Genomic DNA, 144,179 nt, shown 5'->3' with positions numbered 1-144,179 from the left:
GAGTCGCACAGGGTGCCCAAAACGCGCCGAACTCAAGCATTTAGCATTCTTAAAGAACTCTTGCCTACCAAAGTACTGTGGCCTCATATTTACATCGTTATTGTGGTCTTGTAATGTAAATCTGCATAGAAACCTATTTTTTTCATAAAGCATACGTATTTTTATGAATATATAGACTGGTGTCCATTTGTGGTGGGTCATTTTTATTACTGTATGTGGTCATAAATGCTTAACTAAACTAACGCCCTGAGGATTAGCCTTGTCAGCTCGCGCCACGCAACCTAAAGGGTGAGCAGGGGTTATTTCTAAGGAGTAAGTCCCTTGCCCTGATTAGAGCAGAGGGTCCCTGCTTGTCACAAGTGCATACCTGTGCCAACCAGAGACCCCCAATTCTAACACCGAATTTCTCTGGTTGTGTACAAATGAAATGTGAGCCCAAGATAAAGTCCCTGTAACCTTTCTTTTTTTCCAATAAAAACAAACAAAAACAAAAATATATATATACATATATATACATATATAATATTTATATATTTATTTATGTGTGATTTATAAGTTGTAGTGGAATATATTTAATTTACATTATATTAAGATTATATGTTAAAACATTTAACATTGATGTGTTTAAAATCTATTTGTGTTAGAAAATCGATTTTTCATCTGTTTGTTGGACAATATTAGTGTCAACTATATTTTTCCCCAATAATTTTGTACTTACCATTATAAGTATAGGATCACAAATATTATGGTAAATTATACTTTTTAACAACAATATTTTGTCAGTGATCCCTGTAGCACCACTACCAAGGATGCAGGATTGGGGAAGCACCACTTGGAGGATCAGGTGTGGGTTCAAGATGGTTGGAGCCTTTTCCGTCCCTGAGGCTCTGATCAGTAGCATGACAAATAGTCTTTGGAAGTCTTGGGTTCAAGTGGAAACGCAGGACTAAAGAAGCAATATAGATCAATGGGGGCTCAGACCAGGCTTTAGGTAGCAGAGAAGTCCTTCTTGGTGTAGCAAAGCAGTGTTCTGAAGTACACACAAGGTCACAGCAACAGGCAGTTCTCTGGGAGTCATCCCTCAGGGCCAGAAAGTGAACTGAAAAGTGAGCCTAAGGGGCCTCTTTCTATACCTGTTGCGCGCTTTCAAGAGGGAGAAACATCTGGTGGCTTGCGCCCACAGAAGTCTCTGGAATTTCCTGCCTCAGGGCATTTCCTGCCTCAGGGCTTCGGTTTCAATCTGTCTGGTGGCACAATAGGCTAGTGTGAAGTAATTTGTGTGTATATGATGTACTTACTTAAATCTTTGAAATTACATATCTCTGGTTCTACTGATTGGATTTTTGTTGTGTTTTTGTCAAATTATTTTATAAAATGTACTCTATTTTCCGGATTTGTGCGAGACTTTTCTTGCATTGTGTTTTTCCTTTTTTACTATTTGTGTTCTGCATAAATACACCTTCTCCACTGAAGGCAAGCACCATGGTCCTGACTATGGTAAGGGTCTGGAACCACTCCCACAATCTATTACAGTGCTATGCTCAACTACACCTTTAGGCACCCCTTTGGAATAATGCAGCCATCCAGGTGGGAGTGTGTCCTATTATAAGGAGGGAACAAACAACTACAGGGATACTAACCCTAGACAATGTCCACAATGCTGGGGACTTGTAAACATTTGCCTCACTGCTGGAGGATTTCCGCTTGTCCCAATCACAGACCTGTCGATGTATGCAATTAAAGTACTGCCTGTATTGCAAACGTGAAGCTAGACCATAGGTTACCTACAATTTTCCTAATTAACAGTATCTGAAACATTTAGGTCCTACTGATAGTTCATTTTGGAATTCTACAATTTGCTGTTTCATCGTCTCAATTCCCACCTTCTTCTGGCCCTACTCTGCACCACTTGGCAGAATATTCTCAAACTGTGGTACATGGATGAGGGATGGGAAGAAGTGGCAGAAAACCTAGACAGGGGCACATAAAGTCAGAATGAAATTCATCCTTTTTAACATTACCTGGTACTGGTAGTGAACCCCCCCCTAGAAACTGGCAACTTTAGGTGCCCCCCGCCACTCACAATTGTGGGGATGTGTCCAGCCTGACTGCATTACAATCCGAGTTCTCTGTGACTGCCCTTCCAACTCTCGCTTGTGACCCGAAGTGGGAAACAAGATCGCCTTGTCCTGGATTTTCCCCTCTCACTGCCAAGAGCCCTACTCATGCTACACGATACCCCCTACCTCCCTGATGTCACAAGTCATGAATGTAGACCAATGACGAGGGCCCTTGCAATGGCCAAATTGTGTAAATTACATTATCGGAGGTCACTGCATTTACCTTCACATGAATAGTTGTGCAAAATGTACATGGTGGTGTCTTTATGAACATATCATATATTGGCTCCAGGACAAAGTAGACTTATTTACGAACATTTGTTTTCCCTTCCTTAGAATTGAAGGGGGCGCCATTTGAAATCTTGTATGTCTTGACTTACTTACCCCTCCCCACCTCACAGCAGGAGGGTGGTTGCAATGTTGACCAAGATCCCGCTACCCACCTTCTTCGACAACCCCATGCATCCCATCCGCCCAACCCTTCTTTACTTACATACATTTAACATACTGGTTTCTTATTTTGCACCATGGTATTATACGCCGCAGTAAAATCTGGGAGCTTTACATGTTAGGTCTATGCTGTGCTTGGTATTAATATTATTATTTTTTGTCTTTCTGGTTGGAAACATGGATTCTTATGTGGACTCATCCCACAGCAAATTTAATTATTACTGTCATTGATGTCAGCACTCCTCACCTTCAAGCTACTATGGTTGAGACGGCTGAAGTAGCCTACTCATTCTACAGTTGAACTGCTGGTTTAATAACCCAATGAAATCTTTTAAAAAAAAGAAATGCCTTTGAGTGTCTAATTGAGTTCAGGTTGTGGGAGGGTGTTTATAATGGGCCAATACTGAGAACTCTGGAGTTCAGGCTGAAGGCAGTGTGATTTTCTCACTGTCCCTATCAGTGAGACATAAAGGGGTTTAGAGTACATGCTCAACCAGTCCTTGATTTTTTCAAGGACTGGTTGAGCACACAGACTCCAGATCACAATTGTACAAAAGTGTATGAAACTGGTTCATATCTGTCACAATATGGATAGGGTGAAAGTAAAGGAAAACGCAGGTTTTACAGCTGAGATTAAGGAAATTCAAGAAAGCACATGCTTGAGATAGTGGAAAGATGCTGCTGAAGAGGATAGAGATGATCTGTGAGATACGCAAATGAAGGGTTTCATAAAGAAACCAGGAAAAGAGAATGAGTGTCGAATTGAGAGACTGCAAAAGAAATTGACATGAAGAGGAGAACAGAAGTGATTGAGACTCTCCAAAGATTACTACCCTTCCATAATCCTTAGTAAATGTTTAACAAGCTCATAATTTAATAAATTAAGTATGTTTCCAGCCTAATTATTCACAACAAAATAAGTGTAGTTACTCATTTATTTGCTAGTGCTAACAACCAATGGAAAGCTAACAGGTCTAACTTCTGTTGGGCATGTGTCCTTTTTTGTGTGATATGTTTAGATGCAATAAAAAAAGATCACAGAGAGGCCAGGGACATATTGATGGCCCCTAGAGCCCATTTAGTGTGTGGGGGAGGCACCCTTCAGGAAGGCGGCCCATTCAGCATTAGGGATTTGAATGCCTATTGGGATAAGGGTCTCAAGGCCCTTCAACACATTCAGCAGGGCATGGCTCATCTTTTTGCATTGCGCCACTAAGAGAGGCACCAACACACTGATAGGTGGCATGTTATGGGAAGTACAGGATTTGTGTTTCCCTATTTATGAGAGGCCTGTAATGACATTGGCCATGCTTCTTGGAAAGAATTCCTAGTTATGCCTTTAACCCATGTACCTTTGTGAACCCCTCCCCACTTTTTATCAACCTTAAAACCCAACATAAGCAGACAATGAAGTGGATTGGTTCTACTTGTGAGAAATTGTCTTAACTATCCGTGGGGCCCCATTCCTCCTACCAAGTGGTACCCGGTAACTTCCTTTGTGTGCCCAGTCAGAGCGTCTTCTGGCAGCTTCCCTGCTCATACGTGGCATCAGCAGTACAGTGCAGGAACTGGGGCGGCAGTGCTCCCTTCTTTACATAGGGTGACGTCCCTGTAAAGATGAGGGAACACCTCCTTTGGATTGTTCGGGTATAATATGTGTTCTGTCGCAATCAGTATTACAAAAGGGGTAGCAGATGCTGAAATAGAGAGGAGCCCTGAGAGTGCAGACGGATTCAAAAGACTGTTGAATATCAAAGCACTTGCATAACTACAGCCTCATGCTCTTCAGCTAGAAATATGACATAGTCCGCCTGCCCTTTGATAATACAATACACCACGAGAAACATAGAAAGTGATAGGTGTTTCGCTTTCATATCAGCATCAAAATCAGGATCCTGCAATCCTAAAAAATCTAATACTAGGTGCAAATGGACCTCATAGGTCCAACTCAAGACAGTGCATGCACTTGGTGTTGTGAGATATATTGTTAGGTTACAGTAGGCTTAGAGCTCGCAGATTGTTCACCATTGGTTGGTTTTATTGTCACTCTCATTTACTTGCTTCTTATTCGTCAGCTTCTGTGGGCTTTACTTCCTCTTCCAGGGTGCGGCCCTCCACTGAAGCATAGAGCCATTCATTTTGTGGCCATCTGGGCTCACTTGCCCAGCATTGCCTGCGTGCTTCCCAATCCTCACCCTTCATCGTCCATGTGCTTCCCCATTCTTTTCTCTCTTATCCCTCTCTCCCCAAACAATATCCTTCTCTATACTGTTGCCTCATCAAACATTTGCTCCCCGCCCTAACCCACTCACTGGTTTTGGTTCGTGCCCCTTCCACTCCCTGCACAAAATCACTCCCCATGTGTTTTTTTTTGTAGAAAAGCACATTAGCACTAGATGTAAACAACACATTTGAGTCACTTTTTATAAGCCAGTCCATCTCAGATTGATAAAACTGCTTGCGTAGTTTTGTATGCAAGCATCCATGTTGGTGCATGCCTACAAAATGGCACAACATCCGTGGAGCACTTCTTTTGTTTTACAATATTCAGTCATGCTGCTTTACAGCATGGCTATAAATCATTGCCAAAACCAATAGGACTCACAGGCAATGCTTTGCCAATGCTTGTTTTAAATGCTTACCCTTGAAAACGTGTAGCTCCAGGGAGGAATAAGCATTGCGTTTAGCAATATGCAGAAACAATTGTTCCCAGCAAGTAAGTCTTCCTGGCCGTGCTTTTTTCTTCCGAATGCTAAGGGCAAAAAAAAAAAACGAGGCAGATTGACAAGCCCCTTGCGCCACTTTTGTGCCGCCGTTGCGTCACTTCTGTGACGCAACAGCAGCGTAAAACTAGCGCCATGCTTCGACGGAATTACAACGTGATGCATCTAGGGAGATGCAACACGTTGTAAAGCCTGCCCCACATGAAACCTGTGTTAGGTTTCATGTGGGCATTCCAGCGCGGGGTGGGCGTTCCTTCGCAGGAACGCCTCGGAAAAGTGACACAGTGAAATCTACTAGTAGATTTCACTCAGTCACTTTTCCGACGCTGCTGCGTCAAAACCTTAAGCCTGCTTGAAGCAGGCTTAAGGCTTGACGCATCATGATGCAGATTGGCTGGGTTGGAACAGTGCTGGACTAGTGTCGCGCCAGCGACATGAATCCTGCACTGTGTCAACCTCACGCCGGAAGATGCGACACACATCTGCATTTAATTGTGGCGCACCCGTGGTGGCGCAAGGATTTAAATGCGTGTCGCAAGTTTCCTGGCGCATCCTTGCTGATTTGCAGGGATGCGCCAGGAATTGTAAATCTGCCCCAACATTTTTACTTTTTCACTTTTGCGCTGCTAATTTTTGATTTGTGTTGGTCAATGATTTGTTAAAATGTAAACTAAATATCTCAAATAATAACAAATAAACATGCGATCAGGGGAACAAAGCAGGATTGATTGTGCAAGTAGTATATTTCTGCCACTAAAGCAAGTTGCAGAAATGTCGATTGGTCCAAGGAAAAAAGTCCTCTCTCTGCTAATAGGAAAAATACACTAAATCCGAGTTTCCTTTGGAAATGTCCAATAGCAGCTGAAGCACAGCAGGCATCGATTGTGATTAGACTATTACAGATTACCATAATTAGAACAAGAAAACAAACCTCTTAACGCTTGGCCTCGTTTGGCGCAATAATAGCTTCATCTAAATAGACACTCGCATGAAGCCCATTATTAATACTGAAGAATTTATCATTCTGACAGGACAAATATATTTCCATATATTTAAAGTGATCTAAACGACTAAGCTGATACATATTTTCGAAAAACCGGAAGAAATAGTGCACTGTAAGGAAGAAAAATACCTTGAGTTATGGACAAGGAAGTAAGAAATAAAGCGCGCAATGGGATGCTAAGACACACACCGTTTTAAATATTTATCTGTTTCTCATTGCTGTTAAAATGATTTAGGGTCTGTAATAATAACGCAATGATCCCAGTTTTGCATATATGTTTAAATCAATTCTAATAAATGTTTAAATCAATTCCAAGTATTTAAATTATTGACTGTGCCTGCACATTACGTCATATCACTAGACTGTCATGTGAAAGACCCGGGCCCAGAAGTTCTAGATCTGTTCTAAAGTCACAACTCGATGGTTCTTTTTCGCAGCATATAAGTGTAGAGAGGAGAAAATCATTATTAGCGTCAATTAGTTCAATAGGGAATGTTCTTAACAGATGGTAACCACAAACCACTATGTAAGATTACTCAATTTATTACAAAGCCAAAAATAACTAGACTTAAAGACATCTCAGGATGAGGGTATAGAAATACATTGAAATCAGCATAAAGCCGAATCTGCAAATTAAGTTGAGTCGGTGCAAAATGCACAAGGCAATTAACTCAAGAAATAGAATTCAGAGGATCAAAAATCATGCTGTACCAGACTGCTTGGGACAAAAAGATCTCTGATAAAGAGCCCCTCATAGGATGCCCGCCAGGCATTCCAGTACCGGCCTGACAAGGACCATGCCCTACTATAAAGTGTGACACCCAGCCGGGTGTGTGAGGGCCCCATTTCACAAAATGGGAGACACCCTATCTCCACCATAGGGCTAGGGTGTTAGACCAACTAGCCTCTTCCTCTTCTTTGTTCTAACTAAGAAACTGCATACCACTTCCGCTGCCTTTGAAATGCAACCCAGGCTTCTTCAGCTTGTGGAACATCCCAAACCCCCTATCCGGGCCCCATTTTCTGGTGGAATACAGGCAGCAAAATTAGATTAGGCAGTGTGCCCATACTTCACCAGCACCACCTCTAAGGTGAGAAAGCTGATGTGGATCCCACTTGTTTGAATCCTTCATCTTGTATTGGGGAAAATTTGCATTTTAGAGTCAGGGTTATGCCCACTTCCCACTGGAAGTGATCATGCAAAGTGTGTAAACACCGCAAGGGTAGGTAGCTATTGGCTACTACCCAGCATTTCACTTCACGCCGCTATATTAAGTATTTATGTAACACTCCTTCACCCTGGGTTTCAGATTCGATGGACCTAAAGAAGAAAAGGACAAAGAAGAGGTGCCTAACCTGAGAACTGAGTGCCTGTTGTGGACTTCTGGGGCAAAAGCCTGCCTGCCATTTCAAGACTTGACACTTGAGATGAACTGTCTCATCATGCTGTTGTGTGGCCTCTAAGAACCCCAGAGGACTGCAAGTCCTTTGCTGATGGTCTAAGAACTACCTTGGAGTAGAGGAGCAAATCCTCTGTAGCTGAGGGCACCAAACCGCAGACTCTGGTCAACCGACTTGCCACACCCCCAGCTCAACCAGTGCCGGAACCAACCAAAAAGATGTATGCATGCATTGGAAGGTCAGATCTGTCTCCCAACTGTGTGTAGAGTTAGCAGGACCAACCGGAGCTGTGCAGCACCAATCCCAGGGGTGCCAGATGCCCTCCAACAAAGACTGACAATAAGGGTCCATTCAGGACTCCAACTGTTGAGGAAGCCAGCACCCCTCGAGGAACATCAGCACCCCTGAGACCCACTCCATGAGTGGCCCAGCGGTCCTAAAATCATTTCTCCAAGCAGTTTGCCCCTCACTGTGAGGAGAACCTTTACACAACAACCCCAGCTGACCAACCTGCTCTGCACCCGGCCTGAATAATGACAAACAGGCTGTGCTCCCCTCACCCTAAGGTGCTTGCTATCTCAACCCCCGTTTGGGAGCCTTCGAACTTGCCCACAAGTCTCCTTGTGCAACCTGTTTCATGGTAGGCGCCCCTTCCCCAGAGAGCTACTAGCCTCACCAGTACCCTGTTCCCACCAGAACCCGAGCCGATCCTGAATAACTGCTGGTAGTGATTTGAACCTTGGGTCGTTGCCACTCTGAACTTCAAAGGTGAACCCCTGAATCCAACAGTACTTACCTATGTTACATTTTCGATTTTCCTCCTGTAGGAATGCATTGTGCATAAAGAACACAAATGTTAAAGTTTGATTTTCTTGGACTATTTTATTATCCAGAAATACTCACCTTTGAACAAAGTTCTTGGTTCAAAGATATATGTAAAAAGACTAGCTATTCCCTTAATTGGTCTCTGATTTATTCTTTGAGTGTGTGTAATTATATATTTAGAAACATGAGTATAAATTCTAAGCTCATCCAAGAAAATTGTGAGGGAAGATTCTGGAGATGATATACATAATAAAAACATCAACTGCATTGTTGGGATTGGCCGCAGCACAAGCATAGAGTTTCGCCACTAACCTTGTTCAGATGACCAGCAGAAACGATGTCTGACTATAAGCCCCCCAGTCCCGCCTAAACACGATCCCAACAGTGAAACTACCAACTCTCTGTGTGAATACGTGCCCAGGGGTGAAAAGGGGAAGTGGATAAAATAATAAACAGGCGGTGATGGTTTTCTGTGGGTCCCTCTGATTTCGGGCCAACGGATTGCAAGATATCAGAAGGAGCGTTCACACTGCATAAAGGAAGGACAAAACAGAAGGTTTTACATCAATCCTTTGGAGAGCTATAAAAAAGCCCAGAAACCTTCTCTTGTTACTCACCAGAGTATCACACCACCCAACCAGGGAATTTCGGCATTGGGCATTACTGCAGACAAGACTGTCAATGAGAATGTACTTAATCCTTAGGAGGAATACTGATGGATCATCCTTCACATGAAACAGTCTATATATGCCCCCAGAAAACAGAGTAACAGGAGCGCAAGTTCATCAGAAAGCAGTTCCGGTTGTTAGTTGCACAACACGAGTCACTGTCCTTGTTCGTAATGCTACTCTCTTTAAAGAACAAAAAACAAACGGTATTCTTCAATTCGAATTCCCCTGTGACAGCACAACACAGTACCGAGGTTAGGAGGAACTCGACACTCAAAACGCGTCTCTTGCTAAATTCGAAAGGAATGTCGGGGAGCGCGTCTTTAACAGCAGACGCGTTCTCTAACAATGACCTACGTGAACTCCTAAATGCCAGATAAACGCAAAAGCGCATTTGTCAGACACCGCAGTTGCTATCTAATAGAAACAAATGAAGGAACAAAACACACATGACGGAGGTGAGCCCGCACTCCGGTCGTCTCAGTACTTATCGCTATACACGAACATTCCACAAGTTCCAGGAAGCAAAGTTCATAACGGGTTCCAGGCACGGCAGGCTTTCATCTTCCAGGTGAATTCCGGCGGGGATCACCATCCGCCATCTCCAAACAATCCGGGTTGATTGACAAGCACCTTCCTCTTGGGAGGGAGGTGCTTTTGTAAGAACCGCCTTGTGACTCCTTTTGCCAGCCCCTTAGTATGCTGGTAGTTGTAGTGCTTCCGGCCATTAACATTCTCACTACATTGAATACACAAGCAACGGGGCAACTTAGGATTATGAGGCACACGCCCCCTCGACCATGAAACCGCTACAGAACCCCCTCTCGAGGACTGCCGACCCGACGGTCGACCCGGCTTACGCCGATGCAGGGCATGGAAGCGTTCAACCAACTCAGGACAGTTCATGTTACCCACAGGCTCCCAAGTCCTATCCTCAGGGCCATATCCGGTCCACTCCACCAAATACTGCACCCTACCCCTGACCAACCTGGAGTCAAGAATGGACTGCACTTCATACTCCTCCTGACCGTCTACCTCAACTGGAAGGGGTCTCTCTGGTAGTCTCATACTAGGTGGGCAGGGTTGAAGGAGGGAAACATGGAACACAGGATGGAGATGCCATAAATCAGGAAGAGAGAGTTACACTGCCACAGGATTAATGACTTCAACTATGCTGTATGGACCCACATATTTCGGCTTAGGTCTGGAAACCCCTTTTATATGGAGATTTTTTGTGGAAAGCCATACTCTATCCCCCACTTTGTAGTCTGGTTCTAGGGTTCTTCTCTTGTCGGCAAAACGTTTCTGTGTGGACTGAGCATTGGCTAGACTGTGTTTTGCGGAAATTAGCACTGCTCTGAGATGTGCATGATGTTCATGAATTCTGGGTACAGGAGAGCGAACAGGCCAGTCGAACCGGAGGATGTTGGGGTGATGACCATGGAGACAAAAAAAAGGAGAACAACCCAGGGTTGTGTGCACAGCGTTGTTATAGGCAAATTCTGCCATCCATAACAACGTAGTCCAGTCCATATTATTTTGCAGCGTGAAACATCGGAGATACTGTTCCAGCGTCTGATTCAGACTTTCTGTTTTACCATCCGTTTGGGGATGGTAACTGGTGGAAAGACGTGCATCAATGTTCAGTGTCTTGCAAAGAGCCTTCCAGAACCGATACTGAGTACCCCTGTCGGTTATGAGAACACAAGGAATACCATAAGCCCATACAATGTGCTGGAGAAACACCCCTGCCAGTTCCGCAGATGTAGGCAATCCTGCCAAAGGTACGAAATGACCCATCTTTGTTAGATGATCCACGACAACCAAGAACACCGTCATTTCATCGCAGGGTGGCATTTCAACTATGAAGTCCATTGAGAGCGTATGCCAAGGTTTTGGAGGAATGGGCAAAGGTCTGAGGAGGCCCGCAAGTCTAGTTTGGATGGCCTTTCCTTGTGCACAGATTGCACAGTTCTTAATGTAGCGTCGTGCATCATCTCGTACTCGGGGCCAACAAAAGGAACGTTCCACACTCACAATGGTTTTATACATTCCCATGTGCCCCCCCCCCCCCGCCTAAACACGATCCCAACAGTGAAACTACCAACTGTGTGAATACGTGCCCAGGGGGGAAAAGGGGAAGTGGATAAAATAATAAACAGGCGATGATGGTTATCTGTGGGTCCCTCTGAGTTCGGGCCAACGGACTGCGGTATATCAGAAGGAGCGTCCACACTGCATAAAGGAAGGACAAAACAGAAAGTTTTACTTCAATCCTTTGGAGAGCTATAATATAGCCCAGAAACCTTCTCCTGTTACTCACCAGAGTATTACACCACCCAACCAGGGAATTTCGGCATTGGGCATTACTGCAGACAAGACTGTCAATGAGAATGTACTTAATCCTTAGGAGGAATACTGATGGATCATCCTTCACATGAAACAGTCTATATATGCCGCCAAAAAACAGAGTAACAGGAGCGCAAATTCATCAGAAAACAGTTCCGGTTGTTAGTTGCACAACACGAGTCACTGTCCTTGTTTGTAATGCTCCTCTCTTTAAAGAACCAAAAACAAACGGTATTCTTCAATTCGAATTCACCTGTGACATCACAACACAGTACCGAGGTTAGGAGGAACTCGACACTCAAAACGCGTCTCTTGCTAAATTCGAAAGGAATGTCGGGGAGCACGTCTTTAACAGCAGACGCGTTCTCTAACAATGACCTTCGTGAACTCGTAAATGCCAGATAAACGCAAAAGCGCGTTTGTAAGACACCGCGGTTGTTATCTAATAGAAACAAATAAAGGAACAAAACACACACGACGGAGGTGAGCCCGCACTCCCGTCGTCTCAGTACTTATCGCTATACGCGAACATTCCACAAGTTCCAGGAAGCAAAGTTCATAACGGGTTCCAGGCACGGCAGGCTTCTATCTTCCAGCTGAATTCCGGCGGGGATCTTCATCCGCCATCTCCAAACAATCCGGGTTGATTGACAAGCACCTTCCTCTTGGGAGGAAGGTGCTTTTGTAAGAACCACCTTGTGACTCCATTTGCCAGCCCCTTAGCATGCTGGTAGTTGTAGTGCTTCCGGCCATTAACATTCTCACTACATTGAATACACAAGCAACTTAGGATGATAAGGCACATGCCCCCTCGACCATGAAACCGCTACATGCATAAGCAGTAAATTCAATATATCTGTCTTTTGTTTAAATCCTATTAGAACTTTGGAATGTTGGGAGCTCCATTGTATACAATGGAGTGCTCCCTGCCCTATGGGTCGGTAAAGGCCCATAGCAACATTCCAATGATTTAATCCCCTCGAGCTTCGAGACGCCTTTGTTTTATTTGTTCAGCAGGCTATACCTGCTATTAAAGTTCAGCTACCTTATTAAAGTGCCTCGTGCGGTAGAGGGCCTTTAATAGCTGGTATATTATATATAGTAAAGTTAGAAGATGATCTGAGTTGAATCAAAAATGGTCCCAAAGCCAAGACAATAAAGAGAGGAAATAATGGAAAACCCTGTCTTGTACCTCTTTGCAGAGGTAAATAGGATGAATTAACATATATTGAAGACTTCTGGGCAGAATACAATTTAAAAAAGTAGATTTTAAATTTAGGACCAAGTCAACGCCTTTGTAGAGCTTTCTTCAGAAATTGCTAATTTACTCTATCAAAAGCCTCTTCAGAGACAAAAAAAAGAGCTGCTATTGAATGTTTCAATTTAGGGGCATGATTTATTATGTCGAGAAATGTGAGGGAGTTATCCGATATATTGCGACCTTTAACATAACTAGTTTGTTGTAATCCGAAAATATCAGGTAAATATCTTTCTAATCTGAGAGCAAGGGCCTTTGCAAATATCTTTCAAATGATATTCATAAGAGAAATGGGCCTATAACTTTGAATCCTTGGGAAGCATTTGAACAGGAAAATATATGTGAGAGTTTATGAAATAAAGGATAAAGGAGATTAGAGAACTGTATTTATAATTCTACCATGAAGCCATCAGGGCCAGGTGGCTAACCTTTGGGAAGTCTTTTAAGTGCATGTAAAAGTTTTTAAGTTGTCAGAGGCTGCTCTAAAGAGGAAAAATTAAAGGTTGAGACATTGTTCTAAACAAAGATGAAAAATAAGTATTTAATAGAATGTCCGAAGGTTCATTTTATGAAGTGTATAAATTGGTGTAATACTGAATAGAACTACTCAAAATATCAGAATCTTTGAAAATCTGCTTACCTCTGGCATTGAGAACAGATTTAATATGTGTTCTCTCTTTTTACTTTAAGGTATTTTGAAAGGAATGTACCAGATCTATTGTTCGCCCCATAATACTGAGCAATCACTTTTTCTGTGGAGGTTTTGTGAACCTGTATGCAGGGGCGGCCTTAGGCATGTGCAAGCTGTGCACCTGCACTGGGCCACCAAACCCCAGGGGCCACCACACCAATATATATCCTTAATATAATAATCTTCGGAGGATGGATACATATTTGCGTGGTGGCCCCTAGCAAGAATTTGGTGGCCTCCGGCTCTGTTCCACTTCCAAACACCCTGACTCCCCCTCTTCACTGGCCTCCGTGCTCCGCCCCGCCCGGACCCCCTCTTCTGGGGCCCCCTACCTACGCTCCCTGCCGAGGGGAACCATGAGCCTAGAGCCGCCCTTGCTGTATTGTGAAATTTAGAAGTTATTTTATATTATCTTATCATACTTGGAGGTGTAATATTTGTGTTTGAATGTCTTGATCTTGTCTAAAATAGCTAAAGAGTCTTTTTCAGCTTTCTTTTTTTTAACAGAAACAAAATGAAAAATGATTTCCCCGGAAGCAACTTTAAGAGCTTCCCATACCATGTGAAACAAAACATCACCCATCAAGTTTAATTCAAGAAAGTCAGAAACAAAGCTTTCATTTTGCAACAAAAAAATCTGGCTCCCTTAATAAAACATTGTTAGATCTCCAGCTTGAATATTTAAGGCCTGATTCATATCTTGGTGGACTTTCGCAACGGTTTCACCGCCCACCTAACAACCAGTCCGCGCGCTGAATGTAAATGCTAGTGGTCGGTGAATGATAGTCTGTCCGGGTCCTGCCATCTCCACTGGAACGTACCACCCGTGTCAACTGCATCATAGGTAAAGGCGGATGTATATCATAACAACGCATACTTTTACAACGCATACCTTTACAACGCATTTTTTACACCGCAACATCCATTACAACGCATTTCATTACAACGCATGCCATTACAACGAAATCTTTGAAAACTACCTTTACAACGCATTCCACTACAACACATACTAAACTTACAACACATACCATTACAACGCATACCATTACATTGCATGTATGGTAAGTATTGGATAGTGTAGGGGTAAAAATTACTAATCTAACTCCAGGGGGTGAAACAGTAGGGTAAGTGTTGGATAGTGTTGGGGTTAAAATTACTATTCTAACTCCAGAGGGTGCAACAGTAGGGTAAGTGTTGGATAGTGTAGGGGTAAAAATTACTATTCTAACTCCAGGGGTTGCAACAGTAGGGTAAGTGTTGGATAGTGTAGGTATGCGTTCTAATGGTATGCGTTGTAATGACTGCGTTGTAAAGGTATGCGTTGTAGTGGTATGCGTTGTAATGGATGTTGCATTGTAAAAGTTTTGTTATAAAGGTAGTGCGTTGTAAAAGTTGCGTTGTAAGTGTTGTTTCCCGTAAAGGCATCTATCGGAGTTAGTCCAGCCAATATTTCCACCGGGCCAATTACAATGTGCCTTTCCAATGAGGAAACAGTAACTTCCAAACCTGAGTTGGCAATATCGAAGGGCTATGGAGGTAGAAACCTGCCTTTTTTCAGTTTTCCATTTTCGTTTCTGTCATGAACTTAATTGCCAAAGTCCTTCCTTTGGTCCTGCTACTTGCCCATGAAGAAAATCAACTCTGTCATTGCCAGAATCAAAGGTACGCTTCTTTTTTACTTGTTTCCTTAAGAATTGTTGGTTTACATTTGCTGTGGATTTGTGCAATTCTAATTTGCTCTTACGTGCAGTTTTGTCTTATGTGTTTTGCATATGAATTTAATTTTATCACTTATTAAGTTAAAATAAACAGAAAAAATCAACTGTAAAATTACAAATTTGTAATGATATTTGAGATAGTTTTCTCATGCACTTTATTACAAATAAAACATTTATTTCTGAGAAACAGAGGAGTAACGGTAGGAGAGCTGGTAGAGGAGTAGCTTTTAGATGTAAAAGGAGTGGATGGCATATATGTGGCTGTATATCTGGTAGTTGCATGTAGATCTGGTGTTTGTTGTTTAGGTTTGCATGTGTGTTTTTTGGCTGTGTTTTATTATCTAGTGAGCATGTGTCTTTGCTTTTGGGTGGTGTTGTGTTTTGCATATGTATGCATGTGTGTGAGTGTGTTGGTTTTGAAGAGTGTGCTGCTGTGTGTCAGGAACCTACCTATCATTGTGGGTGTGGTGGTTGTGTGTGTTGTGCTTGTGGGTGTAGTTTCGATGGCACGTGTTTGTTATGCCATTGCATGTGTTTTTTAGTGTGTTTGATTGTGTTTCTTTGTGTGTTTGTGTTTATGAGTGTGTTTAAGTGTGCTGGTTGTGTCTGTTGGAGTGAGTGACTGCCAAGAAGTGATTGTGCTTGGGATTTGGATTGGGAGTTTGGAACTGGGCTGAGGAAGGCATCTGAGGTGGGACAGAAGATTGGCATGTTTGGCGTGAGTGAGGAGGATGCTATGCTTAAATGTTAGCAAAACACAAAACACATTAGCAACAGCTAAATCAAAAACTACATGTATGTTTAGTGACATATTCAAAAGTATCACTCACCAGTCTCCACTCCACTAGGGATCACTGTCAGGGCCTTACAATATAGCATCTGCAAGTCCTTCTCCTCCCAGGGATATAGTGGTAAGAGGGGGGAGCTGGGAGAACTACCACAAGTCATCTGAGCCTCCAAGAGATGCTTGGGAGAACACTTAGCAAATACCTCAGGTGTGTTATACTAACATTCATCTAAAAGCGAAAGCAATAGTACAATATGCAATGCGTCCTACAATGGACTCACTCCATCAGGAATACACCACTAGGACATCACTGGCGCAGTGGAGTAATTTAAATAGGCTAGGTGTAATCCCACTGCCCTGATGGTGAAGGAGTAATGTTAGCCAGAACAGGAACATGCTGCATCGAAGGAGGTGAGATGCTGACACGACGGATAACAGACATGGACAACTGAATACAGAGGGCGGGAATACCCAGCTCGACAGATTACCTGTTACTGCCACCATGGAGAGATGGTGGGAGTCCCACAAAGATCTGAATCAGACCCTTAGTCTTATTGTGGAGGATATAAATAGCTGACCAAACGGGAGCAATGTTGGGAATTAATATATAGTCTATTTCTGAATTAATCAAAGCCAGAACCATACTTTTGCTCAAATAGTCTGTGCTAGTCTAAGATTGGAGTGATGCTGAATTACATTATATAACCTCAGATCTGGGTGAATGGGCCTCCATGAATCTGGGAGACTTCTTTTAGTGATAATTCATTGAATGTTTCTTTGCGTGGAGTCCGGAACACATTTGACAAGAAAATGTATATCTAAAGAGAGTTTTATTATTTGATTTCAATCACTACCAGAAATATAGTTATCAGCACCAACATTCAACATTTCTAGTACACCAGAAGTGAAGATTGGGGTGGTTCAGCCCATATACATTCATAATACACAAGTGAATATCATCAACCTTGAGGTTAGAGAAGAGCTATCTACCCTCAGAATCTTTTTTCCTTTGAAAGAAAGGTAGGATGCAAACAGTTATGACAGAGAATAACTACACCACCTCTACTACCAGAATCTGAATAGGAAAAATGTTATCAACCTATTGTTTCTCAATTTTAATTATATTTTTATTCACTGCAGCTTTGTTCAAATTGAGTGGACCAAATTTTAGTTTCTGTCACACTTCTAAGCCACTGTATTGGATCCAGAGTGGAGGCGTCCAAGCCACGCTACATGTATCCTTTTATTCTAGCCCTTCGTGTTTGATTCAGACATTTGCCAAGAGGTAGCTTGTTCCTTGGTCGGTCCCCGACACTTACAGTGATCATATAATTAGTTTGTCAAAAGCCTTTTCAGAATAATTGGCCTCATGTACCACACCCATCCTCAAACAAGAAATGTGTAAATTGCCCACGGACTAGTGCAGTCTAATAAATCACATCATAAAATCACCATTTGTAGGGGATCAAAAGATAACTTTTCTAATAGAGGTATCATTTTGCAACCCCCTATAAATGGCTGCGAAATCATATATGGAGACCGATGTGGGACAGCAAACCTATAAATCAGCATTTGTTTGAAAAGCAATTCATGTCCATTAGTAGCAATACATTTTCAGTTTTTGTCCCTGAATTGATTTTTACTATTAAAACAAAGACTTTCTCTCTGCCTAGTTTTTGACTGCTAGAAGGCAGTCTGCCACCAGGCCACTTCTTCCAAGTAATCCTGGAGATCATACTTACATCTAACACTTCAAAACATGTTCCTTGATCTTCTGAGCCATCTTCATCAAATTGGGCTTATGACATAATAAAGATTGCAACTCACTATTTTAATTCTAAAGACCCAGGTAATTCTTTAATCAACTGTGGGGGTACATCTAGGATAGTTGTTTGCCATGGTGGCTCTTCTAGGATGGGGGACCAAGATAGAGATGGGCATGCCAATACATTAGCAGAAGAAATCAGAAGGATGTTCATCCCAGGGTTTGGCAAAGTTTCAAAGAAGGATGCAGAGACAAAGTATATATAAGAATGTATAAATATGATCTTCTGGAATTTGACACCTGAAAATGGCATTTAGTGGGTGTCCTTCTTCTGAATACTGGAGGAAAAAATGAGGACCTTCCCTGTCAAATGTGTATGTATTCACCAGAGGTAAGGGAAGAATGTTTTTGGAGTCAGTTTTGCTATGGCTAAAATAAGCACTTTTGAGTATTGCAATCACAAAAATGGGTCCAGTACTGTTAGCTTCAAGGCATCATTAAACTTCTAATCTAATATTGGTGTAGTATGTTTTTCTGGATTTCCGCCCAGACATAGCATGTAATGAAACAATTTTCCTCCTCGGCATCCACTATTGAGCAGACGGACTACACATGGCTTTCCATTTCAACTTTTTTTTAATATCTTGATTTAGTTCTGCAGGCATGGAATGCCAGGGTTTGTCCCTATTCCTTCTACATATATCTTGCACTTTATTGAACAAAAGAGCATTTAGAAAGCCAATACATCGGACAGGTGTGGGGAGATGAGGGCAGGTCTTAAAAATGGAGATGCTGTTGAATATTCCTGCCACAATCTAAAATATTTACACTTGCACTATTGTTTTATCAGACCACAAATAAACATACAACATTCTCCTGAAAATAGACAGTGGTTCTGCCTAGCTGAATGTTCTTTCAGTTTTACCTCGTGTATTTCGCCCAATCAGCATTAAGTAAGCGTTAAGGAGGGTGTCAATGAGCATTATTCCTCTTCAGGCGAGTTGCATGTAAGTAGTCCTTCAGTCATTGCCAGAAATCTGGGGGTCTAGAAGTGGGTGGTTGGAGAGAAGCACAGAGCTCATGGTTGGTGTTGCAGTACATTAGACTTTGGATTCAGGCTTGTGAGGTGGCCATGCATTTATTCCCCCATTGTATGGCGACCTCATGGAAAGTAGTAGGGCAAATGCTATAACTGATTTAGGCAAGTTGTGTATATAGCCCAACTGGTCTAGTAAGGGGAAGGGTTCTTTGACGGTGTGGGTCATAAAAGAAAGTTTGGAAAATATTTCTCTCCAGTAAAGGGGCGATCTTATCACAAATCCATGTCATGTGTTCATAGCCTGCTCTCTGCTGGCAATATCCAGCATTTCAGGCAATCAGATGATCTAGTTCAGTCCATTTGTGGTAACTTAGCCAGTGTAACATGCGCTTGTCGTAAACATGTATAGTGTAGCATCTAATGATGACGGTAAAAGAATATTAAGTGTGTCTGCATGCAGCAATTATGCCAAACTTTATCTGTTAAGAGGTGTCCAAGATTTGTCTTCCAGGCCGTCCAAAATGTTGAGTTGTGGTCAGAGAATTGATTCAAACCACAGCTTTGACATTAACCAGTCTCTTTCTAAGTCTGTAATTTTCAATGTTAGTGGTACGAATTCTTTCAGCGCCAACAGGTATGATGGAACCTGGACTCTAAGTGCCCTCTGGAGCCTCTGTAACACAAAATGGTAAATATAGGGAGTGTTCTGGAACCATGCATTTTCTGTGTGCACGAAGATACGTGTCCGTAATTTAAATAATCTCTAATGAAGTGCAGTGAGATTTTCAGGAGAATTAATTTAACTAGTTTCTCCTGTGTTATGGGCAGTCAGGAGTTAGCAGCCAGAGGTATCTCGGTGAATACAGGGGTTTTACACCGAGCAGCCAGAGCAATCTCTGCTATGCCCAGCTAGTCGAAGACAGTGTTTGTACATTGCTGGATCACGCAGAAGTCCCATCTGCAATAGTACTTTTAGAGGGATTGGGTCAGCCGGGTAAATCTCAGGTCTAGCGTATGGTATTCGTAAGTCTGTATGGTATCAATGTCTTGCAAAACTGTATTGCACCACCAGGTAGTAGAGGTGTATATTGGAAACTGCAGACCCAATGTGTGTATGGGAATACCAGAGTATCTCACCCTATTCTGGGCTGTTTGCCACTCAGACTAGTCATGTGAGTATGCCACGGAGTGTTGAAAAAAAAGCATTTGCAATTGGGTGGGCGTGCTCGGAGAAATGAAGTCCAAAGGGTCACTAAGTAATTTTGAATAAGTTTCTTTATTTAATATTCAATATCCAAAAAATGCATTAAGCTCCAGCCAACACGTTTCGCTCTCTTTCAGAGAACTTCTTCAGGGCTGAGAAGGATACAAAAATCATAACCATATTAAAAACTAAACATGGTGGCATATGAAGAGAGAACATACAAAACAAAAAAACAATCTACAGTTCAAACAAAAACCACATAAATATCAACATATGAAAATGCACCCTCACAGACAATGACCACATTTAAAATTACATAAATAACCTCAGCTTATATGCCCTATTCGCAACCATGATAAGGGTGAAGGGGAAGAGAAGGACAGATCGTACTTAAAAACAAGGGTAAATCATTTGAGAGTTGAAGTTCCAGTACCTGCACCGAGAGCTGTTACAAACTATGTTTATATATTGTAGTCGACATATCGGATAGCATTCTTACATCATCTGCACATAATTTATAGTAAAACCCCAGGGATGTGGACACAAAAATAAGTCTCATGTCACAGTATTAAAAGGTCCCAAACCCCATAGGCTCTGCTGGGAATAAAGATTTCTTATGATTCAAATAGAAAAACACAAACCACTGTCAAAAAATACTTAAAAAAGCACAGTATGTTTACATTTTTGGTACAAACATCATCACAAAATACAATATAAACTATGTGTCAAATTTGATAAATAATCATAACCAAAAAGTAAACAAGACATTATGTTGTGAAGTTTAAATATATAAAACAATAGACAAGAAAAACTGGGACAAACAATGTACAAATCATCAGTCGTACTGACTTGAACTATTTGATCTAAACTAGAAGCTAAGACTTAAGACATCCGCTCAACATCAATTCTAAGAAAAATATTTCGACACAAGAGAAGGAGGAGTGGGGGGGGAGAGAAAAGAAGGGGGAAAGCTAATAGGTAGGACCTTGATCATCATAACCTATAACATTGGGTCCCTTCACTATGAATCAATCTCAGAAGGTTGTTCCCATCCGCTCTGGTGGTCACCTCACAATCTGAAAATCCAAGAAATAAATAATCTCAACTTAGTGTCAATATAGCACCATTCTGTACGGAGCCTTAAGTTGTCAGTATCTTCTTGCTGATTGTAAGAGCACACACACGGTCCTAAGATTTAGATCTACATTGAAAGAAAAAATAATATTAAAATCCAAAATGCCCTGTTATAACTCCATATTTGATTTAATATGAAGATAATGCAGCTGATTTGAGCATGGACTAATGATTTGACCAAACACACCTTAATCAGTTGAATAGAGCTTGAGTCCTAGGTTGCAATCCTATAGTTTCGAACAAGTAGGTAAGCAGGCTCCTGTAAATATGTTGTTATGGTAAGAACGTCAGAAGGTATCCAATGAAAATCTAGTGTGAAAAACAAGATATACTATATCAAGAACGTAAAGCAACCACTCCTCACTATACATGGCACAGAATAAAAGCAGAGACTGATTTGTAAGTGAACCGATGAAAGCTCCACACCCACCTTGATCTGTCTGCAAAAAGCAAATTGTTATATGCAGTCCACGCGAAAGGGCGGACGCCGGTAAGGATATTGTTCTGGTGAAGACGTAAGAACAGTCCCAATGCAAACCTAATATTAATAAGAGAGAGACAGGCTGTAACGGTCCTCATATGGGACAAGAGCGATTATATACCAAACAACTAAATGAAGGACTGCCTCAACTGCGCACGATTGTGGTCAGAACTGGGACTGAATTTTTATCGTTCACGATATGTTGACAACAAAGGTATGTTTGGATTGGTGGCACTCTAATTGTGATGACCACGAAGACTCCTTTCCGAACTAAAAAGAATCCCCCCAAGAATAACATATGATCAGTGACATTTTATAACAGATTAAGAAACAGAATAACATCTCTGGAGGAGTATTGCACCACATTAGTATCGCACCTGATATTACAAGGTAGGACCGACAGCAAAAAAGAGGGGGTTTAACGTTCCATATAGCTGACCGCAAATATGTGGCGGCACAAGTTCCCTAGGCTTTGATAGGCCTAAGATGGAAAAGAAAACAAAGAAGGGTGTACATAAGTGCCATTCGGTAGTTATCGAGAGAACAAGTAAAAAGATGTGTAATCTAATACCATCTGAAAAGCGTGAGCCCACTATATAAATACTATACTTCTTAAAGGCACAATGATACCTATACCATACGGCATCCTATTCCTTACGTAGAACAATATTTTCATTACATGATCCCATATGCTTTGGTTGCTTAAAGAGCAGCCCCGCAGGTATTAACCAGTCCCGACCCTGAGATAAACGCACCGCCATGCAGTATATGGTCGCTCCACTCCGAAATAACATTAGTAATAATTCTCAGAGTCCCTGCGTAAAGTCTTAATCATAGTGGGCACATTTCCCCCCAAACACCGAAGAAGGCCCCATATTAACCCACAATTTTTAATAAAAACGGCCTGCACGCAAAAGGTCATTATTAAGCGAATATCAACTACCCGTAGAAATTTACCTGAGTTCACCATTAACGCGGTCCAAATGCTGGAAAATAATGGTATTCAAAGACCGCATTTAAATAGTGTTCTATTTCCGCATGTGACGTAGTAGAACAACACGTGAGCTCCGAAGCGTAACGTAGTAGCTAGACCTACACACCTTTACTTTGATGAGAACAGGAAGAGAACCTCGATATGTCATACACATCCAGGTCAAATCCAGAAAAGCCAGCATAGGTGGCTAGGTATCGCAAGAATGGGGAGGCTCAAAAGTGTAACCTAGCAACCCAGTCTGACCCTATTTTGTCGGCGTGTAGCCGGAAAAATTTCTGGTTATTAGAGTAAACTTCTGGGTTACTGATGGAAGAGCCCGAACGATGTGGCCAAATATTTTGAAAATATATAAAGAGAATATATATACACAATATCATATCAGTTAGAATTCGAAATATATGCTCACTATAAACAAATAATTGTTTCCACGTAGTCTACTGGGTTATGAAAATATTGATAAATATAATCACCTGCGTCTAACAGGTCGTAATAGGATATCGATTTGGTCGCGACACATATATTACAAGTATCATTAAAAATCAAAAGTCCAAATACAAATCATAGAATATTATGCATATCATGTTAATTAAAATTCAAAATACACGCTCACTATGAATGAATATTTTTTCCACCTTGTCTACTGGGTAATGAAAATATTGATAGATATAATCGCCTGCGTCTAACAGGTCGTAATAGGATATCGATTTGGTCACGACACATATATTCCAAGTATCATTAAAGACCAGGGGTCCAAAAACAAATCATAGGACCCGTAAGCGATGAGACAATATATTATATGATCAACAAGGGCACTAAAAATGGCAAAGGAATTACTACAATAAAGGATAATAATCTAAGAAACTGAAAAAATAGTCATATAGACAAAAACATATCGCAATATGAAGAGGTCTCACACTGGTCAACGCCATGACATATATAGGGTCATGACGTATATAAACCATGGAATTCGAATGTTGAGAGATAATACATGTCACTGAAAGAAGGGGCAGAAGGTGCATACATCGACCGGAAGATCAACCCACTACACTATGAAGGGATTAACATGAAAAATATTAGGCCCGAGAACCCAATACTAGTGGGTGCTACTTTCAAATACTAGGGTAAAGCATGCCCCAGTAAATCAGAAAACCAACATGTAAAGTATGATGGATTCACCATGTGGCCAAAAAAATACTCTTAAGCATATTATGGAAAAACATACCAATATGTATATCAAGAATTAAAAACCGAAGTGCTTGTTTTGATAGTCCAGGGAATACTATATTTACATATGAGTCTCACTGGGGAGAAGGACAATTGATGAAAATGAAGGAAAATGTATCATCTGAAAGGTAATTAAAATTAAGCCGTCTTGGAGCAGAACATAGGGAGATCGGGGTCCAGGGGGCGGCTTTGGGTCTACTCACCTCTTTCCTTGATCAACAAGAGCAAAGAGTGAAGCTGGGTAAATTCCTATCTCCATCCCTGTCTGTGCAATGTGGGGTCCCTCAGGGGTCGGCGTTAAGCCCGACCCTTTTCAACATATATGTGACCCCACTTGCCAGACTGATTAGATCTTTTGGGATGGAGGTAGTCTCCTATGCGGATGACACGCAGATCCTCGTCTCTCTCTCCCAGTCAGTTACCTCGACTGCCTCCAATTTTAGATCTTGTATGGAGGCAGTCGGGCAATGGATGATCTATAATTCATTGAAACTGAATGGGGAGAAGACGGAGGTGATGGTGTTTGGAGGAAAGGAGGAGGTTTGGTCAGCCGATTGGTGGCCAGACTCATTGGGAGCTTGTCCTGTTCCTGCCCCTTCTGCCAAAATTCTTGGGGTCGTGATCGATTCCACCCTCAGTATGTGTCAACAGGTTAACAGAACTGTATCTACCTGTTGGGGTATCATTCATATACTGAGGAAGATTAGGCATTATCTTTCACAGCAGGCAAGGAAACAACTTGCTGTTGCCCTCATCGGCTCTCGGCTGGACTACTGCAATGCGCTGTATGCGGAACTGAATAAAAGTCTGCTGCAGCGCTTGCAGGTGGTCCAGAACGCAGTGGCCAGGTTTGTTCTGGATCTACCCTGGCGCACTTCGGCTACCTCTGCCAGAAAACTGCTTCACTGGCTTCCTATAGAGGACCGTATACTTTTTAAGACCATGTGCATGACCTATAGGGCCTTAGCAAAAAGTAGCCCTACTGGAATTGGATCCATTTTGTCCCGTTATAGTCCCTCTAGGAACCTGCGTTCCTCTAACAGACTCCTTTTATCAGTCCCTCGCATTCGGAGAACCAAATGGGGTGGTAAAGCCTTTTCCATCCTGGCACTTAAGTGGTGGAACGCCCTCCCACTGGAACTAAGGTCTCTTCCCACCCTTCAGTTATTTAGAAATGCCCTGAAAACTCGTCTTTTTGTGCGGACATATTTGTAGTTGTGCTTTGCCTTATCTTTTTCTGATCTGTTTTGGTAGGCGCCTTGATGCCTTTGGGTTTTAGTCGCGCAATACAAATTGTTTTTCATTCATTCATTCATTCATACAATAACTTCATAACAGTTTAACGGGGAAAAGATCCAAAGTTTGACATTACAGTTCCATTATTCAGCCAGCCGGCATGAATTATCTAGGTATTTCTCATGTAGGCATCATTCCTGAGCAGATGGCATCTCTATTATTTAAAAATTAGTGCATCTCAGTATCTATGTTGTGGCCATATGTAATCGCCCGCAACTTACAGATCGCACCTTTCTTCATTTTGCCTTAGAATGAGCGCCTTGTTTCCACCTCTGGCTTTGGCTTCAATATGTTCAATACCATAAAACCAAAAGTGATTATTACCAGGGTGCATTTTGGCAAAGTGTTCAGCCAGGGGGTATTTGATGTCATTATTAAGAATGGCCCGTCTATGTTCCTGAATTTGGTTTCTTTAGATTTCTTTTGGTGCTACCTACGTAAATTAAATCACACGGACATCCAATAACATAAATAACATATGTCGTATTGCAATTGATAAAGTGCCTGACATTGTAAGTGATATTACAGTTGTGACTAAAGGTTCGGGTTTTATTTTTACCAAATCTACACACATTGCAAGTGCTGCATACATGGAATCCACAAGGTTTATCTTGTAACCAGGTTGCAGCACTTGTATTTGTCGTAATGTAGCTTGGACATAGTTTGTTCCTAAGGGTAGTCCCTCTCCTGTAGGTAATTGAGGCGTTCCTTTGGATTATTCCCCTTAGGCTTGGCATTTCTTCTAATAGAGGCCAGTTTTGCTTGAACAGTTTGAAAATTTCACTACTATGATTCGTATATGTAGTGATAAAACTCAGCTGTCTTTTATTAGCCTCATCTTTTTTCCGATTTTTAGGTAATAGTATGATTTCACGCTGCAATCCATACATTCTTTGCTCGGCAGTGTCTAATACTTTATCAGAATAACCTCGAGTGGCGAACCTATTTTTTGCTTCTGTCACATTTTGAATAATCTTATTGGATTCACTGCAATTGCGCCTAATTCTAACCATTTCACCGAATGGTATGTTGTTGATAACCGAGCTTGAGTGGGCACTGTTAGCGTGAAGCATTATTTATGTATTTTTAAATGTGGTCATTGTCTGTGAAGGTGTATTTTCATATGTTGATATTTATGTGGTTTTTGTTTGACCCTGTAGATAGTTTTTTGTTTTGTATGTTCTCTCTTCATATTCCACCATGTTTAGTTTTTAACCCCTTCCGCGCTGATGATGCTTACCAGCCGTGCGCTCATGACGAGCTGAGCTCGTCATGTAACGCGGTATTTACAAAACTGCCGCGCACAGCAGGAAAAGCCGCCCGCAGCGATGCGGTTAATATGGTTATGATTTTTGTATCCTTTTCAGTCTCTGAAAGAGAACGAAACGCGTTAGCAGGAACATAATGCATTTTTTTGGATATTGAATATTAAATAAAGAAACGTATTCAAAATTACTTAGTGACGCTTTGGACTTCATTTCTCCGCGCACGGCCACCCAATTGCAATTTGAAGGATCTGGAACACAGTGGCGCCAATAGGCGGTTGGTGCCAGGGCTGTTTGCGTCGGATTATTGGATATCAGAACTGGCATGAGGTGCAGCACTGTGTAGTCAACAATCTTTTCTTTCTATAAATACATTGTTGCAAAAAAAACATGTGTTAATGGGATGGGAATGTTGTGAAAAAGGTACAAGAATTGGGGCAGTCCCACTGTTTGGATATTGACATATGATCTGGCCACAATCTCTGTAGATATGGATCCCTAGGTAGTGAACCGATGTATCACATCCCTTCTAGGGAAATTTGTGGTATCTTTGTTTAGTTGCGGCGGTGATGGGGAATATTTTGGACATGCTACACTTTATACGCATACCTTATAGCATTCCATATAGAGTGATCTCACAAAGTATAGGTGCTAGTTTCACAGCTGGATGTCATACATAGATGATAATATTGTTGGCATATAGCGTGTCCAGGAGCGGGCCAGGTTTAAACTGTAACACCCTATGTAGAAGGGTCTATTCGAAGATGTCGCACAAGTGGGTCCATCGCTATTATTAACAACAACGGCGAGAGTGGGCACCCTTGTCTTGTTCCAAGTGAAATTATAAACAGGGGCATCAGCATGCCTGTGATCCTAATGCGGCCCATTGATTCTGTGACTATTTGAACACATTTTAAACAAAATTGTCTTTCAAGATGTAGAATTATTCATTCTTGACAATAGAATACACAGAAGGCTTTCTGCAGGCCTACATCATGCATATCTATCCTGCATGCATCCAATGCTCACCCAAGACACCTCGGGGCATATTTTCAAGCCCCTATCCCCACAGAACCGCCACTTTTTACAATGTTCCTGTGGTGATAGGGGCTTTGCCTTATTTACAAGGCAGTGTTAAGCCACTTAACGTGGCTTAACACTGCCTTGTAAACACACAAGAGCTCCCTCTTACTCACCACCCCCAGCATGAGCTACTCCCCAGCCCCAACTGAACACCTCCATTTCCAGATCGAGACCAGCCCCAGAATGACCTTATGAGGCACCCTCGCCTACAAACCTTCCGTACCTCAAACCGCGTTCACTACCATCGCCAACCTCATTGTGCCCCACATCATCGCCTCCATGTACTGCATACTCATCGGAGACCTCAACTTCCACCTCCACAACCTCAGTGACCCCAACTCCGCCACCCTCTTGGACAACCTCTCCAAACTCGGACTGAAACAACTCATCACCACCCCTACCCACAATGCAGGGCACACCCTCGGCCCCATCTTTACAGGAGGTAACAACATCCACTTCAGCCACACCACAGAGCCCATCTGGATGGACCACTACTGCGTTTACTTCCACGTCAAAAAACCCACCACACCCAAACCGGCACCCCGCCCACCGTGACCGACACCCAATCTGCAGCCAAAGAACTTCACAGATGGATCACCAACTGCGCAGATGAGCTCGCCCTCCTGCGCAAACCCGACAGACAGAAAACCAGGAAGGCCTCCTGGTTCACCACCGACCTCCAAGAAGCCAGACGCACCTGCAGACGTCTCGAGAAGAACTGGAGAAACTGCAAAACTTCAGAAGACCACTCCATTTACAAGAACGCGATGACAGAGTACTACCAACACATCAGATGCACAAAGAGGACCTTTACCGTACAAAAATCCACATCAACACTAGCAACTCCAAGGAACTCTTCAACAGCACCCAGGAATTCACTAAGCCGCCCAGCGAAGCCAAGGACGACACACCCTCCCAGAACCTCTGCAACAACTTGGCTCTTACTTCCACCTGAAAATAAGATCCCTAACCAACAACTTTGACAAACAGACACAGGACACCAAACCCACTCCGCCCCCCTGAAATGAAAGCCATTCTACCATCTTCTCCTGGACCCCAGTCACCACCAAAGACACTGCATGGACCTTGAAAGACTTTCACTTAGAAGCCCCAATGGACCCCTGTCCTCCGCACATCTTCCACAGAGCTGCCGCTACCATCGAACGGGAGCTACGACGCACCATCAACGCCTCCCTCGAAGCCAGCACATTACCAGATGACTGGAAAAGTGCACAAGTCAAGTCCCTCCTCAAGCCCTCAGCAGAACCAATGGAACTCAAGAACTACCAACCCATCTCTCTCCTCCCCTTCATGGCCAAAGTCAAAGAAAAGATCGTCAACGTCCAACTAACGAAATTCATACAAGAGAACTCAACCCTCGACCCTTCCCATTCCGGATTCTGCAGCAACCACTGCACCCTACTCGCTACCACAGATGACATCCACATGCTTCTCGAACCAAGGACACACATCCCTGATCCTGCTCAACCTCTCTGCAGCCTTCAATACCATCTCTCACTCCACTCTCTCTGCCAGACTCCACGGAGCCGGCATACAGGGGGCAGCCTTTCACTGGCTCCGCTTCTTCCTCACTGGCAGAACCCAAAGAATCAGACTTCCTCCCTTTGTCTCTGAACCCACAGAGATCACCTGCGGAGTACCCCAAGGGTCATCGCTCAGCCCCACGCTCTTCAACATTTTGGTTTATTTGACTACTCAAACACATTCAAAGATGGGGGCCCCAATATCGTGTCTAGTCACATGACACTGGATACCGCACGCCAGATTCTGTCATCCATTGAATAGTTAACTATTTAGGCCAACGTGGCCACCTCGACAGACGCCAGTATGCAGCTTACTTGCTCGGACACGGGCAAAAGGATCCTTGAATGTAAGTATGACAGAGCAATTAGGTGTACAACCAGCATCTGCTCCTCTGGCATTAGTAACCATGATGGCCCAATCTGCCTTTACCCCCTTTTCTTAAGGGAGGACTCTCCTGTTATTTCAGTTACTAACATAAGAAGTTAACATCACTGTCTACAGATTACCATATTATATGGGATTCAGCATGTGTTAAGACACTGGACCTATCAGTGCTGTAAGCTCCCACTTATACTAAGAGCATAAGAGCATGATGGATTACTGACTTTTTAGTTCTTTCAAATATCGGAACACTAACATGGTCATTTCCTATTGCATTATAGGAAAATACACATTATTTGTTTTACCTATTACTAAGCATCAATAGACTGCTGGCTAAAATCCTATCCATTGTTACACTACAGGATCATCAATAGTACACACATATATTTCTCATGAGTGATATACACTAGAATTAGCCCTGCTAGCAACCCTGTACCCATATGTACAGAAGACTAGTCTAGTTATATTTTCCTTTGAGGTATAATGATCATGGACTGTCAACTCTTACACCCATTCCGTAGCAGGTTATTTAACCTTGTATATTCCGGGACATGCAGGTTACATCAGCGAATGGGTGGATATTAATAGACAATGAAATTAGGTAGGAAGGAACGAGAAAAGACTGCAGCAGTATGCTTCATATGATACACAGATAAAATCAAACAAGAAAAGAATAACCTAGAAAAGTCCCTGAGTTACCAATCCCCTTCTCCCCTCCCAGACCTGATGACAACATACCAAGTGAACCCCAAACTTATGAAACATCAAGAACACATAATTCCTCTAATCATAGAGTATAATAAAATTCAACCTTTGTGTGTATAACTCTTGGGGGCGGCAACACTGCTTTGGGTCCCCACAGACAACAGGATAGACTGCAAAACCAAAGGTTGTTTAAGCAGTAATACAGTAGGTAAGCCATCATAACTGTGGAGATCAATATTACAGTCCCCTTGGACAGTCAGTGATAGCACCGTTAACTGGAAAACCATGGAGAGAAGAATAGTCTGCATCATCAGCCTAAAGGAAAGAGATTGGTGCTTGTGTCAGACTGTATATCTGGTGGTTAGTTGTTGGGAATATTCTGCTGAGACAGGGAGTATTATTCAGAAGGCCTGTACATTAGTAGGGGTGTCATATACTCATGGTTTACCATTCATCTCCACCCTCAGTCGGGCCAGATGGATCATACCATATCGAAGACCCAAATTGCAGTGTGGCCTTTACACCTGTATATTTGGGGTAGACCACTTGAACCATAGTAGTGAAATCAGGAAATATGGAACTAGAGGATCCTTGCAAATGTATTGGGACTTTTTCCAGATGTAGAGTGGTATCTCTGTACCTGAAGTTTAGAAGGTTAAAGATAAGTGGCCTCTGTGGGCATCCTGGGTTAGGACAATGTCCAATTGTTCTGTGGGCCCGTACAATTACAAATGTCGAGATGAATGGTTCTGTGCCGAACAGTTCCGTCAGTAGCCATTCAAAAAACAGATATAATTGGCCAGTACTTGTGGACTCCGGGACTCCCAGTGTACGAATATTGTTCCACCTGCTGTTGACTTTTAGGTTTTCGTTCGTAATTTCTACTGGATTCCTTAGTTGTTCTAGGTGGGTTAGTATTTTAGCCATCTGAGCTGCTCCATCTTTCAAATCTGACTTTCTCTCCTCCGCCGCCTAAAGTTGGTGGTCATGGCCATCAAGGCACTTACCCATTGCATCAAGGCTCTTGTCCAGAGCATTTAACCAGCCATCTAGCGCTCGAAGGCTGGAGAGTAGTTCAGCTATTTTTGCATCAATGCCAGTTTAGTAGGTGATTTCTGTACAGTGTGTTGCAACTCCCCTCTATCATTTTCTGATGTTGGGTAGTATCAGAGGATTTCTGCTTGTCAAAGGTTAGGCGACGCTGCTTGGGGTCCCCACAAACCATATCCCGCTAGGTATGGGTCAGAGCAGGAGCTGTGTCTGTGTTGTGTCTGTGCAGGAGTTGTGCCTGTGTTGGGATCCACCGATCTAAACAATGCATGGGTGGCGTTTCTCGCCTGTGAGCAGGCTATGCATTATATAAGGATATGCTGGCAACCAAGAATTATAATGTTGCCTTTGATGATGAACATACGGCTCCACCATAGTTCCAGGAGAGTTCACACTTGCGTTTTTATGGCTTGGACGTAGAAATGTGCCTCTGAGGGTTGAGCATTAACAATGGCTACAATCAGCCCCCAAATTTTTTTTAAAGTGCCATCAGGAACCATACTGTTTCCACAATTAGGATTAGCCCGTTGATTAGGGCAAAGATGTTTGTCTGATGGCAGTCGGCGGAGCACTAGGGAGTGGGGCCAATCAATGCAACATGTCCGATTTTCTGACCCCAGTGTTCCCCTGAACAATGTGTCCCACAATGAGGGATCAGTGAGCAGCTAGGGAAGGCCAGCCAGCATGCAATTGATGGTTGTCGATGTTATGTTATGTTATATTAATTTAACTTTTTGAGCGCACGAATACCCTGAGGTGTCTAGGGGCTGAGACTAAAAGTATGCCCAGGGAATCAAAAGCCACGTTTTAAGATTCCTTCTAAAAGTGGATAGCGTACTTTCTGTCCTAATAAGTATGCACTGTGCTGTGTTGCATGATAGGAGGAGAGCAGAAACGCTTGATATTGATATGGTGCGTTTCTGATCTCTTGCAACTACATTGGGCATCTTTTCTGCTGCATTGGCACTGGCAACCAGTGCAGAAAACAAAATTTGAACCAATGGGCCAGTGTAAAATGTCCATTGTGCATTGAGTTTTTGGTAGGAATATCTAATAAAGGCTAGCATATAGTCACCTGTCACTGGTGTATTTTCCCTTATCTGGACATGTATCTTTATATCTCTCAATTTCTAATCATTTAAACGATCACTTCTACACTACATGGAAGAAACATTAGTTTGTTTGGTGCAGAATTTATAGCACCTGATAAATTATGATACCCTAGGGATTGTTTTAAATAGTTGCCATAAATTATACTTTTTTGCAATTTTTCCTCAATAATAGGAATAACATGTCCAGATGATTGCCTGCCATTTTCACAAGCTAAATTATGGTCAGGCCATACTTTATCTCACCCACTAATCACCATGTTTGGTATTGTTTATATGCGTGTAGTTCAGAACCTTGATCAAACAGGGGTGAGAGGTGATAGAATATGACACTCCCCTTTTAATGTGGTCCTAAGTAAACATTTCTCAAATCCATCCTCTTTTTACTATAGGTATGGCTGATTGTCCCAGCCCTACTGATGAATGTCATGCCTCAATATGGTCTCTGAACTTCTATTCTCAATTACATCATTGATCACAAGGTTAATTTACAACCCTCAAAATAAGTAAAATATAACATAAAGCATGTTCACAAACCTTTCAAAGAGAGAAGAGCTTCAGTCATTCTAAAGAAAGCATCTACACAGCAAACCGCCTGCACCAAGGCCACACTTTCTCACCTACTTCCATCCAGAAAGATCAACTGGGCCCTGTTTGCAAGCGACCTTGTAAAGTTTGTGTACAACTTATGGCTGAACTGTTCATTTGAGGATATGTCCTTAAGTCCCAGAGAGACTGAAAATCTGCATCAGGGTTCTGTCACTTTTGTGGCATAGCCCCAAAGCAAAATCCATTTGGAATTTAGTTAGTTAGAGAATGTCAAAGTTCATAACGTAAGTTTTGCAAAAAACGCATAGTAGTGCCTAGGGTTACTTTGTGCCGGGTAGACGTTAAGGCAGTGGAACATGGGCGTTTCATTGCATATTTTGATGCAATCCCATATTTAAGAATTTTTTTAAACTTGGGTTTGCGCCAAAATGGTGTGCCTACCGACAGAGACAACACCAAGGCCTACTTTTCACCCTGCAAATTACTCTTCCTATGTGTGTTTCTCATGAAAAAATGAATGTGCCTCTAAGAATTTTTTTTGCTCAGCAAGGTAGCCCTGCTTGCACTAAAATGCCTATGCCTATAACAGAGTTGCCCTTGCACTATAGCACCAGGGGGCCTGCATTAGCGCTAAGGAGGGGTAAAAGTGTGCAGGCACATTTAGGGATTACACAAGCACCATATCCTTGTAAATATGGCACTGTTTCACTCTCTGCTAACCACCTAATGCAGCACTACAACTTGCCTGGCAGTGTTGCATTGAGTGAACTATTAGTACGTGTCCCCCAAAGTATTTAAGACAGGCTTCTCAGACACCATCCTACTTTTCATTGTTTCAGAAAGTTTAATACACCTCTGCTAGGTGGTTTACTGGAATTATTCCGTTGCTTTATTAGTGGGGAAAACATGCTGAGTACTCGCAATGCAGCACACCTGGATGCATTCTCTCATCTAATGCGCCAATCAGATTCTTCTTGAAGTGTACAAACTAGGGTGTTCCAAAGGGTAAACCACACAGTCTTTGTTGAAGCATCCCCGTGAGAGTTGCCCGAGTTCCATTCTCAAAGTAATTTAGACTGTTGAATGCCTGTTGCAACTATGCAAGCTTTCTCCTGCCCCAACTCTCCCTCACGTACTTTGAATTTAACCCCTTTGCTTCAATTTACTGTATATACTATGCAAAGACAATTGGCTCCTTTTAAAGAGGGTACATGTATCTGGGCCTCTACATTGCAGAGCTCAAAAACTGCAGATATTCAGAACAATAGAAAACTAAACAACAAATCATTGAGCTAGATACCATTAAAGGAATTAAATAAAGTATTGGTAAAGAAAACATGAACCTCCCTGCTCTCACTATTTATTTACACCTAAATCATCACACATTGTACACCCTACCCCCCTTCCCCGATGCTTGTCTATTAGCGGTGACACACTTCAACTTTTTTAACAATCTGGGGGCATATTAGCAACAAAATTATCGCTAAATGCTCTTAGCGCATTTTTTTTATTGCCGCCTATCACCTGATATTATCGCAGAGATAAAGTGTTATTAGCAACGTTTATCTCTAAAGCGATAAAAAATCCGGCGATAGCGGCTCAATCCGTGAATATCGCTGGAAATCCAGCAATATTCAAGCATTAGCGCTAATGGGGACCTAACCTGAATAGCCACCTCCCATTGGATATACAGGTTGGTATACAGACAAAATATCAAGTACAAAATATCGAATTACACAAATATCGACTTCAAAATATAGAATGGACAAAATATCGAATGGACAGAATATAGTCATTAAAAATATCGTTTTTAAGCTAAGTAATGTAATATCGATTTTTATAAATATAGAAAGTCAAAATATCAAACTATATAATATAGGTTATAAAAATTATCGAATTTTTAATAATACCAACATTTTTTAAGTGTTTTGTATGTTAGTATATGTGTGCAAAGTGTATATTTTTCGGGTAATTTATTTTAAGTAATTCATTTTATGTTATTTAATTTTTGCGTAATTTAATTCTGTAGCGGGTTGTGGGTTTATAGCGGAATAGGGTGGGAGGTAATTTAATTATAATTATTCAAATATGTTAATTTATTTATTGGTATTTATTTTGAATAAATTGTTAATTAATTTTTAATTGATAATGAATGAATTCTTAATTGGTAAATCATTTTTATTAATTGATTAATTGATAATTATGTGAATCTTATACATTTATTTCCTGTAGCGGGTTGTGGGTTTATAGGGGAATAGGATGGGAAGTAGTTTAATTTTAATTAATTAAATATTTTAATTTACAAATAGCTATTTATTTTGAAAAAATTGTTAATTAAGTTTTAATTGGTAATTAATTAATTATTAATTGGTAAATCATTTTTATTAATGGATTAATTGACAATTAAGTGAATTTAATTACTGTATTTTCCGTATCGGGTTGTGGGTTTATAGGGGAATAGGGTGCGAAGTTATTTAATTGTAATTATTTAAATGTTTTTATTTATTGATTGGTATTTATTTTGAATTAATTGGTAGTTACATTTTATTTTTTAATTAATTAATTGTAAAGTGGTAATTAATTTTAACAATTAATATTTTTTATAATTGGTTAATTATTATATTGTATTCAATTGGTATTTCCTTTTAATTAATTTGTTATTGGTATTGATATTAAATGTATATTTATTAATATATTAAATATTTACTTTCTCTACTGTCAAGCTCACTAGAGTGGGAATAGTAATTTTTACCCCTACACTATCCAACGCTTTCCCTACTGTTGCACTTTCTGGAGTGGGAATAGTAAATTTTACCCCTACGCTATCCAACGCTTTCCCTACTGTTGCACTCACTGGAGTGGGAATAGTAATTTTTACCCCTACGCTATCCAACCTATTCCCTACTGTTGCACCCTCTGGAGTGGGAACAGTAATTTGTACCCCTACGCTATCCAACGCTTTCCCTACTTTTGCACCCACTGGAGTGGGAATAGTAATTTTTACCCCTACGCTATCCAACGCATTCCCTACTGTTGTACCCTCTGGAGTGGAAATAGTAATTTTTACCCCTATGCTATCCAACGCTTTCCCTACTGTTGCACTCACTGGAGTGGGAATAGTAATTTTTACCCCTACGCTATCCAACGCTTTCCCTACTGTTGCACTCACTGGAGTGGGAATAGTAATTGTTACCCCTATGCTATACAACGCTTTCCATACTGTTGCACTCTCTGGAGTTTGAATAGTAATGTTTACCCCTATGCTATCCAATGCTTTCCCCACTGTTGCACTCACTGGAGTGGGAATAGAAATTTTTACCCCTACGCTAGCCAACCCTTTCCCTACAGTTGCAACCTCTGGAGTGGGAATAGTAATTTTTACCACTACGCTATCCAACGCTTTCCCTACTGTTGCACCCTCTGGAGTGGGAATAGTAATTTTTACCCCTACACTATCCAAAGCTTTCCCTACAGCTGCACCCTCTGGAGTGGTAATAGTCATTTTTACCCCTACGCTATCCAACGCTTTCCCTACTATTGCACCCTTTGGAGTGGGAATAGTAGCTTTTACCCCTACGCAATCCAACGCTTTCCCTACTGTTGCACCCTCTGGAGTGGGAATAGTATTTTTACCCCTACGCTATCCAACGCTTTCCCTACTGTTGCACCCTCTGGGGTGGGAATAGTAATTTTTACCCCTACGCTATCCAACGCTCTCCCTACTGTTGCAATCTCTGGAGTGGGAATAGTAATTTTTACCCCTACGCTAGCCAACGCTTTCCCTACTGTTGCACTCTCTGGAGCGGGAATAGTAATTTTTACCCCTTGCGCTATCCAATGTTTACCCTACTGTAGCAGTTGCTGGAGTGGTAATAGTAAATTTTAACCTCTTGCTATTCTACAGTAAAAATATTGCATATTTTTAATTCATATTATGTTAATATGTATATATATATATGTGTTAAAAAATCAAGTTGTATTTTTATTTTTTTAACTTAAATTAATTATTTAATAATGTTTATGTTATGTAAGTATTTTTAAGTATGTTTTAATTAATTATAGTTATTATTTCATTAATTTAAAATTATTTTTAACTTATTTTAGTAAATTTGATATTTTTATTAAGTATATATATTTATTCGATATTTTTTATTCGATATTTTTATACTTACCTGTTTGTAGATAGGATTTCGATATTTTGTCTTTCTATATTTTTACTTCGATATTTTTTTCGTCCATATTTTTGTATTCAATATTTTTTCAGTGTTCCATACAGGTTATGTCCTGGTCTGAGCAGGCATTAGGTTCTGGCGATATTCGCGCTTAGCGCTAATTTTTTTATCGCTTCGCCTGCCTTGCTTATAGGCGATAGCTGTGTTAGGGACTGCTTTCAGTCACTAACAGGTTGGGTATGCCCACTTTGCATGTCATTAGCGATGAATAACGCTGACATGCAAAGTGGGCCCCATACCGGTCGCTATCGCCTAAAAGCTGTCGCTAACTGCTGTTAGCGACAGCTTGCTAATAGGTCGAAAAAAATATTGCTGCTTTAGAGGGAATAAGTCCTGCTAAATCGGCGATATCGCCCTTGCTAATATGCCCCCTAGAGACTGTTTCCAACCAAAATGCATATCCTGAATATGTGAAGCTGTTTCTGAAATCTGAAATTACTCCAAGATATGATTGATTTCAGTTTCCACAGATTTAATGTATGCAGGCACATTTGCTCCTACCTGGCAGTCTTCAAACCATAGGAGAAAACGAATGTCTCTCTTAAGAAAATTACTGAAAACCCATCTGACCCAAACAACTTTCGACCTTTAACAACCATCGCCCTACTATCCAAAGTACTAGAAAAATATGGTCAACAACAACTAAGTGAACACATTACGAAATTTGAGCTACTAAATGACTGCCAATCTGGGTTCAGATCTGATCACTGTATGGAAACAGCAATTTTACACATAGTAGTTGGCGCTATCTTAGCTCTCGCCCATAATGAAACCTGTCTCTTGATCCTGCCAGACCTATCATCTGCATTTGATGCAGTAAACCTCCCAAACTATTAGAAAGCCTAGAAAATAGGATGGGCTTCTGGGGAACAGTCCTAAAATGGATTCGTACCTTCCTACAGAACAGATTGCAAAGATTCCTAGTGAACAACAAGCTATCCCCACCATCTGCGATTCACATTGGGGTCCCACAAGGATCAACTCTATCCCCTTCACAATTCAATCTGTACATCGAACCATGAACAGAATTATTACAACAGGCTAACATTTCCTTTCACATGTATGCAGACGATACCCAGCTGTATATGAAGATTTCATCCCCAGAAGTGATCAACATAATGAACCAAGCACTACAGAGAACCATTGAATGGCTACCTGACAATCATCTTAAGCTCAACTCACAAAATACGAGTTCCTTCTGATCTCCCCCCTAAAGGTTCAACCAGGATTAAGGAATGGACCAAGTTGATCACTGCGCTAAACATTACCCCAATTATAGTGGACTCACTCAACCATGTCTCTTGGAATCACGTTGGATAAAGCATTAAACATGCAAACCCACATCAACTCAATGGCAAAAAGCGTCTGTTTCCATCTGAGTTACCTCAGAAAATTGAAGCCATTCATCAATTTTGATGATCTTAAAATGGCAGTGGCATATGGATGCGCAACTCTATCAGGGCTTGCTACGATCTAAGCAGCTCTCTTAAAAGCTTGTCTCAGTGCAGCTACTAGACTTATAAAAGGATCAAAAAAATTCGACCAATCACTCCACATCTGAAAGCTCTCAAATTGCTACCATACGAAGCAAGAATAGAGCTAAAGCTTGCGTGTATTACACACAAGACAATACACCAAAAAACTCCACATTGCCTGGCCAATACAATTACGCTGTCTTGAAGCAGTAGATCATTGAGGGGATCTGCAGATTTTTTACTGAAACCAGCACTCTTACGTAAGAAAGGAACACACAATAGAGCATTCACGGGAGCTGCACCAAGGATCTGAAATTCACTCCCCTGAATATAAGCAGAATCACAGATGCTCCACGATTCAAAAAGGAGACTAAGGGCCATATGTATGAAAATGTCCATTTACGGTTCTCAAATAGCGATTTTTTTGCAAATCACTATTTGAGAATCGCAAAACGCTATGTATGTAGGATTTGCAATAAATTTTGTGAATCCTACATATTCCTTAATTGTGAATCGCAAATTGCGATTCGTAGTTAACCCTTTCGATGCTCAAGACGGAACCATGGGGGGCACCGGGGGTAAATCTGCACCGCACGGATGAGGTTAAGGAATACCGCACCATTCATTCCTATAGGCCTAGAGGCCCATAGGAATAAATGGGTAGACATTCTCAATTTGCGATTCCCAATTAGAGAATATCAAATTGCGAATGCAATTTCAAGGGTGCCAGTGTGTCAAAAGGACACCCTGTTGCACCCCTGAAATGAGCATGGGTGCAGATGTGGCGCATATACATGCCCCAAGGGCATGTGTGTGAGTCACATGGCACGTTGAAAAATGAAAAAAGTGCATTTTTTTTAAGAAATCGCAAATTACCACCAACTTGAAGTTGGTTGTAATTTGCAATTCCTTAAGTCCAAATAGCACTTTTTCTATGCTTCTTACATTGCATTTGCAGAATCACTATTTGCTATTCCTTATTTTGCGAGGGGTGTTTTGTGTAATACATTGGACACTGCTGATTTCTGCGAATTTCGGCGTTTGCAATCGCAAAAGTGCCTTCATACATATGGCCCCAAGTCCTTTCTGATGAGTTACTTTCTACCATAACAATCAACAGGGATTACTAAAATTTTTGAGAAATCTTCAGTCATCCCGGAGATCTTCACTCAGCTGTTCAAGTAAGCTATTGTGAGCAGGTCTACCGTACTCCTAATAGCAGAACAAAGAATCTGTTCACTTCTCAATCAATTCACTGGCATGGATTGAGCTCCAATGACTATCTTCCGCTAAGGGGATACATTTAGTCCCTTGGCTAACAACAGCGATGTTGTCTATGGTCAGGTACCTCGACCAATCCACAATGATATTTGACTAGGCTAGCAACTCTATAACCTAAGTCCTCAAGAGTCATCTTATTTTAAATGTAACTATGTTATGACATGCTTTTGTGTAATATAACTATTCTAATGTTCTTAATTTTATGTGGTTTGTCTATAGCAGGGGTCTTCAAAGTGTGGGGCGCGACCCCCAGGGGGGCCGTGGAGTTATGGAAAGGGGGTCGCGCATTCACGGTCACACTTCTGCCCAGGCCCAAAGGACTACAAGGGATTCAGCCCCCCTCCTCCCCTGTAGTGTGTCTCAACTCGAGCTTTAACCACCTAGCCATTGCCTTGCCCTTGCGTCCAATGACAATACCTAAGCAACTACCAACCATAACACTTGTAAAAGTGTGACTATTTCAAGCCCCCAAAGCTATAAGAATGTCATGGATGTCAGGAGTTTATCGTTTTTAATGTATATTGAATTAATAAACAGCTGTTCTCCTCATCTCTAAATTGCACAGACAGAGCCACCATGTGGCAGACGGTCATAGTGCCAGTGTGCACAATTAGGTGCCAGTGCGGAGCACCGGAAACCACCTGCTCAAATTAGGCACTGATGTTGAGGTAACAGAGGAGAGGGACATTGGTTCACAAAGGTGTGGAAGAACAAAGGAGAGATGTGAAAGATGAATGGGGAACTGGGGAGATGTAAGCTATAAATAGACAACAATTTGAATGGAAAGACTTAAGGTGAATGAGAAATGCAGATGGGCACGGGAGGTGACTGGGCCAGAGGGGCCATGAGATAAATGGGAGAGACTGTTAGAGATGAGGGCAGTGAAAAAACAGAATGGCAAGAGGTGATTATGGGTGAAGTGATAAGTTGAATGGTGAGAGTTCAGAAGTTGTAAAAAGGGATGAAAGAAAATGGCCTGCAAAGTGAGAGAGGGTTCCGTGATTCGGAGAGGAGAGAGGGATGGAAGGGAGGAGTGAGAGGAAAGCGGCATGGGTAAAGTGCTTAACTCTGCACAAGACCGCCAGGGTTTTAAGGGACCCCTTCTGCTCCCGACCAGGGCCAGGTGAGCTTCTAATGTGGCAGCAAGTATTCCTGCCGAGTGGAAGGCCCATCACAAAGGTTGACTAGACATCTTTCTGATGTTAATTGCTCTATTTTGGATATAAACTGGTACTGATAGGGTGAAATCTTTCCTCAGTGTTACCATGTGCAAACAATGTCAAAATAATGAAGTAATTCTATCCCAATATAACGCGGCATCACATAACATTATTTAAATTTTCTTACCACACAATTTAGTCAAGCCTGTCGTGTAATTTGGTCCTAACCTGCCTCATAATTCCAGTAGCGCTGCCTACAGGTTTAGAAATGTTTGTCATGAGGGGGTCCTTACGACTGAAAATGTTGACAGGGGGGTCTCGGCACCCAAAAGTTTGAAGACCTCTGGTCTATAGGTAGGCTCATGTCGATGTTACTGGAATACGTACACATGTTCTTGATGCTATAGAACTGTCTTTCTGTGGATTTTTAAAGGGGATTGAATTGTAAAGTGCTCTGACACCCAAATTTTTGGATTATGTTCGCGCTATAGAAAATACCAAATACATTTAAAAAAATGTCCAGACGTATGAAGAGCAAAACATCTGCATGAACATCATGCGTGGTTGGAGTTTGTTTGTTTTTTCCTCCTTTCTTTCCTAGTTACTATTAATATTATTATTATTATTATTAATACATTTGGATATTTTTGTTATTATTATTAGTAGTAATAGAAGTAGTCGTTATAGTAATCTTTATCCCTATTCCTAATATTTTCCTATTAACTGGCTCTATTAACTTCATGAGAAAGGATAAAAAAAATGTAAACTTTTTTTTAGAGTTATCTTAGAGCTGTCAACTCAATCGCTTTAGGAAATAAATGTTAATACCCTGAATGTATGGCATTTTCATTTGTATCTCGGAGTAAATTCTGAATGACAGGTAATCATATATCAAAGTTACTTCAACCTTGCCAAGTATCATGGGGCCTTATTTATGAAGGCCTTGCGCCGCCGGTGCGTCACTTTTAACAGGGGCAAAAGTGACGCACCGGTGGCGCAAAGCACTATGGGGCAGATTTACAAGCCCCTTGCTCCACTTTTGCATCATTTTTAACATGGGAAAAATGACGCAAAAGTGGCGCAAGGGGCTTGTAAATCTGGCCCTATGTGTTTACAGAATTCGTTCGTCAATAGCAAACCTTTCTAACGTGTAGGTTCGCTATAGTCTTCATTATCATATTCGGAAGCAGGGTTTTTCTCTTACAACTACACATTTACTATTCATGTATTACGCTGGTCTAAACTCTCTGATTTCAGACAGAAGTTATATCTTACAAGTTATTTACTGGAATGACAAAGTAGTAGCATTGTATGGGGGCTTGTTTCACACTTTTTCCCAGGTATGTTAAGGAGGTATGTTAAGGAATTGCGCTTCCCTTGTGTGACACAAGACATCACAAAGCATTAATGTCCTTAAATGTGATTTACAAAGCCACATACGGGATTCTTTGCTCCGGCTTGCCTGACATTGTTAAGAAATGTAACACAGCGTAGCAGCTTCTGCTGCATTATTATTTTAGATTTCGTTGTGATGGGCATTCCATGGGTGATGCATAGGCATTTCAATGCATCCAACTATGGAATTTGACTCAGTCCCTTATATACTAAAGCCAAAATGGGGCGCCTCCTACAGAGAGGAGTAACAAGAATAAATATGCTTATTTCTCCTTGTTACATCCCATTTCTCCGTGTGATAAATTGTGCATCATGCATTTGTAGAGAAAATCGCCCCTTAGGATGACTTTTGTACAGGAAGGTGTCCCAGCCTGCCCAAAAACAATCCTTTCTTTATCAAAGGCACAGTTTCCGCATGGCACAAGGGTGCCACCATTGGCAATAGGCAGCATCAAGTGCATCTGCACAGGCAGGGTGCTGAGCAGTGCAGTATCTTTGTAGCTGTGGCACTGTTCAGCTCTCCCCTTTTCACCTAATGCAGCTCAGCAACTTGGCTTGCTCCCCTGCCATGCGAGAACTTCCAGCAAATATGCCCCTTTATATGCAAGGGAGAGATTGTGAATCTGAAACTGGAAGACAATGTAAAAAAAAATAGCAATACGTGTAAATTGTCACACCTGGGATGTGAGTTTAGAGCGAATGTGCGTATCTGAACATCATTCGCATTGTTTGAACGGCAGGGATTTGGGGTGGCTGCTCTCTCTGATGGCTCCCTAGTGAGCACCAATGCAAAGCAGAGCCCCACGATACAAATGTATAGCTGCGGCAGAGCCAAGGAAACAGATGTACAAAGTGGAGCTTCAGCAGCGGGATTCCTGGCAGAACTGTGATTCTGTACTTCTGAAAGAGAATATGCTGCTGTCAAGAATTATGATGCACAGAAAGACAGAAACTGGAGGCACGGAGGTAGTACAAGCAGGCATTGGTCTTGAAAACAAGCATCAGAGCAGACAAGAATAAGAACACAACTTATTAACTTAAACAAAATTTAAATGAGCTGTATCTTGTGGAAATAAAAGATTGCTCTTAAAATGTAAACCCAGGCTTTACAGTAAAATGGTGTGTGGTTGAGCCTCAGTTAAAATAGAAAATCCTTCCTACATTAAATTGCTTATTGGCTGACTTGTCTCCTTTTCTTTAAACATTGACGAAGTTTCCCATGATGGCACTGACATTGCGCCTCTTACCTGGGGCTTGTCCAGTAGCAAAGCTTCTCTGATTGTTCTTTTGCACATTAATGAATGGGGCATCTTAAGATTAAAATGCAGTGAACTTGTACGTTTAGTCTGTAAAAGGATATTGAGTTTCGTGTTAGAGAGAAATCATGCAGAAACTCAATCAAGTAACCAGTATACCACTGTACTTTCATGCATTGATCTCAGCTACTTCATCAGTTACGCTGATGCAAGTTGGGGATGCAAATTAAAAAAAGCTATAGGATGGTACACAAAAATGTAAGTGTTGAGAAATTCATTGAAGCAACCAACATTTCAATAACTGTCACAGCTGATGTGCTCCAGGTCACCAGTCAGAAAATCCCACCAAGTCCCTCCCTCCCTTTTCCATTTCCAAGGCCAGAAGAAGACGCTCATGATGTTAGACAGCACTTGAGAGATCATTTAATATGAACAGTTAAGCATCTGTAGTACCAATCTCATTTTACTTTTCCTCTCTTACATTCTCTCTTCCTCCTTCCCTCTAGAGTTCTCACTCATTTTGTTGATCTTTTTTAATGTCTTTCTTGATTTTTCTCTTTTCTAGGCTCTCTTCCTTCCCCTGTCTCTATATTAATTAATTTAATCTTCCGGCCCATTTGAGCAACCTATTTCTTGCACCCCCAATCTATCTATTGCACATTCTCTGTTCCTCTCTGACTCTCTCCACCTTGTTTACAAGCTCATACAATATGCTTCTCTTTAACCCTTACTTTCTCACATTAACATGTTTCCTCTTTCCCTCTCAGCCTTCGTCGTCTTCTGTTCATTCTTGCTCTTTCTTTGTCACTCTATAGCTCTCTTTTTCCCCTTACTTGGGTATCAAAACTGAAGAAAATTGTGAGATAAGTTAGGTTTTGATAATGGGTAGGCTTGACATGCTAAGAAATATTTCCTTTTCATATCGAAGTGTACAGATATCAAGGCCAGTTAATGATATTTACGTGAGGCATATTTTTCATTCCAAATACAATTAGTCCAAATTTCCCTACCTGAAAATTGTGAAAACATTTATGTAGTTAAAAAAATGCAGTATCTACTGATTTTTTTGATCACTTGCAGCCACTGTTCCCACTAACGTTTTTCCTCTGTGTGCAACAGTGAATGTTCTCTGCACACCGCACCTGTCATATGGCTCTGCTCTTTTTCAAGTAAAACTGTGCATTCCTTGGACAACATAAACAAGTGCACAACTGATTCTGAGCACCCCTCAGGATACTTTGGCCTATAGTCCTGCTAGCTTACAGTGCAACATCTGTACCCCTAACCTTACAGGGTAACAAATGTGTGTGCAACTTCAGAATATGACAACCCTCATCCCCTGAGGAAATCTTGGTAGCAGGTCTAGAACCCTTTTGCTTGGTTACTTATGCACTTATGAATACCCAACGAGATACATAAGAAATACACAATCTGAATATTTAGTGGAGCATTGTGATTCTTGAGTAAAATAAGTGTGCTGCAATGATTAATAGAAGGAAACAGAATAATGTTATCACTATGCGAATGGTGAAAAAGATGAACAATTCAAACATTCTGCAGATTACAGAAATGTATATGCTGCATACACATGCTGTAATGTAATGTTATCCTACCTAGCACATTCTACCCTAGTGGGTATAAGGTGAATGGATCTGCCAAATCCCTGACCGGGTGGTCTAACTTCCCATTACAGTTTTATGATAGAGGCATGCATGACTAACCTACGCATGCCTCTACCATGCAGCCGGACCCACAAATGCATCTTAAACATGCATTCCTTTACCATGCATGCCTTTATCATGTAATTTTGCTGTAAAGGCATTAATGGTAAGGGGGTATGCATGGTTAATTTCTCCACTACCTCGATCCCTTTCCCCCGTTCTAAGTCCTAAGTTTTAAACCCCCTTCCTGTACCCCCGCCAAGAGGCCCAAAACCTGCCCTGAAAACTACCCCTTTCCCTAAGTCTACATTGAAGCCTAAAACCTTGCCCTTTAACAGACAATATCCTGATACCATTGCTGGTCCTGAAACCACCCCAACCCCTAAGGCATAAAACCCTGCCTCAATTAAAAAAAATACCCCTATCTCTCCCTAAAACTGCCCCATTCCTAAAAAAATCCCCAAGAACCCAGCCTTTAAAACTATCCCAACCCCTCCCCTGCCCTGAGCCCTAAAAACCTGCTCCTTTCTTAAAAGTACCCTGAGCCCTCAAGACCTGCTCCTTCCCAAACGTACACTGACCACACCACCAAAGCTCCCCCAGACCAGGCCCAAGCCCCACTTACCTGTCCACTCCCCGCTTCTCCCTGGGTCCCCGCCCATCCTGAACACTAGAACACATCTGCCTTATCCACACGTATGAGTGGTTAAGGCAGATGTCTTGTTCAGGCAAGCATGGTTACGCTGGCAGTGTTCCAGGACTCGTGGTTCTGGCTGCATTGTTCCGGACGTTTACCCCATATTACCTGTGGGTAAGGGTGTCAGCAAGCTGCAGTCCTTGGTGTAGACTAGGACAGCATCTTTCGCATGAGTTGAGAGGTAAAAGCTGAGCTGGAATTCTGCTAATGGACCGGCCTCTCAGTGTCTGTAAAATTCTCCTCTGAATAGACAAAGGCTTGATGTTATATATGTAATAACATCCTTGTCGGGCGGGATCAGACTCCGGCCCATTGGGAGACCCCCTTACCTCACACTGAAGCTGCTGTTATCTGGGCAATAGACCGATCACTCAACAAGCGGATAACCCTTGGTCCGGGACCTCTTCCCCACAGAAACACAGAGGTGTGACAAACAAGGAAGCCAATCAGGCCGGGGGCAGCTAGAAAAAAAGACAGAGCAGGAAAAAGAGCGTGGTAACGTCGAGGAACCCGGAAGGCGGAACAGGGATGGATCGTGAGGAGCTGGGGATACAAAGACGGAGAAGATGTGGGGACAAAGCGAGGAGTGCGGGAGAGCCTCGGAAGGAGCCACGGGAGACGAGATGTGGTGTGAGGTGTGGTGGATTCCCCCCAGGGAGGACATAAATGCCGCAGTGACACAGGAGAGTTATGGCCCAGACGGTGAGTGTCACGTATACAAGCTTAGGGCTCAAAAAGACAGGACTTGGGTGGGAGTGCAAGGGAGTGGGGAGGATGGGAGGGAAGGTACAGGCCATCAAGGCAACATGGGCACAGTTCAGAGGAGAATTTGTGTGAGGATATTTGGGCACTATCCCTTTAAGGTCTACCCCCCCCTGTTTCATGCTTTATCACCTCCCCTCACTGTGGCACATAATCTCTGCGTTATAATTGACCAGGAGAGAGAAGTGTCCACTCTGACCCAAAGAAACGGCGTACCGAGTATACTCTCTGGCCCTTCCTTACTATATTCCCTACACACTGGCGGTGGTGACGGTCTCCGACGTGATTCTCTTACACCCTGATATCTGAATAGTGCAGAGTACGTACCGTCCTCTTTTGTCTCTTTCCTGGAGCTTTCTGGGGGATGACCGACAGAGTGAACAGGCCCCACCAAAACAAAGGAGGAGACGAGCTAAAGGACGGTGGTCCACTATCAAGATCATACACATAGGATATACTATTCATAAAAACTCTCAATAAAATACAGCCATTGACAAGCCACTCAAGCCTTCTAGTTCCTATTTCTGCCCATCCCTCCCACAGGTGGTGTCAGAAGTGGGATCAGTGGAAATGGAGGTGGTTATGAAGAAGATGGTGGACAACCAGGAACAGTTGGATAAAATCATAGAGAAATTCCTCGCAGTTGCTGAAGTAGATAGAGAGAAGCTACACCGAACGCTCAATGAACAAAGCAATGCACAGGAAACAGTATTGGGCAAACTAGCTAAGACGCTTAGCCAACCAAGGGCCCATACCACTCTTTCCTCAGTTGTAATGCAAAAATACGTTGCCGCTGAGGATCCAGATTTTTACTTCTCCGATTCTGAGAGAATGGCCAGGGCTTCAGCCTGGCCACAGGATAGATGTGGACAGTACCTGGGACCACTACTGTAAGGAGACCTACAGGCGGCGTACCAAGCAGCCAACACTTTGGCCATGACCCCTTACGAGGACATAAAAAAGAGCAAACTAGAAACATATGGGAATTGACACCGAAACATACAGATTCCGCTTGCGACAGATCCGACAGGGACCCTTAAAAACCCAGAGAGCGTTATACTATAGAGTAGGAGACCTGGTGGACCGATGGTTACAACCCTCAAGTGCTACCAAGGACGAGATAATGGAGAAAGTGTATCTAGGCAAGTACTTGTCATTCTTGCACCCACCCATTCAGAAATGGGTTAGGCAACACACACAGCTGACACTAGAAAGAGCAGTGGAAATAGCCAGTGCCTTTAGGAGGGCACAAGAAAGCCAGAAAGGAAGAGAGAAACTCCAGTGGAGACATCAAGAAAGAGGAGTACCTGCCAGGTCGGTTAGACACCTTCATTCCAAGAAACCAAAAACAGTGACTCTCATGCTTCGGACCGCTGTCCATCGTTCCAAGATCCTCTTTGCACCAGGGCCCCCTGTGGTTCAATTGCGGAATGTACCAATGGAGGTGGGGCTGACCAGATCATATCTCTGTAGACCAGGAGAACATCGCCAGGTGTTTATCAACGCCAGGTGTCTATCAACGGGGAGCCAAGGGAAACCATAATAGACACAGGCTGTCTACAGAGCGTCAACCACAATCTATCCCTGGAGGGGTGCAAGACACTCTGTGTGTACATGGGGATCAAAAGCCATTCCAACAATGGAGTAGCAGTTGTCAAAGCCCAGCTCACCTTAGTTTCTGTTTAGTTCTGATGGAGCTTGAAGACAGTCCGACCCCACCCTGAAACTGCTTGTTCCAGCACACTAGTTTTAAAACAGTGCACTAAGAACCAGAAGCTCAAGGGAAGGGGGGAAGTGGATAATATAAAAAAAAAGAAACACAACACCGTTCTTGCGTTTCCACTGTAAAAGAGCTGCTAAAATCTGCGGCCCTCTCTGACTTCTGTAGAAACTGGTGCCGAATGAAACATAAACAAAGAACAGATAAGTGCAACCAATCCCTAAATGTGTTCCTGACTAAACCTTAATCTTATTAGAAATTCTCTTCTAAAAGTACCTCTTGGATCAAGCTTCCAGGTTTGGAATGTGTTACTGTTCTGGGATGTCCTTTCTATTACTGTAAAACTTCTGTAAAATCAAACGAATATCATTATCAGAATTACCAACGTCTACCAATCACCTTAATATAACTAAAGCCTAAATTCTTAATCGCAAACTCACTTTTCACACATTTCCAGACTTGTTATAAAACAAATACTGTACTTTTACATCAAAATACAGCAGGTAATTTGAGCAAGTCCTTGATTTACTGTTTGCCTTGCTGTCAATGGTTTCCTCTGTTCAATTCCTAAAAAAGTTCCATGTAAAACAATGTTTATTTCACAAAGTTCCACAAAGTATTCTTGTAACAAAGGGTTTGAACCACAAAGTTCGTGGGAGATATCTTGTTCCAAATTGTCTTTACATGAATCCAGAAATCGCTGAAAAAGTTCTTACAGATAATAAAAGGTTTTGCGCTTACTTGTTGCTGAAAAGGGATACTGATCAGTCTAACCTTGACCTCTTTCTCTTTTGCAGGTCGATTGCAGTGGACAGAAGAGGGGCTGAGGCAAGAAGTAGCCGGAAACCAGAAGAAGGAAGAGCCAGAAGCCGCGCCCGTTGATGTCAATGAAGGTCTGGAGAGAGCAGGAGTGCCACCACCGAAGGATCTGTTCTCAGGTAAGTGGGAGGTAGACGAGCACAAGCACTGGGTGAGGCTCAGGGGCTTCATTTTATAGACAGGGCTGGGTGTGGTTCGAAGAGCTGGGTGTGGTTCGAAGAACTGGGTGTGGTTCTCACAAGCAGGTGTGCTGAGCTTCAGTTATTATGCTAATGAGTTGAAGTAACACATGGCCTAGTGAGGAGTGTTCTAAATAAGCCTTGGTAAAAGCAAGGTCTAATGTTTTCTAAATAAGCCTTGGTAAAAGCAAGGTCCAATGTGCATACAAGACAGCAATGTCCAAACTTGTGAATACATCGAGCAACATACACAGAAGTCTTAGGGAAGGGCTGAGATAACAAGAAAGGCTTTCAGTAGTATGTTTAAAGAGAGCTATTACAGAGACCACTAGTGCAATGAGAGGGGACATGCTATTTGCTGTGCACAAACCCTAACAGCAGTACAACATGACACCGCTGTTGAACCAGTAACGCTCAATGTAGGTTTCATCCCCAAGTTGCCTGAAGCCTTGGTCCTTGGACACAACTTTCCATATATAGAACACCTACTAAAAGAGACCAGAGCCAGTGAGGATGAATGGAGAGAAACCGTCCCATTTGCCTACCTCACAGATCCAGAGTTGCCTCTGACCAAACAGAAGAAAAGCAAAGGGCACAAAAGGAAGGAAAAACGAGAATGGACACAGATAGCTCTAACAAAAACCACAAATGTTTTTGGGAGCATGATCCGCTATTCCATGTAGCCCAAAGAGAAGACCCCACACTACGGGAAGCCTTGAACAAGGCAGTAGTCATAGAAGATGCCCATCGCTTAGGTCCCTAGTTTTTAAAGATAAAAGGGCTGCTGTATTGGAAAGGGGGGAAAGACTAAACAGCACAGCTATTAGTACCTCTAGTATTCAGGGAGAAAGTTCTGTTTTTCATGCACTGCCACCTCCTAGGGGGTAACTTTGGTGGGGATATAACAGAGAAAACAATTCTTGCCCAATTTTATTGTCCTGGTATATACCATCAAGTGAGGAAGTACTGCCAAGATTCACACATGCCTAAAGAATAGCAGATACAGAACCCCCCAGCCCCTTTACTGCCTCTTCCTATTATTGAATTACCCTTCTCCCAGGTTGGGATGGATCTGATCGGCCCCCTGTTACCCTCCTGCAGCAGGTGCCAGTACGTTCTGTTTATCGTTGATTATGCAACACAATTTCCGGAACCCATTGCCTTACGTCAACCCAATATCACCCAAATTGAGAAAATCAATGATTTCTTTCTTCTCGAGAGTAGGATTCCCAAAGGAGATTATCACAGACTAGGGAAGGCCTTTTGTCTCCAGGTTGGCCTAGTAGAGAGGTATAACATCACCTTTAAAACAACCCTGAAAACACTTTTGGAGTTAGAATCTTGTAACTAAGAGGATATGTTGCATATGGCCTTTTTTTCAATCCGAATCAAACAGAAAAACACGGGGTACTCCCTTATTGAGCTTTTATAATGGAGACAACCCCGTACCTTGCTAGACAAGGCTAGGGAGGAATGGGAGGACGGGGCTCAACCATTCCCAGAGTATGTATATAGTCTAAAATTACAACTTACCCAAGTTATAAGTATAGTGAGGACCAATTTGGAACAAGCACAGGAAGCCCTGAAGAGATAGTACGATATAAAGGCCATTGAGAGAACCCTGCGTGTAGGGGACATGGTCTTAATAATGATGTCAACTTCAGACCACAAGTTAATAGGGAAATGGCAGTGCCCCTTTAAAATAATAGATAAGATAACCCCTGTTACATGCCATCTAGAACTTGATCCCCAAAACAAGAAGAGCAAATAGATCTGTTAGGTAAATCTGCTCAAAAAGTGGCAAAGCACCAGACCTACATTGTTGGGAATAGCAAAGGAACCCACCCCATTGTTTCATCAGAGTATCAATGGTGATCTACTGATGGTGGAGTGGAGTGGTGTGGCTCACTGGTTAGAGGCGGCAGACCCGTGAGCAGAGGACGGCCCGGGACCAGGGTTCGATTCCCGACGCGGCAGGGTCGTGGACCATGGTCAGCGGGCTCGATAATTCTCGCCTCGGTGCCTACTCCAGTCAGGGACCACACTCGGCAACTCTGGGCATTAGCTTGCCTCATCTTCACAATGGCCCCCCCAGACCGCCGGGGATGCTTGGTCGCACCTTAGAGATACCCATTAGGGACCATCTCTCAGGGTGAGCCAGGACGGGTTCCCCAGCGGTCGAAGCGTGGAGATACTCCTCCGGGAGTCGATTCCTAGCTCTATATAAACCCGCAATTAAATTAAATTAAATTAAATGGTCCTTCAACAAGATCTCTGTGATAAGCTATTCCCCCTCCAGGATGTGTTTTCAAAAAACCCAGGGAGGGCAACCTGGTACAGCACGAAATCCGCAGAGCACCAGGGAAGAAGGTACGACTGTGTCCCTATCGATTACCTGAGTCTCGAAGAGGTGCCATAGAGAAAGAGGTAGAACAATTGTTACACATGGGGATTATCAAACCCTCACACAGCAAGTGGTGCTCCCCTATCATAATCGTACCCAAGCCTGATGGATCAATCAGGTTCTGCATCAATTTCTGAGAGATCGAAAAGATATCCTAATTCGACACCTACCCCTTACCCCGGGTTGATGAAATGGTCGAAAGGTTAGGCAAAGTCCAATATATCAGCACCCTGGACCTGTGCAAAGGCTACTGGCAGGTGCTTCTTCATGAACAGAATAGAGAAAAAACTGCCTTTTCAGCCCCTGGAGGTTTGTACCACTTTCTTGTACTTCCCTTTGGCTTGCATGGGGCCCCTGCCACCTTTCAGAGGCTGGTGAACCACATACTTAGACCGTGCGAAGAATTCGCAGCTGCATACCTTGACAACATCATTATAAATAGTGACACCTGGGAATAACACATAGTCCATTTGTGCTAAGTAATCCAGGCCTTAAAAGAGGGGAGTTGATCATAATCCCAGCCAAAAGCCATATAGCAGGTCAGTCAGTCAAGGATCTGGGGTTTCTGTTAGGGGAAGGTTACATGAAACCACAGGAAGAGAAGGTTGAGGCCATAACCCAACTAGCATTCCTGCTTACAAACAAAGATCTGCGTGCATTTTTGGGAATCCTAGGATATTATAGGAGGTCATACCCTCTTTTCCCCAAATTGCTGCCCCCCTAACCGAACTCCTTGGAAAAGATAAAAAAGCGAAAGTAGAGCTAAAAAATCCTTCAGCCGCCGTGAAGCACACGTTCCTCTTTAGTTTCCAACGCTGTGCTTCTCAGCCCAGACTATGCCAAACCATTCATATTGCAAACAGATGCTTCAGAATATGGCCTGGGAGCTGTCTTGTCACTACACGACTCACAGGGGCATGAGAGACCGATCATGTATATGTTATAAATTATACTCCAGGGAAAAAACTATGCAGTGATCAAAAAAGAGGCATTGGCCACCAATGGGCTGTCGAATCAGTGAAAAACTACCTGGATGGCCGTGAATTCACTTTGTTTATGGACCATGCCCCCCGAGTGGCTTTCACATAACAAAGGACATAAATACCGGATTTTTAGATAGTTCTTAGCTTTACAACCTTTCAGATTCACCACTCTACACCGTAAAGGAAAGGCAAAAGCCAGTGCTGACTTCCTCTCTAGATACCCACATGAACCTTTCCTTGTAAACAAGAATGTTGGGCGGGACATACTCCAGGCCATCAAGAGCCCCCCCTTACCTCAAACTGAAGCCAATGTCACCTGGGCAAGAGACCGATCCCTGAACAAGCTGGATAACTCTTGGTCAGGGACCTCTTCTCCACAGAAACATGGAGGCATGCCAAACAACGATAGCCAATCAGGCCGGGATCAGCGAGAAGAAAAGACGGGACAGGAAGAAGAGCGTGGTGACGTCGAGGAATCCAGAAGGCGGGACAGGGAGGATTTGCAAGGAGCTGAGGATACAGAGACGGAGAAGACGTGGGAATGAGGCGAAGAGTGCGGGAGAGCCACGGAAGGAGCCATGGAAGATGAAGAGTTGTGTGAGGAGTGGTGTATACCCCCAGGGAAGGCGTGAGCACCGCCATAACTCAGGTGAGTTATGGCCCGGACGGTGAGTGACACTGTTTACGAGCCTAGGGCTCAAAGAGACAGGAATCAGGTGGGAGTACGAGGGAGCGGGGAGGATGGGAGGGAAGGTACGGGTCACCAAGGCAACATGGGCACAGTTCAGAGGAGAATTTGTCTGAGGATTTATCGGCACTATCCCTTTAAGTTCTCCCCCCCCCCCTGTTTCCTGCTTTATCACCTCTCCTCACTGTGGCACGTAATCTTTGTGATATAATGGACCAGGAGAGAGAAGTATCTGGTCTGATCTAAAGAAATGGCGTAGTGAGTATTCTCTCTGGCACTTACTACTAGATTCCCTATTCTCTGGAAGTGGAGACGGTCTCCGACGTGACTCTCTTACAACTTGATATCGGGATAATGCAGGGTACTTACTGTCCTCTTTTGTCTCTTTCGAGCTTCCTGGGGGACGACAGACAGAGTGTACAGCCCCTACCAAAACAAAGGAGGAGATGAGCGAAGGGACGGTGGTCCACACTACGATCATACACAGAGGACATACTATTCCTAAAAACTCAATAAAATCCAGCCATTGACAAACCACTCAGGCCTCCTACTTTCTATTTCCTCCCATTTCTCCCACAATCCTCCAAGTTATCATGCCAACATCCCAGTCAGGCTGCTATTGTGTATTCTATTATGATAGATCTATCTGTGAGAGGCCAAAAACAAATAACAACAGCTTGCATGCTGATCTTAGCCCTTGTAGACAATGTATTCAAGGTGTTGTCATGATTCTGCCATGTCAGTTTCCTGGTGCACTTAGTCTGGCACCTGTTTACTATTTTCTATTGTTTTTGCCACTGCTTGTTGTGACTTTGCCACTTGTCTGTGCAAATGCTTGCAGCAGACTATGATGTTATCAAGGTCTATTGTCCCTTCGCAGCTCCAGTAGTTTACCTGTGAGCTGGAATCTGGAAGCTAATAGGGACCACCCCCTGTTCTGGAAGCTTCTTCTGGAGCCCTTTAAGTAGAGGCCACACCCTGTTCTCATTGCTGGTTATTGGGAACCCTGAGCTTGAGCAGCAGCTGTTCCTGTTCTCCGGTTGCTGAAAGAAGATTCTGGATGCAACAAGAAGACTTCTGTTTTCTTTTCCCAGGTTGTAGATCCTCTCTCAGCTACAAACAGGTAGGATCGTTCCTTTCTTATCCAACAACATCGTAAAAAGAACTATGTGCTGTTTTTGTTATTTTGCATTTTGCAAGAAAGTTGCATATCGCACTGCAGCGCCTTTTGAGCATTTACATGTTTGGTAATTTTGGCACTGTTGTACATTGTGCTGAAGCACTCTTTTGTCATTTACATAATTGGTAATTTTAGCCGTTTAATTTATGCATTAGGGCATGTTAGCAGCCTTTTCCCCGACGCCTCGATCTGCATCTCTAATGAGATGCAGAGTGGGCGTCACTGGGCGTACCTCACACAGGGGGACTTATAAAATATCGCTAGATGCACATCACAATATTTACAAGGCGGTCCACAGCACTTTAGCAGATATTAGTATTTGGCTAAAATCCTGACTAATGTATGTGTAACATGGGAGGTGGATTATTGTGTCACGACCACAGGATCGTAGCATTAAGCATATCGCCATTTTGCAGGAAACATCGCTGAAAAACCAGCAATGTTCCCTGCAAAAAAGCGATTTCCCCGCTATCGCTAGAATGTATATCGCTATTGCGCTATGCGCTGTTATCACAGCGCAAGCATGGCGATAAATTCCTGCGATAACTGGTGTCAACAAAAACCCCGCTAGGCGTGGTAAATGATAATTAATGCTGACTCTTGTTGATATGCCCCCTGCTATTCAAGAGTTTTAAACCAGAAAGCACACTATTCAAAATTCAGGAAATAATGGGTAATCCAGTGGTTAGTGGTTAGTGGTTATTGGTCATTATTGGTATTGGGTTTTGTCTTGCTCTCTCAAGATGACCATTTCATGCATTTACTCCAGTGTTTTTGAGGTGAATTAAAATTAGCAGTGGTTAGGTGTGATGAAAAGTGGGGGTATGTGAGTTCACACAGACTGTTGGGGGGATTACTAGATGAGCTGAAATATATTAGGAATTGCTAAATTACAATAAATGACTTTCAAAGGAGGACAGGATGTTACGAAGAGGAGGCATGCAGACGATGGAAAAAGAGAGTCTTTCAAACAAAAAAAAAAGGCAACATCTAGATGTTTTAAATCAAGGTATGGATAGTTTTCGGCCCAAAGAGTAGATGGCATGCAATCTGAAGATTAAAGAAAGACACATAATTGTTTGCATGTGAGATAGTGCTACTTTAGGACTTTTTGATAGGACGTAGAATCAGGCTATCATCCAGTCTACTTTTAAGAAATTGCTAGACCATCGCTTAAGCCTGGACAACTGATAAGGTGGGGGCTGTAAGTAGTTTAGGCTCCACTAGAATGATGCAGTACCCTCATTATCAAAGCAACGCTAGAGAATATACATGGTAAATAATGCAAGAATGTAATGCAAACATTGAAAAAGAAAGTCCGAAAATATTGGAGTCCTGCCTTTTGATATTTACCCTGAAAATCTACCTCACAAATGCTTTCTTTGAGTAACAAAGCAAAGCATTTGGATGTCCCAGGTTTACCATGTTTCAGGTTGTGGGTGAGTAAAGCTTTCCCGACAGTGGAATAATATCTGGAATATTTAGCTAGAGGGAGGAGACCCAAACACTGAAGTGAGATGGAGAAAATGGCTACCTTAAGATTTGTTTGTGCAACTGGGAATGGTAAGTTAAAAAAAGCAGCTGTGTGAATAGTGTCTTCTAAAAAGAAGTTAGCCATGCTGCACAACATTGAGGGTGTTGTGCTGCTTCAAAACTACAATGGGAAAAGACAATAGGTCTCAAAGGTGGGACCTATTGGTTTGCCAATGCTTGTTTCAACATGGCATGTGTTCCTGCATGTCATGCAGTAAACATCTGCTTGTGTTTAACTTATTAAAAGTGCTGGAAAGTAGGGCAATCACGTGGGATCCCCGTTACAGCACCTATTCCTGGGCCAAATCTGGTACTTGATGTCATTTTTTGACACCAGTAGACAATGGAGCAGCTCCTGCAGTTTTTCTGCATTCCTTTTACTGCAGCAACCTGCAGGCAGCAAAGGGCTTTCTTATTTTCACTTGCAGCCTATTGCACGCAAAATCTGATTTAAAGGGACAAAAGTCCTTTTTGTCGTTCAAGTATCACCCTGGCTGAGAGCTATCTGCAGCCTAAAACATAGATACCATTGCAATGGATGGAAACAATGGCACACAGCTTATCACTTCACCAGTACTTTAGAGAAACTACAATTTGAGAGCAGGTATTTGACTTTCTTCGCCGCTCCATGTAACAGTTAGGCATGCACCGTAAGAATGCACGATTTCTCTTTGTGTATAAGTAATTACATTAATCATGATTTAAATGGCATTTACTAATTAATTTTTGATCAGTTTAGGGTGTTTCAGCATTTTACATCACACACAGCAACAAAATACATTCTATAAATGTGGAAATCAATGTACCAGAAGTGTTCCTTAAGATAATGAGAGTTATAAGGGCCAGGAATCACATATCATCCATACTTGGAGATATTATGTTAAGAGTGAACTGTCGGGAAATTCACAAAGTCAGGATATAAAACATAAGGCAGAAATTGGGTTTGTCTGTATTAACAATACTTTTAATTCTCAGAGGAGCCCTTCTTTGCAAACCTAAAATAACAACTGATTGAAAAAAAAATAAGGATCTAAACCCACAAAGTATAGTTTGCATGCAGCTCTTTGATGCAGGTAAATAGATCAATGTACTGTTTTAGGATTTCAGCTAATGAACCGAAAGTAACTAAATTATCTCAGTATCAAAAGCAGTAGCCCATTTACTAAGGGTGGGCGTAGTGGGCGTAGTGGGGCTTCGCAAAGCTACGCGAAGTGGGCGAGAAACTACGCCCACCTACGCACTTCGCGTAGCCCCACTACGCGCTGCCTGCCCCCCTCCCCACACACATAATTTTAGCTCAAAAGTTTTCTAAAATAAAATAAAAAGCACTTACCTTGTCCGCCGCGTCCCGGGGCTCCCTCTCCTAATCGCACTGCCGTGCTCGCCGTCTTGGATACCAATGCGCATGCGCGGCCGCTCACGCATGCGCATTTCTCATTATTTTAGAACACTTTTGAGCTAAAAATCTGTATGTAGGGGAGGGCGGGAGGGTGGCGGGCAACTTTGCTACGCCCGCGGAGTTGGCGTAGTGTTGCCTGCTGCGCCTACTTTGCAAAGTACGAAGTAGGCAACACTACGCCCATTTCGTGGGCGTAGCGAAGTCCTTCGACCAGGGTTACCATTTACCTATCTACTTAAAATACTAATCTGTGATCAGCCGTTTACACAAAGTGCTTTTTGCAGGAGACACAACCACCTCCTTTGCTACTTTATAAGTCAAAACTGTGATTGGACTAGGCACAGAACGCTCCTGAACTGCTTTAACCATTAGAGTTATTTTACCACTATTATAATTGCCTTAAATTAGATCTCTGCAGCAGGTGTCTTAAGCCTGTAAGATTTTTTAAAATGCTGTCTCTTTGTGATCAATTAAGTAAGCTAGAACAAATTTGCTTTCACATTTGTCCTTGTTGGCAATTGTTTTGCAGCAGATTTAAAAAAGATAAATGTATTAGTTGCATGTCAGACTTAGCTTTTCAAGCTCTGCCCCACGTGACTCCATCCCTTTTCTCTGCAACACCTTGATCGACAAATTACGGGTTCACAGAGTAATATTTTTCAAATTCCATTAATGATTATTAACAATTTAGTGGAGGAGAGACTTTACAAAATAACTAGGTTTCCCAAAAAATCATACCTATTCAATCGTCTCAGCCAAAACTAAAGCAACCTGCATATCAGTAAAGCACACAACAGAGTTATTTACAGGCTATTGCAGTGGCGGTTCCTCCGCTAAGGCAGAGGAGCCTCGCCCCACTGCTCTTTGAGCAGTGAAAAAAATGTAAATAAATTGATAACAAAAAGAAGTTATTATCATTTTATTTTTCTAGGTGGGATTTGGAGCCAGTTCAGGGCGGGGCAGGATGAGCTCACCAGAGCAAAATGTGGAGTGGTATGCACTCTCTAAGTGCCAATGACTGTTTGGCTGGCACTCTGGGGCGGGCCACCCTCTGGGCCTGGCCAAACAGACATGCACACTTAGCATGTTCTCAACCTGGCTGTGCTGCAAACCCCCATGGAAAACATGCTCAGGTTCTCAGACACTACGTGAGCGGCCAAACATGCCATTCATGCAGCGTCATAATTGGTTGGGAGAGTGTGGGAGCGTAGGTGCTTCCAGTGCTGAGAGAGGAGGCCAGAGCAGAGGTGTGCGGGGCGGGGAGGAAGGTAGATTATTCTATTTATTTTTTCATCAGCTCCTCCCCCGCTCTACCACCACACTACCGAGGCAGCCACCACTGGACTACTGGTAATAAAGTTGCCTCACCCGACACACATGGTGTGCCTTTATGTTCATAAAGAGGTGACAGTCCAACACTATTTTAAAAATGAGATGAAAACTTGTGTTTGTAAATGTTTACGCCGCCACCTAACTGATTCTGTCTTTGGCACCCTTTAAGGCCCACGCACCTGAGTTTTAAAGCTTGTCTGTAAGTGGAGAGAATAATTCATTAATTAGCAAAAAATAATTTCCTGTATTCTTTCCCAGTGGGAGTCCCAAAGCCCTGCCTGATGCTGGTGCCATGGGATTAAAGAAACAGCGAGTTGGCGCTTATGAGCAAAAGCCAGGACATGCCAGCAACAACAACGATCTTGACCTGTGAGTCACAGCGTACACATAAATACCAGCTTCTCACTTCACCAGTACATTATGCTAGTCTGTTACACATGTTGTGTTGTAGCTGTGGAGCACTGTGAAAAAAACACCCATTAAAGAGCCACGAAACAAACGTCTTGCAGGACTTTGCCTACCCCGGTTCTGCATCAAAGAACTGTTGTGAACATCCCAGTGCTTCAACGCACAGCCAAGAGGCAGAAGCACCGTGTTACCTTATATCCGCCTTCAGCGGTTTGCACAACATGAGACAACTGGTGAATGAAAAACACTATGGAAACACCGCAACTGGAAAAGCAAATTCTATTAAAGTAAAACGTGTAGAAAATATGCGAAATGTGAAACGGACTTCATCGCTGACCTGGATAACTTAGAGAGTTTTTAACAGCTTCTAAAGCCGCTAGGTGCATACACAATAACGATGGACTTCACACCAAAAGGGAAAACAGCCGCCTGCTCCCAAAGTCGGACGTTCCCCTATGGGTTTGTGTGCCTTCATTTATCTTAGCTATTAAAACACGACCCTTTGTCTTTCCCCTAGTTTGTGACCGCTAGAAGGCAGCCTGCCACACAGGCCACTTCATCCAAGTTAGCCGGGAGATCGCCTAAGACACGTACATCTAACTCCGCACAACATTCTCCTCGATTATCTGAGCAATCTTCAACAAATTGGGCTTATGACATAATACAGATTGCAACTCGCTCCTTTGATTCTAAAGACCCAGGTAATCCTTTAATCAACGTATGGTGGTACAACTAGGACATTTGTTTGCAATGGGGGCTCTTCTAGAATGGGGGACAAGATAGAGATGGCCATGCCAATACCCAGGTAGAAAAAATCAGAAGGATGCTCATTTCAGGGATTGGCAAAGCCTAAAGGAGGATGCAGAGGCAAAGTATAATAAGATCTTCTGTAATGTGACAGAGTGTCCTTCCGCTGCATACTGGAGGCAAAAAGGAGCACCTTGCCTGTCATAAATGTATGTGTTCACCAGACGTAAGGGAAACATGTTTTTAGGAGTCAGTTTACTAAGACCAAAGACTGATACTCGCCAGTTGCTACTGCTAAAGGTGGCACGTTTAGTACTGCAATCACAAAATGTGCCCTGCACTCTGAGCTCCAAGGCATCCTTACGTTTCTACTCAAATATTGGTTAAGTGGTTGATCTGGATTTCGACCTAGACGTAGCACGTAACAAAGACATTTCCCTCTTCAACATCCACCATTGAGCACGGGGACAATAAATGACTTTCCATTTCAACTTTTATTTTATTATACTGATTTAGTTCTGCAAGAATGACATGCCTGGGTTTGTGCTTATTTCTGCTACACATATCTGGCACTTTATGAAATAAAAGAGTATACAAACGTCATAGCGTAGGACAGGTGAGAGCGGGGAGTGGGTTCTCAAAATGGAGATGTAGTTGAATCTTGCTGCCCCCCTCAGAAATAAATACACTTGCACTATTGTTGTAGCAGACCACAAGTGAGCGTTCACCCTTCTCCTGAAGCAGATGTTAACATTTGTGCAGATCATTCCTGGGTGAAACACAGATTTGTTGTGATTTATGAACAGACAATGTTAATGCAGCATCATCTTTGCCATGTGTCACACAGCGACAATGACATCACTGATGGAAATGGTAATAAAGCGGCACTGTGATAAACATGGTCTAACACTGTGAGAAGTCACAGCGGTTATTAAGAAATCTCTTCCATGGTTGGTTTATAGATGAAGAACTGTGACTAAAATTATGATCGAAAACGTGACTGCTGTGGTGTGCATCATGTAATGTGTGCCCTTTTTTTTGGTTGTTACACACATACATTGAAATATAATGGGAGACTGTCCACTTCAGCTATTGTGCCCATTATGTGTCTCTGTTTTCTTGTGGAATCAATATTCCACAGAAGGCTAGGTTATCTAGGGGCACCTTTACTATGATTTCATGCAACTCTGCGCTTTGCTGTATGAAAGGAAGCGAGCAGAAATACTCTGGGATATGCTGCATTTCTTCTCTCTTGCAGGTACACTGAGCATCTTTGCCACTCCATAACACTGGCAACCAGTGGAAAACACAAAATTTGAACTAACCGGCCAGTGTAAAATTCAAAATTAAAATGCATTTGTTTGGTAGGAATATCTAATCAAGGCTAGTATATACTCACCTGCCACTGGTGTGTTTTATGTGATCTTGACATGTCTCTTTATATCTCTTAGTACATAGTCAATTAAACAATATATATATTTTTTTTAAAACTGTTTCTGGTTTTGACAAATGAAATAAAAAAAAATCAAAATATTGTGAGCACAAATAAAGCTCCTCATTGTCTGTCTCAGTCAACCCCTCCCACACCCTTGTCCCTGCAATTCAAACCTCTTTAAAAAACAGAGAGCGAAATGTTGAGGATAATCGATAATACTCCCCCCATTTACTCCAAATTTTCAAGAAATTCTTTTGACATCTCTAGACAAGTTAAATTGCTTCTTCCTGCTAAGCACACCAGATCATACCAGTGCACCATTGTTTCAACTTTGCTGGTTTGGGTTGCTTCCAAGACTGCGCCACGTCTCTTTTGGCAACCAGCACCACAAATCCCACCAGAGCCAAATTGCCCTGGGAATCCTCAAAGTCATCCATTATACCCAGCAGTGGCACCTTTGGGTCAGTTAGATTGAGGTATTCAAGATGGCTGAGAGAGTAGAGTTTATCTGGGACCAATAACAAGTAATCTTCTGGCATTGCCAGACCATGTGAAAGAAATCTGCTGTCAGAGATTGACAGCGGGCACATTGAAGCCTGAAAGAATGCCAGCATAACCCAATCATTGGGGAGTCAATGTAAGTAATGCAATTGGATCAAGTGTAGCTGTACTGATATCGCTAGCTCTTCAGGAGCCATGCATGCTTCTCGCCACTCAACCTCCTCCAACTACCTGATCCCTCCCTCCCATTTCTGTTGTAGCAGATCCAATGTCACCGGGGTGTTACTTACAGAGGCACAGTATAGTTGCTCCAGCTTCCCCATCAATAACCTATCTTCTAGGGGGCTGAAGTCTCAGAGTTCTTTTAGGTGTTTGCCATAACATTCTAAAGGTGTGATTGTTAGAACTGGGGGTCTCTAGTTGGCAATGATATACACCTTTGATCAAATATTTACCCTTGCTTCTAAGTCAGGGAAAGGGGCTTACACCACTGGATAACTCCTGCTCACCCCCTTGGTAGCTTGGCATGAGCAGACAGGCTAATCTCAGAGGCAGTGTGTTAAGCATTTGTGAATATACACAGTAATACAGTGAGAAGACTACAGATGGACAACACACTGGTTTTATAAAAATAAGTATTCTTTAAATAAACCTAAGACAAGACCACAAAAATCCACAATACAGTACTTGAAATAGACTTAAAGATGGTAGAAGTCACTTAGTTCAAGTTGATGATCAATGAGTCAAAGTTTTCACAAAAGAACCTGGATGCGTAACGCAAAATAAACAAAAGGAGATATCAAATGTCAAGACATATGAAGAAATATGGATATACATCATGTGTGGTTGGAGTTTATCTGTTTTTATTCTGCTTCTTCCTATTCGTTACTATTATTGTCATTATGTATATATTTTATATTTGGTAGTAGTAATTATCGCCAGTCCTATTATTTTCCAATTAACATGCTGTATTAATTTTCTGAGAAAGGGTAGCGAAGGTTAGACCATTTTTCAGAGTAATTTTAGAGCTGTCAACTCGATGGCTTTAGCAAATAAATGTTAATACCCTGAATTTATGGTTTATTAAATGGCATTTCCAATTGTAGCTCGGTATAAATCCTGAATGACAGGTAATCATATATCAAAGTTTCTTCAACCTTGCCAAGTATCGCGTGTAATTCTCTCGTCAGTGGGAAACTTTTCTGACGTGTAGGCTCAGTATATTCATCGAGCGAAGCACAGTTTTGCTCTTAAAACTACAAGTCAATTTATGTTTTCATGCATTAGACAGTTCTGAACTTTCTGATTTCAGCCAGAAGTCTTATCGCTCAAGTGACCTACTGGAATGACAAAGTAGGTTGTTGCATCGTATGGGTGCTTATTTGACACATTTGCCTAGGTTTATTAAGGACTTACGTTGTCCCTGTGTGACAGAAGACATCGCAAGGCAACCCAAGTCCTTAAATAGGAGTTACAAAGCCACACAAGGGGTTATTGCTCTGCATCGCGTGACATTGTAAAGAAATGCAACACAACGCAGCCGCTTGCTCTGCTTTATTTTACATTTCGCTGTAATGGGCATTCCATGGGTGAGGCTTAGGAGTGCCCATGCATCCACTGATGGAATTTGATGCAATCCTTGATTTACTAAAATCAAACTGGTGCGCCTACCACAGAGTGACGTAACAAAGAAAAATATGCTTATTTCTACTTGTTACATCCTGTTTCTATACGTGATTAGTTCTGGGTCAATCATTATTAGGGAGACTTTAATCACTGTGAAGGCTTTTGTGCAGGAAGGTGTCCCTGCCTGCACCAAAACCATCCTTCCTGTCAGAAAGGCACATTTTCAGTATGGTGCAAGGGCACCACCATAGGTGCTGAGCAGCCTTAAGTGCACCAGCGCAGGTAGAGAGCAGAACAGTGTCATATCTTGGTAGATAGATATGGCACTGTTCAGCTCTCCCATTCACGTAATGCAGCTCAGAAACTTTGTTCTAGAACTTCTAGTAAATGCCCCTTTATTGTCAAGGGAGAGATTGTTAATCTGAAATTGGAAGGAAGATGTAGTCAATGTTTTAAAAAATAGCAATAAGTTTAAAACTTTACACTTGGGATCTGAGTTATTATTATTAGCCGGATTTATAAAGCCCATGGCTACTCAACTAAAGGTTTCCCAGCACTATGTCATGGCATAGAAATCTCGAGAACATCCAGATAGCAGATCCTAAATCTGTGAGGCATAAAACAGCCAAGTTTTATGCCTCTCACAGAAAATTGAGAGTGATCTGCATGCTCTCAGATCAGGGGGCTGAGAGTTCCATAGCTTTGCGCCTAAGAAGTAAAAGGCTTGGTCTCCTTACATGGATCTCCTAATTCTGGGAACTGCAGCTAGGTCAAGGTTACTCGAACACAGGGATTGGTTTGGTGTGCAGGGAGACACCAGACACCTTAAGTTAAGGGAACAGAGTTTGAAAGGCATTTATGTACATAACATAGTCATTTAAATTGGACCTGATGTTCAATTGGGAGCCAGTGCAATTCAGGAAGCATGCAGGCAGTGGGATAGAACTTGAAGGGGTGAAGTAGGAGTCTAGCGGCAGCATTTTGCACTACCTAGAGTCTTCTAAGAAGATAGTTTGTGATCCCTAGGTAGAGAATGTTCCCATAATCAAGCCTTGACATTACTAAGGCATGGATGACTGCTTCTGGCCCTAGTAAGGGAGTCACCCTAGAATCTTTCTAAACCATCCCAGTATACTAAAATAAGTGCCAGAAACTTTGGTGATTTGGTGGTACATTGAAAGGATATCGTCCAGCTGGACTTCAAGGATCTTGACTACAGGGGCCGGAGTTGGTAGAGCACCCCATTACATCTGGCTGCAGATGAGGACTCCAAAGGTGGTGACAATTGCCAAGCAATACGACCTCTATTGAATCTCCATTCAACTTCAATGAGTTTGTGCTCATCCATGTTGAAACTTGCTTGAGACAGCCATTCAATGCCTCTGCACTGTGTTTCTCCTGGGAAGACAAGAAGACAACAATCTGTGTATCATCTGTAAAAGACAAGAGAGTGAGGCTGCATGCTTTTACAATCTTTGCAAGTGGCCATGTGTACACATTGAAGAGAGTAGGGCTCAGAGTGGTACCCTGAGGTATCCCAGATGGTAAATGATATAGTACGGAATGATACTGGTGCATGTGAACTTGAAAGATATGTTCCTTAAGAACAGCCTGGACAGAGTCAACCCCTGTAACCCCATAGCCTCTGGTATTTGAATAAGAATGCAGTAGTTTACTGTATGAAATGCTTTACTGAGGCACCATTGTCGAGTTGTTGCCATAGATATTCTGTTACAGCCAGAAGGGAAGATTCTATAAAATGGCCAGCTCTGAAAACTGACTGTGAGGAGTGGAAAAGTCCACTGAGTTCTAGACAAGCTGTGAGTTGTTTATTTACATGTTTTAGTAGGCCTTGGACAAGATGGGCAGGAGAGAGATAGGTCTGTAGTTGGCCCAGCTTTTTGGGTTCATTTTAGGTTTTTTCTGGAATGCTTGACCATTGCATGCTTCCATGAACTAAGAACAATCACTCCAAAAGTGAGGTGTTAAGAAGATGTGTGAAAAGTACACTGTTATGGATTCCAATTTACCAAGTACTGAAGGAGGACAGGGGTCAAGTGGTGAACCCGTCTTGATAGAGGAGAGTAGAGATTTGAGAGTTGGGGTGTCCAGATGCTGAAACGCACTAAACAAGTAGGTTCTACCATGGGGGCTAGGTGACAAGTTGACTTCTATTGTGCAAGGCGTAGGGCCAGCACTATCCATAAAATGTAGGAAAGAGGGGTGGCTTGAATATCTACAACTTTTTTAAAAAGAGGAAAGCCTACTCATCACAATGTGATTGTGAGAGAGAGAGAGAGAGATGGCGGGGCTGTATTCACAGGATCGGAGAGTGTTTCGACTACTTGAAATAATGTCTTTGAACAGTTTTGGGATGTGCTAATTTTATAAGAGAAGTAGGTGGACCCAGCATTGTTGCAGCTTTTATGGTATTCGTTTAGAGCCACATTATACTAATTTTATCGACTACACTATATGATTTACGCCACATTCTCTCAAGAGATATGCAGATCTTTTTTCGTTAAACCTGGGGGCCGGCAGAAGAGTTCTGTGATGTTTTTGGGTTATGATTGGAAGAAGGGAGCCAAGTACAGATACCATCCATCTGTCAATTAGACCTCCATCCTGACAAACAGAATTATGTAGCTTCAGACACTTCAACGCTAAGGTGGTATTAATGGTGGGCATGTTGAGCTTTGGCCAGTTCCTACCCTTGGAGGAGTGCTGGGCTGCTCCAGGTCTAAGTATGCTAGGCATCAAAAGACCAAACGGAACTGCATAGTGATCAGATCAGGCTAAGGATAGAGCCTGGTCAGGTTGCAGGTTCTACTCATTGAAGAAAATGAGATCGAGCAAGTGGCTGGCTAAATGGGTAGGGCCACTATTAATAAAATGGATATCCAGGGCCATGAGATCCTCATTGAGTGAGTAAACCTTCTTACATGCCTTGTTGTACAAATGTATATTAAAATCTCTGATGATTGTAAAACTGGCATACTTTACCATATACGGGGATAGAACCTCAAGTAAGGAGGTACTCCAATTGCCAAGTGGGCCTGTGGATCGATAGATCTAAGATCCCGACATGGTAAAAGTGTTCGAAAGAGTCTGGGAGGACAATAGATCTTAACTTCCTGAGAGAGCAAAATTGTCTATTTTGCAGACATATAGGGGCATATTATCAAGCAGGGTGTTAAAATTATCGCTGTTTTAGCGGCAGAAAACTGCTGGCATCGTAGCTCAGTCGGGAGTTGTTGCGTCTGCGGGGGCCAGGGGTTCTGGCGCTGGGCGCAGTCCAGGCAGAGACGGGCACAGACGGGCTTGCCTTAGGCGTGCCAAGGCACACCAGCGGCACGGCCGCACAGCGGCTGCCATAAATTGGGATGTGTGAGGGAGGTGCAGCTGGGAGGCGGGAGCGGGGAGGCCAACAGGGTAATAGGGGATCAGGGGGGGCCGCGGCGGCCGGAACTGACGAATGAGAGCGGAAGGCAGCCGAAGGGGGGACAGTGGGGTTTACAGAATGGAAAGCTACAAGAGGGAGCAGGCGAGAAAAAAAGAAGAGCCAAGCCAGGTCAGGAATGGGACCCATCAGGATTCAAGCAAGCCGGGCAGAAGACGGCTGAAATGCCAGAAACCGGTCCCCGGAAGCTTGTTTCCTTCCCAGTATAAGAATTGGCTTGGTAGTTTGGTTTGCCCTGTTCCCATGATGCACTGGGCCAGGGACAGACTAATTTGCATATAGCCAGGTTCTGAGCTGGGATGGTGCAGTGAGCTAAAAAACGGCGACGGATCAAGCCCTGATCTTTGGACTTGGTAGGATTGTTCTGCTTAATTCAGATACTCTGTTCATCACCACCCCCTTTTCTGAATTATTTACAAGGCAGCGTCAAGCCACTTAACTAGGCTTAATGCTGCCTTGTAAATAAGGCCCCCTTACACGCCATGCTTAGATTGAAACAGGTGGGCAGTGGGTGTTGCGGTGGGCGTTCCACCTCAACACCCATTGATTTTGACCCTGTCCCTATTTACAAGGGCAGCATTAATAGAAGGCAGCGCCAAAATTAAGACCAGGGAAAACCTTGTCTTAACTTGGCAAAACGAGGAGAAATGCATTATTTTTCCTCGTTTTTGCTTTTTCTTTTTGTGCTGCCTAGTGCAAAATGCCTTTGATTGTTTATTTACAGGAAGGTTTCCATCTTGTACATAAATATTCTTTAAAAAAAAATTAATTTTTTGACTTCCCTTCCTGGTGTGCAGCATTAGGCAGCACACACAGAAGTGACAAAATGGCATTTAAAGGGTGACCTTCCTGTACACACACAATCTTCCCCCTGCATGCAGACACCTTTTTACTATTGTGCAAGTGTGCCTTTGTTGGCGCTTTACTGCTAAGTGGAGCGCCATCGCAGGGGGAAATGCAAGGCTGCATTATATCGTTGTAAATATGGTGCAGCATTGGGTTTCTGAAGTGGTTCAGTGAGGTGTTAAGCCATTAAGGTTAACGCCTCACTCTGCCACTTCCTTGAACATATGCCAGTCTATTGCTTATACTTTCTCATTCTGTCTCCCTTTTTCCCCTCTCTCTGTATATATTACTTGCCTTCTTTTTCCCTCCTTTTCTCTCACTAATACTCAACTTTCGTCTCTGTAGGAACGTTTTCAGAAGCCCCAAGGCAATTAGAGGCTCCTACAACTTGTACCCAGAAGCCTCACTTTAGTATGAGGCCAAAACTGAGCACCAAATGCAACCCTTTAGCACTTGCCCCTCATGGTAGCAAAAATGCCAAAAATGCCTAGTCCAAGAAATCATAAGAATGCATCAGATTCCCCAGGGAAAGGCATAGAAGTGGTACAATGAGGAGAAATACTTTTATTTTATTTTCGCTTTCTATGCACAGACAGATGAAAATGCCATCAATTGTTGTTTTTGTGCTGGAAGGATTCACTTCCTGCACAAAAACAATCATCCACGCAACGCAGACACCCATGCAACATAATTCAAAGTTGACTGTGCTGGCACAGCTGCTGTTTGTGCGCCGGCACAGGGGAGAAGGACAGGAATGCGTGGTATCTTGTAGACATGGCACATTCCTGCCCTTTTGAGGCACGTCAGTGCAACAGCAAGGCAGGCTGCGCTGCACTGCGCCAACAGTTTGGAAATGGGACCTATAGTGTTCACATATTGTTGATTCTTGAAGCTAGGGTTTTTCCTCAGGCCCAATTAAAAAACGTATCTACCAAACAAGGAAGCCCCCCCACCTTTTTTGAAATGTTGAATACTATGTATTGATGCAATTGTAAGAAATAATTTTTTTACAGCAAAATCTCAACTTTCAATCGTATTAGAGTTGCACCTTAGAATGCACTTAAACCTTTGCAGAAATGATTTGTCATAAAGAAATAACACATAAGGAAAATGTTCCTACTTTAAGCGTGAAAAGAATCTCTTAGTCTTTATGAAGTATTTTAACTCTGCTAAAAGAATGCATAAGTAAATCCCACATAGGGGAAATGTGCTTGGTTCAAATGTGTGTGAAATACCTAGGAAAAGAAAAAAACTTAGTAGGCTATCATTCTCAGGGTGCTCCTGTAAATAAGCCCAAGCCATATTTTCTTTTGATTCTTGCTCACAGTTAAACTAAATGTAGAACTTTACCTAACACCAGCATCCCGCAAAAAAAATGCTGACTTCGAGATTATGTGCTTTTGCGTCATCACACCATATTAGATTATCTTTTTTAACAACAAACTTTGCTGTGGATTCATATTGAATAGATTGTTAGAATGAATAATAATTTAGATATATTTCATGTATGCTTAACTAGGACATTGTTGATAGTTTTGTTTCAGTGCATTTGACTAGCCCCTTTTTATTCACAACGGGACATTGAACACAGCTAATAGCTTAGGTAAGAAGGATCTCATGTATCCTTTCCTCTGTTTCAAAAGGCACAACACTCACTTTACTATGTACTGGCATTAATGTTTACTCTGGGAATCGAGTAAAGAAGCAAATGATGTTGACAACACCATCAGATGAACGGTTTTCGTTGGATAAGCGCATCAAACACCTACTAATTTTCTTATAATTATTGTGTAATTTTATATTACATTTGATTGTTCCTAGTTAGTGAGGACAGACACCCTTTGTGATGCTTAAAAGAGAGATTTGCTCCATGAGGACTCGTCTACCTCATTCCTCGTTGCTGAACGCTTTGTTAAGAGTGACTTTCCCTTCCTTTCTCCTGATTCCACTTGATCAATGCTATTGCAACGGTCATTCCTCTAACACTGATATTTCGATGGTTGCTACTGCATATGTGGGGAACTCAGCTGTGTCTCGCGACCCACTCTTTAAAGGAAGTTCAAGAATTTACCTGTGCTCCAAAATCTTGCTTTTTTCTAGAGCGACCTCTTCATGGGATCTTTAATTAGGGTTGGTTAGGCTCCATTAGCTAGGTTAATGACAAATCTCATGTATGGAGCACTCAATTTTATTTATGCTGTCACTAATAAATCTTTTATTCAAAATTTCTGTAATCTGTACTAATTGGAACAAAGATGACAAAATCATACTCATCATTTAGGGGCCTATATGGTGAACAGGACCGCCCGCCAAAGGTGCGGCGGTCCCGCTGTAGCCATTAGGATGCCACCGCCACCATGGCTGTGGCATCCCCCATTCCCAGCATTGTGGTCTGCAGTGCTCACAGCACCACCTCCCACAATGCTGGGAATGCAGGTTGTGCGTTGGCATGCACAAGGTGACAGGCACCTCATGGTGCCTGCCACCTTGTCCATGCCAATGTGCAACCCCCACCCCCACCGCATCCTGGGGCCCGCTATGGGACCCCAACAGCGAAGACCGCATGCCATTCCATGGTGGCAACACCACCATGGAAAAGCTCATCTCCGCCCTCATCATAATATGGATGGCAGTGTCTTACAGACACCGCCACCATATTGTGGCAGTTTTCCGCCCGGTCAATCTGTCGACTGTCGGAAAAGAGGTGGACGGTCTTCCCATCAGCCGCGAACCCCCCAGCCATCCTAATGTGGCGGGGGTGAATCATGGATGGATGGCGGGCAGATCGCCCCCGCCAGGCCGGCAGTGGCTACCGCTGGCCCAGCGGGGGCGATCCGCCTGCAATCCTAATGGGCCCCTTAGAGATAAATAAAGGTTTTGGAAACTTCTACAATCTCCTGTCATTGACTGATAAATGTTGAACGTAACAGTTGATGATAAATATGACCTGTGTTTTTGTCCTTGCTCCATTTGCAAAATGTTGGCAAAGGTCCATCCAACCTGGCAAGCGCCAACTGGATTTCGAGGCTCCATGCAGTAGGTTAGGGTGTTTTTTTTATACCCTATTTTTGCCAATCCTTGGGCACTAATGCAGGTGTTTCGGTTGACACAGATATGCCTTCTTTGAAACCACAGACTGCATTCTAAGTTTATTAGTGTCTTACGTTCACAATGAACCTTTGAAAGGCGCAAGGTCTTCAATACTCCCAATCATGGGATAGCACTGTTCCGGGACACAATATGAACCTCATAAATATTGATGTAAAAATTATCGATATAAAAATATAGAATACAAAAATATAGACTCCCTATACTTAAACGGGTAAATACTAACCCTGGGTGAAGCACTACGCTACGCTCGCAGAGTTTGCGAAGTTTGCGCAACTTCGCACTACGCGAGCTGCACGTAGCACAGTGCGAACACGCGTAGTGCAGCGTAGCGTAGTGCAGCGGTCAATTTTTGCTTGTTCGCGTTCCTCAACGTCAAGTTCGCGACCGTGAGCAAGCAAAATGACATCCCGGCGAGATTCTCAACGCGGGAAAGTCAGGTTTCTCATTGTGAGTGGTTGCGCATGCTCGCGACCGCTCTCAATGAGAAACTACCAGTTCGCGTTGAGAAAACTGCTGCTCGAGTAATAATCTACTCGAGCAGCAGAAAACTGCAGCTCGCACTGTGCAAGATGTCGTTTTCAATGATTGCACAGTGCCGGATGCCTGTCCGCACTGTGCAATAATTGAAAATGCATCTTGCACAGTGTGAACATGCTACTAAGCAGCTTGCGTAGTGCTTCGCGAAGTTCACGTAGTGCGAAGTGCACTTCACGTAGCTTCGCGTAGCGCTACTTCGCGAACTACGCCCACCCCTAGTAAATACAAAAATAGTGAAAAAAAGATATCAATTAAAAAAATAGAGTTGTACAAAATATATATATATATATATATATATATATATATATATATATATATATATATATATATATATATATATATATATATATATATATATATATATATATATAAAGCAATATCTGTTTGCCAGTCGAGACCACAGAAGGTAAGGACCACCACACGACTTCCTGAGTGATACAACAAGCTTTTATTATCCATTTTTAGCAGTTCAGCAGGCATAAATATATATATATATATATATATATATAACCTACTGGCAATCGCCAGTAGGTAGTTATAGTCAAAACCTATTTTCCAAAGGAAATCCACAACATTCTGTTTGGAATAACTTTGGCGCCGGTGGACGAATCTTCGCGAATTTCTCCAAGAAAATGGCCTGCTCTGCTCTGCTCCTTCCCTGAAAGTTTAAGGGTGATTCGTCAAGTGGGGGCCGAGACAAAAGGGGGGTCCCAAAATGTGTTTTTCCCATGCAATTTTCCATAGGGACCTTTAGCCAGGGCTACAGCCCAAACGGCTGAACGGAATTACACCAAATTTGGCAGAGAGGTAGAGTTCCGTTTGCAGATTGTGTTTTTTTTAATGTTGTAAATCCGTTCAGTAGTTCCTGAGAAAATCAAAAGTAAAATCATAGTGATATTTAGAGACGAAGTACGGCACGCATACCGAAATCCGTACAATTACGAGCACGAGTTGCATGCTGATTGGATGTCAACTGTCTGTCAACACTTCAAACCAGGAAGTATTGGCAGCCATCTTGTGGGTCGATAGTACCGAGTCACAAGAAAACAGTAAAACAAAGTTGAAAAATAAGGGAAGGGGGCAGTGTAGAAACATGTTGACCCTCTAGGCCTGCTCAGGGGGTCCCACATTGATCTTTAGGCTCAATTTTTAATTTTTAATTTTTAATTTTTTTAATCTTAATTAGCTCCTGGGGGGACAAATCCTGGGGGCATTTTTTTTCTATAATGGGGGGCTTGGAACTGTCCAACAGGAACATAACAATGAAAAAAGAAAACGAATGTCGAGGACAGCGATGCTCCTGCTTCCTGTATTTCATCAGGTCAATAGACTGTTCCCCATAACACAAAAGTTTATTGCAATAAATGCATAGATTTTTAATTTTAGCAAAATCATTATCCATTTGTAGGTGTGGACTGCTTGCTGAAAATGCTGGTGCAGCAGTTGACGTGCTTGGTGCAGCAGCAGGTGGGTTGTCCTTCAACCTCCGTGTTGCAGCTCGAGCAAAGTTGTTGGGGCGTAAGTTCTTCACGTGTCGATCCATATTTGCTGTGCCAAAGGAGTATTTTTTAGATGGATCACCCCTTGAAAGAGTTGGGATCATTTTACAGGTTCCTTTTGGAGAATTAAGCTTTTTTTGCACGTATGGAAAAGTAAAAAACTGCCAAATTAGAGCTTCTTCCCTCTTCTTTGAAGGTTCTTCAGGAATGAAATATTCCTTTGAAGAATGGCTGGAAGATGAGTCCATTGCTGTTATTGTGGTAAACTCTGTACTATTTGACAAGATTCTCAGAAGAGGTGCTTCTTCTTACAAAGTCAAAATAGAATCATTAAAATGGGACGGAGTTTCAACTGTTGTAATGGGAAGTGTTATGAACCAATCAAATCTCTTCTTTTAAAGTCACATGGCTTTGCGTACGCTTATCTGTGCTTACGGTACTCTTACGATGCGAGTACGCATGACGTTCCACCGCAATTTGTGTATTTGCTTTTAAAAGTAATATAGGATTATTGGAACTTAAATTTTTTTTCATAATTATCCTAGATAATGTCTTCTGTTAGTATGTTCATTAAATTCATAAATATATGTTTTTAAACAATTAAAAACATTTGCGTCTTTGCGTACGGGGCGCCGTACATGATGTCACACGGAAGCTTTGATGCAACGCGTAATGTGAAAGCGTATTCATAGCGTATGCTGAGGATGATTAGCAGTACTAACTATGGTACGATCACTCTCTCACTGTCAAATCAGAGCACAGGGCGAGCTAGGAGAATGGTTAGAAGTGGTCACTCATTGGAGATCCGAATCAGCTGTGTGGCTTATCCACGGTATCATAACGTTACTTTTTAGCTTGTTTAAGTTTGAGGTTTGCATGAAATACTATGCTATAGGCAGATATGCATCTTTAGGCAACCCTTATCTCCATGAAGCTTGGGTATTATCATTTACAGATAGGTGCCTGAGGGTGGGAAAAGAAGTTTATCTGAATGGCGAGGATTTCACAATAGCACCAGATCACTCCTTAATTTGTAGACACATACACTTGAATGGCTCTTGAAATCAAGATGTGCCTAATTTGGCCTGAGTTTTGAAAGGCACTCCGACACGTGCTATCATACCAACGTTCAGTTTACTGGAAACGTAAGTTATTTAATTTGAAATAATGCAGATTGTTGTGCAATGTTAGCTGGCATCTCTTACATGATTATGAAAATTGAGCGTGTGATTTGCTATAAAAAATGTTGTGTTTACTCCTCTGCCTGGGAAGCTGGATGTTTCCATCTGGCCATCGATTCCGACCTTGAAAGCAGAGTCAATCAAATGAGCCGTATAATAGGGCTATTGTCTCAAAAAGAGGTCGCTCTTACATCTGCTAGAGTAACATTTGTCCTTCATGTAGCAAACACCCGCACAGAAGTGCATGATTTATTAAATACAGACGTGCCCCTGCATTTTGGGGAGTTAATTCAGAGTATCTTTGATGCGTCCTTGACTACGGGGTTACTTTACTTTTTTAAAGTTAGAAGCAGTGGCCTTGTGACTTCTTTTCAAACTATATTTGGCGTCTTCTCAGCATTTTTTCATTCAATTTTTTCCAGCATCTTTGGTGGATTCCCCTTAATACTCGCATTAGTTGCCGGTGTGCTTCTATTCATTTGTTTACTTAAATATGGATGCACATCCTGCAGCACACGAGAATATGTCCCGGCTGTTGCTGCTCTGCAACCGAATGCTTAGTTATTACGGAGCGCTGCCTCTGGCTACATTGAGTGCAGTTTATGGATTATCGTTTCGATTCTCCTTTTTCACATGCGTTCAACCTGTCTTCCATTGCCTGAGCTGCGATTTCGACAGTACAGGGTCTCCCAATGCGGATTATGACCAGCTGATGAGCCCCTTAGTGGTTCATGACTTGCTCTGTTCTGGCTGCGGGATTATGGCCTTAGCAACCATACATGGAATATTGGGACGTTGGAATGTTTTGCAGCGACGCTTGACTTCTTGGCACGCAGGTACATTAAAGATGACCCGAGTTTTCCTGTGATGGTGATAGAGGCTCCGGTCATTGAGGAACATGTATGTTCATTCTCACTATTGAATTGGATGGCTGAAATGTTTTCAGATGAGAACAATGACTTCCTCTTGGAGGCTGTTGCTACATACTATACTTATACACTGTTGGATTAAGACTCTTTGATTTTTCTACCTATTCTTTATTATTTAGTTATTGTTTTCTATCAAACAGCGCATAACTTTTTTTGCAAATTTGAACTTGACTCTGCTTTTCAGGCTTGGACTCTGCGTTCCTAAATTGCCCACATTTATATCACGTGCTTTGATCAAGGGAGGGTGTCGTAGGCAGAAGCTTAAGGGCCATTTTTGCTTTCCTGCTCTGATTTGCACACGACACGCACTTGTGATATTGTTTAAAGAAGGCTGAGTATTTTGCTTCTCATGAGAATAATTTGTTATGCCACATTTCTAGACTGCCTCGCTAGTTTAGTGTGTATAGTGAGAGCATGGAACATCAAGATTATCTTCGATAGTGTGTCCATTATTCGGAATGATCCTTGCACGTTCGACCCATAACACATATGCAGCTGTGGCCACTGGTGCGTTTAATAATGCATTGTGGAGGCATAATTACTCACAGTTGGAGAACATTCATATCCTGACAGTTTGTGAAGAACCCAATAAGATCCACTACTGCTGAGTACCAGAGGTATGGGTCCGCCCATGTAATCCTATGAGACCTTCTGTAGTTATAAACTAACCTGGTAGGTAGGGAGGGTGAAATGTAGGTATATTTTAAATCTGTTTCCCTGTAGCATTATAGGATGCTTTCTCCCTTTGTATTTTATGGAATATCAACAATGCTGACAACCTTGTTGCTCATAATATGTTTGGTTGTATTATCTAAGGTACTGCGCATGAGATTACGGCGTTAGAAATAAACATTTCAAACTTGCACGTGACTTTATTTACTCCTTGTTTTGGACTGGTGTAAGACTATAACGAAAGAGTGCTCTTGTTATCCACCTTACTTTAGGTAATCTAAGTCGCATGTTCTGGGTTGACTAGTCATTGGTGTTTTTGCTATAGGACGAAGAACCAATGAGTCACTGATTGCTAGTCTGGTAGGGGGTTTGGGTACTAAGGTGGGCTTTGGTACACCGTAATTCACTGAGGTCCTAAGTCTTTATGCACAGTTTTGTGTAGGAACAGAATTCCTGCAACAGTAGTTACAACAAAAAGACTCAATAAAGGACCTTGAGTTTGAATCAGAATATCAAATTGAAGAACAATTGATAACACCAGCCAAGAAAGGGAGCAAGTGTGCAAATTTACAGTGCCTTCGGCCGGGGTAGTTCTTACAATAAAAAGGCTTGATAAAGGCCTGCACTTTGAATAGGAATATGAAATAGAAGAATAGTTGATAATCACAGGTAAGGAATGCAGCAAGTAGTTGTGTATATGTGTGGATGATGTGTTGAATGAGTGGAAGATGAAAAAGGTGAAAAATAAGAAAGGCTGGAGACACGCTGTAGTGTAGTTCCTATTTTCCCTATAGGCCCTGCGCATTGAAATAACATAAACAGCAGTTTAGACGTAGGACTGAGGTCTTCTAGGTCTCTACTGACTATGTTAGACTTAATTTAGGTTTGCGCCAGCTAGCTCAGAGGTCACTGGAAACTTTCTTGACTGAATAGGAAGTGATCAGCTTCCCTGGCTCAGACAAGAAGGGATTCAGCTTCCGACAACCGCATAAACATGACAACTTTGCTCCCTCAGAATAAGAGTCAATCTCTAGAGTCGTGTGAAACAATAGACAGCTATTTCACGCAGTCAGTTGTGCATACTTAGTTTCACCAGGGTGCAGAGAATAGAGAGACGGGCGTTTTCAATAAAAGATATTATTTATTGAGCAGTCTTCCTTCTCATGCAAGAGAAATAAATTGTCACAATTGCAAGACTGGTTATAACCTAAAGTACGTACAGTAAAAGTAGTATTACGAAATAATACTGTAAAAGCATTGATATGGTTTCTTAGACATAAGAAATGGATAAAATATATATACATATATACATAGGCTAACATGCTCAACTGGTGCTTCTAAAATATGCCTACCCCGTTGTACCTGACCTAAGCCTAATACGTGGGAAGGAGTAAGTAAGTAGCAGTTTAAGTTAAGTAGGTTTGTTGCCAAGGATCTGTTCAAGAGTTCTCTCTAAGGGTTTAGTCAGCACCGTAACTTGGGAATAGAATGTAGGAGGTCTTGTATCTCACTCTCTGGACTCAATATTCCAGTCACCCGCAAGGGTAGGCTGGAAACGCCGGAGCTGGATTTTCTCGGCAGGAGAAAAGACAGCGTCTTTCTCAGCGCGTCAAAGAGGAGGGGCAGCGTCCTTGAGCTTCTCGCTTCTGCTGGGCTCTCGGAAAGTAGATTAGCTGCTCTGCTCCAGAATCACCACTGCGTATTTGCTTAAGGCAGCGTTGGTATATTTATACCTGAAAGGTGCCGAGTTTTACGTAAGGTTTGGACATAAGACGTCAATAAAGATGTCACTAAGAACTGGTCATTCTTACAGTGCTCGCAGGAGTTCTATTACAAATCAAAACAAAGCAAGCAGGGCTTTCCCAGGTTGCTGGGGGTTTGGTGTGTCGAAAGAACTCGGTGTGCTCTCTAGGAATCTAAGGAAGTAGCTTCTGCTGTGTCATGGACTACAGAGGCGATTTACTGAAAATATGGCTCTGAATATTATGCCATTATAGAGATATGTATTGATAATAGCCGTATAGGGGCATAAGGTCACAATATTGAATCGGGTTCCTAGATAAAACACATCACCCACTCCACGGTCTTATGTCCATCAATCACTAAAAACTAAGCAAAAAGATGCATGTGTATTACAACCCACCCCAAAGTACATTTTTGCATTTGAAATGGTGTATGCGAAATACACGGAAAGTTAAAGGTACTGTACATTTTTAAGCAGTGTAATCATTCAAAATTTTTTTGCATATATCTTCAGTTGAACGATTTGCGAAAATTACACATGAAAACGTCTCTTAATTTACAGAAGAGAAGGTCGAGACTATGTCATCACATATAAATGAAATTGCATGTGAGATTGCTAGAGGCTGCGGTAATATATTGTCTCTAGGTTTGCTAATAATAGAAGCTCTGTTCTTTATGAATAGTTCTACTTCAAGCAGAGAACAAGTGCCAAAAAAAGGTAAATATTTTGGAATTTTGGAAAAAATAAATTCGTTCAGGGAAAAATATAGTTCCAAATGTTTTCAGTCGCTTTTGTTTTTCAAAGCTGAAGGCCGAATTCAGAGTTCTGGGGAAAGCTGTGTGCAGGTTGGTTTAAAGTTATTATTTTGGTTCAGGAGAGAACATGACTTCAGATAGATGTGCAAAAAAACAGTCTACAGCTTCAGGTGAAAGTTCAACCAAGGATGATAGTGCTGTGACCGGGCAGTCGTGAGAATGATTGCTATCATCGATTTCAGGATCAGCAATGCTCAAAGAAGGTCGTACCTGGGTGATGTTGCTCTCATTCCTTGCTTCACTGCCACCACCTAATCGTAGTGCAGAAGTCTCAACGAATGCCGTCATCAGGATTGGTAACCGCTGGGGACAACACGATGCAAGAGCCATTACTGGACTTAGCAAAATATCTACATCCATTGGTACTGCTGATTGTAGTGTAAGACAGGGGTCTAACACGCATTCTTCTCCGCATAGCATACATCGAAGCACAGGTAAGATGCAGTTCTGCCATATAGGTCTGAACGAAAGAAACCATGTCATATTCAGATCTCTTAGCCGGGCTAATCCAAGGACTTTAGGTATTAGGTCCCGGTAGCTTATTGCTAGGATCGTTACTTCCATCCTTGCCGGAGTCATGTCTGCGTTTTGGTTTGCCATATCGGAGCAGAAGAGTCAGAAATAAGATTCCTGCTATGAGTCCCAAAAGTAGTGGTAGGCCACCAAAAATCGAATGGACGAGATTGGGAAAGAGGCCCAGGACTGCTTCGAAGGGAGTTAACAGTCCCGAAAAAATTGTCTTAAATACATTCGAGATACCACTGGCATTCGACATATTTAGGATTTGGCTGAGCATTTCTGCGAAATGCACGGGCAATTAGTTGATAAAAGTGTATCTCTGCTGTTGTCCTTGCAACTTGAAGATCATACGTTTCTTTTGATGACGTGATGTGCACTGTTGTCTGTAAAAGCACAGACTTCATTCTGCTTAAAGTATCAATTCGTATAGAAGAGATATTCAACTGAGGCCAAATCGTCGCCTCTGAGTCTCCAGGGCCGTTAGGCTACAATGCTTGCATACGGCAAGTGACCATGGAACTGACGCTTAAGAGATATGCTTTCCCTGGCACCGAACCACAACAGCTGTGGTCCGTTATTAGAACGTAACTCCTGTTAGAAAGTTGTCTAAAGAATGGCTCTATCTGTGTTGCAGGTGTGCCATGCCATGCTGGTGGCATGTAAGGTTATTTGAAGTCCCCTCAAAGGCCCCATGTAAATTAATACCCTGACACAGAAGTATACCACTCAGTGATTGTTTATAATTATTACCACTAAGAAATACATTCTGGTTTTTGTAACTATAACACGTGTGTGTATATGGTAATTTCCATGTTGTTTTATTGTACCCTTTACCCAACCTTTCAGACTGGCCTGCTGGTATATACTCTTGGCATTTATTAAATTGGAAAGTTGTTATCGGAATTGTGATAATCCTGTGTATTATCCATTCAATGACAGGTCTTTCTGACATTGTCAATGGTAATCTCTCAAGTTTTTCAATGCTCAGAATCGTATAGTTTGCTCCTTTCTGTGCCAAACAGATTTGTTTATCAGTAAGGTTAAAGATAGAGAACTAGGACGTTGTGTTGATTAAACGCCAGGGCACATAGCCTGAACAGAGGTTTTGCAATGTCCAGCCTAGCTGTACAATAGAACGTAATTGGGACTGACCATGTTGTAACATTAGCAAGTCCTGATCTATTATATCTATAGCAGATGATACAATGCTGTCCAGTGAATATATTCTGGAGGACAGAGTCATTAACCCGTTGTCCACAACAGAAAGTGATTTTTCCAAATTAATACAATCAATTTCTCGTATTTTCTCTGCTGTCTCAATTAGAGTCACTTTCGATGCCTTGTTGTAAGCAGCGTATATACTGGCTGCTATGAAACATTTTTGACGCTGTTTGCGTGGTCCCATTATGAGATCGCGCAAGTCAGCACCATCTTTAAGTAACGATAAGTGTTGCTTAATTTGTGCCAGTGTGGATGTTTGTAGCCATTCAAGGCATAGTTTCCCTACACTGTATGTTGTTACTATCCCTGGATGTTGTCTCTGGGAGTATCTAGGGTCCGGTCTGGTCATTTTTAACCCCTGTATTTTGTTCAGGAATCTATCTTGACATTTATTTGTGTCTGTTGGCCAGATTAACCATTTTTTCCAATCAGGAATCAGGATGTGTTCTATTTTGATGTAAAATTTGTGATACATCTATCTCAATATCTGTGGTTGTGTTATCAGGTATTGGCTTTGAAATAGACGGGTTGTTTAAGTCTTTGATTTTGGCTAGGCCAAAACAGGTAGTTTGTTGAATGGTGTCATTCAAGAGCATTATTTGTTCTGGGATCATGCAGGCTCTAAACAATGCTTCTAGGCCTTGTACCTGCCATTCTTTTGTACCCCAGATGGTTTTTGTTTCAATGTTGTTTTTCCAGAAATCAAAACCAAATGTAATCATTTTTTCATAAAATGCTTCTGAATATATCAATTTAGTATTTGTCAGCATGGTTTTTGTCCCTGTTTTATCTAACAGTTTATAATAAAATGTTTCTGCATCACTTGTGTAAACCCTGAGAAGTACTGGAATTTCTCATAGAATGTTTTTGAACTGCTTTTAGGTGGAGTAGCACAATGTTCCCATTGATTATATTTAAAAACATTTCTAGGTCGAGCAGATTTATGCAAATAGTGGTCTGCATAATGGGTATAACAATACAACTGTTCATAATTCGATGAACCTTGCAAATAATCTTGTTCTGTAAATTTTGCTGACAAAACTAAGTCTGACATCATATTATTTATGCTTTCAAAGTCCCAATCATCAGAGAATGTACTTGGTTTTACAAAGTCTCTTAATGAAACCTTAAACTGATGAGGATATTTCAAGAGTTAGACCGGTCCATATATTTCGTAATCTGTTTTGTCCCAAACTACCCCGCCGGGTATTGGAATGGCTTTGACATTCACCGATGATAGTTCTCTTTTCTCAATGTGAGATGACTTGTGTGGCTTCAGAACTAAGTTGATGTTCTGACTTGCTGTGTCCATTGTACTGTATTTTCCTTCAATGAATTTTCCCAAACAAAGTACCATGATGAGCCAAAGAAGGAGGAAAAATACCCCTAGCACAATCCAAAATTCTAACCATGGAGAAATGAGATAGGTTTCTTTGAGTTGATGAAAGAGTTCTGTTGCTTTGTCTTTAAAAGTCTTTGTTGCTGGCATTACTTCAGGCTCGCTTTCATCTTCAGAAAAGTTATCGAAATTGATGAAGTAGCCAGATGCAGTTCTGTCAATTGGTGGAATTGTTTTTTCAATTTTCCTTTCATTAGCATATTCTGATGCTACATCATTGTAGACTGGTGTTTCTTGAGGAACTGTTTCAATTTGGGGTTCAAGAGGCACAAGTTCCATGTCATTGTTGTTGCATAGACCCTTTTTATTCACTGTAGGTTTATCAAATGTGATTAGTCTCTCAGTTTGAACCTCTTGGATTGTAGCAAATTTTGGTATTCTGCTATTTCTTGGGAGTCCACTGGGCCTACTACTTAATATTGGCCACATGATTGTGTTTTTACCAGGTCGATGGATACAACTCGGTTCTCCTTTTTACCAGCAAGGGGCGGTAGTACAACTGATCTTGTTCCGTTGATTGCTAAGACAGGTACTGCTTTTCTGCAAGAAGGCCCAAATTCCTTCTTCACCGCTATTTTCTCTTTGACCAGATCCCCAATCTTTGGAATCCAGACAGGTCTTGCTGGGACAGGTGGTGTGTCTTCAGTGGTTGTTGGCTGCTGTTTTAACTTTATGTTGCTCAGGGCTTTTCTTGTTTCATTTAAGTCCTATAAAACAGCCAAACGATCTTTGATGTCAAAGCATGTTTTCTTATCTTCTACCACTGAAGCATGACTATCTAAGTCATGAACATACATTCTAGTTCCGAACAATAGTTTGTACGGGCTGAAACCTTTTAGAGAATTTCTTGGCAAGGTATTTAGACTATGTTGGACACTTGTTAAATGATGGACCCACCCATCACCCGAACCTAATACCTTCGCCGTTATAGATTGCTTTATGTCTCGGTTTTTATTTCCATAACCCCTTTTCCCTCAGGATGGAAGGGACAAGAGAACCGCAACCCAATGCCCATGCTGGTCATGGCCTCCTTATAAGCTCGAGAGCTAAAAGCAGGACCCTGGTCAGAATGAAGCATGGCAATTGCATATGTGCCGATAAAGACTCGCAAATCTTTTATAACAGTTCTGGCGTCAGCCGAGCGCTGGGGCCACATTTTTAAGTGAATATAGTCTTAAAAGTAATTAATAGGACGCTGGATTTCATGTGTCGATAGCCTTATGCTACCTACAGAAATGGCCATGGCATTACTCCGGTTGGCTCATTACTGCGGTCTCTGTTGCAGTCTGGACAGCTCTTTGCAAATGTGTAATGTTGCAGGCTCATCCCCGGCCACCAGTATTCTGATTGTAATTCTGTCAGAGATTCCTTCATCTGTTTGTGCCTTGGACCTATACCCATGTGTGCGTCTGCTATTAAAAAGATTCTCCAGTTCGTGTTTGGAATTACCCTATCCCCCACTCCAGGGATTCGAGCAAAAGGAACGGAGTTTGCATCAATTACGTATGTATAATTGAGTGGATAGTTCACAGGTAGTGCTGCACAGTTGCCTTTTGAAGACTTTTTACCGCCAGCATGGTTTCCCCGTCTATGTATTTTTCTGAACGCGTTTTTGTGGCTACGGAAGCCGGTTTAGTTGCTTCCGCTGTGGCAGTATTAGCCAATGAATTCCCTGCAACGTAAACGCCATCGCGTCGATGACTCAGAGTGTGTATCATGTGAGTCTTTTGTAGTTCTTTCTGTAAAATAACTACTTGTTTCCAAAGGATTTTATGCTTGATTGTGGCACCTGTGTCATCTTTGTAATCATTTTGAACCCAGTTCTGCAAATCATTATTGTAAGAATTGACGCAAAAATGCGAATCGCACACGATTAGAGTCGGGAATTTACGTTCGGCATTTTCAAGCGCCATCTTTAAAGATCTGATTTCAGCTCTCTGAGCCGAACATTTTCTCAGTGATTCAGTTTTTGTTATTTTCGGTCTGAATTTACCGCAGAGCCAGCGACCTTTAACAATCGCGCAGGCTGCATTGTAGGATTTATCATCTACATTGTAATGCTATACAAATCTGTCTGTATAGATTATACAAGAGTATTGTTGGAGAAGCAGAATTTCGATTGGCAGAGGATATTCTTTTTCATATTCTAAATCATTCAGTTTTTTCATGTTCGGGACAAAATAGTATGTCACATCTTGTGCAGCAAGAGAATTTTCCCACTGTATCCATTTCGGATCTAGTGCCACTGTTTTTAGATATACTTGGCTGAATAGCGCCTCGAACGTTGATTCTGCTGTGAAAACAGTTATTCTTTTGCCTTGGTCTAGTGCTCGTTCTCTTGCTACAGCAGTTTAAACTGCCTTTACAGTATTTTCTGTGAGACTGAATGTTTTTTCTGTTTGTGTGTAAGCTATTGGTACCGTTTCTCCCTCATTAGAGGTCAGGTACATGAATCCGCATCTTCCTGGGATGACCCGGATTACAAGGTTTCGTGTATTGTCACGTGTTTCTAATTTTGTTTTAGCTAACATGTCTGTTTGCAGCGATCTCAAAATTTCTGTGTGTTTTTGAGTCCAGGTGATTGGTTTAAAATCAGGTTTTATTAATTCGTAGAGAGGTTTAACCCTCTCTGCATAGTTTAGAATGTAAGTTCTTCTGAAATTCAGGAAGCCTAGAATCGATTGTAAGTTCTTCAGCGTTTTTGGTGCTTGGAGTACTACGCACTTCTCTAAGAAGTTGTCTGCTAGGCTTTTGCCTTCACTTGATAATTCGTATCCTAAAAATAGGACAGTTAGATGGGCAAATCGTGATTTTTTAAAGTTTAATTTGTAACCCTCTGCTGCCAACCCAAGTATTATGGTGTTCACTCTTTTCAAGTGAGTATCCAAGTCGTCGTCTGTGAGATAGATGTCATCGACATAGGATAATGCCTCATCATCATATATTTGTAGTAACTCTGTTACTCTGGCTGAGAATAATCCTGGGCTGTTCTTGAATCCCTGTGGGAGCGTACTGAAATTTTTCTGTGACCCCATTATTGAGAAAGCGGTCAAGTACCTGCTTTCCGGTGCAATATTTTGACAAAAGAACCCATTAGAGATGTCTAATGTTGTTTTGTATTTTTTGCAAACTATGTTATTCATTAGTGCCGCACTGTGCGAATTTTGTATGGAAAATGTTTTGCAACATGAGTTAAGGTGTCTGTAGTCCAAGACTAGACGATATGAATCGTCCGGTTTGGAGACAGGAAACAAAGGATTGTTCATTTGAGAGGTGCATGTTTTAATCACCCCTTGGTATTCAAGTTGATCTAAAATCTCCTTGACTTGCTTTTCAGCTTCTTTGGGAGTGGATTGTTTATTTCCATCCCAGCTCTTTTTAGGAGTGTTTAGATTATTTTTAATAAATAATTTTTCAGGATTTTCAAGTAGTTGGGGTTTCACTGGCTTCCCACCCAAACTATCTCTACCTAGTTCTTCATAGCATTTTTCTATGATTCTGTCTCTTTCAATTTTTGGCGGATCTCCACAGATGCTGCTTCTCCTTTTATGTTGGCTAGTAATATAGCCGAGACCTGCTTGAAGTCTTTCAGTAATTTCATACCAAGAGTTAAAGCAGGTTCTGGTCCGTATTCATTCTGAATTTGTTTTAGCACATCTGGTATTACCGCCATGGACGGAACACCATGTGTTTTTGGGTAAATGAAAGCAAAGACTGTGCCCCAAGTGTCTCAGTCCTCCACATGTGGTGCGTCCCCCATTGGAAGGCAGATAGTCAGAATTCTGTGTTTCTCAACAGGGGTAGTATTCGGGAATACTGCCTCTATCTGAGTTATTTTTTGTGCCAGCCAGAATGGAATTTGTTTCCGTTTTGTGCGTGTTTTCCCCAGACATGAATGTATGTTCTGTGGTGTAATTCTATTTGTGTTCCCCTGATGAGGGGTCAGCTGTGGAATATTAACAGCTGGTTGAACTGTTGCAGTCCGCATTACATATTGGACTAACTGCCAGTGAATTTTAATCAGTAATTTTAACTGTGCTAAAAGTTCTTCGTGTGACATTTTATCAATGTCTGGATGTGGTGTGTAGCTGGCTAGAACCGGCCACGTTGCTCCTAGTCTACCTAGTAGACCGAGCCTGGTGATGGTATCATTATGTTTTAGGGCGCCTTTAAACCAGAGCAGGTGCTCTTGGTAATTTAGTGGTATTTCAATATCCTCGAAAGGAGTATATTCTTCTGGTGGTTCCTCTATTTTGTAATAGTGGAACTCGTGTGTTGTAGCGCTTGCCGCTGGAAAGTTTATCCATGAATAGAATATCTCTGTCTGCCGATATTCGTGTGCCTCTATCACGAAAATGACTGTACCACCTTGTGATGACAGTCCGTTTTCTATAAGTTTTATAGTTATAGTTTTTCTTATGTTTGCCGGGATGATAATTGCACCCGGTCCATTAAACCCTGTAACATCGAAACCCAGTTGATTCGCATCTACTGCGGCTTTATCGGTTTCTTTGTTTTCGCCATGTTCTGACATTGTTTTAATAAAAGCTTGAAGAGCAGTTTTCAAGGAGACAAAAGATTAGGTGCACAATATTTTGGAACACTGTTTCCTTCAACGTTGACTAAACCAGAAACTCTACATAGGAATCTCTTCCTACTAAGTTCCGGCGGATTTTAACCTTTCACCCACTTCAGACGTCTATTGGAGTATTTACGGGAGAAAGGGTCTGTGTGAAAAAGCACGACTGAGTTACTCTAACGTCTTGCGTTAGTTTTATCGCCTTACCAAACGTTGGGCGCCATGTAGTGTAGTTCCTATTTTCCCTATAGGCCCTGCGCATTGGAATAACATAAACAGCAGTTTAGACGTAGGACTGAGGTCTTCTAGGTCTCTACTGAATATGTTACACTTAATTTAGGTTTGCGCAAGCTAGCTCAGAGGTCACTGGAAACTTTCTTGACTGAATAGGAAGTGATCAGCTTGCCTGGCTCAGACAAGAAGGGATTCAGTTTCTGACAACCACATAAACATGACAACTTTGCTCCCTCAGAATAAGAGTCAATCTCTAGAGTCGTGTGAAACAATAGACAGCTATTTCACTCAGTCACTTGTGCATTCTTAGTTTCACCATGGTGCAGAGAATAGAGAGACGGGCATTTTCAATAAAATATATTATTTATTGAGCAGTCTTCCTTCTCATGCAAGATAAATGAATTGCCACAACTGCAAGACTGGTTATAACGTAAAGTACGTACAGTAAAAGTAGTATTACGAAATAATACTGTAAAAGCATTGATATGGTTTCTTAGCCATAAGACACTTTAAAATGGATAACATATATATATACATATATACATAGGCTAACGTGCTCAACTGGTGCTTCTAAAATATGCCTACCCCGGTGTACCTGACCTAAGTCTAATACGTGGGAAGGAGTAAGTAAGTAGCAGTTTAAGTTAAGTAGGTTTGTTGCCAAGGATCTGTTCAAGAATTCTCTCTAAGGGTTTAGTCAGAACCGTACCTTGGGAATAGAATGTAGGAGGTCTTGTATCTCACTCTCAGGACTCGATATTCCAGTCACCCGCAAGGGTAGACTGGAAACGCCGGAGCTGGATTTTCTCGGCAGGAGAAAAGACAGCGTCTTTCTCAGCGCGTCAAAGAGGAGGGGCAGCGTCCGTGGGCTTCTCGCTTCTGCTGGGCTCTCGGAAAGTAGATTAGCTGCTCTGCTCCAGAATCACCACCGCGTATTTGCTTAAGGCAGCGTTGGTATATTTATACCCGAAAGGTGCCGAGTTTGAAGTAAGGTTTGGACATAAGTTGTCAATAAAGATGTCACTAAGAACTGGTCATTCTTACAGCGCTCGCAGGAGTTCTATTACAAACCAAAAACAAAGCAAGCAGGGCTTACCCAGGTTGCTGGGGGTTTGGTGTGTCGAAAGAACTCGGTGTGCTCTCTAGGAATCTAAGGAAGTAGCTTCTGCTGTGTTATGGACTGCAGAGGCGATTTACTGAAAATATGGCTCTGAATATTATGCCATTATAGGGATATGTATTGATTATAGCCGTATAGGGGCATAGGGTCACAATATTGAATCGGGTTCCTAGATAAAACACATCAACGCAAACTACTCACTGCCTTGTCAGTGAAGTTGATCTTTGGATTTCCAACTCATTACACAGTTAGGGTGTTGGATTCTGCAGTGGGAGCAAGAGAAACGAGTACCACATCTAAGGAAGCAAGCTAGTGCATAAAGTACACACAGTGTGCAGTAGAAAGGATCCAGGAAAGGACGGAAGTGTGCAAATTACCCACTGCTATTCACGGGTAGTTCTTACCAAGAAGGCTGAATAAAGGGCCTGCACTTTGAATTTGAATTAAAGAAGAAGAATTTATAAGCCCAGCCAAGAAAGGCAGCAAGTAGGTGTGTGTATTTGTGGATGATGTGTTGATTGTGCGGAAGATGAACAAGGTGAAAAATAAGAGAGGCTGCAGAGATGCAAACTTTCCATTTCTTTGTAAAGGAAGTGGGTGTTTAGTTTTCCAGTGCTTATATATATATATCATTTGATCAAGCCTCTTCGAAGGTGAAACGCGTCATGGCGGCAGCGCTGGCTTCACTTGAATAAACCACCTTTGCACCAGCACTCTTTTGGGTCGACTCTTCGTCACTGTGGGACTGGAAGTCTTGATTTTCTGTCTTAAAAGTGATGACCTTCGTGAATATATATATATATATATATATATATATATATATATATATATATATATATATATATATATATATATATATATATTCACTGAAAAAACCATAGGTTATAGACCATATATAGTTAGGAATTAGCATTTACAAAACCTGGAAAATTCACTGAAAAAACCATGGGTTATAGACCATATATAGTTAGGAATTAGCATTTACAAAACCTTATTTTACTCACACAAAACCATTGAAATTCGCATATATAGTTAGTTGCACTAACTATATATTGCGCACCCGCAATCCACTGCTGATGATGTCACATATTACATCATTCATGACATGGTCAGTGACATCACTGATGACATTTGTAAATGCTAATTCCTAACTATATATGGTCTATAACCTATGGTTTTTCCAGTGAATTTCAATGGTTTTTTAATAGCAAATATCAAAAGCTTTAAAAGCTTTAAAATGTCAAGTACGTGGTAGGTAAAAACATTTTCGTGTCTATGCACGCTGATGTGCTTTGAATGCTGCCCCCCTCCACCCCTCTTTTCTTTTAGGAGTATTCTCTCTTTGCAGATAGTGAAGGGTAGGTAACGCAGGCCTTTGCCCCCGTTGTAATCCGTCGTGCCTGCTTCCCTCTCCATTTGATTGATTGTTATCCAAGCATTTACTGTTTTTGAAATGGTTCTCTTTGGTTCATTCTCTATTTACAAACAAGCTCAGAGTCGCAATACTCTGTTTAGTCTTTGCAGATAGTGAAAAATCGTTAGAAACAACAAAAGGAATCAAGCAAAATCAGTAGGCCACTAATGGGATCTCTTTTGACCTCGCTAAAATAGAAACATTAGGAACAACCCCTCATGAGAAATATGAAACTAGTGAGAGGAACTGAGCTCGACGCCATGATGGCTGCAAGACAGCTCGGCTCCGCCGCCCTCCCCGCCCAAAACAACGACAAACCCTATGCAAATATTATAAATATATACAACACACCAGCAAAGTAACAGGGTAAAACGTTTTATTAAATAACTATTTACATGGCAGCCTGCTGCAACATCAATCCAAATGCATGCCGCCGTTCCCGGGATTTCTCCCCGACTACTCTGCGGCCTATGAGATGGAGAGGCTGGGGCGTTGACAAGGCGGGGCCTCCGGCCGCAACCACAGCACCAACGATCGCTGCTGACAGCCACTCATCTGAAGAACCGCTGCCTGCGGTGCCTCCCTGAGCCGCTTGACAGAGGCCCCCGAGGGGCGGTGTGGTGGCGCGGGCTCGGAGGGGGCGCTTGACTCCTGCCCCCTCCCCAAGTCTTGTTGCCCTGGTGTGGCCTGAGATCGCCCCCGACATAGGCGGTCGGCTCCCGGGGTCAGGCGGAACTTATTGCCTTTTGGTGACTCTTCCATTCTGGACCTTGTCCCACAATCCGTTTGACCTGAAGACACGTCCTGCGGTGCCCTGGTCCAACCATCAAATATACCTGCGCCAGGAGACGGCGTGGGGTGCACTGGAAGGGAGAGGCGGCGCGAACGAGCCTCCCCCACCTCCCCAGGTGGAGGTTTCTCAGCTACACCCCAGCGCTTCACTCAGCCACCTGAGTTGCGCCCGCTCCTGCGGCACAGGGCCTCGCTCGGCCAGCTGAATTGCGCCTGCTCTTGTTATTACAGCATCTCACCCGCCATCCAGATGAATTGCACCCACTCTTGCAATACAGCGAGAAGCGGCTGCAACGGAGCTCAGGAAATGGCGGTCGGCTCCACAGACTTGGGCCTGGCCTGCAAGGATGGCTCTGGGCAACCCTGGAACTCAGATGCTTGACTGCTAGGGCATGGGCCCCATTCCCAAAAGCGTCCCCTCAGCCGGGGCCCCCGACTCCTGCAGACTTCCGGTGGGGAGCGAATGCCATGATTGCTCGCGGAATGGCCACGACGTAGCCACGGAATGCTCTCATGCTGACGCCAGCTTCAGTCTGAAACATCCAGAAACACTGTAGACTACCAATTCGATCAGTTCCGGTGGAGCCCCAACGTGACCCGGTAGAGAAGAACTTGCCCTCCCCTCTTTGACTGATGGTTCTTGTTGCCTATCCCTTCTGTCATATGACGCGCCACGTTAGCGCACCCGGAAGTGCTCCGGTGCGCGAGGCGCGAAAAGCAGCTACCCGGAAGCGATCCGGGGCGCGGCGCGGAGCGCGTAACGTAAGCATAACAGGTCATGTGACTTGTTAATAAAACTTTTCATTGGTTCATTTCACTTTTGGGTTCCTAATGATGTAATGCTAGGTCATGTGACCTAAAAATAACACTTTTCATTGGTTGAGAACTATTTTTTGTCCCAAATGATGAAAACCCCTCCTTGTTTCCTCACTCTGACTTTCATCTTTGTGAGAGGAAGACCTTTTTTCATCACTTAGCAATAGCAAGTGATGCATCCCCACCACCACCACCACCTCCTAGGAAGAGAGTACCACCTCCTCATGTGGTGGTTGAGCAAGAGGTGCCCCCCCCCACACCTTCTTGTTGCCTGATTCGGCCAGCTCAATCGATAGAGCATGAGACTCTGTTGTGATCTGAAGAACCGCTGCCTGCGGTGCCTCACTGAGCCGCTTGACAGAGGCCCCGAGGGGCGGTGTAGTGCCGCAGACTGGGAGGGGGCGCTTGGCTCCTGCCCCCTCCCCAAGTCTCGCTCGGCCAGCTGAATTGCGACCCCTCTTGCAGCCTACGACATGGAGAGGCCGGGGCGTTGACTAGGCGGGGCCTCCGGCCGCAACCACAGCGCCAACGATTGCTGCTGACGGGGGGAGCCTTGCCGGTGTGAGCCACTGCTCTGAAGGACGGCTGCCTGCGGTGCCTCCCTGAACCGCTTGACGGAGGCCACCCAGGGGCGGTGTGGTGGCGCGGACTGGGAGGGGGCGCTTAGCTCCTGCCTCCTCCCCAAGTCTCTCTCGGCCAGCTGAGTTACGATTACTCTTGCGGCCTACGACATGGAGATGCCGGGGCGTTGACTAGGCGGGGCCTCCGGCCGCAACCACAGCGCCAACGATTGCTGCTGACGGAGGGGAGCCTTGCCGGTGAGAGCCACTGATCTGAAGAACGGCTGCCTGCGGTTCCTCCCTGAACCGCTTGACGGAGGCCCCCCAGGGGCGGTGTGGTGGCGCGGACTGGGAGGGGGCGCTTAGCTCCTACCCCCTCCCCAAGTCTCTCTCGACCAGCTGACTTGCGCCTGCTCTTGCTATCACAGCGTCTCACGCGCCATCCGGCTAAATTTCACCCACTCTTACGATACAGCGACTCTTCCATTCTGGACCTTGTCCCACAATCCGTTTGACCTGAAGACACGTCCTGCGGTGCCCTCGCAATGCAGCCTGGTCCCTGAATGTGTGCAGGGGGACGGTATTTCTTGCTCGGCCAGCATAGTTGTGCCCACTCTTGCGGCCTACGACAAGGAGAGGCCGGGGCGTTGACTAGGCGGGGCCTCCGGCCGCAACCACAGCGCCAACGATCGCTGCTGACGGAGGGGAGCCTTGCCGGTGAGAGCCACTGATCTGAAGAACAGCTGCCTGTGGTGCCTCCCTGAACCGCTTGACGGAGGCCCCCGAGGGGCGGTGTGGTGGCGCAAACTGGGAGGGGGCGCTTGGCTCCTGCCCCCTCCCCAAGTCTCTCTCGGCCAGCTGAGTTGCGCCTGCTCTTGCTATTGCAGCGTCTCACCCGCCATCCGGCTAAATTTCACCCACTCTTGCGATACAGCGACTCTTCCATTCTGGACCTTGTCTCCGCAGAGGTACATCACCTTACACAGACATGCACTCTGATCTCCTTGGCCTCAGTCAAGCATCAATAGTAAGATTTTCATAGGTGAGTGTAGGTTCATGGTTTTCCATCCACAGACTAAAAGCCTGGAGTGGGAGTGAAAGAACCATAACTAGGTAAGAAGGAAGGCAGAGGCTGTAGGAAGGACTCTAGATATGGTATGTTGCTTGGTCCCTGAGATGCTCCCGGGGCCTGGCGGAACTTTTTGCCTTTTGGTGACTCTTCCATTCTGCACCTTGTCCCACAATCCGTTTGACCTGAAGACACGTCCTGCGACCTGGTCCCTGAATGTGTGCAAGGGGACGGTGTTGATAGGATCAAGATGGCGTCTTCATTCAAAGCTGACTCAAGTGTTGCTGCTGATGCTATGCAAACAAAAACTGGTTTTCAGTTTGTACATTCTTCAGGATTTTTCCATCCAAGGCTGGTTGAGAGTTTGTAGAATGATGGCTTCAGATTTTCAACATACTACTCTTCAACATTCTTCATAAATGTAACAATGTGAGATTCACTAGGAGAACAGCTGTTTATCTTTACTTTCAAAATGCTGCAAACAATATTTTCTGAATGGAAGACACCATCTTGTAGCATAAAAGGCTGCGTCAAGGGTGGTATTGCCCAGAATGTCTTGTTTTCTAGTGCTTGTAATGACGAAGCCAGAACTGCCGAAAGGGATTCTGGTCCTGCCGCTACTTATTGGAGACATTGAAATATACTCTGGACCTGCCTGGCCTCGACCAAAATGGTGCCAGTATGGGAGCGACTTGCAACTCCTTATGACGTTCTAGTTACTTAGCCATGACGTTATGGGGGATGTATGCGGTCTTTGTCCACATGGCGGGCAGAGAAGGGTACTGACTGGGAATACAGACAACCCTATTGATGTCGATTTTTCATTATTGATTATTGTATTAATAAAGCTTCGAAATAATGTTACCCATGATACTCGCCCATGGTGTGCGTATGTTCGATTTTATTGTAACTGATCCTGTTATACTTTCAATTATAAAATCAACCTTTACTGATCCTGCAACCGTTTGTCACGCTTAGTTTTTTCAATTAAATGGCTCGCTTGTTACATACTCCTATACCCCTGGCTTTTGAAAGACACCATCTTGTAGAATAAAGGGCTGCATCAAGGGTGGTATTGCCCAGAATGTCTTGTTTTCTAGTGCTCGTAATAACAAAGCCAGAACTGCCGAAAAGGAATCTGGTCCTGCCGCTACTTATTGGAGACATTAAACTATACTCTGGACCTGCCTGGCCTCGACCAAAATGGCGCCAGTATGGGAGCATCTTGCATCTCCTTATGACGTTCTAGTTACTTAGCCTTGACGTTATGGGGGATGTATGCGGTCTTTGTGCACATGGTGGGCGGGGAAGTGTACTGACTGGGAATACAGACAACCCTATTGATGTCGATTTTTCATTATTGATTATTGTATTAATAAAGCTTCGAAATAATGTTACCCATGATACTCGCCCATGGTGTGCGTATGTTCGATTTTATTGTAACTGATCCTGTTTGCATGAGTGGGTGCAATTCATCCGGATGGTGGGTGAGACGCTGTAATAGCAAGAGCAGGCGCAATTCAGCTGGCCGAGCGAGGCCCTGTGCCGCAGGAGCGGGCGCAACTCAGGTGGCCGAGTGAAGTGCTGGGGTGTAGCTGAGAAACCTCCACCTGGGGAGGTGGGGGAGGCTCGTTCGCGCCGCCTCTCCCTTCCAGTGCACCCCACGCCGTAAAAACATTTTCGTGTTTATGCACCTTGATGTGTTTTGAACGCTGCCCCCCCCGCCTCATCATTTAGATTACCACCGCCCATTGCACAAAAGCGTACCGGGCGCTCTCCACGCAAAAAAAACGGTTTTTTTTTTTTTTGACCCGCGGGGCCCTTTTAAAGCCTCCACATCAAACCTAGGGGGTCAGGGAGGATCTACTATGCCCCCTTATGGTCATTTCCCCCTTCGTTTTGGCCTCCTCTTGTCTCTCGATCCTACCGAGAGACAAGATGGCGGCCGCTCCAGACTGTTTAGAATGTTGACAGACACCAGAGAGCCAATCAGCTTCGCTTCGCAAAGTTCCGTTACGCGAAAAGTACGCGAACCGAAGCGCTACCCGGAGCGCTGTCATAGATATATATATTTTTTTGAACCTTAATTTATCAAAATCCACTGGAGCACATATATTGAGACCTAGCAAAGGCACATCGGGCTAACAGTCCCTACAATTTTGCCAAGTTTCATGCAAATCCATTCAGCCGGTCGAGCTAAAAGTGAGGCCAACCGCCCTATAGAAATTAACATGAGAAAAACGCGTTTTGGGACCCCCCTTTTTTCTCGGCCCCCCCTTGACGAAAACCCCCCAAAGTAGGTAATATATACATATATATTTATATATATATATTTTTTTTTTCACTGAAAAAACCATAGGTTTTAGGCACTTTCTAGTTAGGAATTAGCATTTAAAAAACCTTGCAATTTCGATGAAAAAACCATAGGTTTTAGCCACGTCATAGTTAGGAATTAGCATTTAAAAAACTTTAGGAATTCTTTCAAAACCATTGAAATTCCCCCATTATAGTTAGTTCAGCTAACTATAACTCGCGCACCCGCAATCCACTGCTGATGACGTCACATATTACATCACGCATGGCATGGTCAGTGACATCACTCATGACATCACTCATGACATCTCAAATGACATCACTCATGACATCATCCTTGTGAAAGAGTGGCAGACCTCCTCTCACCCTAATATAACTTTTGACAAACAAATGGAAAATTAGAAACTAAAATGTTCAAAGCAATCGAGATACCTATACCAGTTAGAAGAACCTATTCAGTAATTCCAAAATCTACATACATATCCACTCATTCACCAACAGTTCTATATAGTCACTCATACATGTAGTCACTCATCATATGTACTCATGAACCTATACATCCTGTTACACACTAATAGTCATCCATAGGGTTGCTCACACACATTCCTTAGTCCATTATAGCCAGTTTTAGCCAGCTACTCTTTTTGGTCTGAAAGCGGCTTTGTACCAAGATGTCTCTGAGAGATGAATTTCTTTCATCCGTGATGGATGGCGTGATACCTATTGTGTTCGGCAAGATGGTTCTTGTTTAGGATATCCCATCTGTTCTTAAGGATATTATGAATCTGATTGGAGTGACTACAGAATTTAGTGATGAATCTGATCCGTTGTGTTTAATTATTCTGTTCTACCATCTTCTAGCATTTCCTCTTGGTTTCTACTCTAGTTTCAGCCTGGTGTATGACTTTCCTGGAATAGCCTCTTTCTTCGAACCTGTATTTCATGTCTTGTTTGGTTTGTGTGTAGGCCTCTTCAGACCTACAGTTGCGTTTGGCTCTGAGAAATTCACTATATGGGATACCCCATCTGAAGCTAGGGGGATGCGTGCTGGTGGAGTGTGAGATGGAATTCCCTGCTGTTGCTTTACGGAAAATATTGGTGCTTATTTTCCCTCTTTCTACAGTGAGTCTCAGATCTAGAAAATCAATTGATGTTTGGCTGTAGTGTCTGGTGAATCTCAAGTTAAAATCGTTATAGTTGAGACAGTCAATAAACATATTCAACTCAGTTTCAGATCCTTTCCATACAAAAAAGATGTTATCTATATATCTCAGCCAATATGCCACTTTCAAAACCCACTTTTCTGTTGTTCATTCCTGAGCACTTGCTTCCCCCACCAGCCCACAATCAGGTTGCGTAGCTGGGGGCAAAGCAAGTGCCCATGTAAGTGCCCTGTAATTGTTTAAAATGCGCAATTTCAAACATAAAAACATTTTCTTTGAGACACATTGATATCATTTCGAGCAGCTTGTTGGTATGTTGCAAGTATTCCTTTCTGCGATTCTTAAGAAAAAACTGACATGCTTTTATGCCATCGGCATGTCATATGCTCGTGTAGAGTGCCTCTACATCTAGACATACCAACCAATCACCCGTCCTCATTTTGATGTCTTTGGTTTTGTGTAGGAAATCGGTTGTGTCACGTATGTTTTCAATTCCTTGACATAAGGGAAAAGAAAGTGGTCTAGAAATATGCTAATCTTTTCCATGAGGGTGTTTTTTCAGGAGACTATCGGTCACTCTGGCGGATTGGTTTCGCTTTTATGAACCTTCGGTAGAAGGTATAGAGTCGGTGTTGCATTGGTAAGGAATTGCTTCTCGTCCCAGCGAAGCAGACCATGTTCAAGCCAGTTCTTTAGTTTTTCATGGTATGTATTCCTGAGAGTGACTAGATATATATATTTCTCGGGTCAGCAGGACAATGTTACCACCCTTGTCAGAGGGTTTGATAACTATGTTATGATCCTTTTGGAGGTTGTTGATAGGTCCCCACTGTGCCTTCGTGAGATTGTTTCTGGTGTCGGGCTTCCCTATGAAAGAAAGGAGATCATGTGCAACAAGTTCGCTGAACATGTCTATGTTATCTCTGGGTTATACTGGGACGTATTTGGATTTGCTTTTAAAATCAGTGAGTGGGGTTTGACCTGTTTCTACTCGTAAGAGGTCAGGGATGTCAGTTGAGCTTAGCGGATCAAAGGGATCTATGGTATCAGCATGGGTAGTGATAGGTGTCTGTTGGACTAAGTCGGTCATAGCTTGTAGTGCTGGAACATCTCTAATTGTTATGCCAATGTCCTCAACACCATTGAGATTTGAGTGTGCCCCTGTTTTGTTTTTCTTGGATGCATGTAATTTACAAAGTTTGGGTTTGCGTTCAAACTTGTAAAGGTCAACCCTAACTTCTGCATAGTCTAGGCCTTTATCAGGACAGAATGATAAACCTAGTTCAAGTACATTGGTTTCTACATCAGATAAAATTCTGTTGCTAAGGTTCGTTACCGTAGGTTTTTATGTGGTGTTCTCCATTATTGTCTTTTCGCTGTCTGACCTCTGGTTCCTATATCAGTTGTTCTTCTGTTGCTTGCACCTTGAGTTCCTTCTCTGGTTCTGTCTGCGCCTACTGGCCCTTTTCCTTTCGGCCGCCCTCTGGTCGAATGTTCTTTCTATTTTTGTATCGACAGGTGTTCCCAGGAAAAAGACTGTTGTTCCAGAGTGCCAGATGCTGTGCTAACCAATAATTCCTGATCAGAGCTTATGTTGGTGATGGACCCCTCTTTGCTAAGCTCCAGTGTTTCAAGCGCTGTGTCCTTCCTAAGATCTGTTCTCATTTTATCATATTTTTTAGCAAAGGTTAATATTCGTCCAGCTGCATAGTCGCGTTCGTCACCCAAAACTTCCTCTGCTTCCTGGCCACCACATCCTTTTCAAAAGCTTGCAATTTGTCCTCCACAGTTTTGATTATTTTGTTGACTTCTTGTTGGTCTTTTTCCTTTTTAAGATCGTCCAGGACCTCCTGTATTTATGTTATTAGTAGTTTCTGCTCCTCCCACACGTTGTTGATTAAAATCTCCGACATGCGCTTTGAGCATGCTGTGGTATTATATACCCAGTCCTGCAATACTTTAGGTTTGGGCCTTGGAAGCATGGGGGTGATGAAGATGCAGAGCCCTCTTGGGATGCGGTTGACCTCGAGGTAGTTCTGGAGGGAGATAGCCTCCCACTACCTGCTTATTTCACGGCGTCACAGATGTTCCAGGCTGTTTCCTTTCTGGCGTAAGCTAGATGTAGGAATTGTAACTTCTGTGCTCCCGATGGTTGGGGGTCTTGTTGGGGTCTTAAAAAAATGTCTTTAGCTGATTCCTCACGTATTCTGAGATATTCCTCTGCCATTATAAATCTTGGGGTTTCATTGTTTTTAACAGTGCTTGTTATGCACTGAGTGCTGTCTGAGTCTATCTCGCGTTTGGAGCCTGCTGGCTCACGCGTACTCTGGGCAGTCACACAATTCGGTTGGCGTTCGTGGAAACAAGAAAGATTATATATATATATATAAAGATAAATATTAAAAATATTAAATTATTATATTATTCAAAGAAAAAAAATTAGATGTAATATAAATTTAAAAAAATATAACAAATAAACATCATTAAAGAAGCTTAACACACATGTATAATAATTAATATCTATGTATATATATATCTATCAATCCAAAATACAAGCTTGCTCGCTCGCAACGCCTCTCCCAGCCACTTTATAATGGCGGTCCGTGACGAAGCAGGCAGCCTCTTAACAAATGCTCCATGGGGTTTCTCCTTTACGAAAAACAGCAGTCACAGACACTCAAGAGATTAATGCAGCAAACCTGTATTTATTCAAGCACTAGGTCTGGCAAGAAAAACACTCAACGCGTTTCAGGATCACTCCCTTGTTCACGAGTGCCTGATCCTGCATTGCTTTACATTTTATGAAAACACTTGTGATGCCCTTTCACCATAGTGAGTGAAGACAGACTCTGCTTGTTGTTAACAAACGTGAAGTAAACAAAATAATACAACTCATGAGCATACATGTGAAGAATAGTATTTTAACTAGCACATAAATAAACTTTAAATCAATTGAATTTATGTGTCTCTTATTACCGCATTTCACTATGATGCATGTGTTCGTGCTCAATGTAAACAATAAAGTTACCACTTAAAGTGACAGTGTGCCACTATATCGCCATGAGCATCCAGATGATCACTACTTTGTAAGCGCATAATTCAAATACTGAATATACAAAATGAACCTCAGTGGGGTTTCCAAAATTGCGCAAAGTAAAGGACGCCCATGTAGGCTGAGTGACAATGTCTTTTAAATCATGGATAAAATAATCCCTCTGATAGTGCTGTTCTTTGATTAAGCCCTAGTGGGCTAATATATCATCAGTTCGTATAGCAAAGACATAATGCCCAAGTGGGCTGAGCTTTTACATTACAACATACGGTGGAGACTAGCCATTCTGAACTATATTTCATCACCGATTCTTCAATTTAGTCAAGTCACATCTAAAATAAACAGAATAAAATAATATATCACCTATAAATAAAAAAACAACAACATAAAATCAGAACTTTCCAAAATAGATACTATAAAAAACAGTTAAAATACATTCAGCTCGGCGGCTTTAGACAGTACTAAACAAACTACAGGGACTCACTAATGTACAGAATTGAGATCATAGTCTTTAATCTCATATATTAACCTAAATGTACAGCTAACTCCTCATCAAAGTTATGGCCTAAAGGAGTGAGGGTCTTATATTGTATAATGAGCTAAGACTCTAATCTACGAAGTTCTTTTATCCTATCGCCTCCTCTCATGTCTGCCTTAACAAAATCCAATACTGCAAAACTCAATAAATTTGTGTTTTGTTCATGATGGCTGTGAAAGTGGTGTGCTATGGGATAGGCTTTATCCAAGTTTTTTATTGCACATAAATGCTCTAAGATTCGTATTTTGGCCTTGTGGATGGTACTTCCAATGTAAGCCAGACCACAAGGACAAAATAAAGCATAAACTGCGTACTCTGTGTTGCACAAAGTGTGCTATTTAATCACCTATGGCTTGCATTCTGAAGACAAGATACATTGTTTATTATTTCTACAGTTTTTGCAAGCTTTGCAGCTTCTACATGTGTAGAAACCCTGGATTCCCAAACTCCCTGTTTTAGTTGTTTCAACAGCTTTACATAAAGTAAGATCTCATGGATTTGAGGACATGACTCAATGCAACCCGCCAGGTCTTTATCTTATCCCAATGCAGGCCGGAATTTATTCAATCATTTCCGCACAGCATGTTTTTGTTTGTTGTACGTAGTTATGAATCTTATCGTTTGGCTTGTGTCTTCATTACTTGCACTTTCTTTCGCAAGTGCTTTGTCAACTAACAGAGAGTCCCTTGAACGTTTGGACACCTCAGTCAAAGCTTTGTTGACTGTTTTTTTGAGTATATCCACGTTGTAAATAACGTTCAGTCATAATTTTTGACTCAAGTTCAAACTTTTCTGCCGAGCTGCAATTATGTTTGGGGCTTAAGAGCTCTCCTAACGGTATGCTCTGGATAAGTGCAGCAGGGTGTCAGCTCTCCCCATGGAGGAGACTATTCCCCGCAGTGCTCTTTCTAAAGAGGCAGCTCTCAATTCTGTTATTCTCAATAAATAATCTGAGATCGAGAAATTCCAATGATGTCTTAGACCATTGTGATGTCAGATGGATATTAAAGGCAATGATGTTCAGTGCTTCAACAAAATCTTTGGCTTCCTCTTCTGTTCCTCCCCATATGCAGAAAATGTCATCAATGTACCTGCTGTGCATTGAGACTTTATCTTTAAACTGTTCAAATGTACTTACTACTTCCTTCTCCCAATTCCCCATGAAGAGACCTGCAAAAGATGGCGCAAAACAGGTCCCCATCGATTTACCAAGGGTTTGATGAAATATTTTATTGTCAAAAAGGAAATAGTTTTGTTTGAGACAGATAGTAATCATCTCAAGACGCATGTCTGTATGGGCAAGGTAATAGGCTGATCTATTGCTCAAGTAGTGTCTGCATGCCTCTACCCCTTTGTCATGTGGAATAGAAGTGTAAAGACTAGACACATCCATCGTAAGTAAAGAGTACTCTTCTTTCCACTCTATTTTTTCTAATTTGCGCAAAAAGTCGCTGGTATCTTTGACGTACAAGGGGAGTTGTTGTACAAAACTTTGAAGAAAAAAATCTACATACCTGGAAACATTTTCTAGAAAACTCCCTTGCGACGACACAATAGGTCTCCCTGGTGGATTGAGTGGCACTTTGTGGATTTTGGGCAATAGATAGAGTGCAGGGAGCTTAGGGAATTTGCATTCAAGAAATTTATATTCATTTTCTTCCATCAGCCCCTGCCTCTTCCATTCAGATAACTGAGTATGAAATTGTCTGATGGCATGTTCATATTCCATCCTGTAGCTCCTTTCGTACTTGTCAGCTTCAGCTAACTGTCTTAGACCTTCATTAATGTAATTGACTTTAGACATCACAACAACATTACGGCCCTTATCGGACTTTTTTATCACTATAGAGTTGTCGTTTTTAAGATTGTCAAGGGCTATTATTTGAGCTTTGCACACATTGTTCCATTCATTATTGTTTTTATGCTTGGCTATTTTCCACAGCTCTTCGCTCACACCTTTCTCAAATACCTCGATTTGGGCATAAATACTGATTTTGGTCTGAACTCACTCTTCGCGCTCAGATCAAAAGCTATATTCTCGAGGTCAAGGCATGTGGTTGGATAAAGGTTACTAGAGTTAACTTCAGCTAATACATTCAAAGTGTGCAAAAGACCTACATCACTTATCTGTACATCACTTATTAAATTTAATGGAGTGGTGTTGTGAGAGTTAACTTTAGTTGCATGCCATTTTTTTAAACGTAATTTCCGTGTAAAGAAAAATAAGTCAATGCGACTCTGTGTGCAATTAAAGTCATTGGTAGAGCAAAAAGAAAGGCCCATAGATAATAAATCGATTTCAGTCTTACTTAATGTACTTGATGACAGGTTAATCACCGTTTTTTCTTCCATTACTTTGTTTTTATTTGGCCCCTTGTTCGACTTCCCACAGGGCTGCTTAGATTTCCTGACGGTTTGTTGGAGCCTCTTTTTCCTCTGCCTCCTCTTCCTTGCTTTGGAAACCCTTCCGATCTGTTGCTCGACTGGCGTCCTTTGGCTACCAGATCGAATTCTGCTAAAATGCGGATTTTTACTCCAGTGTAATCTTGTATGACAGAGAACTCACTGCCACTTGTGATACAGCTTCCACTAGTCATACTTGTGCCACTTTCTTCTGTGCGATCTCCCTCTGATTGTGCTTCAACATTACTAGTTACCGAAGCTGTTTGTTGGACATTGGATGTTATCTTTTTTTAGATGGTCATACTTTTTGGAAAATGTCAAAATCTGTCTCTTCTGGTAATCAACCAGATCACGTTGAAATTTACGTTGTTTCTTTATTTTTATATCACTTTCAATTTTATCAAGTCCTTTCTCCATTTTAGCCATTTCCTTCTGGAATTCATCCTCACTGCACAATCCTTTCAATTCGCCAGTTAAATTATCAATCGTTACGCTCAATTTGTCACAATCTTTTCAGGCGTATTTCACCAGCATTTTTAGCATATTTGTGGAGCAATGGTGATTGTTCTAAATCCATTCTTCTACTAGTTCTGGGTCTGGATCCTAAAAAGTAGGAGTTATAAAGATGCGTAGGCCTCTTGCCACTCTCCCGACCTCTACGTATTTATCCAGAGTGGTGGCTTCCCACCATTTATTTTGTTCTTTTTTCATAGCCTTCCATAGTTTGTCTAGAATGATCTTCTTATTGTTTTGGGGCATTGTGTTTCCTGCATCCCCCTTCGATGTGTTTGGTGTGTCATCCGTCTGACATCCATCAAACAATTTCATTGCTGCTTCCGAGCGCTTATCATTTCTTGCCATCGCCATCCTGTATAAGTGCGAACTCGATTTTCATTGTCTGCTTGCCATACTTATACACGCCTTCCTCATCGTGGGAGTCACTGCGTGCTTGCCGTCAGCTGGGCTATACGAAAAGTAATAGTGGAATTTTAGCAGCTTTTCCTCGTACACGACTGAGTCCGGGTACATGTTAGGCAATTGAATGCCTTTCAATCCGTCGCTCGTCGCTTCACTGCTGCTGCAATATTAGTCCAGCGGGCTGGGTGATTTTCATAAAATCAATCCAAAATACGAGCTTGCTCGCTCGCAACGCCTCTCCCAGCCACTTTATAACAGCGGTCTGTGACGAGGCAGGTAGCCTCTTAACAAATGCTCCATTGGGTTTCTCCTTTACAAAAAACAGCAGTCACGGACACTCAAGAGATTAATGCAGTAAACCTGTATTTATTCAAGCACTAGGTCTGGCAAGACAAACACTCAACGCGTTTCAGGATCACTCCTTGTTCACGAGTGCCTGATCATGCGTTGCTTTCCATTTTATGAAAACACTTGTGACTTCTTTTCACCATAGTGAGTGAAGACAGACTCTACTTGTTGTTTTCGAGTTTACCTGGCTCAAAGGACACAGTTCTCTCTTTAGAATAGTAGTATAGATTCACTGAAAAAAACATAGGTTTCAGGCCTTATATAGTTAGGAATTAGCATTTAAAAAACCATTGAAATTGCTCCTATATATTTAGTTGTACTAAATATATTTCGCGCACCCGCAATCCACTGCTGATGATGTCACATATTACATCATTCATGACATGGTCAGTGACATCACTGATGACATCTCAAATGACATCAATGATGACATCACTGATGACATCATCCAGTGAATGTGGTTTGCTTTGTTATTTAAATATGCATTATATATATAGCAATTTGCATTGAAGTATGAGTGGATATATAAAAATAAATATTTGGATGGAGGACTTTAACAATTTATAGTGTCTCACTAAATATAGTGGATAGTGACTAAACTGTGTGAATATCTGTATCACTTTGTCAGTTGTTGTGTAAACTGGTTCTCCAGTTGGTTGCTAGCTATGTGAAAGTCTATATTAGTTATTGATTAGTTAACTGAGTATTTGTATGGGAGAGTGAATGTGTGTGTGGTTTGGTGGTGGGTGTGTGACTGCCCAAAGATGTATGAATAGTAGATAAACTAGAAAAATAAAAGGCAGTGTATGTGTCAATTGTTGTATATAAATAAGTATACATAAGACTCAATGATTGTGTGTGTGACTGTATGGATAACTGTATACTTATAATAATGATTTTATTCTACACTAAATTTGACTTACTATCTAAATAAATAGATGAAGTGGTGTTTGTATAAGTGTGTAGCTAAGTAAGTATGTAAGTATGATCCATTGTTTGCATAACATATGTGAATAGGTTGTGTTTTGGTGTGTAATGTCGATATAGGTGTATACGTTTTTTTGATAGTGCTCTATTGATCATTGACAGCATGTATGAGTGAATCTACAGGTAAGTGATTAGATGTGTGTATGCATCTAGGAATCAATGAGTGGGTTTTTAGAAACTTGTATTGCTGTGTCAATGGATTCAAATATGATACTCTGTATTTTACAAAGAGTGATGAAAGATTTTACTAGTGTATGAAAAGGTGTATGTGATTGTCACGTGGATGATGTCATCATTGATGTCATTTGAGATGTCATCAGTGATGTCACGGACCATGTCATAAAATATGTAATATGTGACATCATCAGCAGTGGATTGCGGGTGCGCGAAATATAGTTAGTACAACTAACTATATAGGAGCAATTTCAATATTTTTTTTAAATGCTAATTCCTAACTATATAAGGCCTGAAACCTATGGTTTTTTCAGTGAATTTCAAAAGTTTTTTAAATGGTAACTCCTAACTATATATGACCTGAAACCTATGTTTTTTTAAGTGAATTTGCAAGGTTTTTTAAATGCTAATTCCTAACTATATATGACCTGAAACCTATGTTTTTTTTAATGAATTTGCAAGGTTTTTTAAATGCTGATTCTATTAGAGGATAACGTTTAAATATGTTATTATCCTTCTGGGACCACTTTTTAAATGCTAATTCCTAACTATCTCAGGTGTGAAACCTATAGTTTTTTTCAATAAATTTCAAAGGTTTTCTAAATGCTAATTCTATTAGTGAATAACATTTAAATATGTAAATATCCTTCTGGGACCACCTGAGCAGCCCTAGGGGGTCAGGGTGTTTCCACCCTGCCCCCTTTTTTGCGTTCTACATGTTTTTTTCTGCTTCTTTTGTGCCTCGGTATACCTAGCACAAGATGAATGCCAACACTTCCTGGTTAGAAGTGTTGACAGCCAATGAGCATGCTGCTTTCCTGTGAAAGGCATGTTGATTGGCTGCCACTGTCTGTCAACACTCCAAACCAGGAAGTGTTGGCAGCCATCTTGTGACTCAGTCGAACCAAGGCACAAGAAAGTAGTGAAACAAAGGTGCAAAACATGCACAGGGGGCAGGGTAGAAGCACCCTGACCTCCTAGGCCAGCTCAGGGGGTCCCACAAGGACCCCCCAGCCCCCCCCGCCCTCAAAAACAAATTTTGATTTTTTTTTAAACATTTTTTTGGGGGGGGGGGGGGGGAATCACGGGGTGCGATTGTCAGTAACAGAAAATGTAATTTAAAAAAGCACTCTATTATAAATTAAAACAGTAAACTATTTAAAAATATTTAAACTTTAATTTCCCACTACAATAATTGCAACAGTAAGGAAATGTTGGATAGCGGAGGGATGACCATTTTTATTCCCAATCCAATGAGTGCAAAAGTAGTTAAAGTGTTTGCTAGCGAAGGGGTAAAATTTACTATTCCAAATCCAGTGAGTTCAACAGTATGGAAGGTGTTGGATAGCGGAGAGGTAGAAATTACTATTACCACTCCAATGGATGCAACAGTAAGGAACGTGTTGGATCGCAGAGGGGTAAAAATGACAGTCCGATGAGTGCAACAGTAGGGAAAGTGTTGGATAGCGGAGGGGTACAAATTATAATTCCCACTTCAATGAGTGCAACAGTAGGGATAGTGTTGGATAGCGAACGGGTAAACTTTACTATTCCCACTCCAATCAGTTCAAAATTTAAAGCAAACAAAATATTAACAAAAACATGTTTGCACTATGCAAGTGATACATGCAGAATGCAAGGCTCTGAGTCAAATTTATGAAGCCACATAAAGCCACATTACATGGCTTCCATGGTGATTGTGATGGGTGTTCCCATGCAACTTCCATCGGTTTTGATGTGTTCCCAGATTTAAAAGGAATTAAAACCTGGGAACGCATCAAAATCTTACCCCTCCCAAGGGCAGGGGTAACAAGGAGATATATCTTTATTTGTCCTCGTTCTTTCGTGTTTTTATATGTGCTACAGAATGCAGAATACAAAAAGAAGGAGGTAAATGCCTCTAAGGATTGTTTTCATGTAGGAAGGCGCCCCTTCCTGCACTTAAACAATTCTGCCTACAACACAGGCACCCTTGTACATTGGTGCAAGGGTGTCTATCGTTGACACTAGGCTGCCGAAATGGTGCCAGCACCTTGGGAAGGGACAGGAATATACCATATTGGATATAAACAGCATATTTCTGCCCTTTCACTTTGAAGTAGGGCAGCAAGTTGACTTGCTGAGTTACCCTATGCCTAAATCCCATAAATGAGGTCCCAAATGTTTGTGAAGATATAACCTACTCAGAAATTTGCAACTTTGAATTTTGCCTATGAGAAGTAATGACCCATAGTGCATTTTTCAATATCCTTATGAACCTTGTTAGCTTTATTTTGTACATCGATTTTATTGGATTCTCAGAGATAGTTCACTCCATTGTGTCCGAATTGACAATTAAGTTGATTTGTTTTTCAAAGTCAGTTTTTTTCTCCTTTCATTTTTAGAATGCTATATCAATGTTGTATCAATGCTAGAACCATTCACTAGGCTGAGCAAGTGGTCCTGACACGGCTGGGACATTGTGGATCTGAATACTTAGATAGGTGCAAACATATTTCCCATCTTCATTCTTCAATGTAGGAAGTCTCTGAATAAGTTCTATCTTCATGTGCTTTCTTCACAGAAACACTCTGTAGTTACTCTAGATAAATTATTTCATTTTCTCCTCCCTGTTATTTTCCTGGAGATGACTTTAGCATTTTGAGAGGGTTGAAATGTCATTGCCTCAGAGCTATAATAAAACACGTGCAATGTATTTTTACTGTAAGGAAAACAACTTCATTTTGATTGTCGGTGTATTTGTTCTGTGACCTGATTGTTGCCGTACATCCTTTCCTTAGTTACACCTTCCCTTCTGCTCAGCCAGGATGAGTTTTGGAGTGCTTGGTGATGCTGTGGAATGCTGAATGCTTGATGAGGTCATGGAATACCTGGGTGTCTGGTGAGGTGCTGAATGTCAGTTGTAGTGTGAAATTGTGTTTTTTGTTTGCACTATCAGTTCTTCCTCTTCTCCACACTTAAATGTATGACCTATTACAACATGTTCATGGAATGTTTCAGAGGAGCCCTGCAAAGTATATCCGCTGTTTGAGATCTCTCCAGCCATATGTCTGGATGTAGCAATTACAAAAAGGATTACATTGTTGCTATGGCCACATGTGCCACATATTTTCCACATACATCCTTACACATGCAGATGAGTGCATTCAAATATCCCACATGAATGGTTAAAAGATCTGGTTGGAGGAGACTGACAGACAACATTTAATAGGGGATTGAAAAAGGCCAGTAAGTGACTCTTCCACTCAGTTATAGGAAAAAAGGACTGCCTTGCTAATAAAATGTTTAGCACTTCCACTATTTTCAGTCTTCTACAGCATAGCAAACTGATGGTAATCACACTTGGTGAGGAGGATGAACATGGGATGCACCACCAGACCATAGACACCAGCTCATGCTGGGGGTCAAAAACCTACATATTGCTTTGATGAACTTGAGGCAGGGATTTATGGTATTTAAAGCCAGTCTGTAGGCCTTTGTACATCCAAATACTCTCTCTTTATTTCCTTGTTACCCTTTCTGCTTAACTCTTCCTTTTTCCCCTCTCTCTGTCTCTGTTTTTTTCTTCCTCTTCCTCTCGCTTCTTCATAATTACTTCCTCTATCTGTCCTTCTTTGACTGAATTGTTCTTTAAGCTTAAAAAGATCCACCATTACACCTATGTCTCACTCTCTTTTTCTTTATTTCTTTGACACTCATGCTTTTTCACAGGTTTTTACTCCAACTACCACTCTTTGTTTCCCTCTCTGACACTTCAGGTTTTTTAAGGTTATGACAATCCATCACTGCACTTGTGTCCTAGATCATAATAATTGAAATGCCTGATGATGATCCACCATAACCCATTTTTCTCAGGTACCCACCAGTCAGCATCTTCCTGCTGCAAGCATGATGAAAGTCCTCAAGTCTCTCATACAGAGCACAGAGTCAGTAAAGGAATAGAAAGAGAGTAAAAGGCAGGTGGTAAAAATAGACAAAACAGCACATACATTGAATAAAACTGTTAGACTTGGAGTGGAGCGCTAGGCTATCAGGTATTATTGAATTATACCTCAGAAAAATCTTCAGGCCAAGGTGTAGCAGAACTCCATGATCATTTATGTAATCATTTACTTATAAAACATGGCTTATGCCTACACAAGGGCCCCCTGGTGCTAAAGATTTGGATACAAGGGAGAGGAGTAAAACTGGCTCTGGTGTAAAAGTGTTTTTTTTTAAGGAAGCAAAATGAGAACATAAGTGTGTGAGAAATGGGGTTGGTGCTTGAGGGTGGGTGTGAGCTCTTCTCATGCGATAGCCTCAATCCCTATCAGGGTGAACCATAAAAAGTAACTAAATCACCCTGTGCTTAAACCTCTAGTAGCTTGGACAAAATCAGGCAGACTTAATTTAGAGTCCATATATGAATGTATGCTGTAGTAAAATGGGACATCTTGCCTGCTCCTCATTGGTGCTTATCCTGTGAACTATGTACTGGTATAATAATGTATGAACACCTTAGCGTAAAGTCCTCTAAAAGGATGTGCTTTTCTCTGTATATGGTACCCACATTTTCCATTCTTGCTAAGCAAATCTACGCTAAATTTGCTATTGAACTTTACTGAGTTCACAATATTAATGATCTGTATACTTTGCTACTTACTATTGATGTCAAATTTCGTGTATTTTGGCCAATAACTCCTCACAGTCCGGCTTCCGAGCAAAACACAGCACTGAGACCACCCTCATCGCAGCAACAGACGACATTCGAACTCTACTGGACAATGGAGACACAGTCGCCCTCATCCTCCTCGACCACTCCGCAGCCTTCGACACAGTCTGCCATAGCACCCTTCTACAGCGCCTCAGAAACATCGGAATCCAAGGAAAAGCACTGGAATGGATCACCTCGTTCCTCACCGGAAGAACTCAGAGAGTCCGCCTCCCACCATTCAAGTCAGAGGCCACTGAAGTCATCTGCGGCGTACCACAAGGATCCTCACTCAGCCCCACCCTTTTCAACGTGTACATGAGCCCCCTCGCGGCCATCGCCCGCCAACACAACCTCAACATCATCTCGTACGCGGATGACACTCAACTGATCCTATCACTCACCAATGACCCTAGCACCGCCAAAACGAACCTACACGAAGGAATGAAAGAAGTAGCCGAATGGATGAAACACAGCCGTCTGAAACTGAACTCAGATAAAAATGAAGTCCTCATCTTAGGTACCTCCCCCTCCGCATGGGACGACTCTTGGTGGCCAGAAGCCCTTGGAAAAGCACCCACCCCGACAGACCACGCACGGAACCTGGGCGTCATCCTGCATTCCTCACTTTCAATGAACAGACAAGTCAACGCCGTCTCCTCATCCTGCTTCAACATTCTCCGCATGCTCAAAAAAACATTTCGTTGGATCCCCACCAAAACTAGGAAAACGGTCACCCACGCTCTGGTCACGAGCCGACTGGACTATGGAAACACCCTCTACGCCGGGACTACCGCTAAACTCCAGAAAAAACTCCAACGAATCCAAAACGCCTCAGCCAGGCTCATATTAGACATCCCGCGTAAAGAACATATCTCTGGTCACCTGAAAAACCTCCACTGGCTTCCCGTCAATAAGAGGATCACTTTCCGGCTCCTAACCCACGCACACAAAGCACCCTACGAAATCGGACCAGAATGCCTCAACACACGACTGTCCTTCTACGCCCCCTCCCGCCAGCTTCGATCCTCCAACCAAGCCCTTGCCACTGTACCTCGCATCAACAAGACCACCATGGGAGGTAGATCCTTCTCCTACCTGGCAGCTAAAACCTGGAACTCACTTCCCACTTACCTTCGCCTTACCCAGAACCACCTAGCATTCAGAAAGCAACTTAAAACGTGGATATTTGACAAGTAATTCCCCACCCCTCCTTAAGCGCCTTGAGACACTCTGGGTATGTAGTGCTCTATATAAATTCTCTGACTTGACTTGACTTGACAATAAATCTTTAAAACATCAATCCGTATGTGTCATTCTTTTTGAGAATGTCACAGTTCTAATTCTTACATGAGATAGAAAAACGGGTCAATTTGGGGAGCACCAACGTCCATATATGGACTACATTGGTCCTGGTCTGAGATGTTTCTGCTGTCTTGGTAATGCTATGAAGGACAAGTTTTGGACGTCACATATTGAACTAAAAAATGCAGGCTGAAGTGGGATGTCTTGTTACCATGCTTCTGTTTCCGACAGGGAGGTACAACAGGGGAGTGAGATTCACTCCTTTTGAGCTACTGAATGGTCACCGTGTATAAGGTTGTTTGAGTCTACTAAGAGAAGGATGGGAGTAACCTCTCAAGGATCCCAAACAAGCATTTAGTGACTACATACTAGATCTGCAATTTATTATGTATGAGTACATGAAAAAGGCTAGCCAGAATCTTGAGGCCAATCAGGAGCTAATCAAGCAGTGGAGTGGCTGCTCCTCGAGTGAGTGCTCCGGGGCGGTGGCGTGGGGGAGGGGCTGGGTGGGGGTTATAAACTACGGGATTGGGCCCAACGTAGTTGAGTAAAGAAATAAAGAAATAAAACGAATTACATTGAAGGCTGCATCGCCGATTTGGAGTTGCAGCGTGCGCAATCTAATTTGTTTTATTTATTTATTTATGTTGTTCTTTTATGGGGTATTTTCAAAAGCTGAATAAAGTTAATATTGTTTGATTGGCTGTCAAGTACCTCAATATATTTTATATGACACCTGGATAAATACATGACCATGTCACACACCTCTGAGAAGCAAGTGCCATCCAGGAGGATATGGGTCAAGTGCGTCCATGTGCTACTTAAGGGGTCTATTAGAATGGTGGTCGGAAAACCACCCAGACCACCATGGTAGCGGAAATCAACCATTCGCTGGCAATACCAGCGGTGCAATTAGGATCAACCGTCTAAAAACCCAGACCGCAGTGGAACGAGGGCACCAAAGACAGCCCGTAGCATGCAGTGAAGGTGAAAATCCATCCATGGCAGTCGGATCTGTGGCGGAAACACACTAAACCGTCGCCAGGACTGCGGAGAGACCACACAGAAAATTAGGATAGCCATGATGTGACCACGGTACGTTCTAATATATCCGACCGCCGCAGTTGCAAACAGTGATGAATGGGAGATCCGGTGGAAGGCCTGTAGCATAGCCATAGCTGCGGATGCTCTGCGAAAAAAAACTGCGATAGACCAAAAAAATAGCAAGAAGGCCACCAAGTGCACACAGCAAACTAGCCTTGCCCCCAAAACACCAAACACACCCCAAAGACACACCCCCATGGCAAATTCAAAAAGTCCATTCCCAGGACAACCCACACAGCACACCTAACAGCAATACCCCATCTTGACATACCCACATTGCTGAGCATAAAAGCAGCCCCTTCCCTGTCCAGATTACTTTGCAATACTCCACAACTGAAGGGCTCCACACCAGAGGACAAAGGAGAGGCAAACCTGCACACATCACACCAGCACATAAACAAACACCACCCACACCACCCCACCACCCTCACAACTGCACCCCAAAACATTCGCACAGCACACAACATGGCATCTCAGAAAATGCCCAAATTCACAGAGAGTGAATTGTCAGTCGTGGTTGATGAGATAATCAGAGTAGAACCACAAGTTTTTAGTAGCCTGGTCCAACAGACACCATTAGCCACAAGAGCCCAAATGTGGGCAAGGATAGTCGACAAGGTCAATTCCGTAGGGACCACCCCACGTTCCAGAAACGAAATCATGAAGCAGTGGCATGACCTGTAGAGAGTTGTGAAAGAAAAGAGGAACACAAACTGTGAGCTGGCTCAGAGGACTGGCTGTGGCCCTCTCATCCCATCAAAAACATTCACCGCATGGGAGGAGAAGGGACTTGCCATAATGCATCCAGAGAGCCTCACAGGAATAGCCAGGGGAGTGCAGGCTGGTAAGACCAAACAAATGTAAACCATTACACTGCCATGTACTGTCTTGCACAACTACAAAGCTACACTTCCTAGGCCCAAGTACATCCATATGCACCACAATACCCAATACAGGTCTCACGGATGTAACATCCACTCCATCTAAACCACCACAAAGGTTGCCTGCAACATTTCTAGGGTTGCATGTGTACAGGCAGCCTGAACTACTACTCCCACCATGTCCCCTCTCCCACCACTGAGCAGAATAGAGCACTCCCGCCCACCCAGAAGCATGTGGCAGCCATTGCAGTGTTCACTACAAACTAACAGGTAGGTAGCCATCTTGCCATGGAGGGCTATTTGGGGGTGGGAGGCCTGCACTACTACTCCCACCATGCCCCCTGTCCCACCCCTGAACAGTATGGAGCACTCCCTCCTACCCAGAAGCATGTGGCAGCCATTGCAGTGTTCACCTTCATCTAGCAGGTAGGTAGCTATCTTGCCATGGAGGGCTGTTTGGGTGTGGGAGGCCTGCCCCGCTAATCCCGCCTTGCTCTCTGTCCCTCCCCTAAGCAGGATTGAGCACTCCCTCCCACCCAGAGGCATGCGACCGCCATTGTAGTGTTCACTTCAAACTAACAGGTAGGTAGCCATCTTGCCATGGAGGGCTGTTTGGGGGTGACAGGCCTGCACCAGTACTCTCACCATGCCCCCTTGTTCCCAAGCTCATCAAGATGGAACACTCCCTCCCAGCCAGATGCATGTGTTGGCCATTGCATTGTACACTTCAAACTAACATGTAGGTAGCCACCTCCTGCTCTGTTGTCCCACCCCTGAGCAGGATGGAGGTGTGTCACAAGTTAAACCTAAATTTGACAACAGAACTGGTAAGTAGATAGTGCATGCACCCAGTCATTCCTCTAAAAAACATGTTGCCATATGCCAACATCAGCCCTCTCATTCCACAAAAAATCACACAGATCCAATTGCCACTTACAGTGTGCAAACAGCTAAGCAAATATAACTATCACAGCATCCAAAGTGTGAATTACTAATTCACATGTTGAAGAAAGTCTGTGCACAATCATGCACAGCACTGAATGCCGTGTGTAAGTGCCATGTGGGCAGAGCATCAAGGACCATATAAACATCAAAGCAAGCATGGTCTGTAGTAAAAATTGATATTTACACATGACATGACAAAGGTATACATGAGATAACAATGGCTAGTTCATGCTCAGGTGAAATGTCTGCCAGGCAGAGTAAGCAACAAAGATGCCACTTATAAAGTCGTCAGATGACAACATGTCCTTGTAATCACAAAATATGCATATGCCGCATGGTGTGCACTGACATGTCACACCATGAACAAGTAATGCATGTACCACCACATCATGTCAGGATGCACAGTAGTGTGCAGACCAACAATGTGATAACTAGTAAACTGTGTGGTGTATAACCTGTTAATAAGATACACTTCAATGACCATTTCCCCTATGTCCCACAGGTGATCAATAACTGACTGCAGAGGACAACAACAGCAACCTGCAGAGCCAGTCCCCCACCCTCCCACGGAACATGGAATCTCGGATGCAGAGCTCACAGACAGCCCATCTGGTGTACCAGGGGCCATCAGGTTCCACAACCCCATTTTCCCCACCACATCTGCAGCAACACCACCAACTACACATACCCCTGCTGTAACGGCCTGTGCAGCCTCTACCACCACCACGACCAGTGCTTCCTGCAACACTCTCCCTGCCACAGTGGATAACCACCACACACCAACAACCGAGGATGGCAGGGAGAGGATGTGTATGCCAACAGTGGTGACGCAACAGGTCTGTGGCAGCAGGGCAGGTGAGAGGGTAAGGGTTAGTCACAGACAGCTGGACACTGGGACCGAAGTGCTGGACACCATCAACAGAGTCCTTGGGGCCTATGAACAGGCCCAGGGACGAACGGGCCGGGCCTAGTTAGATTCACGTGAGCTCCTTCTGCTGATGAGACCCATGGACACCCGCATGAGCCAAACCATGGACCCCTTTGGCCAGGTAGTGGCGGTACTGAGGGTCAAGCCTGTGCAACAAACAACACCTCCACCTTCCTCTGGAGGCCTGCAGGGTGACAGTTCACCATCCTCCCCTGCGACCACAGAGATGGGGGACTCCTCAGACTCCACTGGTCTCACATCAGATGCCCCCGTTGCCAAACAATCAAGGGGCCGTCCCAAGAAAAACCAGGGAGGATCCCATGGCAAAGCACCTGCCAAACGCCAGTCAGGGAGTTAGCCATGATGGCAACCCTCTTCACTTTTGCATTGACTTTTTGGACTGTCCTTCCCCACACTGCCTTGTGAATGGCATCCGTCTGTCGGACTGGGTCACCACATCAATGTGGTGACTACTTGATTGCCTCATGTACCATCACTGACAACTCACTGCCTTACCAATCACCTTACTATAAATGTTCACCCCCTGTCACTTGTCCCCATTGTAAATAAATACTCCTTACATACGCTTGTTGTTGCATCTGCTCCGTGTTTATTTCAGGATATTCAGTCATCACCATGATTACAATGTACCTGGAGTATGGAATGAATGTAGGTGAGGAGAGGCTGAAGGGAGCTAGTAAACCACAACAGAACATTATTCACTAGCCAAGTGTTGGCATCACAGCCATCACACAACACTTGTCATCAAGGTACTCCAATATGCACACATTACAATGATCTACAGTACTAACATAAACATCCTGGAGATTTGTCAAACTACCCTGTCCCAGAAACATTGGCAGACATCACTGAGTCAACAACAGGCTGCAGTCACAAAGCTCACATAAACCTTGCCAACAACAGAAAATTCATCAGATAATGGCTCAGTTGTATATTGTCACTCACCTTCAAGAGAAGTATTGGTTTATGAGCTGTTGACACAGGTCGTCACCTTCCTCCTCTCCACTATCTTCATCCCTGGACATGGGTTGGTTTGCAGGCGGGGGCCATGGCTCCTCATCAGCATCCAAGAGTAGGGGCATCTCCTTGCATAAGGCCAGGATGTGGAGCATGCAGCATGCAACTACATTCTGACACACCTTCTTGGGTGAGTACATCAGTGCACCTCCAGTCTTGTCCAGGCAACAGAAACGTGACTTCAGGAGACCAATAGTACGCTCCACTACATGATGTGTCCTACCATGGGCCTCATTGTAGCGGACTTAATACGGGGTTCTGGAATTTCACAGTGGACTCAGCAACCAAGGACGGTTGGGATATGCTGAATCACCTTGGTATGAGATACACAGTGCAACATTGTAATGTAACTGTGGCAGAGGAAAGCATGTCACAAACACTGCATGCTAGCGGACTCCTCGTACTCACCCCCAATCCATGCATGCTCCGGAAGCAGATTATCCATCAGTCGGGGTACAATGCTGTTATGCATGTTGTACGAGTCATGGGCCGAGCCTGGGAATTTGGCACAGACGTGTTGGATGATCATATCCGCCTGGCACACCACTTGCACATTGATGGAATGGAAATGCTTCCTATTCTTGAAGATGTGCTCACATGCCTGTGGTAGAACCAGGCCAACATGTGTGCAGTCAATGACACCAACAACATTGGGGATGTGCCCAAGTGCATAAAAATCTCCCTTCTCAGCCTCCAACTCATGCCTCCTGCAAAATGGATATATCTGTCCTTGTAGATCATCATAGAGGACAGGGATCACATAGCATCATGCTGAATATAGGTTGCGACATCCCACCTGCACTGGACTGTGTACTGGAAAGATCGGGAAGCAAAAAAATGCAGGGCTGCTATTCAGCTTAGACCAGGCATATTAAAACTGTGGGGCGCGACCCCCAAGGGGGCCGTGGGGTGATGGAAAGGGAGTTGTGCCTTTCCGGTCACACTTCTGCCCAGGCCCATAACTTTAGCCCCCGTCCTTCCCCTCGTGTGCTTCAGCTCGGGCTGATGCAGTGCAGCTTGAGCTGCTGAATCGTGGCCTGAGCAGTGTCTGGAGTCTAATCTCCGACACGCCCACGTTTTTCACAGGTCAATAAAGACCATTAGCATATTTACACACCTTTTGTAAACTGGCTACATAGGCTTATTATTTTTCTAGTTCCAGTACCCCACAGGGCCCTCACCAGTAGACCACTGCAACTTTAGCCACCCACCCATTGCCTTACTTGCCCAGCCAATGACAATACCTATGCAACTACGAACCATACCACTTGTACAAGTGTGACTATTCAGACTATTTCAAGCCTCCAAAGCTAAAAGAATGGCATGGGTGCCAGGAGTTTATAATTTTTAATGTATATTGAATTAATAAATATCTGTTCTCATTTCTAAATAACACGGATTAAACAGAGCCACCATGTGGCAGACTCTCATAGTGCCAGTGTGCACAAGCAGGCGTCAGTGCCGAGCACCAGAAACCACCTGCTCAAATTAGACACTGGTGCTGAGGTAACAGGGGAGAGAGACATTGGTTCAAGTAGGTGTGGCTGAACAAAGGTGTGGAAGATGAATGGGGGACTGACCAGGTGTAAGATACAAATGGACCAACATTTGAATGGAGAGACTTGAGCTGAATGAGAAGTGCTGAGGGGCATGGGAGGTGACGGGCCAGAGAGGCCATGAGATAAATGCAGAGACTGTTAGAGATGAGGGCAGTGTAAAGACAGAATGGCAGAAGGTGGTTAAAGGTGAAGTAAGAGGTTGAATGGGAAGAGTTCAGAAATTGTATAAATGGGTGATAGAAGTGGCCTGCAAATTGAGAGAGGGATCCGGGATTAGGAGAGGAGAGGTAGTGAGAGGAAAGTGGCTTAGGTAAACTGATTAACTCTGCACAAGACCACCAGGGTTTTAAGGGACTCCTGCTGGTCCCGGCCAGGGCCAGGTGAGCTTCTAATGTGGCAGCATGTATTCCTGTGGAGTGGAAGGCCCATCATAAAGGTTAAATAGACATCTTTCTGATGTTAATTGCTGTATTTTGGTTATAAACTGGTACTGATAGGGTGATATTGTTTCTCAGTGTTACTGTGTGTAAATATAATAGAGCAATGCTAACCTGAAATACGTGTCATCACATAACATTATTTATATATTCCTCCCACACAATTTGGTCAAGCCTGACGCCTAATTTTGTGCTCGCTTGCCTCATAATTCCAGTAGCCCTGCCTGCAGATTTTGAAATTTTTGTCAGGAGGGGGTCCTTATGCCTGAAAATGTTGACAGGCGAGTCTCAGCATCCTGAAGTTTAAAGACTTCTGGCTTAGACGTTAGTGAGAAAGCACACAGATATATCCTGTGAGGCTGCATGTGGGACTCCAACATAGCACATAGGTCTTGGAGGGTGTCTCAATCCAGATGGAATTTCCGTATGACCTCCTCATCCTTCATGTCTGTTAGCACTGTCAAGGGATGATGCACATTTGGTCTCCACCTAGGTGGGATGAAAGCGGACACATGGCAAAGCAATAAACCAGGAGATGTGTCCAACATCTTACGTTCTGACAGACACCACACAAACAGTGACGTGCATCACAGTTCAGCTTACTGCACAATTTACATAAAGGGACACCCTTAGCTACACCATCCATACACCTGTCCACTTTTCACACAGCTAGCAACTCACAGACAATATCAAAATATGTGAATGCACAAAGGGAAATGGCGACATCTTGCATGGGCAGCCCTGAGAGTAGTACCAACAGCATATGTTGGAAACTGCCACAGTACTGTCTCCTACCTAGCTACTGTACCTGCCACACCTTCTTGCGTAAGTCACATAGGACACACATAAACCACGCAATGACCCAAGACTGTGCGTTGTTTGACAAATATGTGCATGATCGAAGAAGAGTAGACAGCCAAATCTGCACAATGTGATGTCAGACATTCATCACTGTGAGTTGCTCGGCACTTTCACACAATGACATGCGTACCCATTGGAGAGTCCATCATAACACTGTTCTATGTACATGCCCAGCGAAATCACAGGTGACATGCGAGGGAGTACATGCCAATGTTTCTAATCATATTCAACAACATGGCATGTGTAGTCAGCAGTGGTGTTACATTGAAAAACCAAAGGAAATGATGGACGGAGCGTTGACAATACAAGCACTCACCCCCAGTCAACTGATCTGGGTTTAATCCATCACCATTCTTTAGCCCACTCTGCCACCCTAGTTCAGACATGGCCATATGCAAATCAGTCTGACCCTGTGCCTTATGGGAACAGTCCAGCCCGAACTGCCAAGCCATGCCTTTGTGTGGCATGCACTATGTCATGGTGCATGCCGCACTGTGCAGGAACAAGGGCACAATTCCATGGTGGCACAGCCAGAACTCATGAATCAGAATAATCCGGGTGCCCTGTTAGAGCCCACTTATGTGCCTGTCTGCTACCCTTTTCATGGCCATGTCACCGCCATGACATGGCGATGGATATGCAGGTCAGAATATGCTCTGCAGTCTTCAGGCCATTATCAGACTTCTGCCACAGTGGAATCCTTGATCCAGGAGGAGGCAGCAGTCTTTTCGCAGTCCCACTACCACACTTATCCAAGGGCAGACAGATGGTGGTGGTCGGACTGCCACCATAAGCACGCCAGTCCCAGGACTGCCATTCTCATCAAAGAGCCCTATTTCTAATAGTTAATAAAAATCCAGTTCAGCGGTGAAGGCAAATTTTTGATACATATTTTGGAAAAGGGTCTTTTAAAAAGACTTTTTTCTGATTAAACCTCCATTGGGCAAATTAGCCAGCATCTGCCCAGACAGGCCTTTCCCTTATGAAATTTTCAACCTGCTCCCAGTGCAGAAACAATTTCTTGGGCCTCTGGCAGGAAGACCTTTGTGTGAGGTATGCTACTCCTATCAGATGAGGACGACTCAGGAATGTCATTAACTTAAAAGGATCAGGGTAAGGCTTGCCCCTTGAGAGTTAAGTATAAAGAGAGCTGGTGAAAAGAAGCCTTTAGTCTCCTGAAATTTCTAAAGACAGCTCGGCATCAGCCCAGTGGGATGTGGTTGATGAGCAAGGATTGCTCATTTACCAGAGCACACCCCTGGCTAGCACAAAAGCAGTCATCATGGAACTTGACTTAAACCAGTGCAATGCTTCTGGATTGAGTCCTGGCCTCTAAGTGCTCTCCGTGAGGGCCTGGAAGCCTTACATGTGACCGAGAGGCACAGCTCCACAAAAAATCTTGAAACTTTTCAGATTTATGGCCTTCCAAGACCTATGAATCATTAGTGTAATTTAATTTTGAGGATAAATGAGTTAGGTATTGTGCTGGGTATGAATGACAAGCCCTTGCATAATACCTGTGATTCAACAGGTGTCAAAACATAGTCAGATAGATTAATCACCTGGTTATCAAGTGAGATATGGGAGGGGATTGCCACTTGTAATTGTTATATTTATATGTTATAAGGGCACCATATTTTCAAATACCTGCCGGATGGAGAGGATTTGGATGATGTATATAAAGAAGCTGTCATGAAGCTAGAAAAGAGGTTTGCAAAGCATGTAAATGTGGCTATGCGACGGCATACGTTTCATACTCAGCCCCAAAGAGAAAATGAAAGCATTGATGAGTTTGTTGCAAAGCTGAGAGAACTATCGGCTAAGAGTCAATTTGGTGCAATGCAGGAGGAAATGATTTGTGACTAATTAATAGTTCAATGTCATTGCAAAAAAACGCAAGAAAGACTGTGGGCCTCGAGTGATCCAACATTAAAAGATGATATTGCCATTGCAAAAGTGGTTGAGTAATCAGAAAAGTGCATGAAGGAAATGAAAATAAGTTCAAGCAGCAATAAGGAAGTCTCAATTGTGGAAGAAAATGAGGAAAGTGTATGTGCAGTAAAGAACAAGACTCAGAGCAACCATAGTAATGGAAACAAGTTTCAAAAGAATTTCAACAGAACAATAGGAAAAAATGGCGAGAAACATTGTCTAAGATGTGGGAGTACATACCACTTGGCGGATTCAAAACAATGTTATGCAGTTGGTAAAGATTGTCTTAAGTGTGGTAAAAAGGGACACTTGGCATGCATGTGCAAACAACAGTATGAGAAAGTGGCATGTGTGAATAATTCAACACCCACGTATAGAGTTGTCGTTGTTGATGGTGATGTGGATGTGATGGATGTCGGTGGTGTAGAGAGAAGAAGAATACGACCTGAGGCGAATTTTGAGATAAATGAGAAAATTGTTTCATTGATGGTGGATACAGGTTCACTATACACCATCATACCACAAGAAATCTATGATAGGACATGGGGGAGTGGGACATTATCTAGGTCTGATGCGAAACTTAAATCATATCAAGGGAATGATATTAATGTGGTAGGGTGCAAGGAAGCAAAGATAAGGTTTGAAGGAAGAGAAACTCATGGGAAAGTTTATGTGGCACAAGAAGGACCACCAATTTTGGGGTGGCCGCACCAATTTGATTTGGGAATTAAAGTAGACCCCACAGCGAAATGTCCAGTCATGAGTGTGAATGCAGGTTATGCTGACAATCCGGATGATGTGTTGGATAAATTATATGCAAATGCAAGGGTGCCACATGATAGAGTCTGATTGAGATACTTCATGTGTTTAGTGGAATATTACTCGAAATTTGTGCTGAACTTTTCACAAAAAACGGAATGTTTGAGAGAGCTAATAAGAAAAGGGAAATGTTTTCGGGCTGGTGAGTGCCCCAGTGCAGTTTATGTTTAGTTTTGGGAATGGTGATAAGTTTGTGGGGTAGCAAGTACCCCAGTGTGGTGTATTTAGGGAGGTTAGTGCACTATGGTGGTGCGTTTTGGGGTGGTGAGTACCCCGTGCAGTTTGTTTAGGTTGGTGAGTGCCCCAGTGCGGTGTATTCAGGGTGGTTAGTGCACTACGGTGGTGAGTTTTGGGGTGGTGAGTACCCCGTGCAGCTTGTTTTAGGGTGGTGAGTGCCCTATGCTGATGAGATTTTGGGGTGGTGAGTATCCCGTGGAGTTTGATTTAGGGCAGTTAGTGCCCCAGTGCGGTAAGTTTGCGGAGTAGCAAGTGCCCCAGTGCGGTGTATTTAGGGGGTCAGTGCCACATGGTGGTGAGTTTTGGGGTGGTGAGTACCCCGTGCAGTTTGTTTTAGGGTTGTGAGTGCCCAGTTCAGGGTGGTGAGTACCCCGAGCAGGTTGTTTTTCGGGTGGTGAGTGCCCCAGTGCAGTGTATTTAGGGTGGTTAGTGCTCTACGGTGGTGAGTTTTGGGGCGGTGAGCACCGTGTGCAGTTTGTTTTAGGGTGGTGAGTGCCCTATGTTGGTGAGTTTTGGGGTGGTGAGTATCTCATCATGAAGTTTATTTTAGGGTGGTGAGTGCTCTATGTTGATGTGTTTCTGGGGTGGTGAGTATCCCGTGCAGTTGTTTTAGGGTAGTTAGTGCACCAGTGCAGTGTATTTAGGGTGGTTAGTGCCTTACGGTAGTGAGTTTTGGGGTGGTGAGTACCCTGTGCAGTTAGTTTTTTTAGTGTGATAAGTGCCCTATGCTGGTGAGTTTTTCGGGTGGTGAGTACCCCGTGGAGTTTGTTTTAGGGTGCTGAGTGCCCTATGCTGGTGAGTTTTGGGGTGGTGAGTATCCTGTGTAGTTTGTTGTAGGGAAGTAAGTGCCCAGTGCAGTGTATTAGGGTGGTTGGTGCCCTAAGGTGGTGAGTTCTGGGGTGGTGAGTACAAGGCAGGCACTAAACTTCTTCCTTCATGGATGTGTAAGCCTCTGTATAGGGTGATTCACCATGTTACAAACAGTCTGTGTTTGAGAAGTGTTTACAAAATGGAGTGTAGGTATGATAATGAACAGTGTTCAATATGGATGCTGATGAAGGTTTGGGGATTTTCGAATAAACAAGGTGGTGAGTCTTTGCTTTGTGATGTGGCAATTGCTTCTGATAGTGATGCCATGCCTGCAAGGCAGGGAGATGGGTCTGGTGTTTCATGCATTTTGAGGGATGCAAGTGAGAGAAGGATACCTGCTTATTTGATTTTACTTTTGTTTACTTGTTATGTTTCAAGCTTTATTTAATACATGTTATTTTTATGTTCGTTGTGTTGATAAAGGGGGGAGATGTGTTATATTTATATGTTATGTGGTTCATCACTTTATCATTACTCACATCTTTCATTCATTAGAATGTTGCTTTCTTATAATGCCTTAGATGGTTCTAATATGATGTCATGCCTATGGCATCAATGAGCAGTTGGCCCAGCTGTGTCTGGCATGAAGATGTTCAGGTCTTCCTTTAAAGAATAAATCTACTTGGAAATATTCCCAGATCCTCTTGGTTTATTTATCATAACAGTAATGCTGCCTTTGTGTACATGCATACTAGAGCATTGTAGTCGAATAAGATGCCGGGTTCAAGGTGCACCCCCTGTTGATCACTTTTCCACTTTTGGACACCCTGCGTATAGCCTAAAATTATGGGTGGTAGAACAGGTCAGCCTCATCCGTAGGGGCCGGAGTTTCGCTAACATCCTGAACCTAAGGGAATGCAAGTGGATCCATGTCTTTGACACTACAACAAGGTGGTTGAATAAAGATGAAGAAATTGCACGCTAAGTTGCCAAATAGAACAATGGCTGGTATTCCACCATGTCAAATTTTGACTTTGCACAGCTGCTTGTATTTCCTCCGAGACGAAGATGTAAACACAGGATCCAGTGGTCCTGAATATGGCATTACTTGTGACATTCAATCTTGTAAATTAATTTCAGAATTTACATAACATTCTAAATTGCATTGTTTGAAGATTAGTGCAGCTCACATCATGATTGGCATATGACGCTGATTGGCATGAGTTCACCAGCATTTAAGCGATACGACTACTGCAGCATACTACACTGCTAGTCTTTCTTCCAACCAGTCACATAGAGGACAGCCTGTGGCTGCCGCTTCTATGTACAACTGACATCATCTACGTGCACACGAGACTTGCATGTTGCGATTACTTTTACTGCCGGTCTTCCAACGCGCATCCCTCCCTAGACACAAAATGGACAGGAGCACTGATCTGAAGCCATAAATCAGGTAATAATATTGCCTGTTTGGTCTCTTACCACGTGATACATTTATGTTTACAGACCACCCACTCCTCTGACCTGATCCATTCATGTATTAAGGACTAACAATGTGCTGGGAGTGAGAAAACTGACCAGGATTGCTTTTTCAGGAATACTTCAGGGTCAGTTACTATGGTTACTCAATATTAATTGTATTACGTCTCACACACCAGGGAGACGGCCTTTAATATCCTTTCATTTTATTTAGGTTGTCAATTCCATTGCACAGATGAAGACATGTATGTGGAGGTTTAAACTTTCCCTCTTCACTTAAGTCGCGTCGAAACGTCAACACCTCTACTCTACGGCATGGAATACAATATATCTATTCCTCACGTAACAGGAAGATGCATTCTAAATAACAGAAGCATCTCTAAAAAACCAGACATGTGAGATTAAAATGTAATTGTGTTGTAAACGGGCCAAGGAACATTGGTTTACTTTTCTAAATCATTATTGCAACCAGTGTCATCAATGTATCAAAAAGATTTGATGATCTCCAAACTGTTCCTTTTCTAAATTCTCTTTCTCCACCCACCTCACACACAAGCACCTTTCTAGTACTTCCTTTTTAGACTAGCGTCTGAATGTTTTATTGAATATGAGATTTCTATAACAAAAATATATGAAGAAGATTGTTTCATTCCTAAATATGTTGTTTTGTTTTTTCTCCCAGTTTTATCTTTGAAGAGTATATTACCCTCTTGTTTAAGTAATTATGACAAAAGTCTGTTGATGCCTCTATGAATCTTTTTAAGAGTCCTTTAGCCTCTTTTGTTTTCATAAAAGGTATGTCGGGACCAATTGTTGTACTTACCGCATTCCACCCAGGTCCTTTGAAGTTTCTGGATTACCCATTAGCTTTTACTTTTAAACTGAAGCCCTTCTTGTACCACTGCAAAAGTGACCCCGTAAAGCATGATTTTAGGCCTGCCATAGCAGCCTAGCTGAACTGTTTTAAAACTACCTCCTCAACCTGTCAAAATCACCTATTTACCCGGCTTAAACCTTCCTTTTGAATGGTAGTTAGTCACCCCTGAGATAGGCCTTACCAACACTGAAGCAGGGTATATAGTATTTAAAATTATGAATTTAATGTTTTCACATGTCCGAAACATGAAAAGGCTCCAAACATTTTCAATTTAGGAAGGCTGGCAGTGGTAGAAACACTGAGGTACTTTCTTATACTTAATAACACTGCCTTCAAATTGACAGTAGGTAGAACAATTCTTCAAACACTCATGCTCTCAGTTAAACAAAATCCACTTCAATGCTGAGGTAGAATTTTGTCAATCTATTTTTGAAATATTGACTTGAGAAAGACACTATTTTGCCGCCTAAAACCACTAGTAGCCATTTAGGAGTTAATCCCCAACTGTCACCTGGCCCTCTGCAAGGAGGTGTGAATGGCTACTAGGAAAAGAAACAAATAGGCATTGGTTGTGGGGAGGATAACCTCCTCTAGACAGGATGGTTGGAGATGTGCTCACAAACTGCCCAACCTCCTCAGGAGCATCTCCTGTCACAGGCAGATGTAACTCACATCTAAGCCCGCCCTTTCTATTGTCCAGGATCTCAGGACGTCACCAGAACTGTTTGAAAGGGAAGTTTCTCATTTCCCTGCACACACCTCAGGGGTGTGCTCAGAACACTGCTTTGGGGATGAAGGGTTCTGCAATGTTGGATTTTGGAAAGAACATTGAGCAGTGGGATTGTTAAAGGCTATACCACAGGAAATTATCTCAAGATGGATGTAGTTGCCCCTGGCAACTTTTTTTCCTATTGGCCAGGGAGTCGCCCCCACCCACAAGCTAGTGCCAGACATGTATGAGGCACCACTGAATTACTTCTTAGTAATACCTCTGAACCATCCCACATGATGAAGTACACCTGCTGTTAATCCTGTAAAGAGAACTCCTGTTGCCTAGAACTGCTCCCATTTGTACCAAGAACCAGTTGGCTGACCTGCTGTCATGGTACAGAGACATACAGCTGCAAGAAGCCTATTTTTTCCATGATCCCAGCTGCTCAGAGCCAACTGGATGTGCCTTGAACCCTGCTGGTGGCTTTTGGGAGAGAGAATCCTAACCCTCAAGGGGTGACCACAATCTGCTGAATGCTTGGATGGTGTTAGAGTATACACATCCTACCTGAAAACCTGCAAACTGGACACTTAAAAACTTTTTCAGAACTTTCCTCCTGAGAGCCAGCAGAGACAAGGACCTACACTGATGCCACAGCCACTGAAGGTGACATACCTGCCAGATTTAACTCTCCAATTTCCTCTCTGAATGGTCTTTGACTTAGAAAAGTTTTCTAAGTCTGAACCCAGAGGGACTAAACTGAGGAAGGCGTCGAACAGCATCTGACTACAAGTGAGGTCTTCGGGGATACAGATGCAGGATTTTAATCACTGGGAACTTCGCATCATCGATGACAACATCGCCAAATATCCCAATATAGCCAAGGCTCACAGAAAGGACCTGTGCTTTACCAAGCCTCTGTCGTCCAACCATCTTTTGGACCTTCTGTGTCCCTATCAGCCGACGACCCATTGGCAAAAGTTTTTCTACTGAAAACCTTCTAGGTCAGTAGGTAAGCTTTGTAGCAGGACAGACCTGGCTGGTAGTAGGTCGTGGTTGGCCTTAACGTTTAACCTTAACCCTGAAGGACAGGGCAAATAACCGCAATATCCTTAATGAGCTACTGAGTATTACAATTTTAAAAATCATATATTTGGTGGCCTACATACGATTTCTGCCACTTTTCTATATTTTTATAAATTAGAGTGGAATTCTTAATTGAGTTTCTGTTTTCTACTTTGCAACTCTCTTGGTATGATAAATGATGTATACACTTCTAATTTATGCCTACCGCTACAAAGGGTTGAACTCAGGTTTGATTTAATAGTACCTAACTGGACCTGGCACGGAATTGTGACGTTATTACTTGGTGAGGACTCTCATCACCTTCAACCAATAATCCATTTTCTCACAATGGGAACATTTGTCTGCATTGTGGAGAAAATTTTTATTCCAAATGGTGACTAGCCCAAAGGAGAACATCTACTCCATAGTCAAAGTGTAGAATTTACACATGCACATTTACATACATGTAAATTTACCTTTGTCAATAAGCCCATCTGATTTTCCATAGTTTCACGAAGCTGTTGTGTGAAAGTGCCCCTGCGATTTCTTATTTAGTGATATGAAGCTGTTTGTGAATCCTTTCAGTCCTAGGTATAAATGTTAAGATAGGAAACCTCTAGACTAGAATATATGACTATACAAACTAAATCGCACAATAATAAAACTTAACAGAGGTGAACAGACATCAATAATCAATCACTTCCCAGATTCATTGGTCTGCAGAATGACAGTGTTTGGTATAAATAATTTTTAAACCCCGAGGTATGTTAAACAATACTGTATTTCTCTTAGGACTGCATCCTCCTGGGCCAGGTTAATACACAAATTGAAGTCACCCATGATTACCAAGGCATAATGCAAAGCTTACGTAACATTTATGAAGCCACTCAAAGCCACGTAATGGTGCCCTGAGTCACTCAATAAATCTGGAGTAAGGCACACAGCGTAAATAGCAGTGTTGTCTTACCCTGCCCTAGGACAGCTTTGCATGGGTCTTCCCATGCAATTCCTATATTTTTTTTACACATTCCCAAATTTACTGGAATCGGTAGACATGGGAATGCACCAAAAAGATACACCTTCCCAGGAGAGGCAAAATGAGGAGAAATATCTGCTGCACACATTGAAAGAGAAAGAAAGGGTGCCCCTCCCTCTACAAAAATAGTCCTGCATGCAACGCAGGCACCCTTGCACCATGGTACAAGAGTGCCAGTATTAGTGTTAGCGGTCAAAAGGGTGCCATCACAGGGTATAAAGCAGGAATTTGCCGTATTGCCTTAAATACGGCACATTCCTACACTTTCTCTGTCATGCAGTGGAGATCAGCAAGGTGACTTGTTGCACAGCACTTTGTACCCTTTTTGTACATAGGTACCTGACATTAAATAAGTCAGGGATTAATAGTTTTACCTGTTCTAAGTTGTATTGATTCCCAACCAATGCAGCATACATGTTTACCACAATTATCCTCTTTATGTGTGCAGTGTATTCATGCAAAGTTATTGAACAGAATACAACCAGTCACATTCATTTTTTAATTGCTTAATTTCTTTTGCAATTTTCAAGGATATTAGAGTTACCCTGGTTCGGTTGGGCAGGCTTTGGTGAAGACTTCAGACAACCCTTCTTTTCTCAGAGACCCATGTCTCCTGATGAAAAAGTATTACATAACTAGCTAGAACACCTTTAAAACACTCTACCTTTGATATACCTTTAGTATGTACACATTCCAAGAGAAAAAAGAAAAGGTATCTGGGAAATCTATTTCCCTAATCAATATCCCTTAAACATTGCACACTCTCTTCCTGATACTTCCTGAGGGGCTCATATTGGTTGTTGATCCTTGGATCCTGGATTTGTTTGCCATTGCTTTTCTGTGGGTAAGAATGTCTCAGACCTCTATCACTAAACTCCACTACATTTTTTTGTACCTTTTTTGTCCCTGATCCTGGAGCCGAAATTATCTTACTTTCACATAGCCCTGAAATATTTTCAAAGAATACACTTTAAGAACTTGCCTGTAGTGTTGCGCTCTAGTAATTGCGGTGTGACGTAAGGACACAGAGAGCGGCGTCCATTTTGGAGATACACGTGAAGACAGTGAAAGGAGAGAGACACGGTTCCCAGCGCTCTCCTGCACGATCATTTAATAAAAGTGCTTTAAAGCCTACAACCTGTTGCCCCTTAATGTGGTCCCAATATATTTGAACCTGCTTCCTACAAATTGGCGACGAGGGTGGCGAAAAACGGACACCACCACATCTGTTCCCTGTTGCAGCCAACCCAGGACAGCTAAGGACCACGAGGCAGCTACAGCCAGGCATGGCAAGTGGCTACTGGGCAGAGAGAGCATGGCAGAGGAGTGAGCCCGCACCCATATCCCTACACACGGCGTGCCAGTACTCAGTGGCCAGTGAGGAAAGCCAAGAGGAGGAATGTAGGGGAGTCAACAGCCTGATCTCCAGACGGCAGGATGGATTCCAGACCCACCCCCTAGAGGCGCACACCGGACGGCCCACCCACGGAGGAGCCGAGCATCAAGACGACCATTGTGAGTACTGCAGCAAATGGTGGCATAAAGGGAAGACACCCCACGTGCTCCTGACCCAGCCCTCCACCCCAGTGTGGCGACCATGTCCCTCATAGGCGACGCCAACACTTTCCCTCGCGGCCCTGGAGGAGCAAGCAAAGCACAGTGCGAGCGGAGAGTCTGCATGTCAGGGAAGCCCCCCACGCCAGCATGGAGCTGGTGTACCAGGGAGTCCCAGAGGGGCGGAGGAGCTCCAAGGATGTCGAGCCGAAATGAGTGCACAAACGTCTTTGCTTACAACGCCAATCCCCTTCCTGCCCAGGCCCGGGGAACCCTCCATGAAGTGGGACGATTGGAAGGTTTACTTTATGAATTACCTGGAAGCGCTGGAAGATGAAAGCAGCAGGGAGTTTCCCAGCAAAAGGAAGAAGAGGATACTACTCCATAACCTGGGCCTTAAGGCATCAGAGTCTTCCAAAACCTAGTACCCAAAGCACGGCAGGGTGACGACGACGACGTCTTCCAACACACGATTGAAGAGCTAGACAACCATTACAGACTGGTGGTGTTCATATCCATTGACAGGTACAACTTCCAACAAAGAAAACAGGAGGCTGGTGAGTCTATAGATGACTATGTGGCGGCGTTTAAGAAACTGGCGGTCAACTGCAAGTTCGGCACCTTACATGATGAGTTCATCAAAGACCAGATTGTCATGCACACCACAAACTCCTCAATCTAGGACAAGCTATGGGTCAACGGAGATGCGTCCCTGAAAGGAGTCATAGCAATGGTGAAGAAGGCAGAGCTATCGAAACGATGCGCAGAGGCCGCAAAACGGTACAACCCCACGAAAACCATGGTTAACAAAGTCACGGATGCAGATGTTCCGGACAGGGGCAAAGGAGAAACAGGGAACGTGAAGATGCCTACTAGATATGTTCCCAGACAACACCCCGTGAAGAAATCCACGTATGGAGACAAGAACTCCTGCTACAGGTGTGGAAGTCAATCTCACACTAGCCAGGAAAAATGATGCCCAGCGTTTCGGGCCAAGTGTATGTTCTGTGAAATCATGGGGGATTACGAGAAAGTGTGCCGCCGGAAACAAAAGCAACCAGCGGTCAAGTATGTTGCACATGACTCTGACAAGGATGGAGAAGAGGAGGACAAAGAGGACAACGTCCTTTGCATAGAAGAACACATAAAGGGTATCGACTGCACCCGCTCCAAAAAACCACAATGTGATCTGACTATAGGAGGAGTGCAGATAAAAGTAGTGGCAGACTCAGGGTCCCCGTACACCATAGTGCAATGTAAGGTGTGGGGCGAACTTTTCAGACAGCATCTCGGGGCCCACCTGATACCTCCAGATATCCGACCCGTCACATTCACGGGCGAGCCAATCCCCATGGTGGGGTACAGAGACCTGCAATTTGAGTTCAAGGGCCGGAAGGCAGAAGGCAAGCTATATGTAGCGGAAAATGGGCCCTCCGTCCTAGGATGGATTGACCAGGGCAAGCTAGGCATACAACTAAACACGGGGGCTTCACACAAGTCCTGATTACAGGCACTGAGAGGCAACCAGAGGACACCAAATGGAAGGAGGAGTTCCCCAATAGTTTTGGAGGCATGATAGGAAAGCTGACAAAATGTACGCATAAAATAGACCTCAAAACGGATGCCAAACCTGTGTGCCACAAAGTAAGAAACATCCCATTGGCAAAAAGAGAAACAGTACAGTCAGAAATGCCACGGCTGGAGGACAATGGCATCATAGAGCCGATAGACAGCGCAGAATGGTTGGCCCTGCTGGTTGTGGCCAGGAACCAAGGTGCGCCTATGTGTTGACCTGAGAGAGCTGAACAAAAACACTGTAGTAGAGAAGTTTCCGCTACCACGGATCGATGAGATTCTCACCAGAACCAAAGGGTTGAAATGGTTCTCTACCATTGACCTGGCGTCAGCGTACCACCAAATAGCCCTCCATCACACGTGTTGTAAACTGACATCCTTCATCACTCCATTCGGGTGCTACCAATTCCGCAGGATGCCGTTTGGACTAGCATCGGTGGCAGCCGACTTTCAAAAACTGAGGCATAGGTCATTCATGGACGTAGACGGTGTGCAGTATTTTCAAGACGACATCTTGTTAATGGGCAAGGACCGATCAGACCACAACACTAAGCTGCCCACGGTGTTACACATTCTGGCAAGGAATGGACTCACTGCTGAATGGGAGAAATGTCGTTTCAGAATGTCATCAGTCACGTACTTAGACCACAAAATCAGCGATCAGGGGATCACAGACAAAAACAATCCAACACCAAAGCCATACGGGATGCACCACCACCAACCAACAAAGAGGTAGTTTCCTTCTTTCATAGGCATGGCAGAGTTTAATAGCAAGTTTGTGCCACACTTCGTCACAAAGACACACAACCTGTGCCACCTCCTCAGAGACAGAACATTGTTTGAATGGACGAAAGACGCAGAACAGGAATTCCAAAGCACCAAGGTAGACATCTGTGCGGCAATTCCCCTTCATGGATTCGACCATCGGGCGATGTCCGTACTCACCACGGATGTGAGCGAAAAGGGACTGGGCGCCGTCCTAATGCAGGAAAATAACGAAGGAGCGGTGTCCCCATCAGCTTCGCATCCAGGTCCTTGTCCCCTATGGAACAGAAATTCAGTGTCGTGGAAAAGGAGATGCTGGCGGCAGTCTGGGCGATGGAGAAGTTCTGCAATTTTGTTTGGGGCTCAACTTTAAAGTTGCTGGACTACAGGTATGACATCGAATATATACCAGGGCCAAAGAACAGAGTGGCAGATTACCTGAGCAGAGCTTCTGCCATGGAAAAAGCTCCTCCCAGCAACACTGATGAGGAAGTCAGCGTGGCGTTCATGGACGACCATGAAAAGGTGATCAGTGCGCAAGAGTGGAGAGATGCCTACGAGGATGACTTGGACCTCACCGCGGTCAGGCAATACATCCTACAAGGCAGGACAGAAAAGAGACGCCTGAGTATGGAACACAGGAAGTTCTACGAAGTGCGGAATGAATTGTCCATCGGAGACGAGGGCACCTTTCTCCACAGGGGAGATAAAGTAGTACCCCCAAATACCTTGGTAGGCAGCCTACTCTCAATCCTGCATGAAGGACACTTAGGCATTGTAAGGACGAAACTGCGGGTGCAACAAATGTACTGGTCGAAAGATGCGTCAGAGAGTGTACACAATGTCAAAATGCTGACAAATCCCAGAGCTTAATGCGACCCTCTTTAGGGAAGTTCCACAATCCAATGAACCCGTGGGAGGAGTTGTCGATAGACATCCTTGGTCCGGTGCTGGATGCACAAGGCGTCCAAAAGTACGTGGTAGTACTCATGGACAGATACTTAACCCCTTCCATGCGGCCGCAATTCCCCTGGTGTGCTGTAAACAACACAAACAGGGGCGGGCCGTGACGAACCCCAGCCGTCATCAGCACACAAGCACCGTAGTGCATGACGGCTGGGGTTCGTCATCAGCATGGAAGGGGTTAAAATGACACGAAACTCTATTGAAGTACCTTACAGCGGTATTTCTGAGGGAAGATATCCCGCGTTTCAGACTGAGTGACTACGGACCCCAGTTTACGTCAGAGAAGTGGAACGCCTAAATGGGAAGAAACGGTATCAAGATCAAGCGCACGTCTGTGTACCATCCAGCCGGCAACGGCTTAGCCAAAAGGTTCAACAGGGTCATCATGGGGTCTGTACAATCAACGATCAGTGCGGGCAAGAACTGGGAAACAGAGTTGAGGAGCACGTTATGGCATACAGGATCACTCCTACCAGCACAGGATACAGTCCCTTTAAGATTCTCAGGGGACGAGACCCCTTCACCAGGGACAATGTAGTGTGGAAGGAACGCACTGTAGTGAGCAAGTGGTCTCCAGCAGTGGTACACCACAATATGGAGAAAGCACAAAGAGTGTACACTGAACACTACAATAAAAGGCAAAACGTAAAGGAGATGAACTGGGACAGAGGGGAGTGGGTCTGAGTCAAACTAGCCCAGCTGAAGAGGAAGGGTGACAGCAAATTCAGTACGCCGTTGAAAGTGAGGGAGGTTTACAACAGGCGGCCTTGCTCAGTGATGGGAAAGTTTGGTCTCGGGATAGAATGTCCAAGTGCAACAAAATACTACAGGGGACCAAAGAGGAAGAAGCTCGATCTGAAAATTTTAATGATAACCTGGTGAAGGTCCTCCCATCGGAGTAAGATGTAGCAACCTTGGGAGGAAAGATGAGAGAGAAGGTGTTGGCAGAAAGGTGTGATCTGGAGAGTACACTGGGACACCAGGAAGGTACCAGAGAAGCGTCACCGAAGAGCAAGCCCGTGGGTGGAGACAGACCTGGGCAGAGAACTACCAGAGCGGACGCTGAGATCGCCTCCAGTACCCCGGTGAGACACACCCGAGCTGGCAGAGCAGTGGTAAGACCGTCTAGGTATAGAAACTATGAGATGGGAGAAATTGATGCTCCAGGAAGCACATAGACATTGGGGACTTTCCGTTCACAAAAGTTAATTGTTAAAAGGGGGGAGATATGTAGTGTCGTGCTCTAGTCATTGCGGTGTGATGCAACGATGCAGACTGCAGCTGCCATTTTGGCGAGACGCGCGAAGACCGCGAAAGGCGAGAGACGCGGTTCCCGGCGCTCTCCTGCCCGATCCTTTAATAAAAGTACTTTAAAGCCTACTACATGTTGCCCCTTAATGTGGTCCCTATATATATGAAACTGCTTCCTACATTGCCTCCAATTCCTCAGACCTTTTAGGTTTAAATCTGTCTACGAAATTATTTTTCCCGCAATGTTGAGTACAATCCTACGTTTATCACCTCTTGTCCTTTCTTACTGTGAACAAATGCTGCCTGATTTAGATCATGATGTGAATTAGTTATAAAATGCTTGGAGGAGATGAGATCTATTTAATGGCCTCAATTCCTTATTTTGTCTGACTGTGTCAAAAAATATTATAACATCCTCTAGTATAACATTTATTTTGGTCCCGCCAGGCGCATTAGTATCTTCAACCATGGATCTTTTGAGAAGATTCTGAGACTAACAATAAGGTATGAACTAACTGTGTCAACCAGCCGCACTCCGCTTATAAAGCAGCATGCACATCACTCTGATCGCAATAACAAAAGCTCACTGCTGCCATTTGATCTCCTTGTTACTTGCGTGTTAACAAACTTAAGCATAACTTTTTCACATAACTACCATTGTAAAATGTCACAGCAGACCGTTTGGATATCCAAACGATATCCATAAACTTGAATTGAATCACCTGACGAATCACCATCAATTTTCACTGCACAGCACGTTTAAGAATGAGAACTTAAATATAACCATGACATAATGTCGAGAATAATGGCATTGCACTGCGATTAATATCACAGGGTTTCTAGTAAGATCTATGGGGCATGGTATGCAGAAAAATTATCGATATTTAAATATCGATATACAATAATATCGAAGTTTGAATGTCGAAGGGACATAATAGAGAAGTTAAGTAATATCAATAGATTTAATATCGATATTAGTAATATCGAAGTGTTAAATATGGATGTTAGTAATATCGATGTTAATAATTTCGATGTTACTAATATCGATTTTTTTATTATTTGTGTGTTTATTATTATGTATTTTTTTATGTCATTTTGTATTTTAGTACTGTAGCGGGTTGTGGTTTTATAGGGGAATAGGTTGGGAAGTAATTTAATTATGTTAAATTAATTATTAATAAGTAGGAATTATACGTTAATTTTAATTAATTGGTAATTATTTTTAATTAATTCGTAATTACTTTTAAATAATTGATTAATTGATAATTATGTTCTGTAGCAGGTTGTGAGTTTATAGGGGAATAGGGTGGAAAGTAATTTAATTATGTTACATTAAATATTTATTAGTAGGAATTATAAATTAATTTTAATTAATTGATAATTATTTTAATTAATTGGTAATTTATTTTAATTAATTGATTAATTGATAATTATGTTCTGTAGCGGGTTGTGGGTTTATAGGGGAATAGGGTGGGAAGTAATTTAATTATGTTAAATTAAATATTAATTAGTAGGAATTATAAATTAATTTTAATTAATTGATAATTATTTTTAATTAATTGGTAATTTATTTTAATTAATTGATAATTATGTTCTGTAGCGGGTTGTTGGTTTATAGGGGAATATGGTGGGAAGTAATTTAAATGTAATTATTTAAAAATGTTGTTTAATTAATTGTTTTGTTAATTATATAATTCTTAATTAGTTATTAATTGGTAATTAAATATTATTAAATGGTGTTTAAAAAAAAATGTTAAATATATTTTGCTAATCATGTTTTTAATAATTATGTATTGGTATTTGTAAATGGTTTGTATTTATTTCATAGTTACGTTTTATATTATTAAAAAAAATACATTTATTTATAAGTATGTTATTTTTACCCCTACGCTATCCAACACTTTCCATACTGTTGCACTCTCTGGAGTTGGAATAGTAATTGTTACCCCTACGCAATCCAACACTTACCCTACTGTTGCACTCTCTGGAGTGGGAATAGTAATTGTTAAGTTCAAGTTCAAGTTCAGATATTTGTATAGCACAATACTCACCCAGAGGGTCTCAAGGCGCTGGATGGAGGGGAGGGGGGTACGTTATTTATCGAATATCCAAGTTTTAAGTTGCTTTCTGAAGGAGAGGTGGTTCTGTGTAAGGCGGAGGTGGGTGGGGAGAGAATTCCAGGTTTTGGCCGCTAAGTAGGAGAAGGATCTTCCCCCCATGGTGGATCTGTTGATGCGCGGAATAGCAGCGAGGGCCTGATTGAATGAACGAAGTTGGCGGGTGGGGGTGTAGAAGGACAGTCGTGTGTTGAGGCATTCGGGTCCTAGGCCTTAGAGTGATTTGTGTGCGTGGGTGATGAGTCGGTACGTTATCTTCTTGTTGACGGGGAGCCAGTGGAGGTCTTTCAGGTGACCGGAAATGTGATCCTGGCGGGGGATGTCAAGTATGAATCTGGCTGAGGCGTTTTGGATGCGTTGGAGTTTTTTCTGTAGTTTGGCAATGGTTCCGGCGTAAAGGGTGTTGCCGTAATCCAGTCAGCTTGTGACTAGTGCGTGGGTGACCGTTTTTCTTGTTTCGGAGGGTAACCAGCGGAATATTTTTTTGAGCACGCGTAGTATGTTGAAGCATGATGAGGAAACAGCGTCGACTTGCCTGGTCATCGAGAGGGAGGAGTCCAGGATGAAGCCCAGGTTACGTGCGTGGTCCGTAGGTATGGGTGCGATTCCCAGGGCCGATGGCCACCGTGAGTCGTCCCAAGCAGAGGGGGATGAGCCTAAGATTAGGACCATTTTGTCCGAGTTCAGTTTTAGACGGCTGTCCTTCATCCACTCGGCGACATCTTTCATTTCTTTGTGTAAGTTAATTTTGGCGGTGTTTGGGTCTTTGGTGAGGGAGAGGATCAGCTGGGTGTCGCCGGCGTAGGAGATGATGTTAAGGTTGTGTTGGCGCGCGATGGATGCGAGGGGGCTCATGTATACGTTGAAGAGGGTGGGACTGAGTGATGATCCTTGGGGTACGCCGCAGATGACTTCGGTGGATTCTGATCTAAAAGGTGGGAGGCGAACTCTCTGAGTTCTTCCGGCGAGGAACGAGGTGATCCAGTCCAATGCTTTTCCTTGTATTCCGATGTTGCTGAGGCGTTGTATGAGTGTGCTATGACAGACTGTGTCGAAGGCTGCGGAGAGGTCAAGTAGGATGAGGGCAACTGTTTCCCTGTTGTCCAGAAGTGTTCGAATGTCGTCTGTTGCTGCGATGAGTGCGGTTTCGGTGCTGTGTTTGGCTCGGAAGCCGGACTGTGAGGGGTCGAGGGATTTGTTGGATTCGAGGAAGGCGGCTAGCTGATTGTTGACCGCTTTCTCGATGACTTTGGCAGGGAATGGGAGGAGCGAGATGGGACGGTAGTTCTTAAGTTCAGTGGGGTCTGCTGTGGGTTTCTTTAGTAGGGGGCTGAGTTCGGCGTGTTTCCAGCTTTCTGGGAAGGTAGCGGAGTTGAGGGAGCAGTTGATGACGTCTCTGAGATAGGGTGCGATGATGGAGTTTGCTTTGTTGAAAACGTGGTGGGGACATGGGTCGGTAGGTGATCCTGAGTGGATGGTGTTCATCAGGCCGATGGTGTCTTCAGTGGTGATAGGGTTCCAGGCGCAAAGGTTGTCAGAGGGGGGATTTGGTTCAGGGGTGGGTGGAGTGGACTGGTCTCCTGATTGGTTTTCAAAGTTGTTATGTATGTCGGCGATTTTGTTGTGGAAGAAAGAGGCTAGGGAGTCGCAGAGGTCTTGGGATGGGGTGATGCCGTTGGTACCGGCGGTGGGGTTGGTAAATTCTTTGACGATGTTGAATAGTTCCTTGCTGTTGTGGGCGTTGTTGTCGAGTCGATCTTTGAATGCTGAATTCCTGGCGGATCGGATCAGTTGGTGGTGTTTGCGGGTGGCGTTCTTGAAGGTGGTCGGGTTGTCATTGGTTGGGTTTTTTCTCCAGGCTTTCTCGAGGGTACGACAGAGCTTCTTGGATGTCTTAAGGTCATCATTGAACCTGGGGGCATTTTTGTTACTTTGCCTTATTTGATGGTTTTTCAAGGGTGCTAGTTCGTCGGCGCTGTGGGTGATCCATTGTGTGAGCTGGGCGGCAGCCTGGTTTGGGTCCGATGATTTGGCAGGAGGGTTTTTGTGGAGCGAAGCGAGGAGCTGGTCGGTGGTAATTTTGTTCCAGTTTCTTCGGGGAATTGGTTGTGGGAGGTTGTGGGTCGTGGTCTTTTTGTAATTGAAGTGAACGCAGCTGTGGTCCGTCCAATGGAGAGCTGTGGTGTGGTTGAAGGAGATGTGTTTGCTGGAGGTGAAGATTGGGTCGAGCGTGTGCCCGGCAGAGTGGGTGGGGGTGTCAACAAGTTGTGTTAGTCCGAGATTGGCCAGGTTGTTGAGGAGGGTGGTGGTGCTGCTGTCATGTTTCTTTTCCAGATGGAAGTTGAGGTCTCCCAGTAGAATGTAGTTCTCAGATGAGAGGGCGTGTGGGCTGATGAAGTCAGTGATGTCTTCGCTGAATTAAGATCGGGGTCCTGGAGGTCTGTAGATGAGGGTGCCTCTGAGTGTGGTTTTGGGGCCGGTGTGGATCTGGAAGTGAAGGTGTTCGGCGGCTGGGAGGTGATCGTCTGAGCTGGTCGTGATGTGGATGGAATTCTTATGTACGATGGCAATGCCTCCTCCTGTTTGGATGGTGCGTTCCTTTCGGATGATCTTGTAGCCGTCCGGGATGGCTATGGCGATGTCGGGTGCTGATGATGCATTCATCCAGGTTTCTGTAAGGAAGGCGACGTCCGGTGATGTGGTGTCGAGAATGTTCCAAAGTTCAATGGCGTGTTTGTTGACCGAGCGGGTGTTGAGTAGGATGCACTTCAGGTGGTTAGTATTGGAGCTCTGTTTGGAGTTTGTGGATTTGGTGTTGGTCTTGATGCAGTTGAACTTGCAGGAGTGGCAGGTGAAGGGTTCATGAGAGTGTCCTGGGGCGGCTTGGTAGCAGTCTTGGAGGCGGCCGGGGTTGAGTGCCCAGAGGGAGGCAGCATCATACGTGATGCGGGAGGAGTGGGATTTGCGAGGACCAGGGGGCCTGGCGCTAGACGCGGTCCAGGCGCGGACGGGCGTAGACGCTATCCAAAATGTATTTACATTTTTTTATTTGTTTTACATTTTTAATAATTGTTATTTATATTATTATTTGATGTATATAAATGTATTTGTAATTTATCATATTTTCATTTATTCATAAGTTATTAAAATAATTTATTAGAGGTATTAATAATGAAGTATATACTATGTATTATATCTTTATTATTACTATAGTGTTTATTACATTATTTATTAATTTTAAATATTATATTATATTTTTAACTATGTTTATTAAATTTATAAGTATTATTTTGTTAATATTCCATGTTTTTTCATTTAAAAAAACGATATTTTTTTAAAAAACAATATTTTTGACATTGATATTATTTTTTCGATATTTTTGTACGTACCTTGTTAGAGATAGGATCTCGATAATAATGTAATCGATATTTTTGTTGCGAGATTTTGGTAGGTAGATATTTTTGTAGTCGATATTTTGTCATAGATTCATGGGGCGTACCACACGATTCAAACAGTATCGTCTAGTTTAGCATCACGCCTTTTAGTGGTTTATACTTAGACGGGAGAGCTCCCTTTCACAATTTCGCTCGTGGCAAAGATATATCAGTCACAATCATGCATGGGATTTACAACAATCTTTCCTATATCAATTAACAGTACATTGGATTCATCCAAGTAATGGTAGCCCAGTATTTTTTTCGCGCTTTATTTGAACAGATTATTAACATTCCCATGATGAACAGCTGATGTAGCCCGAAATGCATTGGATTGAACAATTTGTACTTGAATTTTCATGTCAGCTAATGCCACAATGCAGGGATTTTGGAACTAAAATCATAGCACACGTACTAACAATTGAAAAATGAAAAACAATTTATGAAGAATAAATTCAACTGAAAAATTGAAGGCTTTGATCGTTTTTGAATGTGATCACTCTATCAGTTTTTGGAGCTGAAGCGATGCACTGATAGGGATGTCTCCCCTGGGGGGACGCTTTTACAAGTGAAATATAGGGCACTCAAGGACCAGACAGCAATACCCGATCTGCACGCAAACCGATAAATCTACCAAAATTAAAACCTTTACTTTTGGAATACAGGAGTGCATGCACCACCTTTGACTCTTAGTAACTAGGCCTGGATGATAAACTCTGCTCCGCTCACAGAGTGTACATAATTCAGACTCTCCGCACACAGCGGAGGAGTGTGGAGTTCCTGAATTTCGCCTTTCTGAGTGCAAAGCAGATTTTTTTTCGATTTGTACACTTGAGATTTGTTTTGGTGCTCGCTAATGAGCACTACGATAATCTCGGGCCGCTAGCGAGCTCATGCAATACTTTGAGCTAGCGTGTACGGCTTCTGCCGTGACGGCACCTATTTAGTGATGATCAAACCGCTCAAGCAGCTTTTTTGCTCAAGAGGCTTTTTGAGTGGATTGTTCTCTCCAGCGAGCTGTTGGAGTTATTTTATTTTTTGCAAAAAGACTTTTTTACCATCTGGAAGGAAGTGCCCCAGAGATTGCAACTTCCTGTCCGTCTCCAGCAACCTCCTCCCAGTGCTATGTCCGTCTCCTGGTCACTTTTTATTTGGATTTGTATTTGTATTTGGAGCTGAAAGGATCCCTTCATGTTTGCTGCATATATACTTTTTTTATTTTAGAACTTTGTATTTGAGATTTTACAAGTAAGTTAAAACACTACTATATAAGGATGTTGTTTGTTTTATTGGGGGCATACATCAGGATTTATTTGTACTTGTATTCATTTTTTACAGTTGATTGTGGTGGGTCCTAGTTTTTTTGCATTTAATTTTTCTTGTTTTGTAAAGGAAAAATGTTGCACAGTTTAGTACATTTCTTCATAGTTGTTTAATAAATTAGCAGGCAAAGTACTAGTCAAGGGTGCATGAAGCAACCAGTTATGTGATGTCTGTTGAATTGAATCATCTTTTAGCCATGGATGGCATTGGATTAAATTACAAAATGTGTTTTTTGGGGGGGTATTTCACATTTTTTTAAGCAAACAGTTTATAGGTAGGGTAATATATTTGATGCCATTGGAGGATGTGTTTTGTTTTGCCCAGTTAAGTTTGGTTTTGGCATTGCTGAAGTATTGCTGTTTTCTTCTGTGTTACCCTGTCTCCTTTGTCTGGACATTTTTTTTAAATTTCATTTTTTTTCTGTTTTGCCTCAGTTGAGCCATAATCCATCCATCCATCCACCATAGGCTCACAGCCGTGCAACAGCAGTCAGTTTTTTAGGTATATAATTCCATTTCCTCCTGGATACTCTGGCTGCGGTGCACTTTGAACACATCAGCATCATTCATTTGTGTAATGCTGATTATTCCATTTCCCCCTGGACCACATCGCCTGCCGTATTTGCACTCTAACCTCCATTTTTTAAAAGATTACTATACCATGTGCCCAAGCAGTTCCCTGAGTGACATAGGTGTGTCCTTTTGAATACATGAACATAATGGAACGAGCTCAATCATTTGGTATATTGTTTGTTATTCTGATGGTGAATTACGTTTTTATGGTTTGGTTTGAATTAAAAATGGTTATTATTGGCCAAGTAAACAAGCAAATTAATGTTGCCTTTGCCTGTACTAATTCACACCGCAAACAATGCCATTTTTCACATTAACGTGTGGTTCTTGGTGGTTTGCCACTAGGTGCACAAGAGAAGAAACATCACACACAGTACTGCCAAACAGAAAGCCTGTGGAGTCACAGGTCAGTCCTCCAATCTCTTCTACTTGTGCAGCTTAGTACAACTGACAACTGCAAGCTTTAATATGGTCCCAAAGAAAGATGCTTCCAAAAAAGTGGTCAGTGAGAAGGAGCAGCTTCCCACCAGTGGCATGTCGCCCCAAACCTTTTTTGGACCACCACATCATGTTCCTGCTGCACCGGCCTCGGGGAGCAAGCTGAGAGCAGCACTCCTGCATCTACAGCAGCATCCCAACCTAAGCCAAAGACCTTGTCTGTCAGTGAGGAAGCTTCTGCAATCCTGGTGACACCGACGAACAATGACCCTGAATGTGATGTGTCCCTTTCACAATGTAGTGCGCAAACATTTCAGGTAATAGAACAAAGTGCAAATTACAAAAACAATGAAGGAGTTACCCCTCAAAAAATGGAGAAAAGAGATTTTCTCACAGTGGGTTAAAGTGCTCAATTTAGCACAGTCTGTCCCAACCTGTCAGTGGATAATGCATATCCTTGTAGAAGACCCCTCACTCACCAACCTAGTTGGTGACATGCTTCATCATCGGGGTCCCACCCCATAGGCCGAGTGCCTATAGGGTGTGCTGCGACACCTGATTACAGTGGAGCGGGTTATTTTCTTTTATGTGTTCAAGGCGATCAAATAAATGAATTTAAAAAGGGCCAACACTACTCACTGCAAGTTTTTATTCTTGAGTGCTTGAACCCTAATAAAAAATGTGTAACACCTATGCCTAATTAGGTGGACTTCGGTGTAAAATAAGAAGTGTCATTAAAAATAGCTAAGTGTGCTATGTGAAGTGTGATTAATGCTATTGATTAAAAAGGTCTACATGTTTCAACCATTGTATTTATTCATTGGTTTTCGTCAGGACCGTGATATTGAACTGGGTGGTCCGCACACGCTAAGGTGCGTCCTGCCCTAGTCCAAGTTGGAGTACACAAATTGTGAACTCGTGTAAAAGTGGTGCATTTTCTTTTATTCAAAGAAAAAAACCTGTAAGGGAACAGGGAAAAACAAAAAGACAGGAAGGGATCACATACAGGGGTTGACTACACACGTGTAATACATTTAACATATATAGCCAGTATTTTCCATGAGTCAATACATGGGATAATGCCCATATTTCAGTCAGACAGTAGAAACCATCTGCTACGCGACAGTACTTCAGTGCTTTTACCGGACTGTGACTAATGAGCCATGAATCAGTGCCAAAGGAGTGGTGACGATCTGGGTTTGGCATCTGGGAATGACTAGTGAAAAAAGGGGGCGACGTACTATGGGCCAGTGATCATACTGGTGCTACGGGGTGAACGGATGCACAGAATTGTGAGCACTCGTGAAGGCGCTTCAAGTTGCGACTGGTATATGGCTGATTGCTTACACTTCTTTGCGGAATTACCGCTTCATGGGCACCAGCGCTTCCAAGACGGCAAGAGTCCGTCTCCTGAAAATGAGTAAAGAGCAAAACAAAAGCAAATGCCCGGTTTTAGTTTGCTGGCTTTTTTAGAAAAGGGTTGTCTGTGTTGCCAGCGGATCGAGCGGCGAGCGCATGAGGAGAAACAGGTGTCCTCACTCAGACTTGGCCGCGCATTACTTACTTGCAGCTTCTGATCTTCAGACCGTAAACCTACTTGGTTCTACCGGCGGCGCCCCGAGGAGTGACCGGCTTGTTCACAATGCCGGTAAAGTAAACCCGGAATACTTCCTGGTTGGGCGTGGCTACGTCACGTGGTGTGATCACGTGGGTCGTAATAGGCCAATCCGGTTAGGGTAGGGGGTGGGGCCCTCGGATGATTTCATTTCTGCCGGGAAACTGAGTCAAAGACTGTTTACGTTTCCATGGGAACTTGGAAGGTCCCTTTTATTAAAAAAGGGGGGAAGAGAAGCGATACAAATGCGTGTGGTTACACGAGCTACAGAACTTATTGGGAATTTTTAGATGGCACAGAGGACAGAATCAGGATTCATATCCAACGGGGTTAGATGCTGATGAACAAGTTCCTTTATTTAGCATATAAAGGTGAGGCTTTCAAGTCATTACACTGTTCCACGGAATATTATCGTTTAAGCCCGACTTGTGGGTGGATAATCTATACACCCACCTCTGTTCTTTTTCAAAGAGTCGTTGTGTCAGATTGGCTCCTGGCTTTATTTGTTCGATAATCGTCCAGTGAAGGTCATCTGGTGTATGGCCTGCGGACAAAAAATGTTCCGTGAGTCTGGTATTGGTTTTCTTACACCTGATGGTGCTTCTATGTTCACCAATCCGCAATTTGATCTTGCGGCTTGTCATTCCTATATAATGCAAGTCGCATGGGCATGTAAGCATGTAGATAACATTTTCACTGTTGCAATTTGTCTGCCCTCTAATTGTCCAGATTTTATTGGGTTCCAACTGTAGTGTTTTGGTATTTACAGTAAAAGGGCAGACGCTGCAATTACCACATTTATAGTGGCCAGTTACTTTTGGTAAACCCCATAAATTTGTTTGTGTTTCTTTTTCTGGGGTTCTCTTTATTGGTCTTGTGTTGACTACTTTGTCTCTTATGCTCTGTGCTTTTTTGAAGGAGAACAATGGTTTTTCCCACCTCAGATTGCCTGTATTCAAAATGCTCCAGTGTTTTTTTATTATTCTGGAGACGTCATTGGATATGGTGTTATAGGTGGTAACACATGTCAAGGGGATTCCTTCTATTGTTTTGTTAGTCTGTTCCAATAAAGCTGAGCGGGGTTGGTTTCGTGCACGCTTTTGACTTTTTTGGAGAATTTTGTTTGGATATCCCCGATTCTGCAGTTTTACGGTGAGGTCTTGGGCTTGGTTCTTATAATCTCCCAGCTCACTGCAGTTTCTACGAATCTTCAGGTATTGTCCATAAGGTAAATTCTCGCGTAGAGGTCTGGGGTGGAAGCTTTTAAATCGTAGTAAATTGTTTTTGGAGGTAGGTTTATAGTGAGTGACAGTTGTCAATCTTCCTTCTTTTTTTGTGATTGTTACATCCAAGAATACTAGTGTTTCTTTGTTCTTTTCATAGGTAAACCGTAGATGTTCATCACAGGTGTTAATCCAATTGAAGAAGGAAGTTAGAGCCTCCTCTGTCCCTTTCCATATTGCCAGCACATCATAGAACAAAGTGGACAGCAGCCATAGCCGGCAACAGTACATTTTCTCGATGTTTGGGCTGAACAGGAGGTTGATCTTCCTTCGGAGCAAGAACCTCCTCTTTTAGAATCATTGGCTCCCAAAATCTCCAGCAAGGAAAGGGAAGCGTACTACTCCTCCATCTTCTCTAAACACCACTTCTTATGATGATGATAGGGACATGAAGTGGACCCTGGCAGAGTCCAGGAGACAACAGGAGAGACAAGGGAAAAGAAAAGTAACTGATAGCCTTAGACTTAT

Source organism: Lissotriton vulgaris, chromosome 2_2 (assembly GCF_964263255.1).
Source record: "Lissotriton vulgaris chromosome 2_2, aLisVul1.2, whole genome shotgun sequence".
Classification (NCBI taxonomy): Eukaryota; Metazoa; Chordata; class Amphibia; order Caudata; family Salamandridae; genus Lissotriton; species Lissotriton vulgaris.
This window is presented reverse-complemented; position numbering follows the sequence as displayed.